Source organism: Rhinolophus sinicus, chromosome 1 (genome assembly GCF_057876585.1).
Source record: "Rhinolophus sinicus isolate RSI-liver-muscle chromosome 1, RSI-T2T, whole genome shotgun sequence".
Lineage (NCBI taxonomy): Eukaryota > Metazoa > Chordata > Mammalia > Chiroptera > Rhinolophidae > Rhinolophus > Rhinolophus sinicus.
In genome coordinates, this window is record NC_142501.1 from 179,196,334 (window position 1) to 179,340,512 (window position 144,179).

At 35.3% G+C, this 144,179-nt stretch overlaps 1 protein-coding gene and 1 pseudogene across 2 annotated transcripts; both read right to left on the bottom strand.

Annotated features, from left to right (window-relative positions):
• Positions 1–8,081: 8,081 nt before the first annotated feature.
• EMCN (endomucin) lies at positions 8,082–105,652 on the bottom strand. Of its 2 annotated transcripts, XM_019757679.3 has the most exons (12): positions 105,388–105,652; positions 65,619–65,735; positions 57,166–57,243; positions 47,101–47,211; positions 36,272–36,310; positions 30,197–30,289; positions 29,586–29,639; positions 27,950–28,045; positions 23,872–23,896; positions 21,604–21,665; positions 16,558–16,631; positions 8,082–10,659 (listed from the first exon to the last, which is right to left on the bottom strand). In XM_019757679.3, exons 1-11 carry the CDS (start codon positions 105,452–105,454, stop codon positions 16,597–16,599), a joined length of 777 nt encoding a protein of 258 aa, XP_019613238.3. In that variant the 5' UTR covers positions 105,455–105,652; the 3' UTR covers positions 8,082–10,659; positions 16,558–16,596. The 2 variants fall into 2 exon arrangements, with proteins under 2 accessions (XP_019613238.3, XP_019613237.3); XM_019757678.3 differs by lacking the exon at positions 16,558–16,631 and having other exon boundaries at positions 9,327–10,659; positions 105,388–105,636.
• LOC141570315 (U1 spliceosomal RNA) lies at positions 40,348–40,494 on the bottom strand (annotated as a pseudogene).
• Positions 105,653–144,179: the final 38,527 nt, after the last annotated feature.

A 144,179-nucleotide genomic window follows, 5' to 3' on the forward strand; every position in this document is an offset into this window, starting at 1 on the left:
CAATCTAACCTATCCACAAGGGTGTTGTGGCAAATGGAATCAAAATTGTTAGTGTTCACTAAGTTTTTTTTTTGTAAAGCCTCATTGCATAAATAAGATGAGATTTTATTACCTTTCAATATACAGACAGTGAGATTATATGTATGTTTGTTTTATGTTATTTGAAGGGGGAAAAACATATGTAATATTTATTTAGTAGAGGTCTTGCCAAAGCTGTTATTTACTTTTACTTTCTGCTCTCAAATTCAGCCAGAGATAATGACCTTGGCTGTTTCTGTTTTCAGTTATTCTGAGGCTTATTACCACAATTGTAAATAATAAATGTATATCATTTTCTTTAACAACTTTTGACAGTGGCTAATGATCCCATGCTATGAATAAAAAAGAATTTAGCTCACTAACACTACTTTGCACTTTCCCTCCTCTAACCTCTCAAGTTATATAACCCAAATCACTATTTACTGTTTTTATTGCTTCTTTTTTTAAACTATAAATAATATAATGAAACGCATCATTCTCTTTTTCATTAACCTCGCAGTGTCTCTTGGTTTCTCCCTGTGTAAAACGAAGGCGTTCAGGTCCCTGCTGTATCTTTCACCTCTCCTTCCCTCCATCTCATAACTTTTTTTAACTATACAATTATTTTATATCTTCAAAGTTTTGGTTCAATCTTGAATTCTGTTTACTGAGTGATTCCAAAATCGAGAAACTATAAACACATCTTACATTATCACGATTAGGTAAAGTGTATACACAGCAGAACCTAGAAGGAAGGTTTACTTTTCTTAAAAGGGTTTTTGGACAATTCTGAGGCTTCCTTCCTGTGGACTTAAAAAACCATATCTAGGTATGACAGAGAAAGCCTTATGCTATTCTATTCCAACAGACAATTTATGGATAAGATGAAAATTACAGTACAAGATGCACTTAAGTCATCATAGCTTGCACTTTCATAAGAATTTTTTCCTACATGAAACTTTGCAGTGTCTTTTAGAGAGTAATGGAGACCTGCCTCCTGATTTCCATAATATTAATAGGAAAGTGCAGACTGTACTTGGTTATTACTGTCCATGACCTTGGGAGAAAAGAACAGGCAGCTTACCTCAAAAGACACATTCAGTGATCTGTAGACCTTGACCATGGATAAATAAAAAAAAAAAACTTCACCCCTTTTTAAATGGTGGCAGAGTGGGGTGAGTAAAAGAAAACCTCAGGCCTTTGAAACAATTAAGAGAGACTCAGGTGTCTGAAGCTTGAGAATCCTGTGTGTGATAGTTGATTATTAACTAATACTGTGTAGCAAATAAAGGGATTTTTTTGGGAAATCTTTAGACTAATGTTTGTATCTTAAGGGTGTGAACTTTTTTATTGCTTTAGTAAAATACCTTATTAATTAATTGGGCTTAGCAAGGAAGAGGGAGTTGTTCTTGATCTTTGGCCAAAACTATGCTCTAAAATAGACGAAGAGCAGGAAACATAACCCTGTGTCATTCAGTTGTTCCACTTGAAATACACTACTCTAAGTATCAAAATCACATAGGTTCTTTTGGAAACATTCTTGACTGTGTTTTTCCTTCCTTTCTGCATTAAAAAATAATTAACAAAGCAAAATTAAAAGGATCGCTTGCATCTCTCTTAAACAATTTCTTGGCCTCCATAAGATACTACTTAGCTGAAATACATTTAGAGTTTCTTCAATGCCTACAGAAAAAGAGGCAGAACTTCAATGCCTACAGAAAAAACGGCAGCTCCTGTTTACGCTCCAACCTTATACACCTAATTACTTTATTACATAGCTCTCTTTTTTTTGTTTGTTTTGAAGTTACCGTTTTTCATGCTTGGTTTACATGTTAGGCATTGTGCTAATCTTCTCAAAACCTTAATACTGCCATTTTAGAATTGAGAGGATAACTGATGGAACCTGGACTTACGCTCATGTCTAACTTAGAGCTCATCGCTCATTCCACTCCTGTGCCCTGTACCCACTGTATGCAGATTGAGAACAAGCAATGTCACATAATTGTTAGTGTTCCATTTAATCACTTCAGTTCACCTGCCCATATTAGCGGTAAATCAAAAAGCCCTCCCCTTTAAGCTATATGTCTTATCTTTTGTACTAGACAATAAGCTCTTACAGGAAATTATCACTTATGATATCTTTTCATAATTCCTGTGCCTAAAATAATACCTTGGACTAGAAGGAGGTAATAAAGCTATATTGATGATAAGGAAGATAACAACTATTAGCACTTGGTATTAATAGATGAATTCAATTTCTATTCCCTTCCCACACACATTTCTTAAAGCTTCAATCTTTGAAAGCTTCCCACACTTCTCTATCCAGACAGTCTGATTTCAATTCCATACTTCACATTCTGAACCTCCACAGAGTGAGAAACTCAGCTATCAGAACTTTAGAGTCACTGTTTTTCTTTTGAAATAAAGATGTATGCCGATCCTGGGGAGTGGGCCATATCATAATAACGGGGTGGAGCTGAGATTGAGCACATCTTTCTGGAATGCCAAAGTGCAGTTCGACACTTTTCTGACCCATGATTCTAACATAATATAGGCATTAATTAAAATCTGCCTCTTGCAGAATATGTGACAAACAGTGGTATTGCACTCGGCAGATAAGTGGGCTTTATGCAGAGCCAGAGGAAACCTCATCAGTACCTTTTCCAATCTATCAAATCGTCTAAGCTCTTTGAGATAATTAAATGGCATTGCGATGGAAACAGCAGTGTAGTGACTGACAGTATTTGTTTTAAATGCCTTTATTTGCTTTAGTTCCAAGCAAAATGCTATATAAATCCTGCACAGTGCTTACATTTATAACGTAGATGCACACAGTATTCTTATACTGCACTGCATCACCAGCAAGAGAAGCCCTCTGCTAGTATTATCACCAGTAGACCAAAAAAGCTGTGTTCTTTATCAGAGCACACACACACACACACACACACACACACACACACACACACACACATTTGCTATATTTGTGCGCAAGGAAGGTAATGGATATCACAAACACCTGATACTAGTGAAGGCCAATCAAGACCTGACCTTAAACTTGAGTGCACATATAAGGTTTTATATTTAAAACATTGCAAAAAATTATTGTGTTGTAGGTGTTCTTCTTACATTGAGGGGATCCAGGCTTACATTTGGTCAACAAATAAACATGTTTACAGAAATAAAACAAATCCACATTTAGAAAAAAGTTCTCTAAAATTACTCATTCTTATTATCTTCTTCCTCATGATCAAAACACGGCACTAAACACCAGTGCCATGTAAACTATCTGATCATAGGTATGTATGGGTCATTGACTTTCAAGAACAGATAGCCTCAATTTTTCCAGGCATTAATCTTTTAGGTGTTGGATCCTAAGGAGATCTAACGTCCCAGGGGAGAGTACCAGGGGTGCTGTGATGGTGGGCACTTGATAATGGAGTGAGCTCAGGATAGCAGCTATTTATCAATTGCACTGAAGCATTTCAGTATTTTCACAGGTTTTCAGACAAATGTTAACTTGGTTAAAAGTTCATTTATATTAATAGGTGGTATTAGAATTATGATACTTAGAAATGTAGACGATTCTAATCTAGTGGTAGAAGAGAAAGGTTTAGAAATTCTCCCAGTTGTTGAAAAGGGATATCAGACTTGCCACTTAATTTTGAATATAAATACAAGTATTATGTTGGTGCAAAAGTAATTGCGGTTTTTGCAATTATATTTAACCTTTTAAACAACGATTCTTTAGCACCAACTTAATAGTTCCAATCTTGACTGTCACTGAGAAAATTAAGGAAGAAAAAAGTTAGTATTTCTTATACATCATAATTTCATTTAATTATATCACCAATCCTGTAGGAAAATGTAGTAGTTTACTTGGGCTACTGGAACAAAGTATCACAAACTGAGTGGCTTAAATGTCAGAAATGTTTTCCCCCTTAATTCTGGAGGCAAAAACGTTGCATTTTCAGTTTACTATGCTCATTTTAAAAGGAGAATTTTTAGTTTTGATAAAGTTCAACTTATCATTTTGTCTTTAGTTTTGGTCTTTTGTGCCCTACTTAGAAAATTTTTACTGACTCTAAAGAATGCAAATGTTATAGATCTGGATTTAATGTTAAATTTATGAGATATTTCAAGTTGTTTTTGCATGTGCTATGAGGTAAGTGTTGAGCTTCATTTTTTCTGCACACACGTTCTATTGTTTCAGAGCCATTTGTTGAGAAGACTGTTCTTTTCCCTTAGAATTACTGTGGCATCCTTGTCAAAAATAAGTTGACTATATATGCACATGTATACAGGGGGACAGCATACACTTACTGTTTAATTTCTATTTCATCCCATTGATTACATTCTGTTCTCAGGTCAATATTGCACTGTCTTGATTACTGTAGCTTTATAGTAAGTCTTTAAATCTAGTAGTGATGGAGAAATATTTTCCTGTGATTCCCCAAATGATGTGATGATGTTTGATCTGCCAGCAGTTTCTGGGTGTAGGGGGGGTCATGTCTCCTGAGACCAGAAGAATGGAAACACGGACCCAGGAGAGGCAGAGTTTTAAAAAGAGGACAGTTTATTGAAAACAAAGAGTCAAAGCTCTGGAGCAGGACAGGGTCCTGAATGGGGGTGGCCCTGTGACTGAGGCAAAAGCTCTTACTTTTATACCTTCCCAAACAGGAAGGGGAGCTGTTTGAAGAAGGGAACTGGCGCCTTCTAATGAAATTCGTCTACCAGGTTTGTTCTGCTTGCCCATCCTAAAGGAATTAGCAAAGTAACCCACTCTTATCTATCAGATCTGCTCCACTTGTCTGTTAGGCCAAAAGGAATTTTATGATTCATCTCAAGACCATGTTACATTATGTCCTGGAGCAAAGAAGTGATTTCAAAACCTTGAGTTTTAGGATATGGCTGTCTTGTGTTTATTTCACCAGGGACCTCCCTGTCTACCTAGGGACATGCTAGCTAACCTGTATCAGTAGTGTGAGTCCTCTAATTAAAAAACAAACAAACAAACAAACAAACAAAAAGTTTCAGCCCTTCTAAGTTTGTTTTATTTCCATATAAACAAAGAATCATCAATTTCTACAAAGAGGAAAACTGGATTTGGACTGGAATGGTGATAGATTTATAGATCAATTTAAGTAGTACTGACATCATAATATTGAATCTTTTAATCTATGATCTGGTGTTCTTGAATTTCTCTCAGAAGTTTGACAATTTTAAATGTACAAGGTGTGCACAGATGTTGTAAAATTTGTCCCTAAGAATTTTATATTTGATGGTATTCTAAATGGTATATTTTTTCAATTTTCATTTTTTATTACTAAATAAATCTGTTGATTCTGTATATTGATCTTATATTCTGCAGCTATAACAAATTTATTTATTAATTCTAGTAGCTTTTTTGTAGATATTATAGGTTTTATGTATCATTCGGTTCTCTTCCTTTCCAATCTAAGTGTCTAAAGCATTTAATTTTTCACCATTTATATAAAAATTAGCTGAAGGTTTTCCATAAGTGTGCTTTCTCAGATTGAGGAAGTTCCCTTTAATCCTAGTTTAATAAAACATTTTCCATAAATAAGTATTGAATTCTGCTAAATATTTTTTCTATATTTATTGCAATAAGCATATGGAGTTTCTCCCTTATTCTGTTAATATGTTGAATTATAGTGACTGAATTTCAAATGGTAGACTACATTAGATTTCTGGGATAAATCTCACTTATTATTATTTTTTTTATATTGCTGATTTTTTTGCTAATATTTAGTTAATAGTTTTGGTATTTTGGTTTTTGGTATTTTGGTATTTGGTTCATGAGGCCTATTAGCCCATAGGTGTTTTTTCTATTTTTTTCTTTTTTTTCTTGTGAAGTCTTTGGCTGGTTTTGTTATCAGGGTGGTACTATTCTCATGGAATTAGTTATGAAATGTCCATCCTCTTTGCCATTTCTGAGTTCATTTTTATTAATTAATTTTTCTCACAGTTATGTTTCACAGTTTTTTTGTGTTTTTTTGGGGGGACACATCTATATAATTTTAGATTGGATAATGAATATTTGGAACCTCATGTTGTTGAGTTGTTGTTTTGCTGTATTTTGTTTTGAATAAAAGATTGTCAGACTTTGTCTTGGGAGGGCTTGAGGCCTTCAAATATTTTGGGGATTAGCAGCTTCATTCTTTTAGGCTGTGCTGGAGCTTTCCTCTAGGAGTATTTTAGCATAACTACTAAGGTGTGAATCTTCTGGGGTCATTAATCAAGGTGACCAATGAGGATTTTCCACAATGGTTAATCAGACCTTGAATGTCTTTCTGCCCTGTATGATACCTAGGAATTTTCAGCATACAACTTCTCAGTAGTTCTTTGTCTGGTTTCATGGAGTTTTACCCTAAGTGTATATATATATATATATATATATATATATATAGCGTAATATTCCATTAACAGATACAAAGTCACCTATATGTAGATTTTTTGAGGTCTTTCTCTGTGTAGTTCCCTCCTGTCTAGTACTGTGCTCCACAAATTCCAGCTACCTTAGTCTCCTTGCTCCAGTCTATGTCTTCTCAATTCTGGTTGACTATTGGGTGCTACATAGGGGTTCTCCTGTGGTCTGAAATGTTTCCAAGTTGGGGCATTCGTGGGGCTCACAGTTTTGTTTCTCTCTCCACTCATGGATCACAGTTCATCTCTGTGTTTGTCCACTGTGTGAAGCAGTCAGTTTTTTAATTGTTTGTAGTGGGATGATAAATCTGGTCTCTATTTTTAACTATGGCCAGGAGAATAATACTTTAACCTCTTTTATAGATAAGTAAGTTGAAATTAGAAAGGTTAGGTAGTATAGTGATGAAGAACGGATTTGGGATTTAGGTTGGAATTCAGATTTTTGCTATTTACCAGTTGTATAAACTTGAGTGAGTTATTTAACTTTCTGTCTTGGTTTCTATAGCTGAAAAATGGATTGCTTATGATGATGATGATGATGATGGTTATAATGATGATAATAATTGAAATAATAACATAATGTTAGAAATTGTCTCTTACCATTGTTGTGGTGATTAACCGCGATGATGAATGTGAAGTTTTTAGCGCAGGCCCTGACACATAGTGAGTCTTGGCTATGGTGTTAGCTAACTAGTGATATTATCCATGATCACTTTGGTAGAATTCTGACTTCAATTTCAGGAATGTAACATTGACGGACAAGATGTTTTTCCATTATTTATCAAAATTGTGTTTCCTTTAAAAGGTATCCAGAACAGGAAATTGGTATATTCAGGCCCATAGGACAAATCTCTTTGAAGCAAGGACAAAGTGTACTCATTTAATGGAACATGAGAATTCTTTTTTTTCTTTTTTTTTAAAGATTTTATTGGGGAAAGGGAACAGGACTTTATTGGGGAACAGTGTGTACTTCCAGGACGTATTTCTTTTTTCCAAGTCAAGTTGTTGTCCTTTCAGTCTTAGTTGTGGAGGGTGCAGCTCAGCTCCAGGTCCAGTTGCCGTTGCTAGTTGCAGGGGGCTCAGCCCACCATCCCTTGCGGGAGTTGAACCTGCGTGGTTGAGAGGACGCGCTCCAATCAACTGAGCTATCCGGCAGCTCAGCGGCAGCTCAGCTCAAGGTGCCATGTTCAATCTTAGTTGCAGGGGGCGCTGCCCACCATCCCTTGCGGGAGTGGAGGAATTGAACTGGCAACCTTGTGGTTGAGAGCCCACTGGCCCATGTGGGAATCGAACCGGCAGCCTTTGGAGTTAGGAGCATGGAGCTCCAACTGCCTGAGCCACCGGGCCGGCCAGAACATGAGAATTCTTAAACAAGATTGTTTATGGGGAAATTTTTAAGGAAAGATTTGTGGATAATTCATCACAAATTCTCAGTTCAGGGTACTTATTATTTAATTAATCACAATGATGGATATCTTTACTATCAAGCAACAATTAATAGTTTTATAGTCTTGAGACTTCATTACTCAAAACACAACTTTTAAAGGACATATCCCGTTTTCTTTTTAGAACCCCCCCAAAATTTTGAATGATCATAAATAGAGTTCAACAGAGAAAAATCAGGGAAAGCTAGCAGGTTTATTGTTGAAGATTCGTTGATGTCCTGAATTGATCCTCATGAACTTAAGTATGGCAGGTAGACAAGAAATAAGACACAGATTTGTTAGAAGTGTAATGGAATATTTCAGCTCAGTAAGGGGAATTTAGAAGTCTTTTCTGCTGGCTGATCACAGCTAGTGTGTCAGCCAACAACATCCGCTGACTCTCAGATGACAACAGTGCCAGTTAATTAGCTTTTGTTTATGTTTTGACTATTGATAGACTTAAATTATATTCATATTCTCATGCAGAACAAACACATAGAAAAGTTTGCCTTTGATCTAAGTGCAGCCATTCTTTTGCTGCAGTGACGTGAACTATTAGGTTGGTGCAAAAGTAATTGCAGTTTTTGCAATTATTTTTAACCTTTTAAACCGCAATTACTTTTGCACCACCCTAATATATAACAATAAAAAGCTTATGGCAAGTCAGGCATAAAAAGTAGATCATCTAAATAAAATAATTAAAAAAACACATTTAATTAGTGAGGATAATTTTGTCTTGATAACAAAATACCCTATTGAACAGAAATTTAAGTTGATTTATAAAAATCAAGACATTACCTCTGAGAATGATGCTACAAAAATGCCATGAATATCTCTGCAAATTCCTCAATCCTCTTATCCCTTTGACTTTTTAAAGATTTAATGTTATAATTGTTAGTATAAAGCATATTTTTATGTACAGTTCTTGAACCAGAATGAATTTCATTCTTTCATGACTATTAAAAAGCTTTCCCTCCTCCTGATTGTTATAATAAACCCTTCCAACAATACTTATGAAAAGTCAAGAAAACATTTTTTTCCAAAAGCCAGAATATCACTTGCAGTCATTTAAATTGCAGAAGAGCTTGCTTCTTTGCAATACATTCTGTGTAACAGGTGTCTGCTGAGGAGCTCAGTAAAGCATACCAAGGGGTGTTGGAATATTTTTCTTCTGAGGACAAACGCCCGATGGTTGGCATGCTCTAGCCACTGCTGCACTCGTTTACAAGACCTCTAGGTTGAAGTTACGCGTGGACAAAGCATCTCTCAAGGGAAAGTGTGTGTGTTGGCGATCTTGGCCATTTTCTCTACCCTCTTACTTTCCTTCCCCGCCCACCCCCCCAAGTCCCCATCTTTCTTCTCAAAGAAACAGAGGGGACACTAATCAGAAATAGAGATATGCTTGCTTGGTGTCCTTGATTAGAAATAGTCGAGACATCATGAAGCTAAAACCAAGATGATTATTCATAAAATCCTTAAAGCTGAAAGTTTTCAAATACATTGCAATGGAAGAAACTTTAGCAGGCAGTTTTATACATACCATTCTGTCTCCACTACACTGCCCTCACATCACTAAGATGATTTAGCACTGAAATCAGCTTAGGTAATCATAAAAGTTAAAGAGCTGCCACTGGTAGCTTATTAGTTTAAAAGCTTTTCACAAAACTTCAACCAACATGACATTTTGATCGCATGTGTCAAAGAAGTGGTTCAGGTCGATCAGTCAGCTTTCAACAGACGAGTGTGCTCCTGGTGGAGTGACAGCTATAAGCATGTGGTATTTCCAGGAAAGGGTTACACTGAAAGATAATATCACGATTATGTATTCATGAAGTGCTGGTTTCTACAAACTGGAGCTTTCACAACCATTGCTAGAACAAATCATTACATTTTTAAAAGATAAAAAATGCACAGAGAGAGTATTAACCAAAAGAATTATGAAAAAAAAAACCACTTGATCTTGTTTGTTATCTTCTTAATGAATGCAGTTCAATGTGTCATAAATGCCCTATATCCTTGTCACATAGTGTGAATTACAAGTGGAAAGACCAAAGAAATGGTACAGCTTCCCTCTAACAGGGTCTGATATGTGAATTCTTTGTCCCTTTCTCACTTATTACAGATGCCTTTCATTACTGAGTCCTCATGTACTAATAATCAATACAAATATTCATAATTATGGGAAGACAATACCACTACCATTTTCACATTCATATTATGATATTTTTAGTGTGTTGAATACAGTAATTACTTATTAAAAGTAACATGAAAATATGAATAAAATATCTTTATGTACAAAGTGGCACATTGTGATTTCTACCTAACATTTAATAATACACTTGCAAATTTTCTCTGCATTACTATAGTAGAAAACAATAAATACAAACATTAGATAATATAAGAACACCAAGAAAGTAGGAAAGACCCCCATGAATAAAAACTCATCTCTGGAAACTTTAAACACAAAGGAAGCTCATGTCATCAGTAAATCCATGTGCCTGGCTGTCAAATTAACTGCTCACAAACACCCTTCCTAAAATTTACTCTTCTGAGAATATTCCTATAAGATGTAGTAATGTGCTTTCTCATGTCTCGAAGGATAGGCGAGGCCCAAGATTCTTTTTCATTCTATCAGATTATCGCATGTCATCTGGGCATCGCTTTTTTGGGATAGGTGACTGGTGCAGACTGGCGAGCAGGATTGGAAGTCAGGATTAATCCCACAGGGCTTTCTCTCTTTCTACCCCCGGAGCATTGAAGCTGAAGAGTAAGCCTGTAGGAGGAAAAAAATGTTCAGATTCCATGAAAGCAAATAAGGAGAGATGCTGGGGGAGACTTTTGTTTTTGGTAACAAAAGTTAGGGGCTAACAGAATTTTTTCCACCCAGTAGAGTCACTTGAACACCCCCCAAGCACTTCAAACTCAATGTGTCTGAAAGGAAAACCCCTATACTGCCTCCCTAACCTGTTCCTCCTCACCCCATAATTTCCATCTTTTGCTTTTAACCTCTATGGCTTCATCTACAGTCCTAATCTTCCTCATTCCCCACTGGCTACATTGAATCAACCACCTCTGGAAAATTTTATCTGCCAGACATTTCTCTGTTCAATTCTGTCTCTGCATCTCCATCCCTGCTGTCCCTGCAGACCTGGCAAGGCCCTCGTTCTTTTCCTAGGGAACACTGCAATAATCTTCTGACTTCTCTGTTTCCAATCTCACTCATTTTGAATTAATCTACCCCAGTAAACATCAGTGATGTGTCTCAAGCGCAAATCCCATTATATTCCTCTTCTGATTAAAGCCCTTAACTGTACCCTGTCACTAACGGGACACAATTTGAGGTCTGTTGCTTGGGGTGATAATGTGAGTCTTAAGAAATTTATAGGGAGAAGACTACTTATTAGGGAGAAGAATGAACAGGCAACTCTCTACTTCTTCACAGGAAGGAGGGCCAGGGCTTTGGTTGGTTATTTTGGTTTTTTTGTTTGTTTGCAGCTCAGAATCTATATTCTCTGTTGGTCCAAAGAGAAGCAGGAGATGGAGGCTTTGTGACCCAAGTGAGAAAGGGGCAGGACCTGGCAGGGGTTAGATAGTGTCTGCTCTTTTGGCAATACTTGTGATTTACTGGAATCTGGGAGGAGAATGATATGCTGGGGATTAGGTGGGCTGTGGTGTCAGAGTGGAGACCGGCACCCTGCTCTTTCATGGCGTGGTTGGCAGAGGCAGAGTCTGGTTGGGATGGTTGCACTGTTGTCTTGAATGGGGAGAAAGCTGGACACTGGCTGCCATGACTTGGAGGGCAGTTTGAAGAGCAGAGTAACCACAGGATCCATGTGAAGACTTAGTCTATGGGAAGGACTGTAGAACAGGGTATTTCTGATGTTCTCCCAGAGCCTCTGTGGCTGATAAAGGGCCCAGCACCTGCCAGAGTGTGGTGTAGCTCTAGAAAGAGCACAATGACTATCGGCATGCCCGCAGAACAGGCCCCCCTCTCGAAAGGAATAAATGACTTCTTGATGGCATTAAGAAAGAATTTGATTTTATTCTGCTTAGAAAAGGAAAGTAGTTCATTCTTGCTTTGTGAAGTCCTTTCTAGTCCATTCTTACCATGGGGAAACAAGACCTCCCGAGATCTGCTGCCCTCTACTGCTTCAACCTGATATCCCAGCCTTTCTGGCATGGAACTGAAGGCCAGTGCTTCCCAAGCTATCCATGGTGAAAAATTAGGTTGTTTTTAAATTTATACTCAGCTGCCAACTGATATTTTTAAAAAGACGGTAACATGCATAGAATGTGGCAGCAATATCAGATTTCTCTAAAAAATTTTAAATGCTTACACACAGTTTCTGTTCTTAATCTTATTGTGGAACAACAGTATCCATAGTTCACTGACATAGCAGCAGATGTGTACAGTGCAGCTCCTGGCTAACCAATGATTTCTAACTTATTTCGTACACCGTACTGTTTCACAATTCTTTTCATTAGTATATGCTGTTCTCTGTGCCTAGAAAAACCTAGGTCACTTTTTTTTTCTAATTCTGTAAGTCTCAGATCAAATACCATCTTCACTAAGAAATCTGCCATTAAACTTCAAGGTTCCATGTCTATCTTTCCATACCACTATCTTACTATTTACTGTTATGCTAAAGTTATCTTCCTTAGATATATTTCTCTTCACTTCTATAAGCTCCTTGAGGACAGCAACATGTCATATATCTTTTTATACCTGGCCTAGTACTTGGCAGAAATAAGATCTCTGTCACTTTTTGTTCAATTGAACCATACTCCTTTGTAGGTGAGTTTCCAAGTGAAGTCAAGAATTTGCAGCATAGATCACAGCTATGTAAACATCTGGATTGATATGAGTAGGATAATGCTCATGATTAATATTATATTGACCTTTGTTTTAAAGTATCAGCAACCAATAGAGGAACAAACAGGAGTTTTTATCACAGTGTCTTCCATATTGATACTCTTTCTGAAGAAATGGATCTTGTTTTATTAATAATTTTTTTCATTAGTTAATAATTTTCTCTGTTTCCAACATTATAATCCATCTAAACTTCAGTGTGTTGGCTTCAACAACAACAATAACACAGGACTTTATAGTCACTGAAGCTCTCACAATCCTATAATTTTATAAATTTGTGATTCTTACAAAGTATAAATGATCACGTTTATAACAAAGTATCATGATAGAGTCTTTAAGAATATAGACAACACTTTATAAACAAAGAGGCACAATGGTCTGAGAAAAGATTGTTCTGTCCTGGCTTTATAGATGCGGAACCTACATTACAAAAATTATTCCAATTTATTCTTTCAAATGCAACATATGAAACTATTTGTTTCACCAGTATGATTTTCAAAAATTACAAAAAAACTCAAGTAAATTGAAGGTTATAATTTTTTTGGTCTTGATACACATTTTTGAATAGTAGTAGTATAGGAACTCCTCTATATAATTTTATGTTACCATTTCTATTTCCTCCTCTATGAATTATCTATTCATGGCCTTTGCCCGTTTTTCTATTTTCCAATATATATAAACATCTTTGTATATTTAGGATATTAATTAATTGATGTCAAATTTATGCATTTTCCCAATTTGTTTCTTGTCATAACTTTTTATTATGATAATGTTTTTATATTTAGAAGTTTTAACTCATGATATGGTAGAATTTATATTTTTTCTATTGAATTTTCTTATATTATTTTATGTTTTGAAAATTCTTACTCAGTTAATAACACATTCCTAATTTTTCTTCTATTTTCTCTTTTTAAATTTTTTTTGCCTTTCGGTTTTTATACATTTTCTCTGTAGAGATATTATTAGATAATATCCCCACCTGCACACTCATTATTGATCAATTTGTTCAGATATTTTATTGGCATCAATAAGAAAGAAATGTGTTTGCCTGCTGCACATTTTTGCGAAGACATTCTGGCCTTGGCAGAAGTTCTATGTAACAGCAAATCCTTTAGCGATGTCATCCTTGCCACTCCTTGTCATAAGAAAATTAATCTGAGGAAATAACAGCACACTTGCCTTGTAAATGAGCACAAATATCCATAGAAATGTATATAGCTAATGTACATCTAATCTTTGATTCCGGTGGCCTTCAAAACGAACAATGTTATTTTTGTATTCATAGCTATTTTGAGAGGGGTCTCAGTGAATTATACAGAGAAAATGTAAGCCAAAATATATTTTTTTCTTATTTTAAAGAAATGATGGTCCCTAAATGTAGCAATGAATCGGTGTGAAAAGATAAAAAAATCTTGAAACACCTATTAACCTTCCTATTTTTTATATAAAAGTCTTGGAGATTTTAGAACTGGTTTGAATTGGTGAATCAGTATCAATCATGCCCATATAGATTTTTAATTTTTTTCTCAAATTATTTTCTTATTTCTTGTGTGTGGTGTCACGCTGTCACTAGACAAAGATTTGCAGAGGGCAAGAACCACAGATTATGAGTACTTTGGAATTTCCATCTGCCCTGTCAAACCACAATAAATATAATACTCTGTACAAAATAGATGATCAATATATGAAGCAGAAAACATTAAATATATCTATATTTTTATTTTGAAGTGAAAAATGTTAACGAGTGAATATTTCCATATTAGTGTTTGCTGTTGCATACAGATGCAAAGATTTCTAAACTTCTTTTCCCAAAATTTCTAATTCTAATGAATATATTTCTATTTATTCTAAATCTCTGAGTTGATATCTAATTTTTAGTTGATAACATAGAAAGTAATTACTCACTGGTTACTACATTTAAAGTGCAATAGTTACTAAGAGAAATACATTGAAAAAAAGTAAGACAAACAGTAGAATTGACAGATGTCAAACTGGTTCCCATTATTTTCTGATCTTTACTCTTCAGAATATCGTTATCTAATGCCAAAGTTATGTAGAAGAGCAACAAAAGCTATGTATCACTGCAAATTAAAAGACATGAAATTAGGGGCAAGAGTATTTTTTAAAGTACAACTTTTGAATGGGAGATGGATAATAATCTATTTTGTTGAGCTTGTTTGGTTCAGCACTATTCCTTGTCTGCTATACACTTTTTCTTTCTTTTCTTACCAACTGAATGGAAGTCTTTGTCTTCCTCCAAATTGGACAATTAATTACTAAGATTTGAGCATTTTGATGATCTAGAAAACATCCTTTTACTAGCCACAGGGTTGCAAAGAAACCATAGCTGGTATGGAAGAGAGCTTTCCATGCACACGTCTCCACAAACTTCTCAAACTTCTCAGCTCCTCAAACTTTGCACCCACAAGTGTCCATTGCAAAAGGATAGATAAACTTCCAGATTTTTCTCATTCTAATCCACAAATTGTTGAGTGGAGAGCGACGGAATTCTGATACTGATGCATATGTCTGGATGGCACTCCTCTGTTTGTCTCCTGCTACTGGCCAGAGAAGCACGGCAACCATCATTTATGCAACAAGCACTTGCTGAGTGTCTGTAAGAGCATCGCATTAGTGGCTGGGCAGGAGACCATAGGTAGTAGACACAACAAGGACAGTCTTTCCCCTGGACATTACCCAGAGTGACTGCCATTGTGGCCAGGCCAATTATGGGCATATACATATTCATTTGTTCTTTTTCTGTTTTAGTTGCCAAAAGGCAAATTCTTCTGCAGGTTCAAAAAGCATCAAACACTAGTTGTGAGGCTGACCCCTAATCAATGATTCGTATGAAAAATAAACTAAAGCCAGAAGAAAATCTCCCTAGCCAATTCTAGGAAAGTAAAAGACAATACCATGGTAAGCTGGGAGGGTTAATTCCAGCAGACCTGACATTGGCCTGAGCTGTTTTACTGAAACAAGACATGTACCTGCTTTTGCACTGATTACTGGTCAAATCATGGAACATGAAGAATAACAGTGTTGCTTGTAACCATAGTTTTGAGAGGTTTCAAGTATTTATTGATTAACTATAATTGTAAGAAAATTGATTATTTGCATCTAGTTCCACTGAAACACGTGGAGGATTCTGTCACTCAGCTAGTTATGAAGCAAGAAATTTAAGAGACCCCACATGAGAATAAATTTTGGATCCCTTTGTTTGAGGTGTTTTGTGCATACATCCATGGTTCCTGGCCCCAGAGATGAAGTCCGCCCTGGTCTGGTCCTTGCAGAAGGAGGACAGTCAGACCTCCTAGCTGGCTTTTCTGGACCCCGTGGCCTGAGCCAGCCTTTGGCTGTGATGTGTATCTTTTACGCAGCTGCTGTCTCATGTCCTTTTTCTGCAATCAACTACAAATTTCTAAGCATTGCCATTTTGAGTCCTACGAGTCTTTGTTAGCCATAGAACCCTGTCTAACTGCCACTGTCAGTGTGTGTATGGTGACCCAGGGAAAGGCAAACTGCATTTATAAGGAAATATTACCAACAGGCACAAAGAGTGAACTGTGTCATTCTTGAGGTAACAGAACAACTGGAAGAATCTTTTACAGCTCCCAAGACATTCATTTCTCTAGCAAGTCTTTTTAGCATTTGTTTTTAGACAAAGAGACAATGATGGCTTTACTGACACAAACCATTAACTTTGCAGCTTATAAAAATCTTTAAAAATAATCTAAGCTGCAGCAGGCTAACAAAACAGATATTAATGAGCATCTCAGTGAATGAAGTTAGGAAACTTACATATTTACTGCCCAGGTGAAGGGAGGGTTCACCAAGCTGTCAGTTCTTGGTTTTTCCTTGTGCAGAGTGCTCACCTGAAACCAGAAGATACACTTTGACCTATAAGCTCAGAGAATGAATAAGGACGAAAATAAAAGTCTCTTGGCTTGTTTTATGTTTTTCAAGAAAGGTCCAATTTTCCTGCAAGAATGTCACTAGAGCCACAGTTTGCCTTTTGGTATGGCCCAGAAATTGTTCACCAAGATTTATGAGCTATTTTTGGCCATTGTCTGTTTTCACCCTAAAGGAGCAAAGCTAACTAACTCCTTGGTCATGAGGGTATGTGAGGGTTGGGAGGCGATAACAAGAGAGTCGCCCTAGAGAATGAGTTATTGATTTTTGCTTGTTCCATGGGCTGGCTCTGCCTAAGCAAAACTGTGTCATATATTAAAGTGCTATTTTATCAGGAAAACATTCTAGCATCCTCTGTTTAAATAATTCTGTAAGAGTTTTGTGAAAATGAATTTATAGGCCAACATGAACACTTTGGTGACATCCAGAGCAGCACAGAGGACATTACTTTAAATAACGGTGTTATCCCATCATCCAATATAAAGATAAATACTAGCCTGCAATGATGGGAAGCTGAGAGACCCCAAGTAGTTCTACATGCCCCTTACTTGTGATCATCACATTTCACATTACCTGTATCTTTTGATAGATTCACGTATCAATATCAGCCACACTTTATAAAACCAGCTTTGAGAATAAATGTCATCATTTTGCTCCAGCTTTTATTAGCTGCCAGTTAGGAAACCTGTTTTATGGAGACTCCATTGATGTCCCCTATTACCTGCACAGTCATGGTGATAACAAATAGTGCCAGAGAATTATGAAGAGAACAAATCGGAACTTCTCTTCAAGAGCCCCTTAGGTCCTGTCCTCAGAGAAATGTCAGGAACAGAGTGACAGCCCTCATAGCCCCTACCCTAGATACAACCCTTTGCTCACTATTTTTTGTGTTGCAAAAGGCACAGCACCTCTTGGAATTCATAGATATGAAGTACAGCAGTGAGAAGTAAACAAAAAAACATTTATTAAAACACTACTGTCAGCCAGAAGTCGTATAAAGCAAATCGTATGAGAATCTTTACAATTCTTAATATCTTCCTTCAAGGTCTGTCTAACTGGGAATAGAAAATGTGAGAAAGATTCAGTACCAGTCTGATTCCAATAACAGTTATAACAATGATATCTGTGGTAAAAGCAAATGAAACACATACTGTGGTGCGGAAAAAAAAAACCAAAAAAAAACAAAAAACAACAACTGGAAGGAAATACAGCAAATGCCAATAGTGGTTACACCAAGGTTGTGTTTCATGAGTAATTTTGAATTCTTTGCCATTCTGTATTTTTTCTATCTTCCATTATGCACAATGTGGTCAAATATTAAAATGGCTGTTTAAGGCAGTAATATATACTGATTTCCCAAGTTATTATAAGAGGAGAGAAAGACCATGTACAGCTGGGACAGTCAAGGGAGCTTTGGTAGAAATGCAGAGAATGAGCCAAATATTGAAGGGTTGGGAAATAGAAGCTGCATCTATGTGTGGCTTTATAAATCTATGAATCTTTTTGCTGATCTTTACATTTTTATTAATTTCTTTTTGTTAACAAACTTTTATTTGTAAAAATAAGCAAAATAAGCAACTGTGCATTTACTAATTACCGTAATATACTAATTAGTATTAGTGTACCAATACTATACTAATAATGTGTAATTACCACAATGACAAGGAGGGGGAGGTGGGACAAAGGAGACCAAGGCACCGACTCCGCCTTCAAAAGAGCTTGAGTGCAGTGACGTGGACAGGGACAGGAGAGGAATGATGTCTGGGAACATGCCTTATTCAATGGCTCACAACCAACCAGGAGAAGCCCCACGCATCCCAGCATCCTGGTAGACATGCCAAAGTGTTTGAACTTAATCTTGGTAACACATGCTTATCAGAGTTTTCTAAGCAGAGCAATATTGCAATGAATTCAGATGGCTTTTTCTTCCACATTTTTCAAAATCATATTTGACATGCACCATGTCACATGTATATTTTGCAGTCCGTTGTCGGGGGGTGGTCAGCTTGGCCAGATTCCTTACTGAAGCGGCCTGGGATCTTATATGTTATCATAAAGGACACCTTGATCTGCCACGTTTGGTGTTCAGTTTTTCCTGAAAGCACATCCTTGTTGTGCTCTAGTAGGCTTTCTCCTTTATATTAAAGAGAACTTCTAATGTAAATAATCAAATTTTAAACATCTGTGGGCTGCATTTTCAGCAGAAGAACGCTGCTTGAGAAAGAACACATTTAAAGGAAGTAGGGAGTGTTGTAGGTGAACATCAGGGCTTAGTCAGAGGAGGCTTTGGGGCAAGAAACTGTTTTATCAGAAGACAATGACCAGAACAATTACTATGGTTCACTGAGGCTTCTAGAAACCCAGGCAATGCAGCATCCACTGGCATTTCCCCTGAAGCTGGGTGGCTGTAGAGCTCTGTCTCCTTGGAAGCATGATTTATTGACCTCTAAAATGATACAATTTATTTTCAGATATAAGACCAGAGTTTATAAATGGAAGTACTGACCAATCCAATGAATTCTTATGGGCACTGAAGCTCAAATTTCATTTTATTACCACTTAGGCACATTAATTCCTGCTATATTTCTTAGGCCTTGATGCAAATAACATGAAATGCAGTACTCATCACTTCTGAGTGGTGCGTAGTCAGACTTTTGTTCTATCAAATTATTTTCTGTATTTTTAAAATTGCTGAAAATTGTTATAAAGGAGATAGGGGACCATTGGACTAAACCTGTGAACTTAACAACACACCTAATCATTTCAGATTTTATTCTAGTTATGTTTTAGGAAAGATGTCACTATTGGGAAAAAGATATTTAAGTAAAAACAATTATAATATTGTAACTTCTGTTGAGTATGATGATCATAAAGAAAACATATTTGAATAAGTTTGAAATGCAATGGAAAGAGATTTGTTGGTGAGTATTTCAGGAGCCAGACTTTAATAAAAATTGTGGTAAAACAAAGAGTACTTGGAGATCGTTATGGTTTCGATTATTAATTCTAGGCTATTGAAATCAGCTCTGAATCACCAATTTCATTCTTGTCCTCTCACCAAATATTTTCCTTAGTAACCAACTGGGGTAACCATTGACAGGTTATTTTATTAAATGAGGTGTGAGTCCTAAATTGAGGTTGGCAGAAATAAAAGTACCAGAGGATAGATCTTACTATTGCGATGATAATATTGCCTCCTTAGACCAGTGTCCTGAGTTGCTTATGAAGAAAATGGAGCTTGGAGAAGTAAGGGTCTTCTTAACAGTCCCACCATAAGCTATTCTCCTTATTACGACTATTATTATGAGAGTGGGGATATCAGCTAATCTAGAACTTTCCTTGGGCCTTAAAGAAGAATCAGATATTAAATGTACCACCAAGAAACGCAAAGTTCTCCAGAGTTTTCTCTTCTGGATGTTTTGATTCTGGTGTCAGTTGTCATTATCCTGGTAGAAAAGGGTGCTAAAGTAGGTGGTTCTGATTGCAGCCCCCTCCGTACAAGGAGGGCCAGCTGATCAGCATGCCACCTACAGCTTGGCGAGGCCTGAGTCTTCAGTGTTAGGCTGAATTCCCAAAGGAGTGAGTAAGGGAGAGTGCATGAAATTATTATGATGCTTGCTCACAAGTCACAGGCAGATTCAAGAACTCTTCTTGACAAATGACATAGGCATACTCAGGACCCTTCATGAGCTTACTCAGGACTAGTTCATTTTTAGGCTGCTTTTCCCTGACCTAGTAGCTATTAATAGGCTTGGCTACTTAGTTAAGGCCAGTAAGTAGCCAGGGGAAACCTGTGAGTGGTTTCCAATTACGTTATGAGTGAATTTGACTCCTCTGCCCCTGCAGATGGTTACCTCAGAGAACTATGTAGGAATAAAGAAAACGTGTATGTCAAAGAGCAGAAGAGATACAAGAATGAGGAAAGTCTCTCTTAAATGACAATGGCTCACATGAGGGGTTTGGCATATCTCTGCAGATTTTGGGTGCCCTCACTTTTCAAGTCTTCTGCCGGCCTCTTGTAGTTTGTTCTAGTTAGAATTTCCTACCTGAAATTGGGGCCATTTTCAGCCTTTGATATCTTGGTCTTGAATTGGAACAATATAGCTTTTTGTTTTCAAAAAAATTTTGCTACATATTTGTAATGTAGTTTATCATTCTGTAGCTCTCACTCTACATAAGATCTGTATTCTGGGATTATTTTGTATAGGTATAATTGGGGGAACTGAATATGGTAAATGTATTAATGTAACTTGATATATAAACATGGATTTTTTGTAAAGTTAGTAATTTTTATTTACCTGTTTTGTGATATCACTGTTTTAAATAAGTGTTCTACTCAAAACTTTAAGAAAGTAATCTGTGCTTTTTTTATATAAAAGCTACATAGCATCTCATTTATTATTGTTCTTGATACGATATAACTCATACAAATCATATCTACATTTTTGAAGAGAACATTTACATTTCAAATCAAGTGAAATCTAAAACTAAGAAACTGGAAAAAGAAATGTAAATTTTATCAACAGGAAATTGTGTTTTGTCCTCAAGGAGAAATCTAATTAAAATTATATGAAATTATACAAAATATGATTTACATTTTAACTGATGAATCCTGGTTCCAGTGAACTATACATAGCCATTACCAAAAATGAAGCAAAATAACAACAATAATGAAAAAAACCCTAGTACATATAATGTTCTTTGACACATTATACACATCTACATGTTATGAAAAGCAACCTCTGAAAGCCAAGTAGACTGATAATTTTACCAAAAATAGTATTTCTAGGGCTAATCTTTCCTTTATAGGAGACTTTCGTACTTATTGGGAGTTATTGACTGTTTCTACAGAAGCTGAAATTTCAGACATGAACAAAATCCAAGTTAGATTTTGAAATAACCATCTTTTGTCTAATCATCAATCTGGGAACTTACCAGACTCATGGGAAATTGTCTTAACAGTGAGAAGCTTCACACTCTCTTTATCAGACTGAGGTCTATTTGGAACAGAAAACATTCAATTAGCACCACAGAATTAGCATTATATATCTGTGAAAGAAAGTAAACATGATATACACAGAATGAAGAAGATACACAAACATATGTATTTTTATGTGTTTCTATGGCAAAACGTGTGTCTTGTTACATACAGGCACACACATACTTTTATAGCACTTTGTACTTCTGGAATCAAGCCAATAAATCTCCATCCTTCTGTTACAGCAATGCAATGATAAGGTAAATTAAACAGTAAGATATGTCATTCAGGAGACCCTGCTCACTGTGCCATGTGTCATGTGGGGTGGCATGTGGGGTCTCTGCTCCCACTCCCCACATAAGAACGCAGGACATGGTGAGGCCAAAAAGGAACACCCACAGGGCCATAGGTAGGGGAGTCATACCACTATATTCTCGCTGGCAGCTGGGTTGGAGACACAGGAAGCAGGAGCCACATGATCTGCAACCTGCCGTCTGCTTTTCTGCCAACCAACCAACCCCACCTACTAGCTGCAATCCGCGCTTATTAGCTCAGCCACCACCTTCTTGCTAGACCCCCATTTCCTGCTAGCGTAGCCACAGCAGTTATATTAGTGGCCAATGGCTCACTGGTTACAGCTGACAGCCAACCAGCCACAGCTGATGGCCATCCAATCACAGTTGATGGCCATTTACTACCTGAGCCAGCACCTTTCCACATGAGGCCGAGAGCCTGGAAACTGCACTACTGGCTCTGTCCCCACAGATAGGTCATGTGAACACTTGTCACAAGGTCTATATGGTACCGATCTCCAGTCCTGAATCAAGAAGGGGAAGACACATAAATGTTTCCAAACCTTTTGGGCTGGTGTTGAGTTCTGGGGATGTCCTTTTTCATGAGGTCCTGGATACCGCAGTATAGTGTCTGAACTATTTTAATCCAAAGTTCCCACCTATCCTTTCTCAGGTTCTGAATTGTGTCAAACCCAAGTTCCTTTCCTTGGACACATCAAAAGCCTCTATTTCTAATTATTACAAGAAGGGTAGGTGATCTACGGATAGAATTTCTAAAGTTCACAGCCTGATGAACAAAAGCACCTACATAAAGGCAGGCTACAAATTGAGGTCAACAAAGAAAACTTAACCACAGAATTGGGTTTTGACACTAAAACAATTTGTCTCTCTGTAGCACCTGCACTGCAACAGTTGGCTGGATTGGTAACAACTGCTTTTTAAAAAATTATTTATTTCATTTTTTTTGCAGTTACAGTTGACATTCAATATTATTTTATATTAGCTTCAGGTGTACAGCACAGTGGTTAGACATTCATATAATTTATGCAGTTATCCTCCTGATTGGTCTAGCACATCCCTGGCACTACACATAGTTGTTGCAACATTTCTGATTATATTCTCTATGCCAGGGGTGTCAAAACTTTTTTCAACGTTTTTCACCAAGGGCCATATGCGGTAAAATACACAAACAGCCAGGCCACTCACTGGAGGTGAAGTATGTATTGCCTCACCTGGTTTATTTAAGTAAACTAAATATATTTTTGCAAGTTGCTGCGGGCCGATTAACAATGGATTGCGGACCGCAGTTGGCCCGCGGGACGCAGTTTTGACACCCCTGCTCTATGCTGTACGTTACATCCCCGTGACTATTTTGTAATTACCAATTTGTATTTCTTAATTCCTTCAGCTTTTTCACCCAATGCCCCATACTCCCTGCCTTCTGGAAACCAACAGATGTATTTGAGTCTGTTTCTTTTCAAAAAAAAGTTAAAGGAGAACAAGCATCAACTGTTAAGGTAAAGCCACTAATTGCTGTCTCAAGGTGCAGGCATGATTTTTCCCTAATTGTGATAAACATACTGAAAATTTCATTGGGAAAACTATTTAAAAACTCTAGGTATGTTTCCTATGATATGTATCCATGTAGTTATATTCATTCTTCTATGTTTACCTTTCATCTTTTGATTCTCCATTTTACTACTTTACCCAAGCTTAAGAGCAATCTTCTCTTTCAGTTGTTGGAATTTCTCCGCTGAATAGAGAGAGCCCTGACAAATACTTAGCCAAACTCCATTTATAGTGTCTTCTACACAAATTCTTTAAGAAACAAACCAAAAATAAGTATAAGTATAGGATCAATACTCTTCCCTGTATAAATGATAAGGTAAGAGCTTGTAGGGAAAAAAATAAAAATGATGTGGCATTACTTACTGGTCATTTCCATTTTCTGGTGTGCCTAGGGGAGGAGAGAATTGTTATCAGAGTTGCAAGAAGCTTGGCTACAAAAAATCTGAGACCCCTGCAACTTTCTGTGCAGAGATATTGCTAAAGACAATTTTTAACTTTTTTTATTTCTCCACTCCCTGCCCCACTGACCATTTTCTTAGATATGGTTACCATTCATTTCTCAGGTATGACTAATACATTCATGAAATAGTCCTAACTAGGCCAACTCCACAGAACTTAGTTCCAGACTAATTTTAGTCTTATAATTTCATCACTATGTGAAACTGCTGTTTGTTATCACACATCCCTCAGAAACCAGAAAAGTCTCAGTTTATACCAGTATCTCTGAAAACAAAATTTTTCTTTCAAATATCAAATTACCTTTTTAGACCAGGTAATCAAATTTGTGACTTTCCTTTGTACATTGCTCTTCTTGAGGACACAAATCACTGTATCTGTGATGAAATATCATGTAGATATTGCTTCTAATTGCATCTGAATCCCACTGATTCAGCCTCTCAAAAATGCCCACAATGTCACTGAGGCTACTAATGGCAACTAATCTTTTGTGTGCTTTGCCAGGCTGCTCCACAGGGACTGGTAGAAACAAAGTGGGCTTAGAGTGAGACTCAGATGATTCATTCTGCACATGAACGTGGCCTCCAGGAGCTGATGTTGGTGGTCAAACCTCGCATTAACTGTGACCTACCTATCAGGCAAGCTACTTGTATAATGTAATAGCTTTGTTTTGTTCCCAGTTTTTCTGTGGTTTTAATTCATTACTACTCAGCTCCTGTTTCTTGGATTCCATCTCTAATCTGGCTCATGTCATTGGATGTGTATAACAAAGCCCTGTGAATATAGTTCTCCTGGCTTTGAACATCATGGTTTTATGCAGACCTTTATTTCCACTAGCTTTTTGGCTACTTCTTTTTCTGTTACATTGGCTAAGGTTTTCCATCATGACACTTAATCCTTAGGAATTAACTTCAGGGTGCCATATAGACCAACTAGATCTAAGCTCGTCTTCCCTACCATAAGTAGGGTTTCAACAGCATTTTAAAAAGTTCTGTTATAAATGCTATGTGTGATATCACCTGTGATGCTCATAGCTGTGTTCCAAAATGGGTTGATATCTTTTGCATGCTTATTTAATTTTTTTTCTTAGAATACTGTAACATGGGTTCATTAGCACATAGATGCATACCAGCAGACTACTTTCTGCATATATGCTGTTCTTATTTGGATTAAATCTCAGACTATTGTTAACATTATCCAGATAAGTGTAATTTCATATTAAAATCTGATTCATGTTGTCTTCCAGAAAGCAGAGTTAGTTTATAAATTTTCTGAACTTAATGAAGTCTTACCGACATATTGAAGAGCGATTAACTGAGGGTTCATAATGGTGCTAATTGAATGATAACAATGTTATAAATTCTGTTTGGAAAACAGAGTTAACCATAACCAAGAAGATTTGGCTAATGGTACAATTGTTAAACTTGGTTATAAAGTATCATATGTCTTCAGAATAACTCTCCACAGTGGTAGGAATTTGGTACATTTTATGCCCCCCGAATGATCCAATTCATCCACAGAGTCCTCTTTAATAGACAATGTCCACTTTATAAATAACTTATTTGCAAATCTTACTATGCAAAGCCATTTTTCAGGAAAGGTATTTTTACAAATGGATTTAGCACTATATATATACATACATATACATATACATATATATATATATATATATATATATATATATATATATATATATTTTTTTTTTTTTTTTAACCTTTCCTGTGTAGTCAACACCCACAGGATTCAACTTGGATGGTTGATTTCACATAAAAGATAGGATTGGTGGTTTAGCAATTTAGAGAAATTAAACTGATGTTTAAACATGCCATTTCCCCTCTGGAAATTGAGTAAGAAAACATATTTTCGACATTAAGAAGTTTATTCATTAACTCCCAAAGAGAAAGTAATTGATTTGTTTTCTTGTTATTTTCCACCAAGAGCTAAAATGAACACTACTGTTTTTGTCTCTTAACTTTCCCTTCACTGTCATGCCTTCACCCAGCTGTCTATGTGGTGGGCGTGGGTAGGGACCCGTCTCAGGAGCAGCATTCATTAGTGTCCTGGAGACACCCTGTCCATGGGGTACACAAAGGATAGTGTGGCTTATATCCCTGTGTCTCATCAAATAACTGATTTTTCCTTTTTCATAGTATTTGAGATTTAGGTAGAGTTCCACTAGTGAAATATTTAGAATGTACGTGAGGAAAGGCAAGGTTTTATTTTACTGAAAACATAAAAATTTAACTCAGCAAGCATACAGTAAGACTCTGCTATGCGTTATGCATGATGTAATGTGAACAATATGTGTTTTGTGACTGGAGAGGTTGCCTGAAGTTGTGGACTGAATGTTTGCATCCCCCTAAAATTCATATGTTAAATCTGAACACCCAATGTGATGAATTTAGGATGTTGGTTCTTTGGAAGGTGATTAGGTCACGAGACCTGAGTCTTCATGGGATTGGTGCCCTTATAAAAAAACCACAAAAAACTCTCTTGTTCTTCCCAACATGTGAGACACAGAGAGAAGGCAGTTAGCTATAAACCAGGAAGAATAAATACCCTCACCCTATCTGATGACTTCTTGATTGGACTTCTCAGCCTCCAGAATTGTGAGCAATAAATTGTTGTTTAAGCCACACAGTCTACAGTATTTTTGTTATAGCACTCAGAGCAGACGAAGGGAAAACCGGCACATAGAGAAGTAACTGTGTGCACTGTAGCATGATGAATAATATCACAAAATTCTATAGAATTTAAAGTGAGAACACTCCAGTGTGCTTAAAGAGATAGTGTGTTATACAAAGATACATTAAATTGGTGTTTGAACTAGATGCTAATGGATAAATTGGAGATTAAATATGTTATAAGAATTAAGTGGTGGGCTGGACACTCTAGAGGAAGAAATAGCAGGGACGAAAGCAGGGGCACATACCACTGCATTACACAACCAGGGCAGGGGTCTGCAATGGAAAGAGAGACTGATGTGTAAGATAACAGAAAGGAGTACTGAGCCATGAAAACTGAAGGGGCATTCTGATGAAGTGTCTAATAAAAACAGCTCAAGTTCCTGGAACAGAAAAGAAAGACTGAATGAAGACTGAAAGATATCTGAATAAAGTAGGGACCCTAGTTAATAATACTGGATCAATACTGGTTAAGTAATTGTGACTAATATACCATATTAATAATAAGAAAAACAGGTATGGGGTGTATGGCAAGTCCAGCTATGTTTGCAACTTTTTAATGGATTTTAATCTATTCTAAAATAAAAAGTTTATTTAAACAAAACACAACAACATAGTGTAATTATGGGAACCATAAATATTTAAGAGGTCGGGAGAAGGTAAAAACAGCAAAAAGAAGAAAACAAAGTGTGAGGATGTTTTAAAAAAAGCAGTGTCATTTTAAAGGAAAGAGGAAAGACTTCTAAATGCTATTGGAAGATTAAGGAGGATAATAAAGAATTTCAGACTAGAATCCCACTAAAAATTGCAGTTGTGTTCAATCCTGAGGAACTAATTCAATTAACGGAGCCCACAGTCGTGGAAGCCACCCTCATTGAAAGGAATTGGTGCCTCCCAGGAAAGAACAAAGTCACAGAACACTCTTCTTGAGATTATGGGCCCCTAAACTAAATTCTTAACAAGCTTCCCTTTATCGTCTGTTATATGGAAAAGGAACACATCTTCACCATAGATAATGCATGTCATTTTCTGTCTTCTTTACTACCATACTCCCCCAACCACCTACAAAACTGGGCTATTTGATTAAAAAGAAATTTTCCATATTTGATAATATCTGCCACTAGTAGTTAATCCCTACTCCTTACTTCACCAGCATGCAATGGCTTTCTCTACCCCTTTGTCTCTATTTTTGGTATCAAGCAATATGGCATTTTATTTTTTCTGTAATTCCTCTATACCCTTCAGAGTTTAGACTGAGCATGTGTATTCTCAACAAAATGAAACAAAACATTGTTACCTACCTGGGTCTGTCTTCCGGCACATTCGATACAAACCCACCAGAGCAAATGCTGAAAGTGTTATTACAATCAAAGCAATAACTACAGGCAAAATAATACCTAGGAAGTATAGGAGACATTGTCAGAGTGGCTATTGAATGTCACAATAAATAGTTGATGCACCGAACAAATGCATGCATGCTTTCTTCTTTAAACATCATTCTATTAAAATGTTGTATTTTAGGCAAAGACTGATCTGATTCAAGAGTTTTGCTCCAGTTGTCATTTCTGACGTATCCACTTGATGTCAGTCTTGTAGCCTTTCTGAAATAAAATTTCAAACCTAAGGGAGATAGTTCCCCCCTTCCTGTAGACTGGAGGAGTCAGAAGATGGAAGACTGGAGAGGCAGAGATGTCCTCTAGACCTACAGTCAGACCCACATTCACACATTAGATTCTTTACTACCTTATAACAAAGTTACTGGAAAAAAGTATATATATTCCGCACTAGAAGTGCTCTAGTGAATAAAGCTGGTTTTCTAAAAAAAAATCTCTCAAGCATCTTTCCACAATAATATCTTAGAATTAGAAAAGGCATAAAATAACATAAATGGATACAGTTGGATAGCACAGTGTATATGATTTCTAAACATGAGCAGCATAGTTCAAGAAAGATGTGCATGTGTGTGCATGTGTGTGTGTAAATGTCTATTTGGGGAAGTGCGTTGCTGCAGTAATTAGGGTGTTTTTTTTTCTGTTTTAAGAGGAGGGTTTGCTGTTTGTTTTTTCAGCATCTGCCTTCTTTTCTAACAGTCATTTCCCAGATTAAAACAACAGTGATGAAAGGAAAACACTGCCCTAGGGATGTAACTAGTGATATAGAAGTTATAGTTACTAATTAGTTAGGTATTCTCAAATGGTTGCTTATGTGTTCCTCATGTTTATTAGGGAATGAGAATAATTACCAAATTCATTTGTAGGGTGGTTTACACTTGCATTGTTATGATTAAATATTTGTTTTAAGTAAATCCTGCTGGGTTCATATTAGACCTTGAATGAGATCACCAGTGCCTTCCAAAATGAGGAAGCTATGAACCAGCTGGTCAATAAATGCAATGATGACCCGTTGGAATGGAATGGCTTACCTAAACTTAAGATCACCTTTTATCATCCCAGATTCATATATATTCATCTTATTTTTAATTTCCAGGGAAATTAATTAATATTCTCTATTTAGTTCTAGCATACACGTGTATGTTATATGACATACATCTGTTCTTGCTAAAATGGAATATTTCTTTAAAAGCCGTTTTTAGCATTAAGACAAAGTTCTGTAAAGGTGAACAATTTGTTTTTTTATGGGTATCTCAGGCTGTGCACTTTGGCTTATCTGAGACTGACCCCATCAATTCACCTTGACCCTTGGTGGTAATTGCTTAGCATTAAGGTAAGAAAATAATCCTAACGTTGTGCTCATTAAAACCAGACTCCCAAGTAGGAAATTCTCAAAGCATGTGTCAGTTAGATAGCATTATTATGAGACTGCATATTCAGTAAAGCTGATAAAAAATCTATCTATAATCAAATCTCTTCCCATACTGGTAACATTCAAACATTCTGCATATCTACTGCCATGAAAGAAGATATGTCTGTTACTCACTGGAATAAGACGGGCTGGTTGAAGAAGAGCTTACATTTTTTGCATTTTCAGTGCCTATTATTTGAAGAAAGAAAAACATCAGTGACCTTTGGTTAACGTGTGCCAGTCCTCACAATCCTCCCTTCATCCCTCCTCCCGTTTAAGTAAGCCTCTGGGATCTGCAGGTATGATGCTTCGAGTGAATATATCTGATCTCATTCTGAAAGAGCTCTATTTTGCAAATCAAGATTAGTAGGGAGTTAATGTATATAATTTGATGAGTTTGGACATACACCCATGAAATCATCACCACAATCAAGGTAATAGACACATATACGCATCACATCCAAAAGTTTCCTTGTGCCCCCGCTTCTTTTTGTGGATGTGCTTTTTTTCCTTTCTGTTTTTGTATGTCAATTATACCTAAATAAAACTTTCTTTCTCTTTCTTTCTTTCTTTCCTTCCTTCCTTCCTTCCTTCCTTCCTTCCTTCCTTCCTTCCTTCCTTCCTTCCTTCCTTCCTTCTTTCTTTCTTTTTCTCTTTCTTTTTCTTTTTTTTAAGATTGGAACAGTTTTCTTGGTGAGAAGGGGTTAAACAAAGGCAGTTTGCACTCATGCACACAGAAGTCATACCTTGAGACTGTGAGATGTTGTCTATAATTGCTGTTGGTACTGCGGGTGATATACTGGTTTCAGAAGGTGAGGCATCTGGTTGTGAAGAGCTAACTGCAGGCAAAATCATAAATCCAGTCAGACTATAGTATCAACTCTTCTTATTGGATTTCTTTGCGATTCAAACAGTTTGCATTTCTGAAGATCTGTGAGTACTGTTTCTTGTTGAATACATACAATTGTGCACTAAATCCTAAGTTCATCTAGTTCTCTTGTAACAAAGAGTAAATTTGGAATCACAAAACCTGGGTTTCTGTATTATATCTTCAAAAACTGTTAAGAAAACTTGAGTACATACATCTCTTATTCTAGGCTGCAGCTGGGATCCCGTACTGTACGAGATTCTTATGGGATGAAAATCTATGCAAAAGTATTATTCACATGTCAGATATTATAACTTTGAGTGATAGTGATTTTTTGTTTCTACCACAGATACTTAAAGTGAACATAAATGCACAGGACTTCTTTTTTTAGAGTGTTTCTTGGTAAAAGAGAAAGATTGCAATCAAGGCTTTGGTTAAAGGGATTGGGGAAAAATCAAAGATTCCTTCATGTTCACCTTAAAGCTCAGCAGTAGTTTACGCTTAAGTGCTTTATCTAGAGTAACTGCTGCTTTGTTGCATTTCTATCGTGTTTCCCCGAAAATAAGACCTAGCCGGACCATCAGCTCTAATGCATCTTTTGAAGCAAAAATTAATATAAGACCCGGTATTATATTATATTATATTATATTATATTATATTATATTATATTATATTATATTATATTATGACCTGGTCTTATTTTACTATAATATAAAATATTATTATATAAAACCGGGTCTTACATTAATTTTTGCCCCAAAAGACGCATTAGAGCTGATGGTCTGGCTACGTCTTATTTTCGGGGAAACAGGGCACCACGGTCCATGTTCTCTTCTTTCAAAGAAAATGTAAATTTTAAACTTATTATAAACTTATTATAGTTTAAACTTATTATAATTATTATTTGCTTGCTTAAGTCAACCTTTGCCATCTTTAGTCAGAAGGACTGACAGAAAAAATAAAAATTTATTATTCAAAATCCACAAATCTCAGTATATTTCAAGGAAATACAAATAATTAAATGTTTTATAAGTACGTATCATTTATTCTTGTGCGTTTGGAATAAAATGTAATTTGTATTTAGAAAAATATTGAAAAATCTTTCTCTTTTTCTTATAGTATGAAGTGACATCTTTTTATCACACCTATTTGTCTTGTCTCTCTACTGAATTGGATGTTCCTGGAGTGTGAAAGCCATAACTCCCACCGTAGCCCACATATTCGTGGAGCTCTGACCACAGTGGGTGTGCAGTGAAACGCAGCTGATGGCTTGGCTGAACTAAGAGGCATCTCTTATAATTATGGCCCTCTCAGGAGTATTGAGACAATGTATAATTGTATCAAAGAAATTGATATCACCTATGACTGCCTTGGATCTTTCCTTCTTTGCCACCCACAGTACAGTACGCATTGCATGCTCAGGCATTTTTGACATCTGTGGGGGAAGAATAATGTTTAAGAGTCTGTACTGCTCTTGCCATGCAAGATATCTGTGGGAGGAAGCTAGATATATGTCTATAAGAACAAAGAAAAATATCAAGCTAGTGTACTAAGCAGACAGAGAAAAGAATATTAAATGAAAGAGTGAGAACTAGCTGAAACTTTGGTGCTTTTAGTTGCTTTTACCCATGTCAAGTGTTTTAGTAAGGATGAATGCTCTTTCAGTTGTGTTGGTTGAGAATGAGATGGCTGATTAAATAAACAATGGCATTGATCCATCTGGGATTTCCCAAAGGTTGTTTCAAGACTCCTACCTTATTACCTTCTCACAGACAGGCTAAGTGGTAGCTATAATTCTGAGTATAATCTGTCTGGTTCAGATGAAACTCTATGCTTTCCTATATAAAATGTGCTGATGGTTCAGTGCCAACTGTTATTGATACTGATATATAGGTAGGCAAGAGAATTAACTCTTCTAAAATGGAGGATTCATTTGATCCTTGAATAAAGACTCAAAATTTTTCTTTTGGTTTTAATTTTAGCCTTCAGTTAATTATTCCTGAATCTAGTACACACGCGCGCGTGCGTGCGCGCGCGCACACACACACACACACACACACACACACCCTTACCTCTATTACATGTAATGTCTTCTGGTGTTTTCTTTTCTAATTTCTTTTATTTCATTGTTTAAAATACTGGTCATGAATGGGAATTAACTCACAACTTGAGAAACCCTGCCCTTTAGCATGATCATATTGATGAAATTATGGGTCTTCACTAAATTCACCAATTGTGAGCCTAATGTGATTCTTTCTGTGGCTAAGATAGTGGGAACCATGATGGTTTCAGAGCTGATGATCTCCGAGGGTTTTGCTGAGACTCTGTTATCTTACATTACAACTAAAGTAGCATTGGCAGAGGAGGTACAAGAGAGGTACAGTGGATAGTTAAGAGCATGATTCTGAAGTCTGAGTACCTGGGTTCAAATCTGACTCTAGCATTTATTTGCTGTGAATCTTGGACAAGTCACTTAAACTCTTTGCATCTAAGTTTTCACATCTACAAGTAATGATTATAATAGTTCCACATCACAGTGTTGTGAAAATTAAAGGTAAATTTTAAATAAAATAAATTTAAATTGCCTAGAAGAGTACTAGATACTAATATGTTTATATTATATATAACACTATTATAAAATTATAATATGTTAAATTATATTTTATTAATATATATTATTTTATAATATCCTATTACTATATTGTAGTTAGGCCCCTGAGAGTTGTACCTTTCAACCAAGGTAGATTTGTCTAATCTTCTCAAAAATTTTAAATGTAAAAATATATGAAATAGACTAGCAAGAAACATCAAATTGAAATACTGACTCTTTTTTGTTTTTAAGCCTGCTGGCTTTCAGACTAGTGCTTAACCATTGGTTTTCCTGATTGTCAGGCCTTTGGACTTGGACTGGAATAACACGATCAACTTTCCTAGGTCTCCCGGCTGCCAGCTTTCTGACTGCAGATCTTGGGACTTCTCACCCTCCACAATGCATGAGCCAATTTCTTATAATAAGTCTATCTGTATATATCTATATTATCTATCTATCTATCTATCTATCTATCTATCTATCTATCTATCTATCTACCATCTATCTATCTATCTATCCTATTTTTTCTGTTTCTCTAGAGAACACTAATACAGTAAAATTTCCAGAAAATTAAGGACAGATAGTTTATTCTTTTTCTAATACACTGAGGCATACTGGTCCATTTTTCTTCAGAGCTAAGATCTCTTATCAAAGAAATGAAGAGGTTTATTTACAAGGACAAGTCTGTGGAAAAATGATAACACTAAAGAAAAGTGAATTCCATCACTGCTTAAAATTGTAATGGCTACGTGATGTCTGCATATATATCTAGAGAATAAACAGTCTTTCATCATTTTTTAGTAGGTCTTTCCAGCTCCTCATGAGCTCTGAACTTAGAGTTAGAAAAATGAGGAGGTAGAATAATCTGGCAGCTAGAAGGTCACTTCTCCATAAGCTACGAGTATTTCTTAAACTGCTTTCCCCCCACCCAATGTATAACACAACCACAGCTACAGAGGAAAAAAAATCGTTCCCTCTGCAAATCTTAACTTAAGGTTACCTGAAGCTTATCTATTGACATATCATTTTACACCAACATGACTACTAGAGTTATTATAGTTATTTATAATGTTGAATAGTCTTCCTTGGAAACACTTAATGACAGGCTCCATATATCTATCACTTACAACTCTTAGCTAGTGTTACTCTAATGGAACAGAATGATTTTATTGAACGACTCAGTTAGTAGTGATTGGTTGAATATACTATTCTGTATATTTAGCAGGGTATCATACTAAATTTGAACTCTTACCTGATCTGTTACAGTGGGCAGTTGAAGTTTGACTTTTCTACATGCTTTAGACATTGAATATGAATTCCTCATGTTTAGCATTGTTAAATACAGCTATCTACTTTATACTATTGAGTGGAATGAATAGCTATGTTCTCAGACCTGGATCAATAATTTCCATGTAACTATGACTATTTTTTTAAATCTTTATTATATAATAATTAATATCATATCTATGTATAATTTCTTATAATTCACATTTTATTTAGAGTTGCCTTACTTATTTTGAATTCCCCTCAAAAATCCTATATAAAACAATCATCAATTTCTAGACTTTTACTAATAGTTTTTGAAGTGGGTGGTAAAAAACAATTTTTTAATAAAATTAAAGCTGGATACAGAATATGAAAAACTATCAAATGTGAGAACTATGTATCATCTATTGAAGCACTAAATGCACATTAGCTCATATTTATAAAAAGGAAGTATACTAATAATTCTATAGGCTGAAATTCTACCTCAACTTCTACCTAAAAAAGAAATACTATTTTAAATAAGATCTATATCCTTGATCATATGGGTGAATATTTTACCAATTTGATATTTGAACATCTTTGATAAATATATATAACTGGAGATTTTAAACAAACACAATTACAGTTGTTAATAAAGACATAATATATCCAAATATTCGGATAACATGTATCCGAAGCTTGAGACTGACTTTTCTTGAGGCTTATAAAATCAGTCTCATTTCTTGCTAGTCCACTATTCAAATCAATAGCCTGTTTTACTATCTATTTTAGGAGAACTAGTTTCCATAATTCAAAATTAAAATAGCCTAACTGGATTTTCATTACATTAAAAAACCCATTATAGTTAAATCTGGAATTTTGTGAACAAAATAAAGGATGCTTCAGTCCCTGCTTAAAAGAGTTGAGGATTTTGGCAGCCTCTCAATTCTCCATCTGTAGCTTCTCCAGGATAACAAATCCATGAAGCAGAGGGGAAGGACTTCTCCAGCACATGTACAGCATTGGCCAATGCAAAGCCTCTTTGCCTGGATGGACCATTTTATGTTTTGTTTCACTTTGTTTTCCCCAGAGCTTTTTCTAGTGCATTTGTAGACTATATATAGGTGGAAATACAAATAAAGAAAATGGTGATGAGGTAAAATACAGAGTATTAATAATATAAAAATAACTTCATTCATGAGCTATATTTTGTAGAAGACAAATGAAAGTTAAAAGCATAATCATTTCAGCTTTGAATTCCTCGAATACAAGAGGTAGAAGGTAAACTATGATGATTGTTTAGGACATTTGCTGTGGAAATTGAAATCATTAAAGGCACATAAATTTCATGGCTTTATTTTTATTTATTTTTTTTTACATTACATGATCTTCTAGGTTTATTTCACATATTTCTCAGTTTTTATTAGGTTGATGCAAAAGTAGTTGCGGTTTAAAAGGTTAAAAATAATGGCAAAACCCGCAATTACTATTGCATGAAACTAATAAATACCAAAGGTGACTAGGATTGAGAATCTAAGAGATTTGTCATTTATTAAAATACCAGGTAGGATGTAGGGACATAAAAATCCCCCAAATAATTGTGATTTCAAAACAACAGGAAGATTCAATGTTACCATCTTCCCCTGGCCAATGATCTTTTCCAGTTCCCATTGCTCCATCATCCGAAATTCATTCGGTTTAAAACTAAGGATGGCAAAGCACAAGCACTTGTTGGAGTGTCAACATTTTAGGCTGTTAACTGTGGTTTATAACATCATCTCTTTGGATGGCAGGACCAGGCTTTGTTAGGAAATACTGAGAAGGCAGTTCACAAACACACTACGCTTCTGGGAGAGGACATGCCAACCATTGAAGCAGAGCAAGCACAGCGGGTTCTGGGCAGAGGACAATTCCATGGGCTTCATACATTTATCACTCCAGCCACAGAGCATTCAGGCACGTCCTTGTATGTTCTTCTGGTCTGCTTTTTTTTTTTTTTTTTTTTTCCCTTGTACTACTTCACCCTGCCCTCAAACTGGTTGATCAACTTATTCTTGGGATTTTACACATGAACATCCTCAGAGAAAAGCAAAAACAAAAGCAAAAACATGAACTTACCTGGTATTTTTGTTGTTTTGATTGAAGTCTGATTCTCAGCTTTAGAGGAAAGAAAATCACTAAAATTAAATGTTGAATGTCAGATCTATTGTCATAATTGTTTCAGGTGGCAAATGGATATAGAACTCATTTCTGATTCACTCATTTCTGATTCACTTTTTCTCAAATTATAAAATCATGAGGCTTCATGATTAAAAGATACTTTAGATTAGGGGTCAACCAACTTTTTCTAACAGGGCCAAAGAGTAAATATTTTAGGCTTTGTGGACCCTAAGTCTCTGTAGCAACTTTGCTGTTGTCATCTGAATGCAGCTTTACATAATACCTGTATTCCAATGAAACTCTACAGAAAAACAGGTGGGGGCCAGATTTGGTCTGCAGGCCACAGTTTGTTGTTGACCTTACTTTAGAACATCTAGTACAAACTCACATCTTGAATATGCCTGATAACACAGACAACTACAGATCCTTTGGCAGGTGCTTCATGAGTGGCACTGCCATGTGTCATTATTTCTAGTAAGATCTGATGCATTTCCTGACCTGGGGAAGATTCAAGAAGGTTTAGACAGATACCTTTGAAACTTAGGGAATTCTTTAAAGTCAGTACAATCCAGAAAAGCTTTCTAGAAGTAAAATTACTTGAGAGAATTATAATCAAAGTTCAATTTAACAACTTTGAGTATATGCATCATGAACAAGATTTGCCATGTGAAAAATATAGAAAATATTTTTGAAACCAATGGAGGCCCAATTAATATGTTTAAAATATCCATTGGCCTCCTTTGTATCTTCACTTGACTGTTTATCAGCATCTCCAATTTAACACGCCCAAAACAAAACTCTTGACTGATAGACTTAAAGCTGCCTCTACCCCCGCCTTCTTGGTTCAATGCATAGCACAATTTCCCCCACTAGTTGCACAAGTCAAAAAAGTAGTGGCCTTTTTTTGATTCTCCTCTTTTTCTCACCCCTATCAGCTCTAGTTTCATAATGTATTCCAAATATGTCTCACCATTTAATCAGCTACTGTTCATCTGGAACCCATATTTCTTCCCTCAGTACCTGCAACAGCCACCTAGAAAAATCTTTTTAAATTTAAACTTGGCTGCTCCAATGGCTCCTTATTTTTTCGACTAAAGCTGGCAAGTCTTTATAGGATGCAGTCCATGCATTGCTCCTAAATTCATCTCCAACCATTCAGCCCATTTAGATCAAAGTGGGTAGGGGCTCTTCCCACCTCAGGCTTCTCTCCTTGCTCTTCCCTAAATCTGTGTTGTTCTCTCAAACCTGTATTGGCTTCCTTTTACCTTTCACGACTCTGCTCAGGTGTCACCACTCAGAGAAGTCTCTTCCAACCAACTTATCTAAAATTATCTCCACATTTCCCTTCACACTAGTCTACCATTCTGCATCACTTGCTCAACAGTACTTTTTTTTTTTTAACTACAGTGACATTCACTTTATTAAAATCTTGTTGTTGTTGTTGTTGTCAGGATGTAAACTCCTTGAGGACAGAGATCTCTCTTCCTTTTATTGAATTTTAAAATTAAAGTATAGTTGATATATAATATTATATTCGTTTTAGGTAACCAACATATTGATTCAACAGTTTTATGTATTACTAGGTGATCACAGCACATCTAGTAAACCATCTGTCGCCATGCAAAGTTATTATAATATTATTGACTATATTCCCTTTGCTGTATATTATATCCCTGTGACTTATTGTTTTATAACTGGAAGTTTTTACCCCTTCACCTTTTTCATCCATAACCCCCACTTCCCTCCCCTCTGGCAAACATCATTTTGTTTTCTGTATCTGTGGGTCTGTTTTTCGTTCTCTGTATCTCTATTTCTGTTTCGTTTTGTTTGTTCATTTGTTTTGTTTTTAGATTCCACATATAAGTGAAATCATATTGCATTTGTCTTTCTCTGTCGGACTTATTTCACTGAGCATCATACCCTCTAGGTCCATCCAAGATTTCTTGTTTTACTCCAAGCCAATTCCAGTGCTCACTGCCTGAACATAGCAAAACAGGGCTCCAGTAAACACATATGGAATGAACAAATGAGAAATAATAATAATAATAATAATAATAATACCTACCTAAATTTAATTTTAAGGGAAAATTAATGCTTTATTTAAAAAACCTAGTTGGATAATCATAGATACCATTTTTAAATCAACTCTTATGATCAGTTTCATATATTGGTTGTTGATGTCTACAAGAGAGATATTATTTTCATTTGGCACGTCTGCAAATATTTTTTGAGAGAAGTGAAACAGCTTCTCAAGGGGTTGGGCAATGATTATAATTCAGGTCTGTGTCCATCTTCTTTTACTAAAATAGATAGTATTTCCTTCCACTAAACTGTTCTGAAATGAACACTTATGTAATTTAGTCCTACTTTTGATAACTAGTTAAAATAGCTTTGAACACGGCAAAATTTGTATTTGGAAGATACAGTTAAAAATCTTTATAATAGCTGCTAGAGGATTAGAATACAAAGACAATCTAAACCCTTTGTTCACCTTGCTATTAATATCAGATCATAAGCTTTTTTGCTGATAGACTTAATTGATAATGAAAAACTTTTCAATTCATATTCTTTATTTGTGTTTTTATCAGGCTTCAAAAATGTATAACAATTTTAGAAGGACTTATCATATAAAAGAAAAAATAAGTACAACTTAAGGTGTGCCAGAATACTACATATATATATATATATATATATATGTATATATATATGTGTGATATATATATATATATATATATATATATATATATACCAATTCAAAACTCTTATATTGAATCCTAAATAAATTTGTTGTTATTCTGAGGACAAAATTCTGCAAATCTTAAATATTTAATCAACACTGGGATATATACCTTTTTTTCTGAAATCAAGAGCTATTATTTTGAAGATAATACAGCATTTTCATATGGTATACCACTTTCAAATTTGGACTCAATTTTGTGGATATAAAAGCTTAATAGTGATTAGTGCTATGAATATTGCTAAAGTCATGGGCACTAATGAAAAGTGAAGATAATTATAATTATCCCTGGTTATTATTTATAGCCTTCATGGTACACATGTGTTTTGAGAAAGAGTCAAGCTCTGATCTATAGAGGAAGTGAGTAAAGTCAAATAGCAAATAAGTGTAATGCATTCTGTTAACATATTCTCAAACTTAGATGTTTAATAAAGACCAAAACCTTAGTCAGGGTGGTTGGCAAATTAAAATGTTTGTTGACTTTAATTCTCTAGTATGAAACTAAAGTCTTATGAAATGCAAATGAATTTCTAAAGTACTAAACTTTAATCCACATTAATCCAAAGCTAAACTTTACTCAAACAATTAACTTTTAAAATAGAAAGCTTAAACAATAAACACACAACTTTGCTAAATATTCTTATTTTGCAAAGAATATTATGTTTTCCGCTATATAGAGCTGTATATAGTTACACGCAGAACGTGATATAGGTCCAGGAGAAAAAATATATGCAGTCATTCCCATATATAATTCTTTATTGATTTGCTTAAAAATAATTTACAAAGAACACTTGAAGTTTTCCTTATCATTCTCAAGTACATGGCATTGACTGAGTCATTATATGTGAGATTATTTCTCCTTTGTCTAAACCGTGGTTTGTGATTAAGACTTTGTTATCTTGTGGATTCCTCTTGTATCTGCCCACAAGAAATGATACAACCTAATTAAGTAGCATATAAGAAACATTATGATTAAGTTCCCAAATAAGTGGCATAGATAAATAGTGCCATTCACAAAAGAAATAATTAGGCTGGGATATCAGATACATTAATGTTTTCCAAAGGATGTGATGCATAGCGTTGGCTGAGAGATTCTAAAAGGTGATACTAGAAAGTGGCATTAAATAAGATTGAAACGCTCAATTAGAAAGTTATTTTCTTTTCAGCTTCTTTTCAGTTTATTTGATTATTTCAATGAGGACGTTTTAAAATTTCAGTTTGATGTAAATATGTCACTCGTACCTAACATGGGTTTATCTTGTGTTTTTTTTTTCCTTTTTTTCAGGGGAAAAGGGAGATACAGTGCATAACTAGCACAGATTATGCAGTCATTTCCCACATTTGGCGAAATCTCAGGGGTCAGCACATCTGGAGTGCAATAGACAAGGCTGGCGCTGGGAAAACCATCTTTGTAATCATGATATCTCCCTTGTCAGGTAAGTGTTTGATTTATTTATTTTTAAAACTAGGACAAGCAAGCCTTAAACTCAGAGCCTTTGGCAAGTAATCGAGCTAGAATGTAATTTTATTTTGCTTACATCATAGTGATTTTATAGCTCCTATTTATGCCAATTGAAATTGAGTTTTCATTTATGATGGTTTCCTTTTCAAACAAATTTAAAAATAAAAAGTGCATCAACTTGAAGAAAATACTAAATAAAAAATAGTGCAGATGGTACACATATCTGGCAATACTCATTAAGTCATGGGAAATACTGAAGTAAAATCTTGTAGCAGTCCTTTATGGATGTGTAGAATTCAAATAAGCAATTGGGGGAAGGACGAGGGGAAAAAGAAATAAGGACCATACACATGAGGAAGGCAGGAAACACACACACACACACACACACACACACACACACACACACACGAATAAATTTGTCATGGTGGGTAACAGCGAGAGAACAACCATGGTTAGAATCGTAGGTTTATATTCAGTCAGTCAGTCAATCTTTTGTGTTATCACACCTACTTGTCAATCATATGATACACCCAATTAAAAGCTAGTTGTTTTCTACTTCCTTTAGATACTTTATGTAAAATAATTGTGACATGAACAAATATGGTATAGTGAGTTTATGGGGTTTGAGACAAGAAAAACTGTGTTTGAATTTCATCTTTTTAATTTAACCTTGGCCAAGTTATTTTACCTTTCTGAACCTATTTCCTTATTTGTGAAACTGGTATTATCAACTTTGCCTGGCTTTTTCAAGGACTACTATTAATAAACTAACAGCTAAAATGTATTAATTGTTTTTTTAGACACTGTTTTAAGCTTTATGTGTTTTTATCTCTTTTAATCTTCACAAGAATCCTGTAAGGGTGTAACATTATTAAGCCTGTTTTACAGATGAGAAAACTGAGGAGTTAAATAGACTACCATAGACCAAATAAATTGTTGTGCTATCATTTGAGCCTGAGCAATTTGACTTCAGCATCATTATTTATAACAAATAAGCTAAGTTCCTCTTGGCATGATTAGAATGTGCTTTTTTTATTTTAAGAAGGGTGTGTTGCCTTGCAAATCATAGGCTCGCACGTAAGCTACTCTCATGTTCAGCCAGTGATATATCTAAAATGTCTACTTGGTTATTGTACAATTGTCTATGTTTTTTGTATGAAAATAAACTCCATATTAAACTAAGATAAATTATGCAAAAGGAAATATATAATAAACTATTTATTATATGTAAATACAATTAACTCCTACTTAATAACCTATTGTAATAACTTGTAAGATTACTTATAAATGTTATTCATTTCTACTTAACAAATTTTCCCCTCAGATTTCAAGTCTGTAATACTATATATGCTGTGGTAGCAGAAGCTCTGGCTTGGAAAAACCCTTAGAAGTATTTCTATTCAAGTACTTGCCTTAGTAGTGTTATGTATGGCATTTTGCCCATCTCCATTTGCCTTCTACCTAAAATCTTATTCCACATGTTTTCCTCTGCCAAGTCAGAATTCACCAAAGGAAGAAAGAGCAATAATCTCTTCTTCGCCAATCTGTCAGGCGTGGTACACGATGACTGCTTTCAAATCTGGTTATAGAAAACTGAATGACTAAGTTCCCAGCAAGGAAAGCATATTTTTTCTTTCTTCTTTCCATCTTCTTTTTCCTTTTCTTTTCTCAGAATCCATCAGGATGTGCACAGGAAATGAAAGAAGAGTCAGAGAGGATGCCACATTTTTAAGACATTAACAGAAATAAGGAATTCAGGAAGAGGAGAAGATTTGTATCAGGTTGGTGCAAAAGTAATTGCAGATTTTAAGGTTAAAAATAATTGCAAAAAATGCAATTACTTTTGCACCAACCTAATAGTTTTATGACAGAGTTTTATACCCAGTCTTTGCACCGTGTATATCCTGGAGGGCGGGGACTCTTGTAATTGACATTTCCTTTCAATCACCCCTTCAGTGCCCAGCAAAGTAGCCCTGCACATAAACAATGACAAATGCACGGATGATGAAATCTAGGTGTAGCAAGGGTAAATTCAGGATCTGATCTGGAGTAGGTAAAATGGTGACCTCCTTCCGTCCATGAAAAGATATGTGTACCTGGAATTTGTGACTGTGACCTTAGTAGAAAAAGGGTCTTTGCAGATGAAATTAAGGATCTTGAAATGAGATCTTTCTAGATTAGGGTGGGCCCTAAATACAATGACACGTGTCTTTATATGAGAAAAGACACAGACAAAATAGGAGACACAGAGGAGAAGGCCATGTGAAGATGGAGGCAAAGACTAGAGCCAAACCTAGGAATGCAGAGGATTGCTCTCCATCCCCAGAAGCGGTGTGGCATGCTGGGCACAGAGATGCTCTCTCCCAAGGTTTTTTAGTGTCTAAATCAATGTATTAGTTAATTCAAAGGGCCCTCGTTTCATTAATTATACAGTTAGAGCACTGAATTAATGAGGATTTCTACCATAAAACTTCTAGGATTCTAGCAATGTGTCTTCTGTAGGCAGAATGAAAGAGTAAAACAGGAGAAATGCTAAGAGTTTTAAGACAATGGGAAAAGATTAGAGAGCAATGCTTTGAGGCTATGCTTTCTTTTGACCTACATTCCACCTTTCTGGGGAATAAAGCAGCAAATCTCATTAACTCTTCTCTACTCTAAATCAAACCTGCACTTGAGATGATGTACCCACAATGCCTTTATCTGATAATCACTATTCAAGGACCCATTGCCCATATGTTTAAGAGGAAGATGAATCTTCAGCTGTTCAAACTTCCCCAAACAGTAGGATGTTTTATTCTCTTTCTGTCTCTCTGTCTAATTCTCTGACTAATTCTGAATATTTGTGTGTATGAGGAGTGGAGATGGAAAGGGAACATTGACCTGCTAACCAGGAATCTGGGCAGGCTCCTGGTTTCATCATGCACAAATGGAAAGGTTGAGTCCATGCTAAATAGGAAGCACCTTGAGGAATGAGAAGCAGGTGGGGAGGAATGAGTTTTGTACCGAAAAAAATCTAAAGGGCTTAGTATAGAACTGGTTAATCAAGTGACAAATGCAAAGGGCAGCAGTAAATATACTTATTTCATTATCTTGCTTTCCAGGGTGTTTCATTTTTTCAAGAAATAGCTTTGTGGTTTTTTTTTTGTTTTTTTTTTAAGCTGCTTGGAAGAAAGCCACTTCTGTGTTTAGAAGCTCAATAAATACAGTATTTCCCAGAACTAAGATACAGAGGGCATTTTACTGCATGAATCAAAGTAAAATTAGAAGTCGTAAGGGGCTCATGAGGCTGACCACACTTCTGTATAATTGCAAATTTTAATAAACTATGATCTCTGAATGACATTTTCCTCATCAGTCACTGAATGGGTATTAGTGCAGCATATAAATTATTTAAGTGTAATTTTCAGCTGCTACACATTTTGCAGATGCATATTTACTTTTATTCTTGTTTGTATTTGGGGCAATCATATTATGAGATGAATGGGATTTTGGCTTGCTAAGGGCACCTTTCAGACATAAATTGCCTACAAAATAGATTCTACTTATGAGAAGCAAAAACACTGCCACAAGGAAGTGTTCATCATATGAAGAAGAAATGACCTAGCTCATCAAATTCATCTATGTGGCGACTGTCTCATGAAATTATTAGTTCACAATTATGATGTGAAATTAGACTCCTTCTAGATAATCTCCTTTTTGTTGTGCTTAAGATAATTACAATAAAAAGGAAGAATATTGATGTTTTTATGTGTTTTGAGACAAGAGTGGGGCCTTGGACATCCATGGTTCCCACTTGCCATCTCCTTCTATATTAGAGGTCTCCCAAGAAGAAACTTGGAGACTGCGAGTCATTTATAGTTGCTTCTTATTAAGGACAATGGCTATGCCAAAAATACATCCCTTACTTATAATGAATGATATCTGGTAATGCTGTTATGGCAGATTATTAGACTTCTAGTAATGATGTTTTGACTAAAAGTACATATTACTTCATATCATGGAGGCCAGGATGTGGGAGGTGCTTGTTGTAAAGACATATGTGGACTAGAACTGGAAATTTGTCAGAAATTGGGGAGCTCTAGGTCCTGCTACCCTCTCTGTCTCTCATAAACAACTTTATCTTGATCATATGGTCTCTCCATTTCCAACGTACTCTTTCTCCATTCTTCTCTGTCAACTCTACTTAAAGCATTTGCTTCATTATGTCATAGACATGTGTAGAAATCACCACGGCTTTTTCAGACTCTCTCACTCTACTAAAACCTTACTGCTTCAGTTCCCACAGCTAATCAATTTTTAAATTCAGTTTTGTAGTTCAGATTACCCAGAAAGGAAATTTGATTGGCTGAGTTCAACATTTTCTTCTCTTCTGTTTTTAAACAATGTTTTATACAGAAATTTACAACTAAATTCACTCATTTTCATTACACAACTTAAATAATTTTTAGTAAATTTATAGAGTTATGCAACCATCACTATAATTCAGTTTTTATCCAGATTATGTTTTCATCAATGCAAAAAACTCCCTTGAGCCATTTTGAAGTTAATCCCCCTCCTACCTGCAGCTTTAGGCAAGCACTTATCTGCTTTCCATCCCTATAAAAATGTTCATGCTGGATATTTTATATAAATGGAATCATACAATATGTCATGTTTTGTGAAAGGCTTTTTTTCACTGAGCATGATGCTTTTGAGGTTCATTGTGTGATAGCATATGTTGGTATTTTGTTTCTTTATATTGCTGAAAAGTATTCCATTGTATGGATAGCCTATGTTTTGAAATACTCCAAATCCATTCCAAATGGAAAATCCCATTGCAATGGGATTCCATTTCATCAGTTAATGACCATTTGGATGGTTTCCAGTGTGATTATTATGAATAATGCTACTATTAATATTCATCATCTCAGTAACCCACAGTCTTGATTACTACAGCTTCAGAGTATGTTTTGAAATTGGCTTGTATAAATCCTCCTACTTCATTCCTCTTTTTCAAAAGTATTTTGGCTATTCCAGCTCTTTTTCATTTCTATGTATATTTTAGGATCATCTTATCAATTAAAAACAACAACAAACTATGATTCTTATAGGGATTGCACTGAATATATTCATCAATTATTTATCAACTTGGGAAAAACTGTCATCTTAAAATTTTGAGTCTTCTAATCCATAAATATGGATTTAACTAATATCTCCCCATTTAACTAGATATTTAATTTCCCCACAGAAATTTTTTGTAGTTTAGTGTATAAATCTTACATTTCTATTGTTCAATTTATTCTTAAATGTTTTATTCTTTCAGATGAAATTGTAAATGACATTATTTCCTTCATTTTATTTTTGAATTATACATTATTAATATATAGAAATGAAATACTCTTTATTAGTTCTCACAGTTTTTGTGGATACTTTGGATTTTCTACATAGATAAGAATGTAGTCTGCTAAGAAAAAGTGTTTTATGTTTTTCTTTCCAATCTGGATGAATGGATCTATCTATCTTATCTATCTATCTATCTATCTATCTATCTATCTATCTATCTATCTATCTATCTATCTATCATCTATCACCTTTTTGTACTCTAGAATCATTGATTATAACTTGGAATAGAAGTGGTGATAATGGACATCTTTGCTGTGCTCCAGATCTTTAGAGAAAAGTATTAAATTTTTCACTAAGTATGATGTTTGCTGTATGTTTTTTATAGATGCCCTTTATCAATTTGAGAAAGTTTCGTTTTGTTTCTAGAGTTTCACTAAGAGTTTTAATTATGACTGGGTGTTAAATTTTGTCAAATGTTTTTTTCTGAGCCTGCTAATTCTAATATTGTGTATTACATTACTTGATTTTGATATACCAAACCAACTTTGCATTTCTGGATAAATCCCACTTGTTCATGTTTGATATACCGTTTTATATGCTACTGAATTTGGTTTGCTAATATTTTATTAAGGATACTTGTACCTGTGTTTATGAAGAATTTGGCCTATAGTTTTCATTTACTTGATTTTTCTTTTCATTCTTTCCTAGCTTTGGTATTAGGGTAATAGTGGCCTTAGATCATTACTTAGACAGTGTTTATTCCTCTTTACTTCCTAAAAAAAGCTTGAGAAAAATTTCTCTCATTTCTTTTTAAAAAGTGTTTTATAGAATTCACTAGAGAAGCCAACCTGGAAGTTTTCTTCATGGAACCATTTAAAATTTCTTATGCAATGTCTTTAAATGTTTTAGATCTTTTCAGACTTCCTATCTTCTTGAGTCAGTTCTAGAATTTGTTTCCAAGAATTTTTCCATTTCATCAAAGTTGTCTAATTTGTTGACCAAGCTCACCTTTTTGTGCCAGGTGATATCATAGATTAGTGCCCAGCCTTGAATTGGTCCTCCTTGGCACCCACCCATTTGTGGCTATAGATGGATAGAGTATCACTGTGCAAAGCAAAGCTGCAAAGTGGTTGCACTGTTTAGGAGAGACTAGGAGAGAATACAAGTAGGGCATGGTTCTTCGATAACAGTGAGCTAGAAAACATTCTGAGTCTAATTCTATCCAACACACTAGTTTAGCATTTCAACACAAATTTGTATACTTACTCTTGTGTTGAAAACTCTGGGATGTTGAAACAACATTTGAAAATGGAAGATTTGTCACTGTTTCTTTCGTGGTGATGAACTCATTCTTCGTGACAGCATTGGTTTTGGCTCCTAATTATGTAAAAAGAGCAGATTAAGGGTATAACCAATCACTAAACAGTCTCATTAGTATTAATATTAATATCCAGTCACAAGTTGAAGATTAGTTACTAAAAGTCTTCTGATCAAGATTTAGAAATCCAGCATTTCGATGTCTACCTTTTGGTGATTCCGTTAATTATATTAAAGGAAATTGGGGTGGGGGGGGATTAAACCCTGTTAAAGTTTGTCTCATTTGATCATAATAGAAACTTTATGAAGTAAGCAACAATTATGATCATAATTGTACATATGAAACTCAGAAAAGTTAAATAATTTCCCCCACAGTCACATAACTTGCAACAGGAGAAAGCCAGGATCTGAATATAAGCCTTTCTGATGCAAAAGTTAATCACTCAGCTACCCTAGAAAGGTGTGGTAAGGAAATAATACTAGTTGAAGATGGTAACATGGTTCCCGTGCTGTCTGGGAAACAACTTTCGAGTAGGTAGAATAGCCAGGAGGAGAGGGATAACAGGAAGTAAATAGATTTTTAATAATAGTTCATTTCTTCAGAAAAAAGGAAAATTTATTAAAAAAGAAAAGATATGCTGAGCTTTCAAAAGTAACATTGGAATAAGATTACCCAAAACACCTATATTTGCACAAATATTATAAAAATAGAATGATTGATGCCCTTTAGTCTTTTCAAAATCTAGTATGGGGAACATTGTGTTAGTGGTAAAGAAAAGGCAGGCATACCAGTTAGTAGTGTATGCCTAGTGAAGCTGGATATGATGTTGGCCTGGGGGAAGCAGTTTCTTAGATTCCTCTCACAAAATAAGCTGGACCCCTGAATTGCTGGTGCTTTCCATTCTGTGGCAATAAGCATCTATTGTGTAATGCAAATTCTTAGTGTAGTTGAGTAATTCATGCTAAATAAATTAATAGTTTGCAAGAAGACCTCATAGACAGTGGGTAAACATGACTTCAGGCAAAAAGGCTTCAGGCAAAAAGGCTTCAGGATTTGGCATGCAAACAGAAGTGAAATAAATTCAAATATAAGCTACAGCATTAACACTGTATATGAGAAAAATGAGTGGAACTGGGAATAAATTTCAGAAGCATCTCGAAGTATTAAATTGAGAGAGAAATACTTCAGGAAGCTTCTCAGTTTAATACTTTGAGATGCCTTGGATGTTTATACCCATATCCACTCATTCCTATTGTAGTAGGAAGGCAAAATTGATGTTTGTGATAGCATGGAAGTGGGGAGGTCACCCAACATGCAGGAACTTAATATTTGATGATAGAGGAATTTATGGGGGTAAAAAGTTTGCTTCTCACTGGAATTCTAAAAACATATGCTTAGAAACCATCAGAACAGAAGAATCTCAGAAATCTTTGGGGAATTCTTCTACATTGGAAAACATGAAAAAGCTATGCCGATGGCTTAAAAATATCATAGAATAAGGCCAACTTAACAGTCTTTGTGATAGAAAAAATAATATATAGCTACGAAAGATGTGGGGGGCTGTCAGATCAAAAAATACAAAGGGAGGAATATAACAATGGGATAGGTGGGTATGCGATGCCAAAAATTTTGCTTAGAAAATTGCCTATTATTAATGTGTAATATACTTCACAAATCAGAGTAGAATTAGAGCTCACACTCAATTCAGGACAGGCTGTCAATTACACAGTGCCAGTTAGGCAATGGAAGGAATCTTGAATGTTTTAAAGGCAATCAAAATATTTTTAAATATCCATTGTGGACCTAAAATGAATGGAATAAAAGATGTGGAGACTAATGCTGACACAGCTGTAAATTCTCAAATTTTGCTAATATACTGAAATGTTTCAAATCCTCGTCTGAAGAGAGAAAAAATTGGGTGATTGACATTTATTAAGATGAGACTCATAGTCTTGTGTTAACATGTTGTTAGAAAAATTGTCTCAATTGCATTTTTGGATTCATGCATAGTAGATTCTGGATTCCTGCCCCAAAGTGACTGCCACCTCAGAGAAAAAAGGAAACACAACTTTAAAGCTGTTCTTCAAACTTACATGGTTTGCTCTCTTTCAGTTTTTCTATCTGCCATTTCACCCCAGATTATACTATGTATCTGCTTTGATCTAGGTTCACATTGCACCATAAGTCTAGGAAATAATATAAGTATTAGGTTTGATGAACACTATTTTACTTGAGAAATACTTAAGTTGCAACATCAAGATAATATTGGCTTACTTTTAGGATTTGTGTTTTTGAAATTCATGTCCTTTTAAGTCTTAGAATTGTGTTATGAGTAGAATGCATGAAAAAAATATAAGAAATTTTTAATCCATGTTTAAATTGGAATAGGGAAAATCTAACACTAGAGATACTTGACAGAGACACATCAATACCAGAGTGTAAGTGGCTGCAGCCATACCCTTAAGTGAGAACCATTGGCCAGGATGAGCAGAATGAGTGTGAAATAGGGGCTATTTTATAATTGTCTTGGGATTATTAATATGAGATTCATTTTGTATATTTTGGGAGATTAAATTTTTGGGAGGCAGCAATAAATGTGGATATTATTTATATTAGAGATTTAAGGTGTGTTCACAACAGATAGAGTAGAAAAGGATGGATTATGAAATTAAATTGTACAGGGAAGGGGACTAAGCAACTTTATTCTTCTGGAATTATGTGATTTGAATTACACTATTGTTTTATCTAATGCACATAACAAAAGCTTCTTGTGTAGTCAATTTGTCTTCAGAAATAAATATTGGATAAGTGACTTTTTGACTCAGTTAGCATTTACTAAAGCATATGAGATAGAGTACTAGTGTTCTGGTATATAATTTAGTTTTGTGTTTTAAAAAAGATGTTTTTATAATCAAGTTATTTGGAGCTGCATGGATTTTAAAGTCAAATAAATGTCTTTGTTTTAGGATTACTAAAATTAAAAAAAGAATGTTATTGTGCATTGTAAAACCCTAGGGGTAGTATTTTCTAAATCAATTTCTAAGGACCTCAATTTTCAGGGATCATTTTGTGGACTAGTATTCCATAGAATTCTGTCCCATGACAACGTGGTAGTCTGAGATAAACTTATTTAAATTAATGTCTTGATGCGTTTAACTGACTTCTGGAGTAATATTAAAGAGCCATTCATAGAGAGATTATAAGGAGCATAAATGTTTATACCAATCGTCCTAGGGAGATGTGTCAAAGCATTGGTGAAGACTGGAAAAGAAGCATCTTAAGGTTTTACTTAGATTCACTTGATCTCCTCTCTTGGAGTAAGAAACAGTACCCCAGACTAAATAAATTGAATTGCTAAGCTCTAAATAAATAAATAAATAAATAAATAAATAAATAAATAAATAAATAAATAAATAAATAAATAAAGAGATGTGAAGTACTAAAGGCCAAACACCTGAAAAATTCAAGAAGAATTTAAGACTGCATCTCCTTTAGTCCTTTTGTCCTAAGGAAGAGAAACTCAAATAATTGAACCGGGCTATAATGGAGTTACAAAGATTTTTTTAAGAAAACAAAATGTTGGTGATGGAGAAATACAGGTAAAGTAGAACTACAGCTTTCAGTGGGAGTCAAAAAAAGGAGTTTTAGTTCCATGTGAATTTTATATATTTTCTTCGTATTATTTCAATGGAGGGCTAAGGGAAGGGTTCCAGGCCCTTTGGAATTGTGTGCTTACTGTTGTCCTCCTTCTTGCAAGACCAGTTAGGACCTGGGTATAAGCTCAAGGAAAGTGAGTCCGAATCGACCACTGTAGAGCTCCCTACAACTTAAGCTCGTTGCCTCACAGGGTGGTTAGGTGTCTCCTGATCTATCCATTATCTTACCAAGGTGAGTTGATATAGGAATTTGGGACTGATCCCAGGCAGGAATAGTTATACTTGTACTTAGAGAGGCTCTTTGCATATGTCCCCCGGAAATCAAATGGGTAGCGGGAGTTTGGTGACTTCAGAGGGATCTAGTAATTTGGGATTCTTTTCCAATCCTTCTGCTCTTTCTTAGAGACTGTATTAACAAGTAGATACTGACTTTTTACTTCCCTTAAAACCTATTTCAGCAGTGTTTCTCGGAGCCAGAGCAAATACTGGTAGGGGCTTCTCCTTTATTTTCTCATATTTAGTGGTCCTATTTACCCACAAGATCTTACATATCAGTGAATAATTAGCAGCAATGCTTATGGGGACTTGAAAAGCTTCTGGAACATTTGAGTTACCATTTTTGAAAATTGTGGTTCACAACAATTACCAATGGAGTATTCTCAGGTTAAGTGGTAAATAAAAAAGAGTTGCTTTGTTTGTTTTCCAATTATAGAATGCACATTTTTCTAAAAACTATGAATGGAATTTAAATAAACATAATATCTTATTTCAGTAATTTTTAACTGCACTACTGTAGGCCTAAGGGCTCAGTGGGGAAGCCTCATGGACTGACTACCTTTAGTAATAAAAAGGAGAAATGGTAGAAGTCCACCCTGCCCGCAAACACACAACACTACCACATTGTTTCAAACTGAGCCGTTCAACGTCTATTTGTTTGACATACTGGCATTTTGGACTTCCTCATAAGGTTTTCTGTAGATGTGTTTCTGCCAATTAAAAACATTTTAGATAACAATTGCCTTACTTACTAATCAGTTTCCAAAATGGTAACCTTCTCTATTCACACTAAAAGTAAGATGAAGAACATCAGAGAAGGCAGAAATAACATGATCTGTTGTTAATTGTGAAATTCATGGGAGAATAAAGTTTCTACACTACACTCAAGAACATGGCCTTTCACCTGGACTTGTTTACTCTTTTCTAAACACAATTCCAACAAGTTGTTGTTGTTGCTGTGTGTGTTAATGTGCTCCCACTTAAAGGAGCAAATTAAAAGAAATAACCATCCATAACAGATAGGCAATCTCACCAAAGGTATACCCTGACAACAGGAGAAAAAAGCAAGACCATGCACCAAAAACAGAAAAGCAAAGCAAAAAGTTACAGAATTTGCTGACAGTTTTGTAGCGAGAGGGGAAAAAATGCCATATAAACCTTGTTAATATTTGAGGGGCTCACTATTTAATAGCCAAGTGTAATAATTGAGATTAAAATAATAATACGGATTCATTAAGACATAGCTGATTATGAATTAGTTAAGTGGACAGAAATATTTGAAGTTAAAGGGCCAGGTTTCAAATTCCAAACTGTTATTATAAATTTTGTACATTTTTAATTGTCATTTGGCTTTTCTGAAACTTAGTTTTTTCATCTTTAAATAATAACTTTTAAACAATCTTCTATAAATGATAACATACTCTTTAGGCTGAGGGCCAAATACACTATTGTAAAAATAGTACTTTGAGAAAGCTTCAAACTACTTGCAAGTCATGTTTATTATGCTCTGCCTAAGGATATCCAATAATATACTTTAGAATAGTCTCTATATCATTTAAAGAATTAAATTAAATTTTAAAATTAGATGCTCAAAGGGGATAGCATCTGGTAGTAAATACACAGAAGTGGAAAATAATTTTTAAAAACATAGTGGGAAGAAATTCATAGATATGTAGAAATTATATAATATAAACAATATAATCCTAAATAACCAATGGATCAAGTATTAATCACAAAGTCTAGTAGAGAATACTTTGAGATGAAAGAACATAGAAACACAATATACTGAAATTTATGGGGCATAGGTATAAATACCTAAATCAAAAAAGAAGAAATATTTTATATCAATATACTAACCTGCAAACTTAAGAATTTAGAAACAGAAGTGAAACTAAACCCAAAGGAAGCAGAAGGAAAGAAATAATAAAGCCTAGAGAGGAAAGAAATACAACTGAGACTGGAAAAGCAATAGAGAAATCAATACAGTCAAAAGTTGGTTTTTTTGAAATGATCAACAAAATTGATAAACCTTTAGTTAGACTGACAAAGGGGGAAAAAAAAGAGCAGAAAGAGAGGACATTACTCCCATCTTTATGGAAATAAGAAGGGTGATAAGACAAGGCTATGAACAATTGTATGCCAACAAATTAGATAACCTACAGGAAATGTACAAATTCCTAGGAAATCACCAACCAACAAACTGAGTAAAAAAAAAAAAAAGTAGACAATCTGAATAGTCGTCTAATAAGTAAAGAGATTGAGATAGTAATCCAAAATTTTTCACAAAGAAAAGCTCAGGACCAGATGAATTTACTGATACATTCTGCCAGACATTTAAAGATTAATTACCTCCAATAAACACTTCGAAAAATTTGTGAAGGGAACACTTCCCAGTTCATCTATGAGGCTAGTACTAACCTGATACAAAAATCAGACAGAGATCACAAAAAAACTGCAAAGCTGTATCTTATAAATGTAGACACAAAATTACTTACAAAATAATACAAATCAAATCCAGCAACATATAACAAACGTTATGATTCATCCAGGAATGTAAGGTTGATTCAACATTCAGAAATCAATGTCATATGTCATATTAAGAAAATAAGGGATAAACACTACATAATAATCTCAATATACTAAGAAAAGCCATATGACAAAATTCAACACCCTTGCATGATAAAACACTCAATAAACTAGTAATGGAAAAGGAATTCCTCAACCTGGTAAAGGGCATCTATGAAAAGCCCACAATCGCATCATACTTAATGGTTCAAAACTGAAAGCTTTCCCTTATAATTAGGAAGAAAACAAGGATGTCCCCTTTCACCACTTTTATTCAATGTTGTACTGAAGGTTCTAACCAGGGTGAGAAAATAAAATACAAGTCATCCAGATTAGAAAGTAAAAAGTAAAACTATATCTGTAGATGAATCTTGTATATAGAAAATCCTGAGAAACACATACACACACATTAGAACCAATGAATGAGATCAACAAGATGGCAGGATACAATATCAATATGTGAGTATAAGTTGTATTCTATATAGTAGTAATGAACAATCCAAATATAAAATGAACAAAATGATTCCATTTTTAATAGCATCAAAATGAATAAAATATTAGGAATAAATTGAACAGAAGAAGGGTGAGTCTCTACACTGAAAACTGTAAATATTACCAAAGGAAATTAAATAAAACCTAAATAAATGGAAAGGCATCTCATATTCATGGATTGGAAGAATTAAGACTGTTAAAATGGTAATACTTCCCAAATTCATCTACAAATTCAATGTAATCCCTATCACAATCTCAGCTGGGTTTTGTAGAAATTTACAAATTGACCCTAAAATTCATATGGAAATTCAAGTGACTCAGAATAGCAAAAACAATCTTGAAAAAGAAGAAAAATATTGGAGGACTCACATTTCCTAATTTCAAAACTTAATGCACAGGTATGGTAATCAAGAATGTTTGCTTCTGGTATAAGGATAGATATACTCATGTAGATAAATGGAGTAGATCTGAGAGTCCAGAAAAAAAACCCATACATTTATAGCCATTTGATTTTCATCAAGGGTGCCAAGAAGATTCAAATCAGGAAAGAATAGTCTTTTAAAAATTGTTGTTGGGACAACTGGATAATTATATGCAAAAGAAGGAAACCAAATGTCTACCCTACAAAAATCAAAGACTTAAATGCAGGAGCTAAAACTATAAAATCCTCAGAAGAAATCTTTTTTTAAATTAATTAATTAATTAATTTATTAGTTTCAGGTGTACAAAACAATGTAATAGTTAGACATTTCACCCCTCACAAAGTGATAACCCCCCTTCCCAATCTCTTGCCCCTCTGATATCATATATATCTATTACAATTTCATTGACTATTCCTTATGCTGTACTCCGTATCCCGTGACTATATATATATATATATATATATATATATATATATATATATATATATATATTAAATTATAGTTGAAATACAATATTATTCAGCTTCAGCTTCAGATGTACAGTGCAGTGGTCAGGTAGGTTGGATAATACTTTTTATACATAGTTGGATTTGGTTTGCTAGTATATATATATATATATATATATATATATATATATTTTTTTTTTTTTTTTTAATTTATTGGGGTGACAATTGTTAGTGAAATTGCATAGGTTTCAGGTATACAATTCTGTATTACATCATCTATAAATCCTATTGTGTGTTCACCACCCAGAGTTAGTTCTCCTTCCATCACCCTACATTTGATCCCCCTTACCCTCATCTCCCACCCCCACTCCCTTTACCCTCTGGTAACCACTAAACTATTGTCTGTGTCTATGAGTTTTTGTTTCTTATTTGTTTGTCTTGTTCTTTTTGCTTTTGTGTAAATCTTTATGACCTTGAGTTGAGCAATGGTTTCTTAGATTTGACCCCCACTACATAAGCAGCTAAAGAAAAAAGAATATGTCACTCCCAAATAAGGCTCTTTGACATAAAAATTTAAATCCGAAGTCAATTAGAAACAGCAAATGCAGAAAAAGCTTCATCATTTCTGCCTAAACACAGGATATAAATTCTCTTTGTACTGGAGACAGACTCTTATCAGCCCAGAGAAGGCACCAGAGGAATTTGCAAGCAAATATTGCTTCATTAGTTTCCTTTCATATATTTATCTTCCCTCAGTTTGCCACCCTTGGAAGCCTTAAATGTTTTTCTTTGTCCTGTCGTTTTTATTTTTTTTACAAATTTATTGGAGTTTTTTGAAGATTGTATATAACCTGAATTCTAAGCTGCCTCTGACTTAGTGTTTCTCACTCATGTGCACTGCATGCGTTAATAAACATTTTCTTTTGTTTGTTTGTCTTTTTTGTTACAGTCCCAGCTGAAAACCTAAGATGGGTAGAGGTAAAGTTTTGCCTCCTTTACATAACAAAAGCAAATACAGATCAATTTTACTATATCAAAATTAGAGAGGTTAGTGCTTCAAAGGATATCATCAAGAAAATGAAAAGACAACCTACAGAACGGGAGAAAATATTTGCAAATTATCTATCCAATAACAATCTACTCCAAAATATATAAAAATCTCTTACTACTCAACAATAAAAAGACAAATAACCCAATTTTTAAAAATGGTCAAGGATTTACGTAGACATTTCTCCAAAGAAGACTTACAATGGCCAACAAGAACATAAAAAAAAAAAGCTTATTATCATTAGTCATTAGGAAAATGTAAATCAAAACCACAGTGATATACCATGTTACACCCTCTAGAATGACTATGATGAAAAAGACAGACAACAAGTATTGGCTAGAGGATAAAGAATTTGTTTCCTCATACATTTCTGTTGGAAATGTAAGGTAGTGCAACTGTTTTGGAAATCAGTTCTTCAAAAAGTTAAACAGAGTTACCATGTGACTCAGCACTTCAAAGTATATACCCAAGAAAAATGAAAACACATGGTCACACAAAACTTGTACAGGAATGTACTTAGCAGCATTATTTACAGTAGCCAAAAAGTAGAAACAACCCAAATATCTATCAACTGATAAACAGATAAACAAAATGTTGTGATCCATACAATGAAGATTGACTCAGTCATGGAAAAGAATGAACTACAGATACATACTACAGCATGGATGAACCTAAGAACATTATGCAGAGTGAAAGAAAGCAGACACAAAAGATCATAGATCATATGATTCAATTTATGTGAAATTTCTAGAATAGACAAATCTATATAGACGGAAAGTAAGTAGTGGTTGCCAGGGCCTGGGGGAAGGTGGGAATGGGAAGTGATTAATAACAGATACAGGGTTTCTGTTTGGGATGATACAAATGTTCTGGAATCAGATATTGGTGATGGATGACAATCTTGTGAATACACAAAAACTATTGAATTGTGTACTTTAAAAGGGTGACTATGATGGTATGCAAATTACATATATATGTGTATATATATATATGTATACATATATATACACACATATATATATATACACATATATATATAAATATAATTTAGTGGCATGTTTCTGTTTATATATATATAAAAAGGATGGCAAAACACATCATTACTTACCTTCACCTTTAGCTGTAGTGGTAAGTGAAGAATGTGTTGTCAGCGGTAATGTTTGTGAGGATTCCCTGTTGGTTGTTCCTAGTTTGATAAGATAGATGACATTATTATTAATCACAATTTCATCTCACCTGTCAAGGAATAAATACAAGAAAGTCAAATCTGGAGGTGGACTGTAAGCCGTCTATAGAGATACTGGGTAAGCCTTTATCTATGTTTAATTTGTCCATTTTCCAGCTCCTTTTGTCCAAAGTGAGAAGTGTAAGTTCAGAATGCTTCAGTGGCCCAATCAAAAGACACACGCACTTGTGTGAACATACACATACACACACACACCACACACACACACACACACACACACACACATTTTTATACGATAGGCCCAAAAAGCAAAATTTCCTTTCAGATTGTTACTTGGGTGTCTTTAAATGTACAAAAAATATTATTGTAAAAACAAATAATATGAAATCATTTTATTTTTCTCTGGTCATTTTTTTCCCCAAGTTACATTTCATTTTATTAATTTAGTTATTACATTCAAACTTCCAAATAAACATAAACCAAAAATAAACTTGCAGACTCGTGCAATTAATTAATTAATTTGTTTACTTATGAAGCATTCATTGAGTTCCCACTCTGTACAAGGCCCTCTCTTAAATTCTAGAGGGCATTATCTCACTTTAAGTCATTTTTTAAAAATCTTATGAGTATCAAGAATAATTCCTGGCATAGAGCCTACATGTAGTAAATGTTGTTTCAAACAAGGTGGCACTCATACAGAGCAGGGGACCAACAAAAGGACAAAGATGCCCTTTAAGTAGTGAACACAGCTCACTAGTTAGATACTCATAATAGTTAGCATTCTCTTCTTTTTTAAAACACCTTGCTATTAGGGCCCAGGGCCCATTTTAACTCTGTGATGTACATAAAATCTTGGTTCTTATATATCTTGCATGCTGTATTTGGGGGAGGCACTATTTGGCTCTATATAGTTTACCTAATGCTTTAAAACCATAGTCCAGAGGAGAGTTTTCAAGGGTAAACTGGCTGGAGTTGTGTATCAGAAGACAGTAAGGAACCACAAGCAGATAAGACTTTTGCAGGATTACTGAGGACAAACACCTGTAAGTAGGTACCATGTTTCCCTGAAAATAAGACCTAACTGGAAAATAAGCCCTACCATGATTTTTCAGGATGGCATCCCCTGAACCTAAGACTTAATGCGTCTTTTGGAGCAAACCTTAATATGAGGCCTGGTCTCATTTTCGGGGAAACACAGTAGTTAAGGTCTTGTCCACTACTCACCCCTCTATCCTTGTTGCATATTAGGGGATATAGGTTATTATAGCAATGGACAGTGGCCCTAATAGGTGGATTATACAAATTATAATGTGGAGTGCAACAAACACTTAAGGCTTTCTAAAAGTTTTCTTCACCCGTATGTGGTTATATTTTAAAAGAAGAAACTAACAAATGAAATGTTTTTTATAAAAGCCAGGTTTGAGGTTTTGCTTTGCTCATTTCCATGATGCCAACATCTTAAAGTGAAAATATAATCATATGCATGAAGTGTCCCCTCCAGCCAGACATGGTGCCTTTGTTTTCACTTCATCCCTACTTTTGGGACTCTTGGTACCAAAACCAGGTTGAATTAATTTTGTACAATCACTTTGCCATTATGTTTTAGTGACATATGTCTCATATATTGGTTGAAAATTCAAGACACAGAGATGATTACATGTAATTATTAGGACACACACAATGGTATAATACAAATAGAAAAACTGCGTGTAATCTTTGAATTTCTGAAGTTCTCGACCCTTTCCTTTAAACCTATTTTGACTTCATGTTTGGTGGGATAGATGTAACAAAGTTGAGATTTGGCCCAAGTATTTGAGTTCACTTTCTATTTGAGTTTGCTTTCAGCCTGGTCTTTGGAAAACTGAAGTGCTAAATGGCCATACCTTTCTGATGTTTCTGACCTTATGTTGTGTGTACAGTGATCTTGTAATCATGCTGATGAGCATCGTACACTCAGTGTAACAATATCTATAACATAAACAGGGCGCAGTTCATTCTAGATTTATTGTTAATGTATAAATATTCACTTGCTTTTCATTTTCCTTTTTCTTTTTCTTAAAGTTTATTGGGGTGACAATGGTTAGTCAAGTTACATAGGTTTCAGGTGTACAATTCTGTTATACATCATCTGTATATCACACTGTGTGTTCACCACCCAGAGTCAGTTCTCCTTCCATCACCATATATTTGATTCCCCTTACCCTCATCTCCCACCCCCCTTACTCTCTGGTAACCACAAAACTATTGTCTGTGTTTATGAGTTTTTGTTTCCTTATTTGTTTGTCTTGTTCCTTTGTTGCTTTCAGTTTTATATCCCACATATCAGTGAAATCATAGTTCTCGACTTTTTCTATCTGACTTATTTTGCTTAGCATAATAATCTCAAGATCCATCCATGTTGTCGCAAATGGCACTATTTTATCTTTTCTTATGGTAGAATAGTATTTCATTGTGTATATATACCACATCTTCTTTATCCAATCATCTATTGAAGGATGCTTTTGTTGTTTCCATGTCTTGGCCACCGTAAATAAAGCTGCAGTGAACATCAGAGCATATATATCTTTATGGATAAATGTTTTTGGATTTTGGGGGGTATATACCCAAGAGAGGGATTCCTGGTTCATATGGTAATTCTGTTTTAAATTTTTTGAGGAACTTCCATAGTGGCTGCACCAATCTGCATTCCCACCAACAGTGTACGAGGTCGGATTATTAAGTTCACAAACTCGTCCTAGGAAAAGTGCTACATAGTTCATTGCTGAATATCACTATGGTCACTTTCGAAGTATTCCTCTTGGGAAGCTATGCACCGACACCAGTGCCTAGTCCAACCTTCAAAGCAATTTTGGAACTCTTTTTCTGGAATGGCCATCAGAACTGTCATTGTATTTCCCTTATGTCCTGAATGTCATCAACATGTCTTCCTTTCACTATTTCCTTTATCTTTGGGAAAAGAAAGAATTCATTGGGGGCCAGATCAGGTGAGGAGGGAAGGTTTTCCAATACAGTTATTTCTTTACTGGCTAAAAAGTCCCTTACAGACAGTGCCATGTGAGCTGGTGCATTGTAATGATGCGAGAGCCATGAATTGTAGGCAAAAAGTTCAGGTCATCTAACTTTCCCACTTAGCATTTTGAGCACTTCCAAATAGTATACTTGGTTAACTGTTAGTCCAGTTGGTACAAATTCGTAATGAATAATACCTCTGATATCAAGAATGGTTAGCAACATTGGTGCAACAGGTTCGCGAACTTAATTTTCAGACCTCAGATGAGGGTTCCTTTTTCTCCACAGCCTCTCCAACACTTGTTATTTGTCTTGTTGATGATAGCCATTCTAACTGGTGTAAGGTGATATTTCATTGTGGATTTGATTTGCATTTCTCTGATGATTGTTGATGTTGAGCATCTTTTCATGTGTGTATTGGCCTTCTGTATGTCCTCTTTGGAGAAATGTCTATTCAGGTCCTCTGCCCATTTTTTAATTGGATTGTTTGGTTCTTTTGTTGTTGTTGAGTTGTATGAGTTCCTTATATATTTTGAATGTTAGCCCCTTATTGGAGGCGTAGTTTGCAAAAATCTTCTTCCATTCGGTTAGTTGACTTTATTTTGTTGATGGTTATTTCTTGCCCTGCAGAAGCTTTTTAGTTTGTTATAGTCCCATTCATTTATTTCAGCTTTTATTTCCCTTATCTTTGGGGGTCAAATTCATAAAATGCTCTTTGAATCCAAGGTCCATAAGTTTAGTACCTATGTTTTCTTCTATGCAATTTATTGTTTCAGGTCTTATGTTTAGGTCTTCTATTCATTTTGAGTTAATTTTGGTACATGATGACAGATAACAGCCTAGTTTCTTTTTTTTTTTTTTTTTTGTGCCTGGCTTGCCAATTCTCCCAGCACTGTTTATTGAAGAGACTGTCTTTTCTCCACTGTATGTTTTTGGCTCCTTTGTTGAAAATTATCTGTCCATATTTATGTGAGTTCATTTCTTGGTTTTCAGTTCAAATACTGACTTTCAAATGTGGATTAGGAGTCTACATATAACTTATAGTGAAGTTCTTTTGTGTGCTAAATGTGTTAAAATTCTGAATTGTAGACGCTTCCTTATTGCAAATTAAAATGTAGGAACTAATGAGAACTGTGACTGCTGTTAATTTTATGTACAAAACAATGTTTACTACATTAAAGTGGTTAATAAAAGAAATAGACAATTTAGTATAGACATTAATATAAATATTTAATATAGCATGTTTAATAATATAGTATATTTAATATAAACATACTATAGCTATATATCTTTAAGAATATTATATCATTTTGAGTCAACAAATGTATATAAAAGATTACATCATTAAAATATAATTCTACTCTTTGTAAACATTTTTAGTAAACTATTGTTCATAATTTTCCAAAATTGCCTTTTAGAACTCTGTTTAATTCTATTTAAGACACAAGGATTTCAAGAAAATGTCAATTTATAAACATTTTATATTTTGTGAGGATAAACTAAAATGTCTTTAGCACTTTGAAATTACATAAAAAGGAAAAACTGAAAAAACATGTACAAAGATACTCAGGTAATTCATCTTTAATTCAAAATGAAGGAATAAAAAAAAAAAATTTGATTCAAAAAAGAAATATATGGGAAAAAATGAGCTACCCAAACCAATTTTTTTTCCCATTAGTAATATAAGAAAATTTGTAAAATTGCCCCCTAAAAGCCTGCTTTTTGTAGATTCATCTTAGTTTCTAGAAAGGAAGTACATCTTAAACATCCCCACAAATGGTAACCGATATGGAAGAGATGGCCAAAATATCTGGCTCCTCTATTGACCTCAGTTGAAATTTAACATGTATTTAATATCAGAAATGTTTAGTATCAGTGCTGAGAAATTTTTATTCCTGCATTTTAATTCGGCTCATTAAAATTTTTCACTATTAAATGTTTTAAAAATCAAGCTGAAAAATAATTACATTTTTAGAATGAAATTTCAGGTTTATTTTTGTATTCTAGAAGTTCATTTTATGATAATGATATTCAGTGTCTGCCAAATGTTGATTTTTAACTCTGGCCGTTGGCCTTTGAACAATGGGCAGGGCACTTGATACGCACCTAGGAAGAGATCAAGTCCCATCTTTCTAATTGGGTAAACCTCTGAAAACAAGCCCTGCTCTGGGCAAAGTTCTATCTATCACCTCTGCCACTGTGACTATGTCACTGCAAGAAGAACTCCCATCTAATTTGCAATTTGCACATTTTCCACTTTTCTGATGATAAAAATTCTGCCATTCTCAGGAGAAAGAAAATCTCTGCTTTAGATAGGCATAGCACTATTAAATCGTGTGTCTTTTGACCTTTAAACAAGGAAGTCTGATAGTGAAGTCTTGCAATGAAAATAAAGAATCTTCTCAATGGCATACTTTTTCTTTGTTTGCTAAATACTTTTGTTGTGCCAAAAATGATCATGTTGGCCATGAAGAAGGGAGAGAATATGGAATCATTACACTACACTATAGACATACCTTTTGTGGTATTCTTGTGGAATCTAAAGACAGTTATTTTGGAGGATGAGACAATGTAGAAAACTCCCCAAAATGTAAATCCCTCATGAGCCTGAAGTTAAGAAGACATCTATACTGATACACTGCTTATAATATGAGAATTCGAGAAACATTTCCCATCATTTTCATTATCTGTGTATTAATTATGTTGCCTTTAAGAGCATGGGCAATATCCAGCATACATAGTTCAATTCCCCTACACTGTTAATACACAAATGGTGATGAAGTAAACCAGACTGTTTCCTCATTTTCCTATAAGCACCACGGACCCCCGCTACCTCATGCCTCCACCTACCCAGACTACTATGCCAGATTATCTGTTTCTCATACTGGATCAGGGCAGACTCTGGCCATCAGAGCCTGCGTTTTCTTCATCTGCCTTCCACCATCACTCTTAGCTGGTTTCCTGAGAGACCCCAGAATGGACTCATGTCCTTCTCGTAAAACCCCTCTTCATTGCTATATTCATGGTTACTAGATTTTAGCCCTTAAAATCCCTCTAAATAGATATTAGATGATTCTAAGATTATTATTAATTTGTAGGATTTCATAATGACATTGCAGCTTTGTAATAAATTATCCATATTTTTTGAGATGCACATTTAGTGTGTAGAGGTAAAAGAGCATAAAGTCTGGAATCCTTTCAAAATACTTTGACAACCAAATACAAAGAGAGAAGAGAAAGAAAACAAAGAAAGAAGAAAATAAGGAAGGAAACAAACAAGGAAGGAAGGAAGGAAAAAAGGGGAAGAGGGTAGACAGAGGAAGGAAAGAGGAAAAAATGAAGCAAATGTAGTAAAATCTTGATAATTATTAATTCCGGGAGATGGGCACGTGGGGATTAATTACAGTACTCTCTACTTTGAACATTTTCATAATAAAAGTAATAAAAAGAAAAGCTGCTTTGGCCTATTACAATTTTTACAATTGAGTGTGAATAATTTAAAGCTTGGAGAACTTTGGAAGAACACAGACTAGAGATTAATTTTTGTTAATTGGGTACTATTAATTGGGTAAGTGTGCCCAAGAAAAGGAATGAATAGAAATGTGTGTATGCTTGTGCATATGTGTGTGTGTGTGTGTGTGTGTGTGTGTGTGTGTGCGTACATAGAATTTCAAGTGTTCTAGCAGTTGTTAGAGAAGGTACTTCTGTGCCCCGTTACAGGAGTCAGCAACTGTACAGTTGTTAGAAATGTTTCCCAGTTAGGCTTTACATGAGTTGGTATAGAGTTTCCTTTCCAAGTCAGAAAGAAAAATAAGATGCATTGATGCATTCCTGGTTTCACAAACAACAATTCTGCCTGAATTCCTTCACTGACCCCACCCCCCCCTGCCACCTCTGCCCTTTCTTAGTCATTTAACATAATAGTTAGGTTTTCTGTTATTATTTGGACAGTGTTAGTCATCATAAATCATTATAGATGGGGCTAGGAGCCTTCCCATTGAAGAAGCATAAGTTCCAAGTAGTTAACATAAAAACTGTGGAATGTCAATGCTTTGGGTCTGCATGAAAAGTCAGCACATATTTTGGTGTGGGGAGGGGCATCATTGATTGCAAAAATAATATACTCTTACCTAATTTGTGCATTTTATGCCAAGGTCTCAGCTGGCAACTCAGTGAGGGAGACAGACAGAAAAGACAGAGAGAGGGGAGTTTAAACCTGGGAAACATGGATATGAGACACCTTTTAAAAGTAAAATCAAAATATAGCATGCAGGAGTTGGCTGGAGGTCCCATGGGCCCTTGGCTTCCTGATTATGTGATGTGGAGTTTCCCTTGGTTGGAAATAAAGGTTGTATCACATTCTGGACAAAAATTTCTTTGTGCTGCCCTCATTGTGTAAGGCTTTTTCCTGGGTTGGTAGAGAAGTTCTAGGAGAATTGGTTTGGTTTCACCTTAAAATTAAATATTTCAGATATAAAGGACTGCATTCATAATACACTTTTTCTCTGAGAATTACCACCCTATTTAATCCCAGCAAACTAGCCCACATCCATTTCTCTGTGTGTGTCTGAGCCTGGTCATAGAATGAAAGACAAATGAAAATAAAGAAGCAAGAAAGAGAGCTGTGAAAATGTCAGTCATCCAATCATTAGGGTATATGATTTTCTGGTCTTTCTGTGACCTTAGCATTCTCACCAGGGTTTCTGCCCACAGGCAATCAACAAATAATTCTGTCTTACTCCTCCATTGATTACTGGACCTGAAAGATATGCCTGATTTTTGGCATGTTGTAGCATGGACAATACAGTGTTCATGAGATTGATAACCTCTTGGGTTTTTAATTGAATGACCCTAATGGCTCATTTTATTTTTCATGGATGGTAAGGTAATCCACTTTAATACTTAGGGCCATAAAACATGATGTAGTTGTCACTTGGTCCAGTAACAATGATGACATTGCTACAGAAACCTATAAATTAAACCAATTATCAACCCAATACAACTAACAAAATCAGTTTATTAATCCACTTTCATCGCATCGGCTGCTTAAGTGGAGGACTGGAATATTTAGAAAGATATTTTTATGACTTAGGAAATGGGAAATTTTTCTTCTCTAAAAATAAACTTTGTGTATGTAACATTCACAATAGGATAATTCTTAAACAGGAAGTGACCCAAAAGGATATTGTCAAAGAAGCTCACTGAGATCTCAGGGTTCTGCATTCAACCAAAAATAACACAAGTTTCAAAATAATGAAATAGCACAGAACTTCATTAAAATAGATATAAGACCCCAAATTATTTTCCTGTGACTAAATTACACAGGTGTTAAAGTTGGAATAAATTTCACTGAGAATCAATCTTACCGTTGGGAGATGTTGACTTTATAAGATTTGGTGATGATGTTGTCTTTGTTGTTGGTACAAATGTTTGTGTTGTAGAATTCGATTGTGGTGGTCCAGGAGTAGTTACATTTTTATGATCTGAAAAAAGTAAATTGTGTTAAAGTAGTTGCATTAAAATTTATATTTATTATTTATAGTTATTTTATTACATATAAGTAAATGTATGTGAACTTCTCCCAACCCAGTCAGTAGGGCATGAATTTGGAATTAGTTTTCTAATTGTTATGAATTCAGCCTTCAGCACAATATTGTCACTAATCCCATCTGTTTCTCACCAATGGCATACATTTTCAAGACGGCTGGCAGGAGCAATCTGAGGTTCTGAAACAAAATAACATCTGACAAAACTAGTGAGGAATAAATGTGTAAATCTGAAATTTAACAATATTTTAAAGTCAACTAAATTAACATTTTCTGATTAAATAAATAAACACTCTCTGGACAGTGGATTATTTACTAAATAATTTTAAGATACACGTATATGTAATATGTACATATATAAATGCATCTATATATACATATGTAATAGATGATGTAATATATACCCCGTTTACCCAAAAATAAGACCTAGACAGACAATCAGCTCTAATGCATCTTTTGGAGCAAAAATTAATATTTTAAATTTAATATAATTAATATAATGCCCGGTATTATTATATATATATTATATTATATTATATTATATTATATTATATTATATTATATTATATTATACCTGGTCTTATATTATAGTAAAATAAGATGGGGTCTTATATTAATTTTTGCTCCAAAAGATGCATAAGAGCTGATGGTCTGCCTAGGTCTTATTTTTGGGGAAGCACAGTATCTCCAAGTACATGCATATATATTCCAAGAAAGAATAAATTTTAAAGAACTTGAATAATTACAACATGCCTAAGTTTTTGATGATAAAGTCACCATTAATCTGCATTTTCAAATGTTTTACTTCTATTAATTGTAACAACCAAAGGCACAGAAATGAAGTCAATATATTGTGATCTATATTGAAGTCAATATATTGTGATTTATTTTCAGTAATTCTTTTTTTGGCAATAGAAATTCAACATTTAATAACAATTCTTAAAAATTTTGTTGAAATGTTATTATTATTTTTATGTTGTTTTGTATAGTCAATGGAAGATAGTATAGCATGTTAGTTAAGAGGATGAATTTTGAATAACAAAATTCAAATCCCAAACTGGCTATGTCATTTCAGTAAATGTATGCCATTAGTATGACTTCAAATTTAAATTTCAACAGAAATTTTTGTCTTTAAAATAGTATTAAATGTCAACTGTAATTGAAAAATATTAGGAAATATTAAAAAAAATAAGATATGTAGCCTGGATATTATAATTGTGCATTTTGTATTTCAAATATGGTAAAATTCAAATATTAAGTCTTTGACTGTACTAAAATAAGTGTTATAAACCTTTAAAATGTAGATTAAAAACTAATCGATTAAAACCTTTTGTTATATTAAAATACAATGTGTTAATTTCTTCAGTTATAGTTAATACAAATAAAGTTAATTTAAATTTTTTTCCCTGTGAATTTGAAAAATACCAATAATCCTTCGTGTCAGTGAATAGCAATATTTCTGATGTAATGAGATAGGGTGTATATCCTGTTTCACTTTATAGTTTTGAAGTGTTAACACTTAGCAATGACTTTGTTTATAGATAGTACACAGGAATTGCTTGATATAATCAGCATGTATAGATGTGTTCAGTACCTACAGAAATGACAGAACTGCCTTTTCACAGGTTTTATGAAAATCAAATCAAAAGCTTTTTTCACCTCTGGAGATTCGTTTCGTACCCTTTGTATCACCCCTCTCACTCCCACAATATTCATCAGGGAGAAGAAATATAGCATGGCTGTTAGTCATTTTGTTCTCACTGTCTCTCTTTCTGTCCTAGAGTCCATGACATGACACTAACTTCTAAGTTTAAATTGAGGTTGAAGAAGTTATTCAAAGAAGCACATACCACATTGACTGCAAAATATAAATAACTTAAACGATTCCCGTCTGTTGACTTCCTAAATAGTAACAACCTTAATTTCTGAGTATAATCAACATCTCCAGAGACATTTTTCTTATTTCCTTCTTCCCTCCATTTCTCCCTCCCTCGTTCCTTCTCCCCTTCCCTTTTTCCCTCCCTTTCTTTTTCCCTTCCTTTTTTTCCTTCACAAACACTAAGGAATTAATATGAGAAGCATGAGAAGATACAGTAAGAATCTCTGTAATGTACCACACAGTATCACCCTTGAATAGCTTTCAGTCTGGTAGGAAACATAATGCCTATACACAATAAATAGTAAGTGATATTTTGTATGGATGGTATAGACCAGTGTTTTTCTAAGAGCAGGCTATGATGCAATTGAAGAGTGATAAAAATCTGTTTAGCAGGTTATAGTCAGAGCTTTCGCTGAATGAAAAAGAAAAGGGGCAATATTGGAATGATATTGTAAATAATTTCATGAAGCTTTTGTCTAGGGGTATGTGTGTGTGTGTGAGTTTGAATGAGAAGTATGCCAATGCAAAATATATTTATTATTGTGATTCCAGCTAAAAATTTGAAAGCTACTGGACAAAAAATTGGGCAAGAGTTTATAAGATAAAAGATGACCACCCTGCTGGCATGAGCAAGGAATGCTGCAGGAGAGAGTTGACGTAGGAGCTGGAACTCAAAGAGTAAGTAGTATGTTCACACAGGGATTGGAGAAGGCATGAGCAAAGAGCTAGAGTAAGGAAATGAGAAGTAACTGAGAAGATTGCAAACAGTTCTTTTTGGCTGGATTGTGATATCCTATGAAAGGATGCAGTAGATGTTGTTTAGTAAAATTCTGGAGGTCAGATTGTAGAGAACCTTGAACATCAAGCTGGGTACTTGAGACTTTATCAATGAGTCAGTGGGGAGCTTGGGAAAATGACCAAACAGAAAGTCTATGGTAGGAAAAATGATGGGAAAATGGTGGCGCAGAGAATAAAAAGACACCAGTTGAACTGAACTGAAAGTCCCAGTTTTTATTTTTACCAATGTCCTTTGCCCTCTTGAAGTCATCAGGTGAGATTAATGAGTTTCCACCCATGAAATGACTTGAAGCAAATTATAAGTAGGCAAATTTCTAACCACTGATGTGGTAAGATTGAAATGTACTGTAAGGCTTTTCTTCCTTACTATGCTTTCACACATTTAGCCACTGATTCCCCTAAATAAAATCTTAATCCATTAGTACTCGTAATTAACATCTCCTCCATTATTATTTCCTCAGTTTGTTCAGCAGACAGTACGCCCTCTTTTGGCAAGGACTGACAACTCCTAAGCGTATTGAGTGTCACCACGTGCCAGGTTCAATGTGAGCTCTTTCTGTGGATTATCGCATTTAATCCTAATGAAGATGCTACAATGCCCATGATCTTATGAGCATCATATTACAGATGAGGGCACTGCAGCTCAGAGAGACTAAGCAGCTTGCCCACATCATACATGGGGAAGTAGTACAGTCAAAATTTTAATTCAGGCAGCTTTGACTCCAGAGAAGATATCCTTAACTACTACACATCTGGCAATGGGAAGGTGACTACAGGGAAAGCCACATACCCCCGCCCCATCTGCTCTCTGCCTTGAACAAGGTATGATATGAAAAAAGAAGGAAGTGACTAGACAGAGAGATGTTTTGCCTTTCTGTACACAGAATGAGGAAACAGACATAATAACTCACCATTTTTCTCTTAAAAAATAACATTCTTTCATATACATGCACACACATATAAAATGTTTCCATATTAGACATAAAACTTTAAAATAAAATTTCAATCTGCTGAAGCTATTTATATTTGAAAAAATAAAAACAGAGATTTACTCAGTTTGAAAGAGTCTGCAAATAGAAACTTTCTCTTATGATACGGTGGAAATGAATTATTCTCTCTAAATACGGCTGTTGGAGGTTTTATTGGCCATGATGCAAGAAGCAGTTATGCTTCTATTGTATTACCTAATGTTTCCTCCAGGTTTTATTGGATGTCTTAATAAACTGCTTTGAGATGCTATAGGGGAAACAGATGACATTTTGTCCTGACTCCACCCTATGCCTACACACCCAGACTGAGAGAGTACAAGGATACCATGACATTAGTTTCCTAGACTATGAAACAATGAAGCATTGCTGATTTTATTCAAATCACTACTTTAATTATAGAAATTATGTGGGAGATTTATGGTAAAGTATTTACATATATCCTAAATAGTCCTCCATTTTCTGAAGTTCAAGGTAGGAAATGTCCACTCTTCACCTATAACACCACAAAGGACCTTTCTTGTGAACTTGTGTGTGTATCTTGTCTTTAAGAATTCAGCTTATGGCTGGAAACCAAGTACCACGTTTTCTCCTGTTTGCAAATGCCCAAGTCATCTATTCCAATCTTCTTAGACATGCTTTGTAATTACATTTCTAGGTAACTCAACAAATAGTCTCTAAAAGTTAGAATATCATCTATCCTTATAATGAGCAGCTTTCTCACCAGTTATCTTTTCCCCTAACAAATCTGTGTTTGACGTCCACTAGAAATCCACTTCTACAGAGGGGAGATCTTGCTTCTTCTAGGTCAACACGAACACTGAATATCAGTAAGTTAGAATTCTAGAACTTGAAACCTGATGAGAACTTTTTAAATATCTACATTTTATGGCTTAGAAAATACATGAGTTTAAGGTAGTTTCAAAAGATCACCTCTTCAGTTAAAAAAAAAAAAAGTTCCTTTGATTCCCAATTTAGCACTATTATACAAGGTAGAAAAATATTATTTTTTTTCTCATTCTGCTGTTCAGTCATGTGAAATGCACTCTGACAGAGACAGTGCTAAGTTACCCCTTGAACTATGTCTGAGAAAACATTTACTTTATCAGTTTTAACCATAAACAAAATTTCAGAAGAAAGTTTTAAATGATTTAAGGAAACAGAAGAATGATTTATTTAGAAATATATAATTACAGTGTATACAAACAGCTAATTACTAAATAGTCTTATAAACCCTCAAAGTACCATTATTAGATAATGATTTCATAACCTCGACCAACTAATCTATACAATTGAAGCTAAAGTAGATAATTCTATATTTCAAGAGCCTATGTGTTATTTCCACTAAGTCATATTGCCTTCATGCAATGCCACCTCCTATATATCCCTACTCCCTCAGGCTATTAAAAATGTGACACAGATTTTACTGTGAAATAAAATGATGGTTCATTGTTTAATTATGATTTGCAGATGCTTATCCCCTTATGCATCACAGTTTATAATGAATACGGATCCATGTCTTAAGTTTGCATGTGATGGAAATGCATAAATCAGGGTATTATAAACAGTAGGAGGGTCCCTTTTCGTAATAATTTGTCAGTAATTGTTAGCATTATAATCTTGTTTAACCGATACCTTATGTCTTCTTTGTTAATAAACGATCATTACTAAAGTTTAAATTGAAAACTTCAATTTTCTCTTACTCAATAAAAAATATGTTAAAATATATTAACATATAAAAACACACTATAAGATAAACCTATATGTAAAAGTAAATATGTTTATATATAATTAAAATAAATAAAAAAAATATGGCACGACTTTTAATATTCCCATCAAAACAGAGCCTTCATGAAAGATAAGACACCAATTCTTTTCATTATTAGTTTCATATCAATACATATTTATACTAATGGCAGTCCTTCTCTTTGGACATAGCAAAAGTCTCTTTGGTCCACTGCCCATCAAATTAAATGTAGTTAATTATTTTCTCAATTAAATGAAAAAAGTTATAATGCAAATGATGTATTTTTGAGGATTTCTTCTATTTGCGCTGGTCCAAAAACTTCATAATATCCTCTATGAAGTAATAAGTAACTCACTAACTAATAATTTATTTACCTTAATTAACTTTTATTAAGAATAAATTTCAATAGAAGAAAAGCAAAAATTAAAAATATGTTTTGCATAGAGGAACTAAGAAACTTAATTTCTTTAGGTATTCAAGCTGTATACTTGTATACATATACGTGTGTATACATATAAAAAAACAACTGTAAGATTATGCCAAGGTGCCGTATTAAATGGTGCTATACCATTAGTACTATACATAGTTGGTTCTATAGAAGGTTAAGTAAAATCAAAGGAAGGCGATATCTCTTTATGTATCTGAAATATTTAGAATCATTTTCTTGGAGGAAGAGCTTTCAAGAGGAATCAGATAATTGAGCACAACAAGGAAAAAATGTTTTATGGGGGGAAGAAAGGATATTCAAATAGAAGGGGAAAGTGAACAGTGTCAAATATAATGTAAAGTAAGGGCATTGGTGATATTAGACACTATCAGCAGACTCTTTTGGCACAGGAAATGAAGAAAATCCCATTTTCAATGAAAACATCAGATCTGGTGGCTACTCTTAAAAAAGAATTTTAAATTTAAAGTACATTTTCAATTAAGCTAACAAAGTACTGTCGCAAGCAGCAAAGTTGTGAGAATGTTTACATTTTCTAGATGGAATGAATTTTTGGGGGATAAGTAAGAAGAAAATCTCATTTCTCACAGAGGAAAATATTCAGATCAGTAGGAGAAAGCTGTGCCTGAAAGAGGAATCTCCTCAGGTTGCCAGCCATCTGTTGAGGTGTGGAGGGAATGGCCAAGCCTAGCAGGATCCGAGTGTGGACAGGTGTCTCAGCCACCTGGTTCCTCTAGGGAACAGGAAGGCAACATTACATTGGTGAGTTTATTAAAAAGAAAACAACAATATCTGAAAAATGGACCTGAGACAGGTGTTTTGCTGACAAAGGATGGAAGTGTACAAGGTAAATGCCTCCACTCATCCAAGTATTAGGTTTGAAATTATGGGGTAATGCAGTTACTTTTCCTTCCCAAAATAACTGTGATTCTTTAAAAATCATTTGCCATGATATTTTTAAATTGTGAACTCTATGATAATCTTTTTTGTATACAGTACTAAGTTTGATTGAGAAGTTTCAACTCTGTTAGGCGTAAAGAGGCACAGATTTTATTTGATATGTATAGGGGCTAGAGTAGGAGGGGAAAGGAACAACCTTGCCGTATTTCTGGGCTCTTAGACAATTGTCCCATGGTCCCTTCCAACAAGCCCTGACTCCAGAGAGGAACTGTGGTTCTGCAGCTCAAAAAGTATCTTTCAAGAAAACAAGATACTTATTAGGCTTTACACATACTTGTAAGCACCAGCAATCTTTACAAGCAAATCACTTGGGCCCATTTCATGACTTCGGAAAGAGGATCAATTTGGGTGCCATCTCAATCCTGGGAGAAACAACACTACTCTGTCCCTTCTCCGGGCTCCACCCAGGGTAGCAATAATAGAGGACAGTGCAGTCCTCTGATCTCTCTAATGGTACCTCCAGCTTTCCTCTGAACTTAGAATGCAGCTACTTGAAGTTGTGGGTCTCAACTATAGGCTCCCCTGAGCACTTCTTCAGAAACAGAGGTCTCAATAGATGCTTTTCCCAGCAGATCACATTACTTTAGAATAATGACTTACACATATGAAATGACATCAGGGGGCGTAGAAGGAAGACATTGACCTGGCAATTCTGCCATTAGCTAACTATGTAACTTTGTGTGAGCCACTTTACCTCCCTGGGACTCAGTTTCCTCTCTTTTAAAAGTGTTGAAGAAGTAAATGTCTATTCAGGTCCTCTGCCCATTTTTTTAATTGGATTGTTTGTTTTTTGCTGCTGAGTTGTATGTGTTCCTTATGTATTTTGGATATTAGCCCTTTATCAGAGGCATTGTTTGCAAAAGTCCTCTCCCATTCGGTTGATTGCCTCTTTATTTTGTTGATGGTTTCTTTTGCTGTGCAGAAGCTTTCTGGTTTGATATAGTCCCATTCATTTATTTCAGCTTTTATTTCCCTTACTTTTGAAGTCAAATTCATAAATCCCTCTTTCAACCCAAGGTCCATAAATTTAGTACCCATGTTGTCGTCTATACAGCTTATTGTTTCAGGTCTTATGTTTAGGTCTTTTCTCCAAACAGGACATACAAGTAGCCAATAGACATATGAAAAAAATGCTCTACATCACTAATCATTGTAGCTGTATTTATGGTGGTGAAGACATGGAAACAACCAAAGTGTCCTTCGATAGATGATTCGATAAAGAAGATGTGGTATATATACACAATGGAAAACTATTCTGCCATAAGAATAGTGCCATTTAAGACAACATGGATGGATCTTGAAATTATTATGCTAAGCGAAATAAGTCAGAAAAAGTCAAGAACCAAATGATTTCACTGATATGTGGTATATAAAACTGAAAACAACAAAGGAACAAGACAAACAAAGAAACAAAATCTCATAGACACAGACAATAGTTTAGTGGTTACCAGAGGGTGGGGGGGTGGGGTGGTAGATGAGGGTAAAAGGGATTAAATATATGGTGACAAAAATCTTTAAATGATGGATATTTCAAGGACACAAGAATGTGTAACAATAATTACTTTCACTTGTCATTTGATTTTAATAATTTTGTGAAACTATTCAACAGACACTACTATTATCTCCATTTTATAGATGAAGAAACTGAGTCTCTGGAGACTAATTGTAACTTGTCAAGATGCAGAGTTAGATGGTGGAGTACCTTGTTTAAGCTCAGATGTTCCAATCTCATCTTTCATGTTCTTTTCCTCTTCATGTTCAACACAGTCAGTAGGTTTAAATTAGTAAAGTCTTTCTGAAAAAAAGCTGAAGCTCCTCCCTAAATAATATCCAGAGTCTCCCATTTATGTCCTAACTTTGATAAACATTTCGTCAGATTTTATGTTATTTTTATTATTCTTTTTTTACTACCCTTATATCATTTTTTAAAAGGAATTAAGATTATAGCGGTAGAATGCAAAGATTGCATCATAAGAAAATGAAAACTTAGAAACTGGTAGTAGAAGAAAGAGATTTCACATGTTGGAGTGACATAGGCCATGGTTGCTGCCATGCTGTGTGTATGGTACCATTGAGATCTGCAAAGTTTCACCAAAGAATGTTGAATCTGTATTCACACTCCTCATTTTCTGTATATTGAAAAAAATTCACAGATATATGCTACCATTTTTAAATATGTATAGATTCTATTGTGATTAATAAAATACAAAATTTTTAAATTGTGAAATATTTAAAAGCATTCTGTTTTTAAATGTGTGCATGAAATTATTATCTTACTAGGGAGTTCACAATAATTTCCATGTAAATGAGGTATTTATCGTCAAACAATTGGGGGTCCACTTACTTGTGGATTTCAGTATATTAATAACAGTACAATTTTGTTAATTTGACTGAAGGCTACATCTAGCACCAAAAGCTGAATCAGAATTTGATATCTTGTCTCCTCCATTCCCTGCAAATAGTTAGGGATGCTCTTTAAACATCTGTGACTCATACTTTTTAATTAGAAACAAACAAGCAAAGACATACAGAACAGGGCATTTATAACTCTTTTGGTTCCAGTATACCCCAGTTCTAAGTGCTTTCTGTGAATCTGTTTCCCCACAGTTTTTCCATGTTGGAGATGAAAACACCACTCTGAACCGCATGCCCTGTGAGGAGCCAGCCCATCGTGTATTTATACAAGAACAGAGAAGAAGTCATGGTGTCTACTTTCTGATTTTAAAGACCAGCTTTAATATGGTATGTTTTCCAAATTAAAAATATTTTTAACATTTCATTAGGATGCCATCAAAGGAGTCACTTGTGGTGTGTTAATTAAATCTAACACATTTAAAAATAGCTCTCTGTGTGGTGGGACAGATGCAGCCTTTGGAAAAAGAAAGAGCTTACACTAAACATTGCCACAGATTTTTGTATTTAATAGTAAGCCACAGACATGTTTCCAGAATATGCTCTCAAAGTCTGTTTGGGAAGTTATCTGCTCTGCCGACAGGAAGAGAAATCAAGAAATCCATATTTAAGAAGAGCAAGAAGTAAACTGTACACTTTACTTCTCAATCAACTTAAATTTCTCTCATTATTTAAAAGTGGTACCCTCTTGCATGATGTCGTCCAATTTTAACTAGAAGAATGAACCACTCCAAATTCCCTTCCCAAATGCCAAGATGAAGACTAGGATTGAAAATTTGTTCTTATCTAAGAACGCATCGTCAGGTGTATCCCTGCTGAAGGTGATTTTGGAATTCAAAAGGATATCCAGACAGATAGTAAGAGACATTAAAAAAAGAGCTAAAGAGAACTAAATTACTCTGCCCAGGAAAATAGAAATAATTTCTTATTTTTCATCCCTGAGGGTGAGAGTATTTTTTATCCCTGAGGGTGAGAGAACGGAAGATGTAGGAGAAGAGGAAAGAGAAGAGGCTAAGAAAGAAGGACTTTTAGGAACAGAGATATCTAAAACTCACCCTTAACTTTGATTCACTGTATTGTAAAACCTCCCTTCTTTGCAAAGTCAGCTACAACGCACGAAGTCTGCAAATATTCTACTAGACTTCAGTTAAGTGACTCTTACCGGGCATGCATGAAGGGAAGGTGAACTACATTTTGGTTGTTGCTAATGCAAAGTTAAATGTTGCAAGATATCAAATGGAGTACAAGATATGAAGGATGCAGGAAGTTGGGGGAAAGGTGAGCAGGAGAGCTTAATCTTTCCTCCGCCGCAAAGCATTTGCAGAAATGTGAGGCACTGGGCCTTTCCCCTGAAGCAGAGAGTAAGTCTTCCACATGAACATGTTTTTATATTAGAGGATAGAGATATCCAGGTGATATCTGAGTTATATAAAATTATTTTCTTAGTTTATTAAATGCTGTTCACTAGATTCAGAATTGCTGAGTCACAATTATGCGTTTGTTGAGCAGAGGATACTTGTAAATTTGTTCTCTAGCAAATTATTCCAGACAGAGTTGGCTATAAATTGTTTGCTTCACAAATGTGGCAAGATAGATAACCAGAACAAACAGATTCTGGAGCTATGTAATAAACATTTCAATGTAGCAGCAGTAATTACTTAAATCTGAGATATCACCAGCATTAAGTAATAAAATATTTTCTAAGTGAGAAGGCTGTCATTAAATCACAGTTGACATTTATTTGTAAACCGATTTTTTTCTGGTTTTGAAGACAAATTCAGACCAGAACAATTAAATTTATTTTCCTGACAGAGTAACAGAGATATTAAGAAAAATCAACAGATAAAATCTCTTCTTATTATTAATATATAATCAGTTTATTTTGTCCAAAATGCCAAGAAATATGGTGATCTGTATAATGAAATATTTTTATTGTTCAGAATCATTATGTAACAATACCAGAGTGACAAATTTTCAAGCAATTAGAATTAAATATTAGGATAGCGTTAACATTTATCTGTTTATCTTTTATTTATGAGTGTGGTACTTGACATAGGCCTTTATTAAATACTTATTCATTGCTAGATATAAGTAAATTTTCTTGAATTGCTAGAATTTTCAAAATATAACAATTACTCTATCATAATAAACAGAATTACCAATGGCTGAAAATAGAAAGGAGAACCTTGGGCTGAATATATATATATATATATATATATATATATATATATATATATATATATATATATATAGAGAGAGAGAGAGAGAGAGAGAGAGAGAGAGAGAGAGAGAGAGAAAACATATGATCAACTATTGAAATTTTAAATTGAAATAAAATTTCTGGGTTTAAATTGCTTGGTAAATCATTATTCCTTGTGCTTTAGTATTCCTTATGCTTTATTTATTTTTATTTGTAAATATATCTCTGCTCTATTGTTACCTCAATAGTGTTGAATGCTGGATAAATTTGGATTTATGATTTTCTTTTTTTCTGATATAGGGTCACTTTAAAATATGGGAAGAATTTGTGGGTCATTTCGTGTGCTCTTGGCCTTTTTTCTTATCTCTAGTGATGCTTTTGTAACATTTGAAAGCATTACATTTCGTATTCTTTCATGTGGTAAAGGTTGAAATAAAATGTATTTGCTAAATTCAGAAGTCATTTACTAACAACCAAAGTATCCTCAAAACTCTTGTCTATTTTAGCAGCCTACTAGTGAGATAAAAAGAGTAAACAAAAGGAAATGTCAAATTTGACTGTAGCTGCCTCCTAAAATTTAATCTCCAGGAAAATGTATCCAAAATTTCATTCATAGAAGCGGGTAAACAGGGTCAAATATATGGTGATGGAAGGAGAACTGAATGGATGGTGAACACACAATGTGATATGCAGATGATGTATTACAGAATTGTACACCTGAAATCTATGTAACTTTACTAACAATTGTCACCCAATAAACTTTAATTAAAAAAAAATCATTCACTCCTGTACCACTTTTGAATTTTTCATATTCTTTTAATTTTTAAAATTTTTAAACACATTTTTAAAAACTTGTTTTTCAATTATAGTTGACGTACAATATTATATTAGTTTCACATGTACAACATAGTAATTAGGCATTTATATACCTTACAAAGTGATCATTTTTCATGTCTTTACATTTAGTTCTCTAATCTATTTATTGGATTTATTCTTGTGTATGGTGTGGACTTTGGATCTATTTTTATCATTTTCTAAATGATTAACAGTTGTCCCAGCACCACTTAGAAAAAGTCCATTCTTGTCCAGTGATGTGAAAAGTTACCTCTAGCATATATTAAATTTGCATGTCTACTTGGGTTTATTTCTGGACTTTATATTTTATTCCATTGGTCTGTTTGAAAATTTATGCACCAGCACTGCACTGTTTCAATTATGGAAGATTTGATTTATAATATGTTTACACATCTGGTAGGGCTGTCTTCCCTCATAACTTTTTCTTTAAGAGTTTTATTACAATAGAGCTAACATAAGTATTATATTATTCTTAGGTTTACACCATAGTTATTCAACATTTATATACCTTAAGAAGTGATCACCATGGTAAGTCCTACAACTACCTGACACTGTACTATGCTATCAAAATATTATTGACTATATTCCATGTGCTGTACATTATATTTACATAACTTATTTATTTTATACCTAGAAATTTGGACCTCTTAGTCCTCTTCAACTTTCCCTCCCTTTTAAAATTTTTCAATTACAGTTGACATTCAATATTATTTTATATTAATTTCAGGTGTACAGCATAGTGGTTAGAGTTCACATAATTTAAGAAATGATCCCCCTGACTGGTCTAGTATTTGCCTGGCACCATACATAGTTATTACCATATTATTGACTATATTCCTTGTACTTCACTTTGCATCCATATGACTATTTTGTAACTACCAGTTTGTACTTCTTAATCCCTTCACCTTTTTCACCATGCCCCCAACCTTTTCCCATCTATCACCCCAACAAATCTAGTATCCATCTGACACCAGACATAGTTATTACAATATTATCAACTATATTCCTTATGCTATACCATACATACCCATGATTACTGTGTAACAAACAATTGTACTTAATCCCTTCCCCTTTTTCACTCATCCCAACCCCTCTCCCATCTGGCAACCATCAATATGTTTTCTGTGTCTATGAGTGTGTTTCTGGTTTATTTTATTCTTTAGCTTCCACATATAAGCAAAATTGCATTGCATCTGTCTTTCTCTGTCTTACACTCCACTCAGCACAGTACCCTCCAGGTCTATCCATGCCAACGCAGATGGCAAGAACCCATTCCCCTTAATGGTTGAGCAATATTACATTGTATATATGTACTATCTCCTCTTTATCCATTCTTCTATCAACAGACACCCAGGCTGCCTCCACATCTTGGCCATCGTAAACAATGCTGCAATGAACATATGGATATGCATGTCCCCTCAAAGAAGCATATGGGTTTCGTCAGATAAATACCATGAAATAGGATTACTGGGTCCTTTTTTTCTCTTGTTATAGCCTGTGTTTTAAAGTCTGTTTTGTCTGGTATAAGTATTGCTACTTCAGATTTTATTTTTTATTTTTGGTTTCCATTTTAATAAAATATCTTTTTTCATTCCTTTACTTTCTGCCTGCGTGTCTTTCAATCTGAAGTGATTCTGATGTAGGCAACATATGTAAGGATTTTGTTTTCTTATCCATTCACCCCTCCTATGTCTTTTGATTGCAACATTTAATCCATTTACGTTGAAAGCAATTGTTGATAGAAAAATAGCTATTGCCATTTTATTACTCATAATTTTTTTTTTTTTTTTTCCATCTTAAGGAAGTTCCTCTAACATTCCTATATTACTGGTTTGGTGATGATTAACACCTTTAGCTTTTTCTTATCTGGAAAAAAGCTGTGTCTGTCCTTCAATTCTAAATGATAGCTTTACTGTGTAGAGTAATCTTGGTTGTACTTCCTTGCTTTTTATCCCTTTGAATATTTCATTCCAATCCCTTCTGGCCTGCAAAGTTTCTGTTGAGAAATCAGCTGACATTCTTATGGGAGGCTCCCTTATAAGTTATAGTTGCTTTCCTCTTGCTGCTTTTAGGATTCTCTCTTTGTCTCTCTTTAAACTTTGCCATCCTAAGTATCATGTGTCTAGATGTGAACCTGTTTGGGTTCATCCCGTTTGGGACTCTGCACTTTTTGGACTTGTATGTCTATTTTCTTCACCAGGTTAAGAAAGTTTTTAGTCATTATTTTTTCAAATAGGTTTGCAATCCCCTGCTTTCTTTCTTCTCCTTCTGGTACCTCTATAATGCAAATGTTATGCTAGATGTACTCCCAGAAGTCTCTTAAACTGTCCTCATGTTTTTTAATTATTTCTGCCTTTTGCTATTTCGATTAGGTGTTTTCTGGTCCCTTATCTTCCAAATCACTGATGCAATCCTCTGCTTAATCTAGTCTGCTGGTGATACCTCCTTCTAATGCATTCTTCATTTGAGTTATTGTATTCTTCACTTCTGACTAGTTCCTTTCTATGGCTTCTATATCCATTTTCTTTCTTCTTTTTTTTGTTAATTAAAGTTTATTGGGGTAAAAATTGTTAGTAAAGTTACATTGGTTTCAGGTGTACAATTCTGTAATACATCATCTATATATATCACATTGTGTGTTCACCACCCAGAGTCAGTTTTCCTTCCATCACCATATATTTGACCCCTTTTACCCTCATCTACAACTCCCTCTATGCCCTCCCCTCTGGTAACCACTAAACTATTGTCTTTGTCTATGAGTTTTTGTTTCTTTATTTCTTTGTCTTTTTCCTTTGTTGTTTTATATACCACATATCAGTGAAATCATATGGTTCTCTACTTTTTCTGTCAGTCTTGTTTTGCTTAACATTATAATCTCAAGATACATCCATGTTGTGGCAAATGGCACTGTTTTATCTTTTCTTATGGCAGAATAGTAATCCATTATGTATATATACCAAAACTTTGAGTCTATATTTGTCCTTGAAGCTGAGATGTGTCTCTTGGAAGCAGCATATGGTTGGGTTTAGGTTTTTGATCCAATATGCTACTCTGTGCCTTTGTATTGGTGAGTTCAATCCATTTACATTTAGGGTGACTATTGATATATGAAGATTTCCTATCATTCTATCTTTGGTTTCCTGGTAGGACTGTGTCTCCATTGTTTCTTTGCATTCTTGTTGCTGTCTATTATTTCAGTGTGGTGGTATTCTATGACTTTTTTCCTCTGTTTCTTCTTTCTTTATGTTATATATTTCAGCTCTGGAATTTTTTAGAGTGGTTACCATTAAGTTTATGTAAAAGAAAGTTTCATATTTACATATTTCATTTTCCTCGGCATGCTTACTTTCTCCATTCCCTTGTGCTAGTGCAGACCTTTACTCTCTCCCTTTTCATGGTTTTGCTGTCACAAATTATCCTTATTTACGCTGTGAGTTGATTTCTGCATTGTAGTAGTAAGTTATCCTTTTGCTCTTTTTGTTAAGGTTTTTTTTTTTTTTTTTTTTTTTTTTTTTTTTTTTTTTTTAATTTCTTTATCCTGTATGTTATGTTTAAATTTATAGTGTCTTATTTGATGTAGGGGTTTCCATTTCCTGCTTCTGTTTGACTGTTCACAGTACTTCTCATGGTTTTGTATTCTTTTGCTGTATTGTTTCAGGTGGAATAGCCTCTTTCAGTATTTCTTGTAGGGTAGGTCATGTGTTATAAAAATTCCATCAGTTTCTGTATGTCTGGGAAGGTCTTTATTCCTCTTTCATATCTAAAGGATATCTTTTCTGGATATATTATTCTTGGCTCATAATTTCTCTCTTTCAATAGTTTGAATATTTAAGTCCACTACCTCCTGGTTTGCAGAGTTTCTGCTGAAAAATCTGATGATAATCTAATGGGCTTTCCTTTGTAGGTTACCATCTTCTTTTCCCTGGCTGCCTTGAGGATTCTTTCTTTGTCGTTGATTTTTGACAGCTTTAATATAATGTGCCTTGGAGAAGGCCTGTTGGGGTTGAGGCAATTGGGTGTTCTATTTGCTTCTTGGATTCAGGGATCCAGTTCTTTCCACAAGTTTGAGAAGTTCTCGACTATTTGTTTGAATATACTCTCGGTTCCCTTCTCTCTTTCTTCTCTTTCTGGTATGCCCATTATTATTATATTGCTCTTTCTGATGGAGTCTGAAAGTTCTTGTAGAGTTCTTTCATTTCTTTTAAGTCTCACGTTTCTTTATTCTTTTATCCATGTCATTTCCAGAATTCTATCTTCAATGTCACTGATTCTTTCCTACATCTGGTCAACTCCACTACTTAAGCTGGCTATTACATTCTTCATTTCTTTTACTGAGTTCTTAATCTTCAGAAATTCTATTTGGTTCTTTTTGAAATTTCAATCTCTTGGTAAAATGTTCATTTTGTTCTTTGATTGTGTTTCTAAGTTCATTAAACTTCCTGTCTGTGTTTTCTTGCATCTCGATGAGTTTTTTGAGAACTGCAATCTTGAATTCTCTGTCATTTAAGTCATAAATTTCCATGTCTTTAAGTTCATTTTCTGGAAACTTTTCATTTTTTTTTTTCATTGCTACCTTGTTACCTTTGTTATTCATGGCAGTTAATGAATTATTATTTCTCTTCCTAGGCATCTACAGGAGTGGTTTCTGCAATAGGATGGTAGCAATAGGTCTTTCTTTTGCTTTCCAGTAGGTGTTGGTAGAATGCTTTATTTTCTCTACGAACTGTAGCCTTTTATTCTAATACTACACTGTAGTGTTATATTTTCTCTGCACTTTTCCATCTTCTCACACAATGGGGGGATTCCTTGGAAGGTGGACTTCTCCTCTGTTTGCAGGTCACCAGTGTCTCAGGGCACAGCCTCTGTGGGGGGATGTGGAGAGCTTCTGAAGTTCCAAAACTCTTTTTGTGTCAGTTTCAGCGCTTGTGTGTTTCAGTGGTTCTGTTTACCCCTGCGGGACCCCCCACATAGGTGGGGGAAGTTGTGGGATGGGTCCTGAGGGGTGGCTCTGAACAATGGTGGCTACCACCAGCACAGTCAGTCCTGCTCCAAAGTCTGTCTTTTCTTCGCCGGAAATAGTTGAGCTGTGATTCCTAGACTGCAGGCCACAGTTCTCAGAACTGCAAATATTCTGTTCTTTTGATCTGACACTGCTACTGTTCTGCTTCTAGCACTGGGCAGGTGGGGGTGCGGTGAGCTCCAGGAGGGGTCAGCCAGGCTCCGTGCCTATGCCTTTCATCCTCTGCTTGGCAGTGAGGGCGTAGACTGCTGTTTTCACCCTTCTTCCTTCAGTCTTTGCTCTGAGGTCTCTGCCAGGAATGTTGGGTTCAGTTGTGTTATATGCTGATCCATCAGGCAAGAGTGTGGGCCATAAGGGGAGCGCTAGCAGTATGAATTCTTCCCTCTCCTGGAACTGCAGTAGTTCTGGAATGCAGGGAGCTTGGAGCTCCAGTCTCCAGCCCACCCACAGCCCGTATCTCCCAACTTCCCCTTTCCCTCCTCCCCTGCTTGCCCAATTTGCCCACCTTCAGATGATTTCAGTTGCACATCTCTTAGTCTTGCCTGTTGTGCAGGGAGTCCTTTGTAGAATTCTGATTGTTCAATTGTTGTGAATTCCAGGGGAGATTGCAAGAGGCTTACCTCACACTGCCATTTCTATGACATCATCTCTATATCCTTTTTAATGCTTGCTGTCTCTTTGTTAAAGTTCTCACTAAATTTCTTGAGCATCCAAGGAATAAAATAATTACAAAACAATTATAACCATTGTTTTGAACCCTGTCTCTGGTAAGTTGGTTTCCTCCATTTTCTTTACTTCTATTTCTGGAGTTTTTTTCCCTGTTCTTTCATTTGAGACATATTTCTTTGTTTCCTCATTTTGGCTGTCTCTCTGTTTGTTTCTATGTATTAGGGAGATCTCCTATGTCTCCAAGTCTTGGGTGAGTGGCTTTCTGTAGTAAGTGTTCTGTGGGGCCCAGTGGCACAGTCTCTCTGGGCAGTGCTCTGGGTGCTCCAGGAATGTCTCTTGTGTGGGTTGTGTATGCCCTACTTTTATAATTGAGCCTATTGCTAATCCATGTCAGTGGATGGGATTCACTTTTAGGTTGATTGGCTGTGGGATTTGGCCTTATCCACAGCTTAGAGGCTGGTTTGTGGGAGCCTTACTCCACTGATTGGGATTTGCCCCAGCAGCCTCTGGTGCCTATTGAGACTGCTCTTTGGGTGTGCCACTTGTGGGGCTAATTGGGTGGTGCTCTGCTATAGTCTAAAACCAATTTCCAAGTGTATTAGTTCTGAGGCCTCTTGGGAGGTGATCTGGTGCAGGCCCCGGTCAGCCATTGCCTGTGACCAGGAAGGGACTACCTGGTAGGTGCTACAATGTGATCTATGGCTGTTCACTGCCTATACTTACCCTAGAGGCGTGTGGCAGAGGCTATACTGCGAACTGAGGACAGCTGCCACCAGTACCAGACCTGGGGAGCTCTGCAAAAAGCCAGGATACCCCGAGGTTTGTTGCCACCTTCCAACTCCCTTATTGTTCAACCCCTGATAAAGCCTCGTGAGGTATAAGAGTTGGGTGAGTCAGGGTCTCAGGGAGTCACTAGGGTGGGAAGAATTGTGTCAATAGGTTAATGTAGACTCTGGTTTGATTCCAGTGCTTAGCCTGGAGCTACACAGCAAATTTCTCAGAGCACACTGAGGCCAGTCTTCACGTGCCTGGGGCCCATGGATTCCAATAGTTTTTTTAAGAAAGAGTGCAATGTAAGTGAGGCTGGCTGCTCTCAGAGAAACTGCCATTGTTGTTGAGCAAGTTGGGCAGAATGTGGTCTCAGGGAGTCAGCAGGATGGAGCAGTGGAGCTCACTAAGCCAATCAGATTCAGATTTTACCAGTGAAGGAGGGTTCAACACGGGAAAAATGGTGCCCACCTGTGGGCTGCATGGGAGAAGGACCCCACACAGGGAAAACTGCAACTGTCCTCTCGCCCTCGCTCTAAGACACACAGTTCAGTCTGCCCCTGGTATGCCTCTGACACCTCCCTGCATTACTGTCCCTCCATTAGAGCCCAAGGTGAGTGCCTGTAAATGAGAGAGTTTGTACACAGCTTGTTTAAGAGGACATCTGGGTTTCCCACAGCCTTCCATTCAACCTGAATGGTTGGAATCCCCACTGTTTTTTACAGCCAAATGTTGTGGGGTCTCCTCTTTCTGGCACCAGTACTCTGGGCTGGGGAGATCGGTGTGGGGCAGAGATCTCTTGCTCCTTTTGGGGGAACCTCCATGGCTCAGATACCCATTCCAGTTCTCAACTGCCACATGTAGGTTTGGGGCTGGCCCATTTTGCATCTCTGCCCTCCTACCAGTCTGAACATGGCTTCTTTATATCCTTAGTCTTATAGCTTCTGTTCAGCCTAACTTCAGATGGTTCTCCAGGTTTATCATTTTATAATTTAGTTGTAATTTTAATGTGTTCATGGAAGGATGCAGGCACAGTGTTTATCTACTCCACCATCTTGGATTTCTCCCCTTTCATATTCTTTATTTACTATTAGCTCCTTACTCTTTTTCTTAAAATCAATATTTATAATTAAATTCAGTTTTTAAAATAAATATTATAATACTATCATAAAAAGAGGATAAGATCACTCATCATTGAAGTAACCTTAAAAATAAATACTATGAAAAAGTCATATTTTATATAGATACCATTAAAGATACCATGATGGTTCCATGCTTGAGTTTTGCCCTCTTTATGTTGACAGGTAAAATTAGTGGGTATTAGGCATAACGACATAAGAACACTAAATATACACTTAGAAGACCAGAAGTAAGATAGAGATTTGAGTCAATGTTATTTAATTCTATGGTTATTGCTACCTAAATTTATCTCAAGTATCACCAGTTATACCCATTACACACCCTGGAAATACTGCTTTAGGTGAAAGCCTTTTAAGGCACCCAATCAGTCTTAAAGTACCTAGTAATGCACCAAATTATAGCTTCTCCATATGGTAGAAAGTCATCCCTGACTCCATTTTTATCCTTCTGTTTTCTCATACTAATATGCATTAGTTCCCATACGTTAAGAACCAAGGTCAAAGGAGTCCAAAGATGAGTATTGTTTAAGGGATTTATGCTATACTTATAAAATAAGGGGTGATTAATAAGGTGATTAATAAGGTGATTAATAATCATTTAATATGTCAAATACTTATGTGGAGAAAATATTATATACAGTTGTTTCCCCTCCTTATCCAAAGCTTCACTTTCTATAGTTTCTGTTACCCACAATCAACAATGGTCCAAAAATATTAAATGGAAAATTCCAGAAATAAACAATGCATGAATTGTAAATTGCACACCCTTTTGCGTAGTACAGTGAAGTTTCATGCCATTAGCCTTCCCACCTGTATTGTGAATCATCCCTTTGTCCAGTGTCTGCACGCTGTATGTGCTCCCTGCCCATTAGTCAGGTAGTAGCCTTCTCAGTTATTAGATCAATCATCACATCACAGTGCATGTGTTGAAGTAACTAACCCTTATTTTACTTATAATGGCCCCAAAGGACAAGAATAATGATGCTAACAATTCAGATATGCCAAAGAGAAGCCATAAAATACTTTTGTTAAGTGAAAAGGTGAAAATTCTGTACTATCTGTGGTTTTAGGCACCCATTGGAGACCTTGTAAGTATTACCCACAGTTAGGGGGTACTGCTATACAAACCAGAAATCATAAAGCCTACAATAATCTAGTTAATCTTGTGTAATACTTTTGATTTATGAAATTACAAACTAGACTAAACTATAAGCCAATAAGGGATAGAATCAATTCAGAAAAATATTTAGTACAGTATTTCAAATGAATCTGATCTTTATATTAAAAAAATCCAGGTCAGGTTTTAAAAGGACAGTATGTTGAACTGCATTTTTAATGTCTTTGATAATAGTAAAGAAAATGACAATATGAAAATAATAATTAGATGAATTATTGTTTATTTACAGGATAAAGTTCTGTAGGAATAAATATAAATAGCAAAAGAGCAAAAGCAAAATATATGCAATTTAGTAAAACAGTATATGAATAAATACAGCAGGAAACAATGTAAAGCCAAAGAAAGCCCAAAGCAAGCCCAAAGCAAAAAATGAATAATTAATATTTTTTATCTTAAAATTGTACTTGCAAATGGAACTGTAGTGATGAGATCATACTTTACAACTGAAAAGTAAATACTGTTACTTTGCTCAATAATGGTTAGATTCTTATTAAACATGAATTCAATTTCTATGTCTGCATTTCATACAAGTATAGAAACAAAGTTGTCAGAGAAGAGGAGCTAATGTGAGTTCAGATGAAAATTGGGTTCCAGGAGGAAAAGAAAAGGAACTGGAATAATTTACTGTTTAACATAAGGAAACAATGTCTGAAACTAAACTCAATCCTTTCCAAATTAAAGTTTCTATATCATTTATCTCTCTAACTTCATTTCCTAATGCATGAATGAAAGTGAACAGAAATTTCACTTTAGAATTTCTGGTATTTCATTAGATAAAAAAATCACTAATTATTTTACTAATATTCAGAGAAAATAAATAGACAAATATAGTTCATTAACAAATTTATGTTCATGTAAGCACATCAAGAAATGCAAATGATAACCAAAAACGAATTTCATTAGTAAAATAAACCTGCTGTGAAAATAACATGATAACTTCCATAATTATAATGTATAACTTTTTAATTATGTTGGAAGACTAGAAAAAACTGTAATGTTTATAAAATTTATTGCTATTATTATTATAGTATTACAGAGATGGTGATAAAACATCTTTCTAATTCAAATGTCCAAGTTCTTCAATGATAAATTAAAGATATGAACTTAAAGAACTTAATAGGCAAGGCATATGATCCTAAAGATGTTTTGGGCTTTATGAAGCAAGTAAATCAATTAAATAAATTCAGCCAATATTAATTGAAATTTACTGTTGATGTAGCTTGAGAGAAAAAAATTTACCTTGCAATCTAGAAAAATTTCCTTGATACAGGTGTCCTTTCTGTTGATCTATCAATCACATTTGTATCAAAAGCTTGAATATATTATAAGTTTTAATTGATGACACTTCTAGTTATCTATCATTGTACAACAAATTATACCTAAAAATGTGTCTTAAAACACCAGTCATTTATTATCTCCCATAGTTTATATGGGGCAGTAACTTGAGTGTAAGCTTTGAGCAATTCTGGCTTGGGGTCTCTCATGAGATAGTAGCCTCTAGAATTTGCAGCTGGGGCTGCAATTAGCTCAAGGCTTTATGGGTATGGAAGATTTCTTTACAGGGTGGCTCACTCACTTTTCTGGCAAGTTGATGCTGGCTGTTTGTGGAAGGCTTCAGTTTTTCTCCACTGGGTCTCTTCATGAGGCTGCCTGATTGTTCTCACAACACAATGGCTAGTTTTCCCAAGATAAAGCAATCTGAGAGGCTGAGGTAGAAGCCTAATGTCTTTTACTACTTACCCTTGGAAATCACACATCACATCCTCTGTATTCTGTGAGTCACACAATTCAGCCCTAACTAAGCGAGAATGATCCACTCAAATGTTTGAGTACCAAGAGGCAAGAATCACTGGAGGCCATTTTGGAGAATGGCTATCACAAGTTTACAATTTGTGAATTACTTTGATGCACAGACATGATTAAATTTTTTTAAAATTCTGTATTTAGAAAAAAAGTCAAAGTTTTATTTATAACCTGAATTTACCTACTCAAATTTCCCATTGCTTCCCAACAGATAAGCTGATTTCTTTGCTATCCCTTAAATATGGCATTTTTATTTTCTACGCAGTAGTTTTATTCATGTTTTCCCTCTGTTTTTTTATTTATATTTAATAAAACTCCTAGAGAATATAAATATTTTTTCTTTAAGGCTCAACTGAAGTTGTACCATCTGCATGAAACCTTATTTATTATTTCCATCTACAGAGCATATATATATATATATATATATATATATATATATATATATACAATGCTTAAACATAATTGAACACTTAATGAGTCCTTTTCTTTCATTTAGCACAAACAAGATCTGAATGTGTAATGTGTACTAGGCCTGTATTAAGTGATCCTATAAAATGAATTATTTATTTTCTTTATCAATCCAAATAATTCATTTGTATATCGCATATTCATGATGCTAATATTTAATATATGTTTTGCGAGTATAGTCTTCAAATTGTTAAATGTAAGTTTTTTGTTTTTTTTTAATGTCCCCAAGTATACATTTTGAGTGCAGAAAATGGGTTTCAGAGGTTAATTCAGTTTTGAAAGTTAATATTCAGGTGTTGTTTTTTTTTAATTCAAAGAATAAAAAATGTATTTCTCTCTCAAGCTTTTCAGTTCAATTTTGTAATGTTATTCTATTTGTTAATATAGAAAAAGTATCAATGACATGGACACTTTAACATTTAATCTCATTTATATATTTGGTTAATTAAACTCTCATAAGTATTTAAAGTTCTATTCATAAATTGGAAATGGTTGACATATACCAATTTGCCTGCTTTTTAGGCTTTTGTAGAGATAACACATGAAAAAAGTACTTTGTAAGCTCTCAATTAATACACAAATATGACATTCTTGTTATTAAATTATAAAGTCAGATGTGCTACCATATTGAAATGATTCTATGGAAAACAAAGCACATAGAATCGTCTTAAAAATGGTTAAAACATTTTTTTAAAGTACTTCTCTTGTCCTGAATTAGATGCAAATTGGAGAAAGTTGATTTTTAATGAAATTAAAGTCCTCAGGAGGATTACACATTGTGCCACTCATGACTGCCTGTCTTAAATACCAAAAGGTATACCAAGCAAGCTTCAATTTACACATCAGAAGATAGGTTCCTGCCTGTTGAAGAGGTCTTGGTGGAAATCAGAGATCTTAGGGTGTACTGCTAGGCATGAGTCTTTGGGATTAGCCGTCAGTGCAGTGGGACAGACTTACAAATCAATCAGTGCATATCAAATTAAAGATAATGAAGGCCTCTGACTGCTGAAATTCTGGGTAGTAACAGCTTACAGAAGGTAACCAAAATAGAAGGTACAAACCTGAGCAGAGGCAAGTCTTACATGGAAGGTATGTGACCCTAAATAAGTAAGGGTGGATGACAACCTAAAATTCAAGAGAATAACAGAATGAAATTGAGAGGAAATTGAAAACAGCTAAATTAAAGTTTAATTCCTATGAATAGGGAAGACATACTGTCTTCCCTATTCATAGGAGATTTTCTTTAGAAATGCAGGGAAATGGAGAATTTACAAATAATTTTTGATAAATAACAATAGAAATTTATTTGCTAAAAAGAGATTTTCTTGTCACAAAATGCTTCAGAAAGCTACTGATATTTCTCTTCATAGCTTTCTTTTCTTGGTGTTTCTTAAGATTTTCTGATTAAATATATTCGTCCTCTTTTATGTACTAATAATTCTTAAAACCTTGATGAGTTTTATCATATTCACCCAATAAGACAGCTTATTTCCCTTTTAATAGATCTAATTTTTAAGTTTCTTAAGTTTGGGATCTGTGATTTATTCCTTCCTCCCAACTTTTATTATAATTCCAAAAGGTAACACAGACAGAAAAGTGCAAATATAAATATAAATACTAAATATTAGCCAGACCCTGGTGTAATTATGTCCCTGATTAAGAAATAGATTTACAAGCAGTTCAGAAGCTCCTTGGGAATGTTCTATGAATTATATCCCTCTCCCACTGCTCTAGAGGTAACACATAGCTAATCTGACTTATGGTAATCATTTCTAGCCTTTCTTTATAGATTTACTGTCTATGTGTACATGTGATATGATAGAACTTAGATTTGACTGTTTTTAACATTATGCAAAAGGAAATATATTGTAGGTATTTTTTGCGTTTTGCTCAATATTATGTTCTAAGACTTTTCATTTTATTTATTATAGTTATAGTACATTCACAGTCACTGTATACAGTTCACTGAATGAAAAACCATAATTTAGTTATTAATTTTGCAGTTCATAGGCATGAGCTGTCACTAATTTTTGTGTATTATAAAAATGTTGCTATAAGCATACTTGTATATCTATTCTTGTGCAAAAGTTAAGTACCTATTTAAGTCTGCTTTTGTTTTTGGATTCAGTTGTTTTTATTTTTCTTACTGATTTGTTGTTTTTTGTATACATACATAGATGAAGATTTTTTTGTCAGTCATATCCATGTCAAATATCTTCTCCCATTTTGTGTTTGTCTTTTTACTTTAGTGAATGCATCTTTTGATAAATAGAGTAATTAATTTTAATGCAATGAAATGTATGTCTTTTCCTTTGTGGTTAGTGCTTTTTGTGTATTCTCCTAGAATAAAGTAACAAAGATATTCTCCTATATTTTCTTTAAAAAATTTTAAAGTTTACATTCTAGTAAGTAATTCATCTGAAATTGGTTACTTGAATTGTTACATAGGAATCCAACATAATTTTTTCCCAATAGCTATTTCATTGTGTCAGCAGCATTTACTGAAAAGGCTTTCCCAGTTCTATTGTACCATCTTTGTTTTATATCAAAGATCCATATATTGGTAGAGCTATTTCAGAGCTCTCTATTCTATCCACTGACCTATGTGGCATCAATTCCACTATTGCTTAATGTGTCTACCATGCACCGATTTGACAGTTTTAATTACTCTATTTGTGATATAGGACTTGATAACTGATAGAACAAGTTCTCCTTTTTTGTATTTCTTTTTCAAGAATTACTAAGATTTTCTTGACTTTAAGCATTTCCACATAAAATTTGTAATCAGCTTCTTATGTTCCATAATAAAGTCTATTAGGATTTCAATTGGAATTATATTAAATTGATAGGTCTGTTAGGAGACAATTTACATCATTAAAATATGGGGTTGCCCAATGAACATGGTACATCTTTCCAATATTTAAAGTTTTCTTTAATGACATACAATAAAGTTTTATTATTATTCTTTTATTAGAATTAGTTATATCTTTTATTAGAATTATTTATAGATACTTTATTTTTTTGATTTTCTGTAAATGGCATATTGCTAAATTTTCTTTTTCAAATATTTGTTGCATAGAAATACAATTAATTTATATAAATTTTATATCCAGAAACCTTGATGAATTCTTTAATTCTAATAATTTATTAGTAAATTCTTGTGAATTTTTTACTTATACAATCATATATCATCTACAAACATTAACAATTTTGGTTTTTCCTTTCTAAATATTGTCATATTCATTTTTCTTTCTTTTTTACAGCATACACCAGAATATTTAGTACCACGTTTCATAAAAGTAGCATTGCTAGGGAAAAATTGCCTTGTTCTTATTCTTAAAGGAAATCTAACATTTCTCCATTATGCATGTTGAAGACTCTACATTTTTGAAGCTACTCTATCAGATTAAGAAAATCCTCTATAGTCTTAATTCCTAAATGTTTTTATCATGAATAAATTTTGAATTGTTAAAAGTGTTTTTTTCTGTATCTGTTCAGATGATCATTATTTTCCTCTATGATCTAGCAATGTAGTGAATTACATTGTTTGATTCCCTAGTGTTAAACCAACTTCACATTGCTAATACAATTCCAACTTCAGCAACAGAAGATAATTTTCAATTTTTATTTTGGATTGTACATTCAAATTCTGAATTGATACACTATGCAAATTTAGCTCTCAACAGAATTATCCATTTATTAAGAATGAACAAATAAGTCATGGACTTCCAATGTTTTTATCAAAGGCAGAAAGTTAATGTCCAAATAAGTGTTAAAGAGATTGCAGAAAATAAAAATAAAGTAGAATTGTAATCACATTTTATACATTCTTTAAATCATTTTCTAAATGTTATGCTTTCTAAAAGCTATGAAACTAGAGTAGTAATCAGTGCTGTTAATTATTTATAGAAATATTTTAAAAAAAGCATTGTTCTTCATGTAAAATAAAATCAATTGGTGACTAGAATATGTCTTAAAAATTCTCAGATTGAGCTGGCAAGCCTAGTCAGTTGTTGGAAATTGCCCCCAAACTCTGTCCTTTTAAAATCCATTGCACCACACAACAAACATGGTGATTCATATTTGATAGCTTTGCAAACTGCATACCTAATGCTTTGATGAAATCCTACAAATTCTATGAAAAAGGTAAATGGATGAACTCAGCACCCACAGAGGCCAGGCAGAGAGGTAAATGAGAGAATCAAGTAGGGTATAAGGGCACATGTGCTTGTAGGAGAGAGAGCACTTCTCAATTTAAAGGGACATATTACTCAGATTTAATTGTATGCTGCCATGAGGAAATGTGAGGCCCAGAGTTGCCAGAAGAGCTGAAAAACATGATTTTCTCCTTTTTTTTTTTTCTGTCTTACTGTTGTTTTGTGAAATATTCTTATTTTTAAGTACTATTCTCCTGTAATCATAAAACACTGTGTGACCAAATAGCACACACCTGCAGGTTATGTCAGAGGTTGCTAGTTTGTGAACTTTGGAAGAAATGCTGTTGACTTTTTATAACTTATCCCAACTTGTTAAGTAATGGCAGAATAATGAACCAGTTGATGAATTTCATTTTGTCATTTTCAATACTAGACATTTTCTTACATGTCTAGCTTAGATTCATAACATCACAGATTTTCTTTTCATGCTCACAAAATATTTATTAACACTAGTCATTTAATCCTCTCTACCTTCTCAAACTCCTCTGGCTCTTAACAGTTTTCTGGAAACCAGAAAATATTGTGTTTGGATTATCAAACATATCCTGGTTCCACTTGAAACTTTGAGGGGAGTACTGTGGCTATTTCCCTAATTAAAATACTGTATTATTCAAGGTGGCTAATTTTCTTGAGAAGCCTACAGGGCAGAGGCCCAGGGTCTTTCAGCGTTAATGAAAACAGAGGGAGATTAATAGTAGGATTGAAAGCAATCAGTAAGATCGTATAATGAGTAGGGAGTAAAGGGTATCTCCTTTTAAAGAGATGGTCAAAAAAGGTGGAATTTAAGCCCATGTGCCCAGGATGATTCCAGTGCTTCAACTAATATTTGTCTTGGCCAAATCTAGTTTCTGATTATACTAAACTAGTACAAAAACAATAACAACTAAAATAGCTCTGCATTAATAACAAAATATTCCCTGAATGCACTAAATCCCAGCACTTTTATTGAAAGGTAAACATCTCTGATTGTCTTGGGGGTAGTAAAAAGAGCTCAGATGACCAGTCAGGAAATTTGAGTCTAGTCCAGAGAGTGTGTTGATGTACCAATGTGTAAAAATTATCTGTAGTGCTGCTGGAAACAGTGTTTTTTGCTTTTACTGAAAAAGATCCTGGGATCTCTGGGGTGAGCCCTGGGAAAATGTATTTTCAACAGATACTTTATGTGGTCCTTGTGAGTAATAAATGTTAAGAGCTACTGGTTTGTGTCACATAGTGTTTGTCCTTGGGCTTTCCTCCTCTGATAATGAGCACAAATAACACCAGCCTGCCCAATCCCCTGGGCAATGGCAAAGATTCAATTAGATACTTGATCAATGAAAATGTACAATATTCTGCAAGTGGAATGAATGGAAAAATGAAGGGCTGGCAAGAGATTTAATAAAAAGAAAGAAATTCACTGGGTACTGGGCCTATAAGAGTGGCTAGAAAGACTATGGGGAATACTCCTCCCAAATTGTTAAGAGCATTTAGTACGCCCCTCACATTTCTATTATTTTCCCTCCCCTTCTTATTGTTGGTCTTTCCCAGCACAAACATATTTGAGAGAAGCTCTCTCTTTCTCCCAGTCTCTATCGCTATCTCAGTTTCTTTTAACCTCATTCTAACTTTCAATTTTCTTGTGGATGTCAATTAATTTCTCTCTCTCTCTCTCTCTCTCTCTCTCTCTCTCTCTCTCTCTCTCTCTGTCTCTCTCTCTCTGTCTCTCTTTCTCTCTCTCTCTCACTATCTCTTTCTCTCTCTCTCCTCTCTGTCTCTCTGTCTCTGCCTTTTGTTTTCTATTTCTCCCACCACTAAAGCTCTCCAATTTATATACAAATAATACCACATGGAAAATGAAAAATGAAGTATTATTTGTTGGTGTACCTGTATAGCGTGAGAAATATCTCTTATGACAGAGAATAGGCCTTCCACATGCAAAGCAGTTTCTTTCCAGCAGCCCTATCTGAAGATTCCCCAAGGAGGTAAACATTAGGGAATAGAATTGAAACCTTGCTCCCATGAACATATCTAGGAATAACAGGATGAAAGTGAGGCAAGTTAACTTGGGGAGAAATGTACCGAAATTGTTGCTTACAGTAAGATCATATAATTGTAGATCTGGAAGAAAACTTTAATACTGTTTAGTTAAACCACACTCATTTTGTAGATGAGAAAATTAAAGCACTAAGAGGCTAAAAAATTTGTTTGCCTCAGTCAAATAGTAAGTTTGTGACCCGTGGTAATGAAAGCCAACGGCTCTTGGCTCAGAAGAAGTGCACTTTCCACCATTGCACAGTGTTGGTTTATGACGCCAGTCAGAGCTCGGTGAGAATAAAACATGAAAACTTTGTCATATTGCCAAATATATAGGTATGAGCTAAAGTAGCCTTGCTTTTATGTGACATACTGGTAAACAGCATATGTGCTGTAAGGATTTTGTGTCTTTATTTGACAAAGTAAAAAGCTGTTGATCCCATGTCAACTCTCCAAAGGACATTTTGGTTATTTACCAATCAACAGAAGTTTAAAAACCTGGGAATACCTGAATTATCTGATGCCTTTGTTTCTGGACAGAATTAGAATAAAGTTAATTACTCAACATACTGAACCAAAACTTCAGAGGTGGAGGAGAGAAATCTGTAATCAATGTGTCTTTACAATTGAATTTCTATAAATTTATACTTCATTCTAGCGAGGGTGAGTATTAGTCTGATCTAAATGGTTCAGGATTACCTGATGAAAGATGCATGGAATTATAGGATACCATTTTTTTTTCCTCTTGTGAGCAAGATTCAGGAATGAGTCACGACTTGCATTCAGATAATCATGCCTTCGTAGGCAGACATTTTCTGCTATTTATACAATAATAAGATGGCAGGTCAACTTCATAAAGCAAGTTGAATAAATCCCACTAACCAAGAGAGTATCCCAAAATGACACTCACAGCTTCTCCACTACACAGGCTAAGGATTAAAATGAATATTGCCCTCAAGTTATTGAAAACAAGTCCAAGAATGCCTTGAGTATTTTCAATTCTGCTGACTTTTGAAGAAACATAGTTCTCCAAATTAAAGCAAGAACTAATTAGTAAGCATCATCAATGTGTTCAAAGATGAATTCTGGGGGGAAAAATCAATTAGGCATTGTCCTTGCTCCCAAAAGATTTATATTTGGTTAGGTCGTAATGGACCCTAATAACAGGTTTTTAAAATGTTTGGCATCGTAGTCATTTTTCTTTCTTCTACTTTGCAATTCTATAGTTTTTAAACTTAATTGATATAAAACTTGTATCCAACAAATGAGGCTGTCAGAAAGTGAAAAAGAAAAAAGAAAGGAAAACAACAGAAAGCTTATTGCTTTGCATCATTGAATTATCCTAATCCGTTATGCAATTACTATTAATAAATCTTTAAACCAATTCTATGCATTTAAAAAGGTGAGTCTTACTTTTTAAAACTGGATTTACAGGGAGATAGATAATTGGGTGTGTCTTATTGTACGACAGAGGAGTTGTCACAACAGCCTTGAGCTGATGAATGCAACAATGGCCTCTGTACCCTAGGGAGAGTGCCCAAGAGTTCAATGATTGTGTCCCCACACTTGCTGAATGTCCTAGGAGGACAATTTCATAGTTCTTAGCAAAAAATAATTTATTTTCCCCCTTCAGTTAAAAATAAATTCAATGTGTTATACAAACATTTTCCCATGTTCTGTGTATGTGATTTCTATAACTCAGGCATTATTTCAACACATGGCAATTTGAATGTGTGCCAGCCATAAAATAATATGTAAAGATGTGGCTAAAAGCAATAGCGAATTGGCAATTAAAGGCTCAGCTAGTAAGGAAGAATTCTCAAATTTATGAAATGCCTTCCTATTTATCTATTGATTCTGTGAGTTAAATGTTAGTTTGCATATTAATAATTGATATTTTAATAGTAACATAACTTGCCCAACATCTAAAATAGGTATTCTGATTTTCATGTAACACCAATACTGTCACCAAATATTTTTCTCATTTTTAAGTAAACTGAGACTAAGAAATATTCAGTGTCTTGACCAATTTCATCATATTAAGAAGCTAGATTCAAAGTCTCACATTAAGACCTAGGTTCTTTCCACTAACATATTCCACCTCTCAGATTAAGCAATGCTTTATACTTTAAGGTAGGTAATATTATAATTCAAGGATATTAATGATTCTCAGACTAAAAAGTTATAATTCTCATTAAATACAAATACAATTTTGCTTATTAATTTGAGTGATTAGTTTACACAGTGAGTTAAATAACTTACAAATCTGAAAGGAATTCTAGAGAATATACCTTTCTGTATATCTCCAATTGTGCCTCTCTCTATTGTGATTAAGAATATAACTTGGCAACCATCTTCCTACTATGCAATATCATTTTATTATGAAAAATTTTCATGTGCCGGTTTTTCATTCTGTGAGAATTAACAAAATTATTTAAATATTTTCTGTTTCTGGGTTGGAATCAATTTGCAAATAAAGTCGCTTATCTAAGCAATGGGATATAATAAACTATAGGACTCTGCATTCTAAAACTCAGCAAAACTTGAGGGGTTACCTCATGTCAAACACTATTCTAGATGTTTTATGTACATTACCACATGTGATCCTCTCAATTCCCTGTGATGTAGGGATTGTACTCATTCTATTTCACAGCTGAGAAAAGCTGAAGTTTAATTTACTTGCCCAAGTACATACAAATAGTAAGTGGCAGAGCTAGAATTTGAACTCAGACAGTCTGGCTCCAGAAGAATTTTGAATGTGACACTAACTATTAATTATAATAGCTATTAATTCACTGAAATTTATTTCCTCTTGGCTTCTTTCCTTTGCCTTCAAGTCCCATATTAGCTGCACTGACATTAATATTAGAGCCAAGCACATTTATTTTTTCCAACCAACATAACAAATGGGTAGGTAGGCAGATGTATATGATTTTTTTCAACCCATTCTCTAAGAATTCATTAAATCCAGAATGTTAAGAGGATTATCACTAAGTACAAATTCATTCATAGCTCTGTGGTCTTGGTTGTTGGTTTAGAAGTGCCAAGAGATAGCAGTGGCTTCTGAATTACTCAAATGGCAAATCTCTATCCTTATTATTTTCAATCAGAAACACTCAACTTATTGCAGTTTCACTGCATTGGAAGGTAGCAGACTATAGAGGAAAATTTTGAAGAACAATACACTTTGGTTTAATTGTAAGCCGCATCACCCTAGTGTAACTTTATATTACCTCCAAACCTCTGTTTCCTAATCAGTAAATAGGAATGATAAAGCTGACCTTGAAATGTTATGATGGAAGTAATGCGTGTAAAGTGCCAGGCACAAAAGTGGTAGGTGTCAGTTGATGTTATGACAGTACTTATTTGGTTTAACTTGTACCAAACCCAATGGTGATTTCCAGTCTCTAGTTTTTGACACAACTAATTTAGGTTTAAGCCAGAATATGATTGATGAAAAAGATTAAAAACAGTTCAGATACAAATCTGCAGATGCTGGGCTTCAGTGCCAAGGAGGCAATGCCAGCACTGGGGACTGGGCACAGGTTCCCATCTAAAAGGACAGCTGGCTCTTCTATTCCAGGTTCTCAGTTGGGGTGGGGAGTGGAATTGGGACTCAGTATTGGCCATATATTCCAATTTTTCCATAGATTTCAATAGGAGACGTTGAATGTGAAATATTCTGATTTAAAATCTTTAACTGAAAAATAAAAAAAATTAAAATGTCCAAAAAAACCCCCCCAAAACGCAGTTCACATTTCAGATGAGCAGTACACCAAGAATTAAATCAATGACATTGACGTTTTTGACTATTAACATCACAATTTAATTCATTACTGACTCTATACAAACAAACAAATGATTGCCTTAGAACTGGACATGCTTAGAATATTGTTTAACTTATGTAACAAAAGATTGGTCAAAGCTTTTTAGGTTTCTTTTTTGTTTGTTTTTGAAGTGAAGAAGAAGAAAGGTAGTAAATATTAATTAGAGTATCAGAGAAACTGTAACTAATTTATACCTGTATATACATAATCATCCAACCCAAAATGTTCTAATTAAGCAAAATAATAAGTCCTGGGTTTCTCCAGAAAGAAGAACCTGAGATGAGGGCTTGTGTGCAGATAGTTTAGATAGGAAAGTGATCTCAGGGAAAGGAATAGAGGTCTAAATAGTAAAACTGTAGCAGGAACAGAAGAGGAAAGCATGTATTCACTGGCCCCATTCCCCCTTTGGGCAACAGCTGTCTCATAGAGTGCTGTTGCTCTTGCACTTCTAGCTGAAACATACAACAGTGCTAAGTGCGGTTCTGCAGATGAAGCACGCCTTGATATCAGAATAACAGCAGACAGGAAAACTAGAGAAATGCACTCATGTGAGGCAAGGTATTGTGAGGTGATACATGTGCATAGCAGGTTGCCATAGCAATGGCTGGACTAAACATGGCCAGAGAGAATAAGGGGAAAACACAACGGGTGTCTAATACTTACATGGTGGTTGCTTCTATTTAGAGACTAGTTATGATTATCTCTATGACTATGTCCTTCTACAAGACCTAAAATCTCTATTCACGTTTAGAAAACTATTTTTCTTATGGTTGCCTGAAATTTGGGTACTGTGTAGTGGCCTTTTTAGATATAATTGACACCACTAATGTTTCTCGTGCTGGTGCTGATATTGTGAGTAACAGTACAAAAAGGATCTTGTTTGCTAACTAAAAGAGCTTTTTCTAACACCCAACAGGCATTATGATCCTACTTGTTAGAGCTATTATGACCCACAGGAATTCAGTAACAGGAAAAGAGACACTACACAGGAATTGAATGTCCCTTAGAGTAAATTCCTGCTTTGACATTCACTGTTTACAAATGTGCATCTCAAATTGTTCTCAGAGATGAAGAGGAAGTTGGGAAGTGATGACTAAGAAAAAAATAGTATAAGTTACTTGGATTAGATAATTGCTTACAAGTTAAAATATTTACCTGAAGCTTGAAATGTAACTTTATCAATGAAAAGGAAAAGGTGAGCAATTATCCAGTACATTAAAAGCCTTCTGAAATTCTCAAATGTTCACTGAGTTTTCTCATTATCTGAATAATTACAATCAGCAAGATAAAATTGTCAGAGAATTTGCTGGTGACGACTGTTATGAATCTCTTGAAAATAAGAATTCTGGACTGATCACTTCTCCCTTAAATAGATAGAGACCATTCAAAAAAATGAGTAGTGAAGAAAGAATGCTAAACAAATGAATTGGGAACTGAATACTTTTCCACTGGATTTGTTTCCGTATTGGTTCACTCTTCCTATAAAAGATCCTATAATAGATCCCCTTATAGTAATTAAGCTAACCGGAAGGATAAGTAAAATGATCTGCTTTAAAGCAACTTGTGTTACCTAAAATAACAGATGAATTAACAGTGTACAGTATTTATTTAACTTTATTCTAGCTTCTCTTTTTGTGAACTTTGTTTTTTTTAGAAAGACATTTTGTATTTTTGAGAAGTTGGTTTAGAATAAAATTTCTCATTGAATATTTCTAACTGTATGGAGATATTACATAACATATTTGATACCCAAAAAGGAAAAAAAAAAAAAGTAGTCAATTCTATTTAGATATTCTTCCTTCCAAGGATTATAGATGCAGTAGTTTCTTCTTCCAGATTTGTTGTAAATTACTATCACCTGGAACTAGGATGTCCATCTGTCCCTAGCATCTTCTCTCCTTCTGGAGTTTGGGAATTGGCTTACTTTTGATAAGAAATCCCTTTCCTTATATTTTGGTACCTACTTTCATAGCCAAGAATCAAAATAATCCACTTGTATCCATGTTCTGTGATTCGTACCTGTCCATAACCTTTTCATAAGGACAAGGTGGTAAACTGATAAGTGATTGTCATAGGAAGAAACTATAAATGTAAACAATAAGAAAACAACTCAATCATTCATTTATGCATTCATTTAGCTAATTGTGCCCTTATTATGTGTTTTGGACTATTACTAGAAAACCAATAATGACTATGACCCGTACTTTCAAAGTGCTTATAGTCTGGTAAAGGAGACGAGATATGCACATAAATAACTATGACAGGTTTGGAAAATAAATGACATAAGAGAGTTGGAAATATGATCATCTAGAAGAGAAATAAATTGCTCTCTATGTTATTAATCTTACAATGGGCATCACTAAGAATTCTTGGGATTCAAGAGTAAAGAAAACTCACTCCCTCACCATCACCTCCACCTCCAGAGGTATTCCAACTGCCTACCAGACAATTTCAATTTACCACTGGACATCTCTATTTGAATGTCTTATTAGTATTAAGCTCACCATGTCCCAAATAAGAAAAAAAATTGTTTTTCTCCCTAAACCATATCCTCCTATCTTTCCCTACCTCTGCTCCCAAGCCATCTCCCTACGTCTAAGTGTTAAAATAAGCCTCTCTGTACATCTCATTCATTTTTATCCCTGACTGCCAATCAATGACATGGCAAATCAAAAACTTTCTACTTCCTTAAAACTTTTCCCCAGAACTTTATTTTTATTTTATTGACAGATACTTAGACTTGCAATTACATTTGAACTATTTTCTTTAACTTCGACCTCTCCTGACTGCAATAGTCTAATCTACATCCTGCTGACAGATTACTCTTCTCAGTCTATCACCCCAGTAATGTAATTCTCATACTCAAACACGTTTAGAGGCACTAAACTAACTATATGAGTCAATATTTCTCATCCCGGTATTCAACATATCTTGAACCTATATTTCCAATCTTATTTCCCAACACTTACGTATCTATGCCCAACCTGTGACCTCCTCACATTTATAGACTAGAATATACTGATGTTTTAATGTTCCTACTCAGGAAATTACATCTATCTGAAACCTCCTCATTTTCAAGCTTCAGAGTTCATCCTAATTTCCACTTTTATATGAAGACTTTTCTGATGTCCCTACACTCAAAACTAAACTGGTTGTGAATTCTCAATAAATATTCTTTATTTACCACCTAAGGCCTGCAGTATAATCAAACTTATAATTACTCTCTCCCCCACTTCTAAGGCAAGGTCTGAGACTTACTGATCCCTATAAACCTATGCCATTTAGCATAGTGTCTGTGTTACAGTGTATTCAATCTATTTTTCCCCAGGAAATTGAATGTTCAGTCACTAACAAATGAATTTCTCCAAGCAATTGAATCTTTCTTCATATACCAATAAAGTTATTGCTTACAAATGCCTAAGACATTTTAATCTTTTCTAAATTAATGTAAAGTTCAAAAAGCAAATGGCACTTGAGGAGTAAATTGCTTCCAGGGCCTTCTTTTTCTTGGAATCCCTCTTCATTGACTTCTCTCACTCCTAACAGTCAAAAACGCTTATCGATCTAGCCTTAAAAGCCAAAGGGGCTTAAAAGCCACTGTAGGGGTCAACTCAGTTTGAAATGTAATTTAAAAAACCTCAAGAAAGAATGACAGTTTCTTTTCAGGAACCTCCCATACATATCTCAACAGAGCAACGTTCCAAATTGGAGAGTGTAAAATATTATACCACCAACCAAGTAATAGAAAGTCACTCACTGCCATGTAGAAAGATACCCTTGGTTTTCACAAAGAGTACAAAAGAATATATTGTATGTATTTAAATCTCAGAGTAACAAAAACATCATAAAGAAAAAGAAAAGCAGTCAATTTTTCTAAAAGATCATTCTTTAGGAATAAATTACTATGCAAGAAAGCATGGATCTTTTTGACAACTTGTAAATTTAAGACAGATGAAATGCCTTCCTTTCCACCCCCAATAATCAACTGTGCCAAAGAAATATGTTTAGTTTTCTAAGTTTGGGGAACATACAAAGCTTTTATATCAATGTGTTTCTGGTACAGGGGGTTAGGGGAAGAACTTAATAAATCAGCTTAGGAAATGCTTCATTTCCTGCACCGTATCTGGAAAGGAAGACATAAAACAGGCAGAGCCAGGTGCAACAAAATTATATACGTGGGTGGGAAAATCTCTTCTAATCCCTTCTGGGCACCACTCAGATGGTCAATTTATGTTCCCGAGTTAGAGCTTCCTTTTCTCAGATAAATGGAGCGGTTTTCACAGACACTCGCCTGAAGTTAACAGATAGGCTTGTTGGCAGAAGTTGAAGAATATAGTCATTATGTAACTGTTGTCTCTGTTCCAATGGGAATTTATCTTACTTGGGTTAATAGTTCATTAGAAAGAGGACACCAGTTAACAGAAAGGTTGGACTCATTACCAGTAAGCTAAAGGAGGTTGGTATTTTCCCAAAATGACCATAATAGAAAAATCTGCGAGGTCATCTCTGGGTTGTACTTGAACTTTCCATCTTCCTTACGGCCAGGTTTCATGGGCTGCTTCTGTTGGTCCTATTCCACTTTGCTTTCAGAAGGACATGTAATCCATTCAGAGTTTAACAATGTCAGGAAAGTAGTGTCCTCACTGATGCCTACAAACCTGAAATGGCAAGCAGCCTAACCCAGATTTCCAGAACTTATATTGATTGACATGACACCTGTTTGCGAGCAGTATTTTTCATGGCATCAAGATTTCTATCAATCTTTCCCATGCTTACTGAAGAGTTACCTGTAAGCTAGTGTATTGATTTCTGTGACACATCATACTTATTCTTTATTTTAAGACACCATATTCTTAGGAACTCTTCTAAGTTAAACTTTATGGCATTGATATCCATAGCAGCTTAACACTGAAAATTTGAAGAAGCATGGTAAGCAATCATATGTGATTTTGAAGTGTTTGAGAATTTGTGCTAAATTTACATATACATATTTAAGAAATTAATGACAAATGTTTTTCAAGAAGGAGTATGCCTATTTTTTCCTACATTATCACTGGAAATTGGAATTTTGTGGGAAACAAACTTTTGGAAAATAAAATAAGAATGGAGTTTCTCCCCCCCCCCCCCCCCCAGGGCTTCTCAGAGTCAGAATGAATCTTTCCCAACCGTGTTCTTTTATGATAGTTTGTACTTCGTTTTTCACATTTATTAAGTCTGTCTTATGTTAGAATTACATGCTCATTTCTCCCAGAAGTACATTTACCACTGTGGGCAAGGACAACGTCTTGCTAATTTTTGTGTTCCTTGCACTGCTGAGACCATGGTAAGAGCCTAATAAATATTGATTAAATATAATTGCTTACTGTGAATCCCTCAGGAATGGTGAAGAGTCAAATGTAATCATTTCTTGTAACTGGTCATTGCAGTAATATAGTCAGGGCTTAGGTAGATACATATATATATGTGTATATATATACATATATACATGTATATATGTATATATATACATATATACGTATATATGTATATATATATATATATATATATATATATATATATATATTATTTGTCTGAGTGTCAAAGCCTGCAATCAATGGGTAAAGTTTTTATGTCTATAATTCCCTTAAATGTTACACAAAAATGTGTGTAGACATGTGCATATTTCTGAAGCAAACATCTATAAACTTTAATCAAATGACTCTCCTCTTTACCCACCCCTACTTCCTCAAGATACTAGGATTCACTCCCCTAGGCAGCTTTACTCAACCTCTCAATTTATCAAAGCTGAAATATAATTGGGACAAATATAGGCCAGCATCTGCAATGCAGTATTTCTGATTACAGCCTTCCCCCTACATGACAATCTTGTTATTTCTAGACTTCTGTCTGAAGAGAGCACATTTGAAACCAGCGTTTAATCCCCAGATTTTTATTCTCTAAAAAGGTCATTGTATATCCACAGTACCTTTATGATGCCATCAACTACACTTCAAGACTGCTGCCCTAGCAAACATTTCCCCTCAGGGAAAACAAACATTCTCTCTGTGGAGCTTTCACGATATACAACTAGTCAACACCCACACGCTCCACTCAGCAAATGATTTGCTGCATCTAAGTTTCAGGGGAAGCTCCCTGAAGGTAAACTGAGGCTAACAGCCCTCAGTTTATCTGAACCACACCATCAGAGGAATAACAGAAAACGGTACCTATGTCGTCGTCACTGCTACAAAGACTGGACAGAAGACAAAGGACGGTCACTTGAAGCAGTTTCATGGTGCCCGTGGATCGTCGCAGTGGCTTCTCACTCCAGAGTCAGCCAGGGACAACTCCCTTCCAGTCTGGCAGGACCTTATTAGCAAATGGAAAAGGTGTGCTGAATGTGAACAGCCACTGCCCATTCCTACTTATTTCGGGGGCTCTGATAAAGAACAGGAGGAAATACACACACTCCCTTTGGGAATTCAGCAGAGAGGAGATTTATTGTTTCAGTCCCTTACAGGAACTTTTTTTTTTTTCTCTCTTCCTTTGGCAGCCACTTGTGTTTTTGTTACTACATTATTTTGTTCTTCTTCAACAAAAAGGTCAGGGCGGGTTTTGAACAGAAACAGATCTTTCTTGAGAATGGATCATACAGCGTTCTAACTTTTGTTTTGAAAGTGCACTTTGGAGTCGTTATAAAGGGTGACTCAGTTTGGATAAAGAGGATTTAACTGCCTGAGGGTTAAATTTTAGAGCAAAATCCACCAGGAATCAACGTTTCTCTCTTTCCAACTTAAAATCCAGATTAGCAAAGACCACCTTCTGGATATAAGTGCAAAACCTTATTGAACAGATTGTGCTGTGCTTGTGAGCAAGCAGAGACTTCTTAGGGATATCCAGGGAGACTTTTCAGGATATTTCTAATAGAATTAAACAAAGATATGTGAGTGTTCACTGCTCATTCTGGTTTTTATTGGTGGCATTTGATGAAGAGGACAGAAAAGTTACTTATAATACTTCCTGGATGCTTTTTTTTAGGAAATGCAATTGGAATGGCACTGGGACAGAATGCTCTCACAACAAATCAGTGATGTTTGGAGAGATGGATTCTTCAAACCAGAATGGCAAGATACTTTCTCTATGTCAAGGGTCTCTTTGATGTTAGTAACAATTGATTAAAACATGGTGATAACACAACCACAATGCTGGCTACAACCCCTGTGTGTGCCAAGTAACTACACTTTCCCTCAGCCACAGGCTGCACATCTAATCTCAGCCAATCATCCTTTTTTATACCTTTAGCAATGAAGCTTCCTGGACAGAAGACTGTCAGAGGGTCGGTATAGATTCATCTGCTCCACCAAGGAACCCCAGCTATTCCACAATTATACCTTTACCTGTTTATAAAGAAGACACACATTTCACTACTGTGCTGTGCTGGGAAGGATTCACTGAAAGAGTGGTTAGAGCAAGTCAACTAATCAAAACACCCCAGAACACTAGCTTGTTTCATCCTAAGTTATGCTAAGTCTCCATTTTTGATTGAGTCTCCAAGTTTTGATTTTGTGCATAAGCAAGACTTAATTTTACCCTCTTTTTAAATTAATTTTCTAAAACAGACTGCCTTTGGAATTGTTACTTTTTTTGGCATATCCGGGAGAGTATAAAGATAGCAATGTATGTGAATAGATGTCACATGCACATTCCATAAATAAGTTGGGGTGTGGCCATGAACTCACAGTCAAACACTCACAGTGCCTCACTTCCTGCTCCTTGCTTTGCTCTAATTCTGGAATTTTCAGCACACAGAGTCACCACTGATATTGGTCACAATCACTGCTACCAGAATTCATTAGCATTTTGATTTCTCAGCCCTGACTTCTAGGCATTGGCATGGAATAAACTAGATACCTATTCCAAGAATGTTTGATAATAGCATATTATGTCTACTTAAAAGACAGGATGAGTAAATGGAAAAACAAAACTAAAACTAAGAAAATATGTTTTTAAATGATTAGGCAAAAAAATAGAAAAAAATAGGAGTAATACTGTGGGTCAGCTTTGTCTTAATAGCTCATAACGTATTTTTAAGGCAAAATAATTCATTAAAATAGCCACCAAAAAGACAGATAAATGGCATAAATAGAATGCACAGACACAGAAATATATATAAATATAGATACAGAGCAACAGCTACAGATACCGATATAGAGATATAAATAAAAATATATTTACTGATATGTGTGTGTCTGTGTATGTAGAGAGAGATTTTATATATATAGTAAATGTGGTATGATGTATTATTTAGTAAGTGATTTTTGACAAGTTGTTAACCATCTTTAAAAAAATAAAAGTTAGGTCTCTATTTTACATCAAATACCAAAATATTTTTTTTTATATTCTAAAGATTTAAATGTAAAAAGCAAAATCACAAAATTTTAGGAGAGAATGTGGGTGACTATTTGCATATAACTGGGTTGAGAGGACATTTTATGCATGACACCAGAAGTACAACACATAAAGGAAAGACTTGATCTGTTTTCTTACATAAAAATTAAAAGATTTTGGCTCAACACACCATAAGATGCAAAGCAAATAAAAAAACTTATAAAAATAATACACAATAAAGATTTGATATCTTTAATATGTAAAGGCCTCTTACTAATCAACAATAAAACAATGAGTCTGCGAATGAAAAAGAGACAAAAGAATGTCATAAAAGAAGAAACAGAAGAACAACCAAACAGAAACATATGTTCCTCTCATTAGAAATCAAACAAATGGATATTTAAGAATTGAGAAAACTTTTTGCCCTTCAAATATAATTAGGTATATTTTCTGACAACTGAGTTTTGATGAATGATCAAGGGCGGTTACTATCTTATTCTTGGGGTTTGACTTTCTGGGGTGTGACTTGGCAATATACATCAAAATTCTTAAAGAACCACCCTTTGAACTTCCAATTATATGTTTAGAAACATTCCAAGAATGAAGATGCTCATTAAAGTTAATGTTATTACAAACACTTGGCAGCAGCATTTATTATTAAGAAGAAGATGGAATATTATTCTGTCACAAAATAGTATTAGAAACATTTTATACATGTATAAATATACTCGTACTTCATTGTATGTACATATGTATATGTACATATGCATGTAATATGTACATATATGTGTATATGTGTTTCTATCTATCTATCTATCTATCTATCTATCTATCTATCTATCTATAGCCAAAAAATGTATACATATTTTAAGAAAGGAAAAACTGTACTAAAATTGTAATAGTCAATATATACCGATAACAAAAGATGAATACAAGTCATGTATATATTCTTTTGGCACCCCTGGAAAATACATACATATATATATATATATATATATATATATATATATATATATATATATAGAGAGAGAGAGAGAGAGAGAGAGAGAGAGAGAGAGAGAGAGAGAGAGAGAATATATATACATACATATATATGTAGAGAGAGAGAGAGTAAAAGATGAAATGTTAATACTGCTTAACTCCTATAGTGAATGACGAATGGTTTTTATCTTATATTTGTTTATTTTTCTTTAAAAAATTTCTAAACACACATTATTTCTGTCTTTAAAAAAAGAAAAAAAAGTTTTGTTTGACTTGCTTTTTTTTTTTTAATTTAATATTTTGAGGGAATATTTATACAAACATTTTTTATTCTACCTTACTTGAATATTTTAATCATTAGGAAGTGTGTGATTTAAGAGTACTTTAATGAAAGAAAATATGTGAAGAGAACTAAACCACCCTAACCTGACAGATGAAAAGATGTTTTTGCTTTTGTTTTTTCACACTTTGTCTCCTGAACTGTGAAGATCTAATCTGAAAGATAAGCTATTGTGAGGTCATGTAAAAGCAATCTCAGAGTTCTTTCCAAGTATATAACAAGTTTGTCATTGACATCTTTGACACTGAAGAAATTGTGTAATGAAGACTCCAACACTGATGAATTTATATTAACTTATGTGTTGCTAAGAAGATTTATTCAGCTGGCACCATTATTAAGCCCCCTAATTAAACTTGCTTTCCACACTTGCTTTCTTCCTCTCTGCCAGCTTGTCACTGAATAATCATCTAAAATGGTAGGGAATGCCAAAAGGTGACCTCATGAACTGGTAAAGAGCATGAGCTCTGGGTTTAAATCCTTACTCCCTCTCATAGACTTGACTGAGTACTTGGCCTCTTTATGCCTTGGTTTACCCATCAAAAAAATGGGGACAATGGCAACTTCAAATGTTGTAAAGATTCCAGAAAGTCTTCTAAAAGTGTATATTACAACAAAGAAACATTTAAACTAACCGTAAACTTCCAGAATCTTTAAGGCTAAAGAAATTGTCTTAGTTCAGTAGTGTGTGGTCTGGTCTGTTAGGATTTTATATAAAAATCATCTCATTCCAGATTGTTTAATCAACTTCTTAAGAAATATTCAGATGATGAGAGCCCCCAAATATTGTTGAGAACACATTAAACAGACTCCCAACTCTTTTTTTTCATGAACTTATTTTATGCTCTACTTTAAGGTACTTTAAATACCAGGTGCTTTCTTCAGTGGAGATAGAACTTACACAGCTTATTTTTGTTACCTGCCTATCTGAAATGGAATTGAGGAATCTCCTAAAAGTATTGAAACAGAGCTAAAGACAAACAGATATTTAGGCCCATGGTACTAGAGATATTAAATCCTTCTGCTGCACAGCAAAAATGGATAATGAGCAGGAATAGTGGGTGGGCCCAGACATTTGGCCAAATATCTTCATCAATTACTACATTTCTATTAATCAACTCCCATGGCCCAGGGCCAGTGCTATTTCATTATTGTTCAGATTAAAAGAAGATGTGGCAATCTGATTCTTGAATCTTCCAAAGAGCTTATTTTTCAGTTTCCAATGGTCCATCACAATTTTACTCCTCAACATTATGAAGACAAGTCTCTCACCTGACACCAACTCCCTAACTTCATAGGGGTTAATCTCTTAATTCTCTTAATACATAAAAACAGGGGGGAAATCATAAAAGCACAGTATGTCAGAGATGAGGTATACAAAAAGTTATTTTAGTACAAATTCTTATCTAATAGAATCACCCTGACAAGTGATGAATGAGCCTGCATGTCAACAGTTGAAATGATTGGACCTTGTTATTCTGTGAGGCAGTCCATTCTCCTGTTGGACCACTCTTCTTATTAAAAAGTTCAAAAGCCATTTCTTCATCCTTATTTTGCATTAAGAAGCTCTGGAAATCACTGAATTGATGAAAAATCATAAACTGATTTTTCATGTACAAAACTGAATTGAAGAGTATTTTTCCATTAATCATGTAGGTCATATGAATAAGGAAATGAGATTTTTCCAAGATCTTTTGGGGAATAAGATGGCATATAATTCATTTAATTATATCTAATGAATCACAAATATTATTACTTCCTGTCTGGACTATGTAAATAAACTAAAAAATAAAATAGCAAGTATAAAGTTCTTCAGTGGTTTACACAACTTTCCATTTAGCTGAGCCACTGCCATATGCCCCATGTCTGAGATTTATGTTCAGATGTCTAATTTTTTGTGTGCCAGAAATAGTATCTTTGGGAAATATTCTTTTCTATGTCAAGCGACACCTATTAAAAGTTACCAAGTGTGTAGTATATGCCCAGGATTTTTTTATAGATATGTTCATACAAAAGTGTGACATACAAATGAATGGCATCTAAGACCATTTACTTTTCACTCTATATGTGCTCTGATGATTTATTAATTTTGCTTTACTCTTTTACCTATTTATAATTTACTCTTTTTTTTCTCACTCGTTTTCGTTCTTGTTCTCAGTTTCCCAAACCCCTTTTTGCATTGTCCATCTCTGTGGCCATTTCGTAATACTCAAAAGAATCTTTCACATGACCAGATCTGAACCAATTTAAAAGCATGATGAGGTGATTTATTTATACCTCCCTTCCAAACTCCAGATGAACGGAAGTTGAAGTTAATTCTCTAAAAACTGTTGTTTTCTTTCTCTCTTTTTCCAAATAAAGAAAGGCAACTGCAGGCACAGTTTTCTGGTATTCATAGAAACATATAAACTTAAAGTTAGAAATGGAAAGTCTATACTGGCTCATTTCTCTTAAACCACTGTACACATAGCTCCATGAAAGAGTTACCTTACTGGTGGCTCCTGGGCTATATACCCTAGGGATTCAAAAAACTGCTGCTTGCTCTTTGTCTATATTTCATTCCCAATCTTCTTTAGTCATTTCCTTCTAGGATTGACTTTTAGCCTAGTCTATGCCTCTACCTACAATTATTTTAGTTTGGTTTTCCATTGGATGCTGTTTCTCAGGTTGACATTCTGCTAACCTGTAGAGAGTTTTCCCAGATGATGATATTCTATACACTCTACCCCAACTCTTGTCAAAACTGGCTAAGATCTGTAGACTTTTACTGCTTGCTGAATGTCCAGCTCTCTGTATTAGGTAGGTTCATGTGGTTACTTCTGGCCAGAGGCTTTCAATAAAAGTTAATACGTGTCACTTCCAGAACAATACATAAAAGAGCAGGTATAAGTCCTCTATGTTTTCTATTCCCCTTCCACGGCAACATTTGAGACTATATTCCCAATGGTGCAGTATGGGTCCCTGAGTAACAGTGTGGAGCAGAGCCCTCCACCACCAATACCGTATATCTGCTTTGAATTTACATAAGCAACACATACACATTTATTGTTTAAACCACTGAGATTCCAAGTTTATCTTGTTACATACGCCTCGTAGAGGATCTTATCTATTACCTTCTGAGGGGACAGAGTCCCAGAGAGTAGTTTCCAGGCTCTCGGCCTCATGTGGAAAGGTATTGGCTCGGTTATTAGATAGCCATCAGCTGTAATCAGAAGGCCATCCACTGTGGCTAGGTGGCCATCAGCTGTTACCAGTTAGCCATTAGCCACTAATATAACTGCCATGGCTATGCTAGGGGGTTGGTTGGTTGGCAGAGAAGCGGATGGCTGATTGTGGCTAGCAAGTGGGGTTAGCAAGCGAGGATGGCGGACTGCGGATCATGTGGATCCTACTTCCTGTGTCTCGCCCGGCTGCCAGTGAGACTGGAGTTCAGAACGACCCCTCGTTGGGGTACTGGTGGATGTTCGCTTTTGTGTCTTGACCAGCCGCCGTAGAGAATATAGTGGTATGAACTCCCCTGTCTATGTCTCTGTTCTTGCTCCTTTTTGGCTTCACAATATTCTATGTCCACCCACTGGGAGTAGGATCAGAGTCCTTGCATGACACCTTCTAAAAATCTTAATCTGATAGAATTAAAACTAAATTGGTTATAGTTGTTGAAGATCATCAGCCTCCCACACTAAATAGTAAACTCCTCAATGGCAAACCATTAGTCTTGGTCTTCTATCACCATAGTTTAGCACAGTGCCTAACACAAAATAATTACATTTTTATATCAACTGCTCTGATCCCAAACTTTTAGGAAGGTCTTATATTAAGTCTTATTTCCTCCCCTACATTTACTTGCTCCATTTTTCCTTCAGTAATAAAATGCAGTGGAAACCTGATTGGTCTAATTGAAGGCTCATTGATTGGTCCAGGAGGTAGGTGCAGAGGGAAGAGGTCCAGATAGGTTCTTGGAGAACATGTGGAGTTCCTCATTTTACTGAGACACTTTAGTATAACATGAGAATATGAGCTTTGGGGGCAAGCAGTCTTAGCTCTGTCATTTTTCCTATGTGACTAAAGGCACATTAACAGAGCCCTTTAATACTCAATTTCTCATCTTTAAAATAGAGAAAATAAACAATTTTCTCATGGGGCTGTTGAAATAATACCTGAGATTTATATATGTAATTACCTGAAGCAGTTGACAGTTCTCACATGCCAGTCCTGTTATATGCTACTACGATAGAAATAGAAATAACTTTTCTTTGAATCTTAGTTTACATCTACAAAGTGACAATGACAGTTCTTGGTTCTGAAACTCCTAAGCTGATAGTGTTGCTTCAAAAAAGTAAAGAAAATTTGAATGGAAGTATTCTAAAACCTGTTAGTTTCTTTTTACCTACAAGTTACTGTTTTTTAAGTTTTCTGAAAATTAAGAATATGTTTCATAAAGTAATCCAAATTTTTCTACAAATGGGGTGTTAATAATTAACAATATGGCCGTTATTAAAGGCTTGCCTTGCTAGAATGCAAACAACTTTAGCAAGATGAAAATGATTTTTGCACCAAGCTACTCAAAATTAATCCTTTCCATTTCATCACCAACTAGAATTGTTTATAACTGTTTTCAACTTTATTAAACTAGCACTGGCTTAGTTTTTATCCCACCCTGTGTAACTAAACATAAAAATATCTTGGAGGAACAACAAAGCTGAAACCCACTTTGACCAATCATTCCAAAACCAGAATTTGGTCAGAAGAAATGACATAGTAATAGCTTGTACAGGAAGATTAGTGCTGAGCTGAGCACATTTCCAATCACAGAATCCAAATTTCCTGTCTTAGGAGGTCTTGGAGTCTGATATCCTGGACTGGCCTGACACTGTACCACTGGCCGTATTGCCCATGTTTATTCATGAATCTTAATATTAGAATCACCCTATGGAGTTTTTTTTTTTAAATATATTTTTCTGTCTTACTTATAAAATTAAGGGTGAGTGTCAGGAATACATATGAGAAAGAAAGAAAAAAAAAAAAAATATATATATATATATATATATATATATATATATATATATGGTGATTATGATGGTTACCCTCAGTTAATAATTAATGATTTAGATCATTGTAAAAAAGATTTTTTTAAATGTGTGCTTGCTACTATTTAAAAGGAAGCAGCTATATTTTCTGGTTCTTACTCTCAGCATTTATTCCAAAAGTTTTCATTTTAATATTTTATAAATCTTTCTAATTGACTCGTATCAAGCCTTCTTAACATCAGTATAATAAAATTTTTAGAAGCAATAGCAGTATTTTAGAAGCTCACTTTTACAGAATTTTTCACTGCTTTAAATTAAAATATAAATTCCATGTATATTGTCAAACTCACAGCTAATTAGACCTGGCTTGATCTTTTCAAGTGGCAATGAGTCCAGTCTATAGAAAAACATAATTAGTTTTTATGATTTTGAGCCCTTAAATCCCAAATATTCTAAATTTCCTTGAACAAACATGCATGAATCCCCTTTTGAATATCATATTTGCATTCTGATTTATAGAAATAGAATAAAATACTCCCACCTTTTGAGGTGATGGTTATATTCCAAGTAGTTTTAGTTTTTTTCCGTTTTGTTTGGCTGAGGTAAACACTCAAATTTAAGACATGGTGACCAAGGTGTGATTCCATTAGAATGGTATTCTGTCTACTCAGTTTAGTTATACCATGTTTCATTGCATGCTGTCCAAATAATCTTCTAATTATCAGTTTACCACCCCAGTAGAATTATCCTCTTGGAAAAAAAAAATGCCATGCTGACCCATAAAGCGAGTGTCTCAATTCCTAATCAGTAATTATGTTCTATATAAATTAATAAATTAGCATTTGTGTTTCTATACAACCAGTCCCTTGAATATCACTGGTTGGTTGAATTCTCCAGATCTGACAAATTTCAGTTTCTGAGTATATAAAACTAAAAGCTAGATGCTGATTCACTGTGACCTAACAAAGTCATTCCTCTATGGAAACCCTGCCTGAGTGTCACTGGATGGCATGTCTATTTGTATTGTTGTTGTTCCCGTCACAATAAGAATCCCCAAATTTAATTATCAACTGCACTATATAAAATGTATTACTTTCTGTTTTTCATTTTTTCCAAATGACTCTTTTAAACTTCCAAGATGACTTCTCTGAGCCTTGAATTCTGGAATTTAATGAAAAAGTTGACATTTTTCCTTAAACTTGCTTTCCTGTTTTTATAAATTCTGATGAAATTTCATTTCATTAAAACTCTGATTTGATAAATTATTTATTTCTAAAGAAAAATGGTTTTTGATTTATGCTCTTGTTAACATTTACAAATACTTTATTATAATAATAATTATTAGTTTCAGGTGTATAAAACAACATAATGATTCGACATTTTTACGCCTCACAAAGTGATAACCCCAACAAGTACTACCCGTCTGACTCCATAAGTAGCTATTACAATACTATTGATTATATTCCCTATACTGTACTTTGCATTCTGTGACTATATATTTTTTTAAGTATAGTTGACATTCAGTATTATTTTATATTAGTTTCAGGTATACAGTGTAGTGGTAGGCATTTATGTAATTTATGAAGTGATCTCGGGGTACTATCTATACATAGTTTTTTTATATATATTATTGACTATATTTCCCATAACTATGACTATTTTGTAACTATCATTTGTGCTTCATGATTCCTTCACCTTTCTCACCCATCCCCCAACCCACCCCTCTTCCGGTAACCATCAGTTTGTTCTCTGTATCTATGAATCTGTTTCTGTTTTGTTTGTTCATTTAGCCTGTTCTTTAGATTTTACATATAAGTGAAATCATACGGTATTTGTCTTTCTCAGTCTGACTTATTTCACTTAGCATAATACCCTCTAGGTCCATCCATATTGCTGTAAATGATAAAATTTCATTCTTTTTTATAGCAGAGTAATACTCCATTGTTTATATGTACCACCTCTTCTGTATCCAATCATCTATTGATGGGCATTTCGGTTGTTTCCATGTCTTGACTATTGTGAATAGTGCTGTATATAGTGCATATATCTTTTTGAATGAGTGTTTTGGATTTCTTTGGATAAATACCCGGGAGTGGAATTACTAGGTCATAAGGGAGCTGTATTTTTAATTTTTTGAGAGACCTATATACTGTTTTCCATAGTGGCTATACCAATTTGCAATCCCACCAGCAATGCACAAGTGTTCCCTTTTCTCCATATCCTTACCAACACTTGTTGTTTGTTAATTTATTGATGATGGCCAATCTGACAGGTGTGAGGTGATATCTCATTGTGGTTTCGATTTGCATTTCTCTAATGATTAATGATGTGGAACATATTTTTATGTGTCTATTGGCCATCTGTATGTCCTCTTTGGAGAAATGTTTGTTCAGATCTTCTGCCCATTTTTTAATTGGATTGTTTTTTGGTGTTGAATCATGAGTTTTTTATAAATTTTGGATATTAACCCCTTATCAGATGTATCGTTGACAAATATCTTCTCCTAGTCAGTAGGATGTGTTTTCATTTTGTTGATGGTTTCCTTTGCTATGCAAAAATGTTTTAGTTTTATGTAGTCCCATTTGTTTATTTTTTTCTTTTGTTTCCCTTGCCTGAGGAGATATATCAATAAAAATAGTACTAAGAGTAATGTCTGAGAGTTTACTTCCTATCTTTCCTTCCAGAAGTTTTATGGTTTGGGGTCTTACATTTAAGTCTTTAAGCCATATTGAGTTTATTTTTGTACGCGGCATAAGAACTTGGTCGGTCCAGTTTCTTTGTTTTTTGCATGTATAGTCCAATTTTCCCAGCACCATTTATTAAATAAATTATCTTTAGATTAAATGACCATACAAGCATGGATTTATTTCTGGGCTCTCTATTCTGTTCCATTGATCTATGTGTTTGTTTTTATGCCAATATCATTGGCTGTTTTGATTGCTATGACCTTCAGTATAATTTGATATCAGGTAGCATGATACCTTCAGTTTTGTTCTTTCTCAGGATTGCCATGGCTATTTGGGATCTTTAATGGTTCCATATAAATTTTAAGACTATTTGTTCTAGTTCTGCGAAAAATGCCATTGGTATTTTGATAAGGATTGCATTGAATCTCTAGATGGCTTTGGGTAGTATGGATATTTTAACTATATTAATTCTTCCTATTGATCAGCATGGTATACGAGGTGTCATAATTAAGTTTGTGAACTTTTTGCAATGATGTTGCTAAACTTTTTTGATCTCAGAGGGATTATTCATTGTGAATTTGTATCAACTAGACAATCAATTAACCAAGTTTACTACTTGGAAGTTCTGAAAAGGCTGCATGACAAAGTTAGACAGCCTGAACTTTTCACCAACAACTCATGGTTCTTGCATCACGACAGTGCACCAACTCCCTCGGCACTATCTGTGAGGGAGTTTTTAGCCTGTAAATAAATAACTGTATTGGAATAACCTCTCTATTCACATGATCTGACCCCCAATGACTTCTTTCTTTACCTGAAGATAAAGAAAATTTTGAAAGAAAAACATTTTGATGACATTCAGGACATCAAGAGTAATATGATGACAGCTTTGATGTCCATTCCAGAAAAAAGAGTTCTAAAATTGCTTTGAAGGGAGGACTAGGCGCTGGTGTCAGTGCATAGCTTCCCAAGGGGAGTATTTCAAAGGTGACTGTGGTGATATTCAGCAATGAGGTAGGTAGCACTTTTTCTAGGACAAGTTCATGAACTTAATTGTCAGACCTCATATGTTTCCATTTACTTGAATTTCCTTTAATTTCTGTTTTCAATGTCTTATAATTTTCTCAGTACAGGTCTTTTACTTTCTTGGTAAAATTTATTCTTATGTATTTTTTTGATGCAATTGTAAATGGGATTGTTTTCTTAATTTCTCTTTCTGACAGTTTGCTATTGGTGTATAAAAATGCAGCCAATCACTGAATATTAATTATGTGTCATGCTATTTTACTAAATTCATTTATCAGTTCTAATAGTTTTTTGGTGAAATTGTTGGAATTCTCTCTATATAATATCATGTCATCTGCAAATAATGATACTTTTACTTACTCCTTTCCCATTCGGATGACTTTTATTTCTTATTATTGTCTGATTGCTGTGGCTAGAACTTCCAGTATTGTGTTGAATATAAGTCGTGAAAGTGAGCATCCTTGTCTAGTTCCTCATCTTAAGGAGAATGCTTTTAGCTTTTCCCTATTGAGTGTGACATATTAGCTTTGGGTTTGTCATATATGGTCTTTATTATGTTGATCTATGTTCCCTCTATTCTATTTCCACTTGGGTGAGAGTTTTTATCATAAATAAATGCTGGGTTTTGTCAAATGATTTTTCTGCATCTATTAATATGACCATATAATTTATTTTTCATTTTGTTTGTGTGGTGTATCATGTTAATTGATTTGTGGATATTTAACGAAACTTGCAAATCAGGAATGAATCCTAATTAATTGTGGTGTATGATATTTGTAATGCACTGATGAATCGATTTTTAAATATTTTGTTAAGGATTTTTGCATCTAGGTTCATTAGATATATCAGCCTATTGTTTACTTTTTTTTTTTTGGTAATGTTTTTGTCTAGTTTTGGAATTGAGGTAATGGTGGCCTTGTAGAATGAGTTTGGGAGGCTTTCCTCCTCTTGAATTTTTTGGAATAGTTTGAGAAGAATAGGTATTAATCCTTTTTTAGAGTGTTTTATAAAATTTATCTGTGAAGCAGTCAACTCCAGGATTTTTATTTGTTGGAAGCTTGCTGATTACTGATTCAATTTCATTAGTAGTAATTAGTTAGTTCAGACTTTTTGTTTCTTCTTGATTCAGCTTTGGGAGATTGTGTGCTTCTAGGAATGCATCTACTTCTTCCAGATTGTCCGTTTGTTGGCATAGAGTTGCTTGTAGTATTTTCTTTTTTTGTTTGTTTGTTTGTTTGTTTTGGTATTTCTATGGTTTCTTTTGTCATTTCTCCTCTTTCATTTCTAATTTTATTTATTTGGGTCCTCTCTGTTTTTTTTGGATGAGTCTGATGAAAGGTTTGTCAGTTTTGTTTATCTTAAAAAAATAGAAAAACAAAAAAAACAGCTCTTGGTTTCCTTGATGTTTTATATTGCTTGTTTAGCCTCTATTTTGTTTATGTCAGCTCTGCTCTTTATTATTTCTTTCCTTGTACTCATATCAGGCTTTGTTTGCTGTTGTTTTTCAAGTTCCCTTAGATGTACAGTTAGACTGTTTATTTGAGATTTTTCTTGTTTCTTTAGGTAGGCACGCATTGCTATGAATTTCCCTCTTAGAACTGCATTCACTGTGTTCCATAGATTTTGAGTCATTATGTTTTAACTTTCCTTTGTCTGAAGGTATCTTTTGATTTCTACCTTGAATTCATTTTTGATCCATTCATTATTTGGTAGCATGTTAATTTAGCCTCCAAGTGTTTTTTTTGTAATTGATTTTATTGTAATTGATTTCTAGTTTCATACCACTGTGGTCAGAGAAGACACTTATATGATTTCAATCATCATAAATTTATTGAGTCTTGTTTTGTGGCCTAGCATGTGGTCTATCTTGGAAAATGTTCCAGGTGGACTTGAAAAGAATGTATATTCTGCTGCTTTGGCATGAAATGCTCTAAAAATATGAATTCAATCCATCTGGTCCTATGTTCCATTTAAAGCTGGTGTTTCCTTGATTCTCTGTCTGGAAAAGTTGTCCTTTGGTGTCAGTGGCATGTTAAAGTCCCCTGCTATGATTGTGTTACTGTCACTGTCTGCCTTTTTGTCAGTCAATATTTGTTTTATATATTTAGGTGCTCCTATGTTGGGTGCATAGATGTTTACTAAGGTTATGTTCTCTTATTGGATTGATCCCTTTATTATTTTGTCTTTGTCTTTTATTATAATCTTCGTTTTAAAAATCTGTTTTATCTAATATCAGTATTGCAGTCCCAACTTTTTCCTTGTTTCTATTTTCATGAAATATATTTTTCCAACCCTTTACTTTCAGTCTATGTGTGTCTTTCAATCTGAGGTGGGTCTCTTGTAGACAACATATGCGTGGTTTTTTCTTATCGATTCATCTACTCTATGCTTTTTGATTGGAGCATTTAATCCATTTGTATTTAAAGTGATTATCAATAGGTACTAGTTATTGCCATTTTATCATTCATATTTTTTATCTTCTTTTGTTTATTTGTTTGTTTCCCCCCTTCTTCTTCTTAAAGAAGTCCTTTTAACATTTTTTTGTAATACTGGCTTTGTGGTAATGAATTCATTTAGCTTTTTCTTATCTGGGAAGCTCTTTGTCGCTGCTTCAATTTTCAATGATAGCCTTGCTGGATTAAGTAGTCTTGGTTATAGGCCCTTGTTTTTCATTACTTTGAATATTTTCTGCCACTCCCTTCTGTCCTGCAAAGTTTCTGTTGAGAAATCGGCTGATAGTATAATGGGATCTTCCTTGTAAGTAACTAGTTGTCTTTTTCTTGCTGCTTTTAGGATTCTTTCTTTGTCTTTAAACTTTGCCATTTTAATTATAATGTACCTTGGTGTGGGCCTGTTTGAGTTCATCTTGTTTGGGACTCTGTAGTTCCTGGCCTTGTATGTGTATTTTTTTCAACAGGTTGGAAAAAGTTTCCAGTCATTATTTCTTCAAATAGGTTCTCGATCCCTTGCGTCTTCTGTTCTCCTCTGGCACTCCTATGATGTGAATGTTGTTATGCTTGATGTTGTCCCAAAGGTCCCTTAAACTATCTTCATGTTTTAAAAAATTATTTTATCTTTTTGTTGTTCTGATTGGGTGTTTTCTGCCACTTTGTCTTCTAAATTGATGATTCAGTTCTCTGCTTCATCTAACCTGCTGTTGATTCCTTCTAGTAGATTCTTCATTTCAGTTTTTGTATTCTTTATTTCTGACTGGTTCTCATTTATGGTTTCTATATCTTTATGCTTACTATCTCTTTGTTGAATTTCCCACTAAATTCCTTAAGCATTCTCATAACTAGTGTTTTGAACTCTCTCTGGTAGGTTGGTTCCCTCCATTTAATTTAATTCTTTTTCTGGAGGTTTCTCCTGTTCTTTTATTTGGGACATGTTTCTTTGTTTCCTCATTTTGGCTGCCTCTCTGTGTTTGCTTCTATTTGTTGGGTATATATCTTATTTCTCTCCGTCTTTGCCAAGTGGCCTTATGTAGTACGTATCCTGTGTGATCCAGTGGTGCAGTCTCCCTGATCACCTATGCATGTGTTCTGGGAGTGTCCCTTGTGTGTGTTGTGTGTATTCTCATGTGGTAGTTGATCCTGGGATATTTTTAGTGTGTCAGTGGGTGGTATTGATTCCCAGGCTGACTGGCTGTGCGAACTGGCTACACTCACATTATATGAGCTGTTGTGTGGAGGCTGACCCCTCAGAATAGGATTCATCACAATGGGCTCTTGTGCCTGTTGAGATCACTCTTTGGGTGTGCTACCTGTGGGCTAACCAGGTAGTGCTCTGGTGTGATCTGGAGCTGACCTATGGGTATGTTGTTTCTGGTTTCTTTTGGCAGGTGCTTCTATGCAGGCCAATTTCAGCCCTGCCTGTGACTTGCCTGGGCTACCTGGTAAGAGCCACCAAGCTACATGCGGTTAGGTGTTGCCTCTTCTGGACCTAGAAGCATGCGGGAGTGGCCTCACTGTGAACTGAGACCGGCTGCCATCAATATTGGACCTGAGGCAGCTTAGCAAAAGGCCCAGGGCCCCTCTTTGTCTGCTTCCACCTGCTGGCTACTCCTAAGTCTCAGTTGTTAAAAGAGCCACCATAGATGTGCATGCCAGGCTGTTTGACTTTGTGGTGAGAATGTCATGGCAATGTAGCAAATAGCTGGGCAAGGAAGGATTCCCGAGAGTCATAAATTGTGGCCAGTGATTTTTAGAAAGTTAATGCAGTTTCAGTTCTTGCACCAGTGCCAGGCCCATGACCACTTTGGAAAACACCCTGAACAGCCAGCCACCACTCGCCTCAGGGCTGCAGTTCCTCAGGAGCCACCCAACAGAGTCTACAGCTCAAGTTGTGGCTGATTGTTCGCCACTGAAAGTTCCCCAGACCGCCGTGGGCTGTTGCTGCTATGAAAGCCTTCTGCAGCTTGTGGGGCAGGTCTGGCCATCCAGAAGCTGAGAGTGCCATGAGCTATGCAGCACTAGCTGGGAATCAGGGCATCGCCAAGGTGGTCCGCACATGTGGATTTTACCAGACCAATGTGGTCTCAGATTTGGTCCGATGGGGTAGGATTCATCATAGAAAAGATGGTGTCCTCCTGTAGGCTACAGGTGATGCAGTCTCCACACAGAAATAATGGCATCTATCCCTCCAGCCCTTTCACCTAAGCCATACAACTCAGTCTTTCTCTGTATTCCTCTGGCACCTCTCGCGTTGCTGTGCCTGCAGCAGAGACTAAGTGAGTGTTTGCAAGGGAGAAAGTCGATGCACCAGCCCTTTAAAAGGACATCTGGATTTCTAGCCACCTTCTGTCTCACCAGTACAGACAGACAAAGTCCTTGCTGTTTTCATTGCCAGATGTTGTAGGGACACTTCCTGGTACAGAACCCTTGGGCTGAGGAGCCCAGTGTGGGGCTGGGATGCCTTCCTCTTCAGAAAGAACCCCCTCTACTGAGGTATCCTTCCTGGTGTTCAACCACTGCCTGTGGGTTTGGGATCAGACCATTTCACACCTCTGCTCCTCCCACCAGTCTCAATGTGACCTCTTCTTTATCTCTTTAGTTAGAGGTATTCTGTTAAGCTAGTCTTCAGATGGTTCTTGAGGTTGATTGTTTTTTCATTTAGTTGTAATTATAGTGTGATCCTGGCAGGCAGCAGGCATAGCATTTACCTAATCCGCCATCTTGGACCATCTCCATCTACAAATACTTTGGGTGGAAGCTTTCTGCATGTTGTGAAGAAGGCTAAATAACAAGCACACCATTCTCACAATACCCATAGCCCTATGCAATGGGAAATCACTTCTTGCATTACAATTAGGTGCTTGATCCTAAAATTTCTCTTTGCAGCCTCTTCCTTCTGCACTTAAAGAATGAGAAAATCCTATAAGCTCTATAGCTGATATTGGTCTTGAAATGAGTAACTATGAGTTTTTAAAACTGATATGACTATTAAATAATTTATGCCAAATTTCCATAGTAGGCTAGACACATTTGATCTTAGTGATTACTTTGACTCACTGGATGTCCATGTTGCTTGCTTTCTCTTGAGTACAATTTTTGAAAGACATTTATAGTTTATTGAAGAGAAGAAGTCAAGAAAAGAAAAAACTCTTAAGTGAGTAATTAGATATCTGACAATTATTGAAAACATCAAGATTTATTCGTATTAATTTATTGTCTCAATGCCCAATGTTAACTTCTGAAAAATATCTAATTCAGTATTTAAAAAATTTTAAACTGGTAGACCAAAAATAAAACAAAGAAACAAACAAAAACTAGAAATAATTTTTAGATGTGGAAAGACAAGAAAGAGTAAATATTCTATGCTTACATACTAAAATTGGCTATTGGCTCTAACCCAATCTGATGTTAACCTGAGTAATAGCCATCAAGAGTCTTGGTTTGTCAACCTGAGTTTGGAAACAGTATAGCACAGTCCTTTTCTAAATGTAGTGTTGGACAACAAGCATAAAAATCACTAGGGGTGCTTGTTAAAAAATAAAGAGCAAAGGTTTTAAGTCTGGACTAGATAGTCAAAATCTCTAAGGGTAAGACCCCAAAAATTATACTATTGAAATGTTCACCCAGGCAATTCTTATGCATGCTGAAATTTTGGAAGCATAGCTATAGGTTTTTTGTGTGTTTGTTTTTGTTTATTTGTTTTCCCTAGGGCTTATGTGTGAACTCTTTGTGGAGCCTGGGATATGTCAATCAGCAACTAAGAGAACCAACACCTTTGTACTTGACGAGAAATGGTTTTCTGGAAGATATTCAATCCATATTGGATGTTCGAGGTCAGCTCCAAAATAAGTGAGTCCATCAATACCCTGCCTCCAGCCCTACCCCCTGCCCCAAATCCTTTCTAGTTCATTAGTAAGTGTAGGAGCGAAGGGAAAGGAATGCTTCTTTTCACTTAAATGCTGGCTTAGTGAGTTCATCTGCTAGAGAGAACAAAGCCTCACTAACTACAGGCTCAGCCATTTTGCTAAGCCCAAAATTGCAGTGCAGTAAAACATGTGTTTTGAAAAATCTGTTCATAGGTAGACCTGAGGCTGAGATGAGTGGTTGTCTTATAGAATGAAGTTATTTGTTTGATGATTACAATGATCTGAGACTTTTGAAGGACAAGGACCGCACAAAGAGTAGAAATGTAAACATGAGAAAGATATCACTGGAGATGTGAAAAGAACTCAGCCTGAAACTTTCTGTTTTCTATTTTTTCAGACATGCTTTTATTATGGTAGTTATGATTTTATGCATAGAAAACAACCTAAGTCTCCAAAAAGGAACAGCAGAACCTGTTTCTTTAGTTGATTTTCTTTATGATGAAAACAATGAAAAACAGAAACACTTGCTATACCGAGCAAACATAAATTCATTTTCCCCCTTGACATTTCAGGAGACAAAAGATCTAGAAGACAAAATATAGGCTTAGGACTAATGGCCCTGTAAGAGCCCACGTGAAGCAACTACCCTGGGGGGAGGGGGGGGCAGACTTCCTCTCCATTTATGTGTCCTCTCACAGTCTTCATTCTGCAAGAAAAACCTTAGTTGATGGATGAGATCTAGGGACAGAGGAAGATTTACCACAAACCTAATGAAATTTACACTTCAGAAACTTTTCACTTGCATATGCTAATTACAAGGTCATTTGAGTGGAACCTAGTAATGTTTCCATGTAGTTACACATTTTTATGTAAAATTTGCAAAAAGAAGATACTTGAAACTGAAATCAGCTAACATTATTGTCTCTCTCTTCATCATCTCTCTTCCTATCCTGATGGGTAGCATTGGAATGGATATTATGGAGAAACGGCTAAGGGGAAATTGAATTAGGAATTTAGTTAAGATTTGGTGGTATATATTTTTTGTGGTTTATAGTTTTATTAAGTTATGGTTAGCTATTCCAGTGGACAGTGTTTCAGGAATGTCTTTATTGGTCACTGCACTGATTGGCTTTGTGTTATGCATGAATGGCAAGGCCCATTGTCTGATTATGATATGAAAGTGTTTTATGGCTCTTGGTACTGGAATTCTGTGGATTGTGGAAGCAAAACAATGTCTGAAATGTATCTAGTCGGATGCTAATTTGTGAATAATTCTTCTAATCATCAGATGAATCAAGTAATATGCTGAATGTGTGGTGCTTCTCATTCTCTTCTGTCAGAAAAACACTTAATAAATGTCATATTCAAGTATAAATGCAGTGTAACTTTTTCTTTTTGATAGAAATTATGATAAATAGACTTTATTAAACCTAATAAAGTTGCATTTCTCAGACTAGTATTACAAAAAGCAAGTATATATGTTTGTGCAGTCACATACTTAAGTAACCTAAGACAAATTTTGTTCAACCAGTGAAAGAAAGACTGATTATCTTTCTCTTTTTTTACAAAATGGCTTTACAAAGTCTTCATCACATGAAGAAATGGTCAAATATTACAAAGCCAAAACATGTAGAAAAAAAGTACTATAGAGGCATGTTTTTTTAATGACATTTTGTTGACTTTTAAAATATGTAATTTTTTGTTCTTTTTTTCTCTCATTCTAAATTAATAATTATGTTTATACCTTATATCTTTTTTCTTAAAAATTACAATCATGTTTTATAAACTTTAAGTCCCATAAAATCCTTTTTTTGTCCTTCCTAGGGGAGTTAAATGGAGAATATTAAAATTTCTAAAACGTTCAACTAAAAAAATAATATGATTCTGCAAAAAAATGTCTAAAACTAAATAAGGTAGCATGAAACAGTGACCAGGTCTCTGTATTTCAGTCTCTCTCTCCCTTCCCCCGGTCACACACACACACACACACACACACACAGTCTATCGACTTTTCACACTTTGGAGAACAGAGCAGACATTCTCCACATTCAACACTGTGATTTGCATAGGAGCTCACTAAGCTTCAGTGAGAGAATTCTACGCTATCTTTGTTTTTTTGTCTTCACAAAAGGCCAAATAATACTTCCTCTCTATTGATTGCAAATCTACTCAGAAAGTTCACTCTTTTCAAGCCTCTGTCTCTAAACGCTGTTTATCTGCTCTGTTTCTGAGAGCAATCTTTAAACTCCTCTTACATTTCTGAGCTGTTGTCCTTAATTATTTATGCTGTAGATGCTAACTAGGAGTACAACTTGAAACCATGTAGAAGAAAGGTTCTGTTCTCTCTGGAAAACTGCTTCATCAGATGAACAGATCATACAACTAAATTTATGGGATTAATGACGGGATTTTTGGGGGACACAGTCTGTGAAATAAAGGAAAATTATTCAGCTGCTTGAGTTTACACTAAAAGAAGCTTGAAAAATCCTCATTTAATCCAGTACTCACACTAAAGTCTCAGAAGCTAAGTAGGTCAGGTTAGGATATGAGCCAGCCTCCCTCCTCTGTGATTTTCTTCACTTTTCAGTGATTTTCTGGTTATATCCCTATGCGCTGTCCACAACTCCAACGTGAACCAGCAGGACTATAATAGCAATGAATTGAAGTTCAGCATCACAAAATAAATCCAGGGCTTAAAAACTAGATGGAGTGCAGGCTTGTGGACAATTTGAGAGTTCTCAGAGAAACTGGAGTCAAACAAATAAAATGCAACAGTTTATAAAGATTTAACCATCACTTGTTTATCGTATCTTTATTGAAGACCTATTATGACCCATCGCTGGTATAGGGACTAGGTATAAAACAAGGTACAAGACAGATATAGTGCCTGCCCTCATCATGTCTATGGTGTGAAAGCAAATCTTAACTATTTTAAAATTATTTAATTAATAATATTTAATTACTTATTGTATTAATTTACTCAAGCTGCCAAACAAAAAACCAGACTATTTACTTAAACAACAGAAATGTATTTCTCACAGTCCTGGAGGCTAGAAGCCCAAGATCAAACGATGGCTGATTAAGTTTCTAGTAATGACCCTCTACATGGCTTGCAGAGAGTCTCCTGGCTGTGTCCTTACATGGTGGGAGAGAAAGCACAAACTCTCTGGTGTTTCTTCTTCTAAGGGCACTAATCTCATCATGAGGGCTGAAACTCATGACCGTATTTAAACCTAATTACCTCCCAAAGGCCTCATCTTCAAATCCCATCACACTGGAGTTTGAGGTTTCAATACATGCATTTTTTTTTGGGGACACAATTCAGTCTATAACCCTTATTTAATTAAAAATATAGACACATAATTCTAAATATTTAATTATTAAAATTATCATTTAATTACAGTTGTGATGAGAGTTACAAGGGAAATGTAAATCATGCAATGAAAATATATAACAAAAAACTCAACTCCAGTAATATAGAATTATCTGAGGACTAGACATTAAATCAAAACCCAGGGGATGAGCGGTTTTGCAAAGGCAAAAAGAGAAAGTGTTGGGAAATTGTGAAGGTCTGGAAGCAGAACAATCTCACTGAATTCAAGACAGAGGAAAATAAGTCATTGTGGCTACAGAGAAATGAGGAAGAAGGAGGTAGCACAAAATGAGATCAGAAAGGTGGGCAGGAGCCAGGTCATGGCAAAGCCTATTTTGTAGAGCATGATAAAGACATTGGACTTTATCTAAAGGGCCATAAGATTTCAGGGAATTATTTCAGGTAGGGGAGTGAATCGCTAATGCTGCGAGAGAGAAAACATTGTTTATGTGGCTATATAAAAGTTTATAATGAGAGGACTTGATGAAAGATCAAATCAATGATTGAGGGAGAGTAAACTGTTGCTAAGTTTCTGACTTGGAAAATTCAAATCAGTAATGGTGTCATTCACAGATAAAGAACAATGGAAAAAGTTTCAGGAGGAATTTCATAAGTTTGTTTTTCAAATTTGAGTTTTAGGTTCTCTTGAGATATTGAAGAGATACAAGTACCCATGTGCATGTGTTATCTGAAGATAAGTGGAAAAACCTGAGCTGGAGACGTGAATTTAGTGTGTTATTTACACATTGCCATTTAAAGGAATATCGATGGGTGAAATTGCCAAGGAAGAAAGAGCCGACAGTAATCCTAACATTTAATTGTTGGGTGAAGGAGGGGAGACTGCAAAAACAAAAGGAACTTGTAAAAGATAAGATTAAAACTTCTTGACAAAGGAAAGGGAAGTGACCCAAGAAGAATAGAGATACCTACACTATTGAATGCTATTAAAAGTGAAGTAAGGTGAGCCTTTAAAATGCCTCATGGATTTAGCAGCATCTCAACAAGTAATGTGGATTAAAGCTATCTTGGAATGAGTTAATGCATGGTTGGAAGATTGGGAACCATCTTGAGAAAATGTAGACTGCAAGTATAAAAACATTTTTGAGAGGTTTCACTGGGAAGAGTCAGAAAAGAGAAAAACAATTACTGAGAAGTGAAAACTCTTTTGGAGTGGGCCTATTATGATTAGAAGATGGGACACACGAAATGTAAATTGCAGGTACCCATAAGAAATTTTTCTGTTCAACTGGGAAGAAGAGAGGAGAGGGAATTAATTACTAGGAGGTAGATATGGGGTCTAGGAAATGGGTTTGAAAAGATCACTTCTACTGCAGTGTGACAAATAGATTGGAACTTCCCATGAGAGAAAACGAATGACAAAGTCATTGTTTTAATACACGCAAAAAGACGGCCTGACTTAGTACAGAAATGGACTGACCTAGATGAATTCAAGAAAGATTCTGAAGGTAGAATTTACAAGACTTGGTGATTATTTGTACAAAGGGCGAGAGGGAGTGAGAGAAGTCAAGGATGATTCTTAGATTTCTGGTGTCAGTAACCAGACGGATGATAGGGCCATCTACTAAAAAGGAGGAACTTTTCTTGTGGGGCAGAGCATGGATTAAAATTTGAGCATGTTGAACATTAAAGTTTGAGTATGGTTTAAAGTTTGAGATGTCTATAAAAACAGCAAATAAAAATAGACTGTCAGCAGTTGGATTGCAGCTCAGAAAGGAGGATGGAATCAGGCATAATTTTGTAGGAGGCAGCTCTGGATTATACATGGTAATTGATGGGGTATCAATGGATACTCCATGGAATGGACGGTGTATCAAGGAAGAACATGCCAAGAGAAGGGAGGACAGTCTAGAATGCAAATCTGAAGGAACTTTATCATTTAAAGGAGGAGAAGAAGGAAACAGCAACCAGAAAGACAGGAGGAAATCCAGAGGACTTCCTATCTTGGAAGCCAAGTGCAGAGAATAACTAGAGAAGAAAATTGTCAGTTGGCAGCAAATGATTCTGAAAAGTCAAATAAAATAAGGATTGAAAAATATTATTTGGATTTAAGGTCATGGAGATCACTGATACTGGGAGCCAATTGAATACAGGATTAGTGTGGAAACCAAATTTCAGAGTTAATAGGCTATAGAGATAGAGGACCAACATTGGTTGCTTCTCTGGACTTGACCAGTCACTTGCCCCGGGAGTACCAGGCTCTCCCTCTTGGCTACATTATGCAGCCATGCTGACTAATTTCACTGCTAGTTTTTCTGGCTTCTCCTGTCACTTCAGAACTGGGATGAATCCCAGCCACACTAACACATTCCAATATGGAATCTGGCATCCAAGAGTACCAGACCACAAAACTCAACAGAGCAGTGAAGTTAACCCCTCAAGGGCCACACATTGCCCAGTGGAACACAAGAGCTAGAAGGGAGTTAAACAAGTCAATTCCCTTACCTTTCTTTCTCCCTGGGACTACTAGGGCACATTTTGTTCTTGCAGAATGTCCAGAGATAATTGCAAGTGCCAAGCATTAATATCTTTTGAACAATCTGCTACACACTTCAGAGCTTATGGTGAAGGAGTAGCTATTTGCTAACACATCATTTTATGTTGTTTTATGACCCTCCTTGCCTCACTTTTCCTTTTAAATGTAGCATCAGAACTTTAACTTTTTGTATCAGGCGCTCTATTTTATAGAAAACCTGAGCTAAAAAGGGTCCAGAATAATTTTTTTTTTTTTTTAAATATGTGGAAGACCTGAGCATGTTTAATTACTTAAGAGAAGAGTCTTGTCAGTGAGACAATGGTGAAGATACAGGAAAAAGGGAAAATTATCACTGGAGTATTATTTTCAAGTAAGGAGGTAGGATGGGCTCCATACCACGCATGGAATGTGAAGCTAAGTTGTCTTTTTTTATTGTTTTAAAATTTTTATTAAAAATATAGCTAACTTACAATATTATGTTTGTTTCAGGGGCACACCATAGTTATTCAACATTTGTATACCTAAAGAAGTGACCACCATGGTAAATCCAGCCACCATCTTACACCATACTATACTATCACAATATTATTGACTATATTCCCTCTGGTGTACATTACATCCCCATGACTTATTTTTTTTGCACCTAGAAATTTAGACCGCTTATTCCTCTTCCCATTCCCCCTCCCCTTTTAAATTTATTAATTACAGTTCACATTTAATATTATTTTATATTAATTTCAGCAAAGTGGTTAGACATCTATGTAATTTAAGAAGTAATCCCCCTGACAAGTCTAGTACCCATCTAGTAGTATACATATTTATTATCACATTATTGACTATATTCCCTAAGTTTTAGTTTACATTCCCCTGACTATTTTGTAACTACCAATTTGTACTTTTTAATCCTTTCATCTTTTTCACCCTGTCCCAGATCCCCCTCCAATCTACTACTCCAACAAATCTAGTACCCATCTCACACCATACACAGTTATTAAAATATTATTGACTACATTCTTATGCTATACCCTATATCCCCATAACTACTTTGTAATGACCAATTTGTACTTCTTAATCTTTCCCCTTTCTTCACTTGCACCCTCAAACCCCCTCCTGTCTGGCAACCATCAAAATGTTTTCTGTATCTATGAGTTTGTTTCTGTTTTGTTTGTTAATTTTGTTCTTAGATTCCATATATTACGGAAGTCACATTGCATCTATCTATCTGTGTCTGATATATTCCACTCAGCACAACACCCTCTAGGTCTAGCTATGCTACCACAGATGGCGAGAACCCATTCTCTCCTATGGCCAAGCAATATTCCATTGTATATATGTACCACCTCCTCTTTATCCAGTCATCCATCAAGAGACGCCCAGGCTGCCTTAACATCTTAGCCATTGTAAACAATGCTGCAATGAACATATGGATGCACACATTTCCTCCAAGTTGCATTTTGGTTTCCTTGGATAAATACCATGCAATGGGATTACTGGGTTTTTCATTATCTCTTCTTATAGCCTTTGATTCAAAATCTATTTTGTCTGGTATGAGTATTGCTATTCCAGATTTTATTTTATTTTCTATTTTTAATGAAATCTTTTTTTCCATCCCTGTTCTTTTTGTCTGTTTATGTCTTTCAATCTGAATTTAGTCTCTTGTAGGCAGAATATGTAAGGGTTTTGCTTCCTTATCCATTCAGCCCTCCTATGTCTTTTGAGTGAAGTATTTTATCCCTTTACACTGAAAGTAATTATTGATAAATATGTACCTATTACCATTTTATTATTTGTAATTTTGATTTTTTTTTTCCTGTCTTAAAGAAGTCCCTTTAACATTCCTTGTAATACTGATTTGGTGATGATGAACTGCTTTAGCTTTTTCTTATCTGGGAAACTCTTTATCTGTCCTTTGATTTTAAATTATAGCCTTGCTGGATAGAGTAATGTTGGTTGTAGGTCCTTGCTTTTAATCATGTTGAATATTTTGTGCCAATCCCTTCTGACTTGAAAAGTTTCTGTTGAGAAATCAGCCGACAGCCTTATGGAAGCTCATTATAAGTTACTAGTTGACTTTCTCTTGGTGCTTTTGGATTCTCTCTTAGTCATCAACCTTTGTTGTTTTAATTATAATGTGTCTAGATGTGAGCCTGTTTGGGTTTATCCTGTTTGAGACTCTGCACTTTTTGGACTTGTATATCTATTTCCTTCACCAGGTTAAGAAAGTTTTCAGTCATTATTTCTTCAAATAGGTTCTCTGCGGCTTGCTTTCTCTCTTCTCTTTTTGGTATCCCTACGATGAGAATGTTGTTACACTTGATGTTGTCCTAGAGGTCTCTCAAACTATCCTCATTTGTTTGGCTTCTTTTTTCTTTTTGCTGTTCTGATTGGTTGTTTTATGATCCCTTGTCTTCCACATTACTGATTTGATCCTCTGCTTCATCTAGTCTGCTGGTGAATCCTTCTAGTGAATTCTTCCCTTGTTTGTTGTATTCTTCACTTTTGACTGCTTCTCTTTTATGGTTTCTATGTCCTTTTTTATGCTTTCTGTCTCTTTGTTAATGTTCTCACTAAGTTTCTTGAGCGTCTTTACAACCATTGTTTTGAACTCTGTCTCTGGTAGGTGGGTTGCCTTCATTTCATTTAGTTCTTTTTCTGGAGTTTTCTCCTGTTCTTTCATTTGGGATGCATTTCTTTGTTTCCTCATTTTGGCTGCCTCTCTGTGTTTATTTTTATGTATTAGGTAGATCTGCTTTGTCTCCCAGTCTTGCCGGGTGGAGTTATGTAGTAGGTGTTCTGTGTGACCCAATGGCACAGTATCCCTGGTCACCTGAGCCAGGTACTCCAGGAGTGTCCCTTGTGTGGGTTGTGTGGGCCCTCCTGTTATAGTTGAGCCTTGATTGCTCTAGGCATGTCCTGAGTGAGACTGACCCTTAGGCTGACTGGGGGATTTGGCCACGTCCACAGCTTATGGGCTGCTGTTCAGGAGGTTTACCCTAATGAGTTGGATTTGCCCCAATGAGCTCTGGTGCCTGTTGAGACCACCCTTTGTGTGTGTCAATTAGGGGGATAATTAGGTTGTGCTCTGCTGTAGTCTGAAGACAATCTCCAAGTATGTTTGTTCTGGGGCCTCTTGGGAGGGGCTCTGGAGCAGGCCCAGGTCAATCACTACCTGTGTCCAGCCAGAGGCTTCCTGGTAGGAGCTACAATGTGATCTGCAATTGTTCCCTGCCTTTGTTGGACCTGGAGGCACTTGAGTGAGGCCATGCTGCAAACTGAGAATGGCTGCCAGCTGTACTGGGTCTGTGGTAGCTCTGCAAAAAGCCAGGATACCCCAAGACATGCTGCCACCTGCCAACTCCCTTAAGGTTTAGTCACTGATAATGCATTGTGCGGTATGGGACTTGAGTGAGGCAGGGTCTCAGGGAGTCACAAGAGTAGTAAGAATTGTGGTCACCAGGTTAATGTAAATTCTGGTTTGGTTCCAGTGCTGAGGCTGGAGTGACTCAGCAAAAGTCTCAGAGCACACCAACGCCAGTCACCACCCACCTGGGGCCTGCTGGACTCCAATAATTTTCCAAGAAAGAGTGCAATTGGGGCATTGCTGGCTGATTGCGGAGAAAGTTCCTCTGGCAGTATGCTAGTTGGGTGGGGCAGGGTCCCACTGAGTCAGCAGGGCAGAGCAGTGGAGATCACCAAGCCAATAAGATTCAGGTTGGCCAGAGGGAGCAGGATCAACACAGGCAAGATGGTGCCTACCTGCTGGCTGCACGGAAGGTGGACCCCCTCACCAGGAAAAGCTGACTGTCCTCCAGTTCTTCACCCACAGCCACACAACTCAGTCTACCCCCTTGAATGTCTATGAGGCTACCTAAGTCATTGTACCTATGCTGGAGCTCAAGGTGAGTGCCTGTGAGCGAGTAAGTCTGTGTGCAGGCTGTTTAAAAGGGAGGTCTGGGTTTCTCACAGTCTTCCATCCCACCCAAACAGTTGGAATCCCCACTGTTTTTTGCAGCTATATGTTGTGGGAGCTCCTTTTCTTGGCATCAGTATTCTGGGCTGGGGATCCTGGTGTGGGGCCTGGGGTCCTTCTAGGGGGACTCCTCTAGGGGGAACGAAGGTAGCCGAGATATCCCTGCTGATTCTTAACCACCACACACAGGTGTGGGACCTGTTTTGAGTCTCTGCCTCTCCTACCAGTTTCCACTCGGCTTCTTCTTTACATTTTTAGTTATAGAACTTCTGTTCAGCTAGATTTCAGATGGTTCTTCAGGTTGATTTTTCTGTAACTTAGTTGTAATGTTGTTGTGTTCATGGAATGCAGGCAGTGTTTACCTACTCTGCTATCTTGGATTTCTCCAAGGTGAAAGTAAGTTTTATTGAGTTCTAATTATCTGCCAGGTTCTATTCTCAATGATACTCAATGACTGAATGTATCGTTACTATTTTTTTTAGTCCTCATAACATCTGCTGAAGTAATTTTCATCATTTTCCTCGTAGTACAGATGAAGAAACTGAGGCACAGAACTACTAAAGAATTTTCCCAAGCCACACAGAATGTAAGTGGAGGAGACAGAATTATATTTCAAGCATCTATTTCTAGGACCAATATTCTTAGTGTATTTCATTACTTATTTTTCATTAGAATAAGGTAATTTCCTTCATTGTGATTATAAGAAAGGAAGAGAGATTGAAAGCAATTGCAGACATTGAGATGTTTGTGGTGGAATGGTGAAGGAGTGTCCTCATTTCCAAGTTTGTGCACCATCAGCTAAGACTAAGTGGAAAAAAGGGTATGTTGGGAATTTGACAACAGTATAGAAAATTAGAAATCATTTCATATATAGCCTAGTTTGTTGCATTGTCCTCCAAACCATTCATGCTGCTTCTACCATCATGTATCCCCAATCTACTCAACACTGCAGCAGAATGAACCTGTAAAAGTTGAGTCAGATCACATTACTCAGCTCAAACCCACCAATGAATTCCCATTTCACTCAGAGGAAGAAATGAAGAATTCTTAGGGAGATTTGTAAGTCACATTACTCACTTCTATCCCTACCTATATCCTTTCTGAGTCCTTCTCCTATTATTTTTTCCTATTACTGTTCACTCAGCTCCAGTTTCCCATGAAAGCACCAGTTATGATGCCAGTGTAAGACTTTTGTGCTTACCATTTCCTCTACATGGAATTCTCTTTCTCCAGTTGTACAAGTGTCTAATTTCTTAACATCTTTCAGGATTTGATCAAAACTTGCTTCTCAGAAAAGTCTTCCTAGACACACTAAGATCTCAATTTTCCTGCCAACATTTCTTATTCCCATCCCCCTTTGCTACTTTCTCCTTAGTACTTGTAATTACTTATCATATTAAATGCTTCATTTTTGTTTTTTTGTTTTGTTTTGTTCATTTTCTATTTTACCCACCAGAATTTAAAGGTCTTCAGGAACAGAGCTTTTCATCTGCTTTTTCCTTCCGGTATCCCTAACAGCTAGCCGATGACTTGTTCATAGATGCTCGAAAAATATTTGTTGAATGAATGTATTATTGTAGAGAGTTGGGGAACCTGGTAGTCAGTAAAATGTACTAAGATAGCTAGACAAAACAGGCCACCAAGTTGAGAGTGATGACCATGAATATGTAATTTTCTTCTATAGCTGAGTAGATTAAAGGCACAGGGAGAGGGAAGGAGGGAATTTTTCTTCCAACAGAATTTGTCTCAGAGATGTCTTTTCTCTCTTCTTTCCACCTTAGACAAGATCTTAGACTTATTTTTATGTCTCATGAATCTTTAGACAGACAAGAACTAATGATGAGCCACTTTTAGAGGGCTTTTTAACATTCAGATGGGAGTCATTAATTGTTAGATATCCAATAAATATTTTGAATAAAGCAAATTATTTTCACGTCAACAAGGTGAGCTTAAGTTCAAAACTTAAGTTGTACATCTGTCTGTTTCATCTAGAAAAACTTATTTGTTGGCAGATCTGTGAATTTGCAGCCTCAATGCTCTATCCAATAAGTGTTTAAGTTTGAAGGGTCACAGAAGAGGCTTGGAGTCCTGATATATAAGTTAGTAAATTCCCATCTAATTTTCCACTCCCAAGAAATGGGAAAGATTAAGTGACTCAGTGTAGGAAACCTCCTAACTGTGATAAACAAATCTTCTAGTGACTCATGGAGAGATTGACCTAACCAATCGAGAAGACGAGAAGATAGGATAAAGGAGATGTTGTAATGAGAAGTTAAAGAAGGTACCTTGATCTTCAACTGATAATGGCACTTTTACAGGAACAGTTGTTTTGCAAATTTTCTGGGCACAGGAAGCTTCTGAGGTGTTTGCTATATGCAGAATCCTGGGTCCAGTTAAGGATCTAATGCATAAGTATCTCCAACCTTGGGCCCTAGAATTTTAATTTTTAGTAAGCACCAGGGCTGAGTCAATTGTAAGTTGTCTATAAACCGAACATAAACAAACATTGTCTTCAAGTTATCAAACAGGAGAAAGTTAGATGCTAAAGTTCCTATATCTTCCTGCTGGAGGAAGTTTATGTCCTCATTCAGAGTCTTTTTATTTTTATTTTAAACAAATGTATAATATCATTGCTTGGTTATTCATTTTAAATTTTAATAATTGAATCAAAATAGCAATTAGAAGAGGGAAAGATGCCCGCTAGAGCCAGTCTAAAATCTGAAGTTTAATAATAAGAGCTAGCAGCTGAGAGTCTGTCAGGGAATTAGGAAAACAAAATATTTCCAAAAGCACACAAGAGCACAGAAAGAATTGCAGTCTAAGACCTCTTTAGGTAGTAATAAACCGATCTCAGTAGCTCCAGAGAGTGTAACTACATTACAGACTAATAATGTCCCTGAGTTAATAACGAAAGATTCAATCATTTTTAGTATTCTCTGTTTAAGACTTCAGGGAAGTGTAATGAGTCTCACAAAGAGTTAGATGTACAAAAATAATATTAAATACATATTAGAGTAAATGTGTTATTTGGAAAATTAACGGAAGTTAAAAAAGCTTATTCCCTAGATTAATGAAATATATACTCTCTGTGTGAAATAATGTCCTTATGTGGGATGTGGGGCTGGTTTGGCATAGGAATTGGTCTGGAGGGTGGTGTCATAGTTTGTATTCAAGGTGCCAGAAATTGGGGAAGATTCCTGCCTGAGACAGTACAGGGCAGTGAGTCAGAAAGGAAAGCCAAGGGCAGTTCTAGACCACCAGCAGCTACAACATCACCTGGGAGCTTGTTAGAAGTACAGGCTCTCAGATCCCACTCCAGACCTCTTGAGTCAGAATCTGCAGTTTCACAACATTCCTGGGCACATTGAAGTTTGACAAGTGCTACCTTAGTGAAAGCTGGGATTTCCATGTCAGGAGATGGAGTTGATATTGAAAATCTGAAAGTTCAGACTTCAGAATCACACAGAGACTGGGAATTCAAAAGCAAGTTCAAATTACTATAGATAACTGCCAGGAGTAATTCAGGGGCATCCATATAGCTATTAAAGAAGGGGCAGAGGTAATCAGGGTCATAGGCAGGACAGATATTTACACATATTTTTCTTTAAAAATCTCACAGGTTTATTTCAAGTGTTCTTTAAAGTGTTCTTACTATAACATAACAACTACTAAAAATGAAAAAATTATGTGTACAATTCAATGAGTTTTAAAACTGTTTTAATGAAGTAAATTTTTTATGCAACAAAAATCCATAACTTTTGACAAATGTAAACCCCAGGCAATTACCACTCTCATCAGGATATAGAACATATTCATCAACCCCAAGTTAATTTTATTCCCATAGGCAACTACTGTCCTGATTTCTATCCCCATAGTTTTACTTGATCTTGACTTTAGTGTGTACTCTTTTGTGTGTCTAGCTCCTTTCCCTTAACATAATGCTTTTTAGGACTTTCATAATGCTTTTTTTAAATAGACTTTATGTATGTATGTATGTATGTATGTATGTATGTATGTATGTATGTATTTATTTTAAAGATTTTATTGGGGAAGGGGAATAGGACTTTATTGGGGAACAGTGTGTACTTCTAGGACTTTTTTCCAAGTCAAGTTGTTGTCCTTTCGATCTTAGTTGTGGAGGGAACAGCTCAGCTCCAGGTCCAGTTGTTGTTGCTAGTTGCAGGGGGCACAGCCCACCACCCCTTGTGGGAGTCGAACCGGCAGTCTTGTGGTTGAGAGCCCGCGCTCCAACCAACGGAGCCATCCAGGAGGCAGCTCAGCTCAAGGTGCAAAGTTCAATCTTAGTTGCAGGGGGCGCTGCCCACCATCCCTTGTGGGACTCGAGGTGATAATGCTTTTGAGGACTCTCACATTTTTACACATACCAATAGTGTGTTACCTTTTATTGGTGAACAGTGAATAGTATTGTTTGTATGAATATACCACCTTTGTTTATCCATTCTCCTACTGATGGATATTTGGGTTGTTTCCAGTTTTTTTGCTATTAAGAATAAAGCATCTATAAAAATTATTGTACAAGACTTTTGTGGGCAATGTTTCATTTCTCTTGAGTAAATTTCTCGCTGTGGAATTGCTATTAACTTTGGAAGAAGCCAACAGTTTTTGAAGTGGTTGTGCCATATTATGCCCTCACCAGCAATATATGAAAATTCCTATCAGTCCACATCTTTGCCAGTATTTTGTGTGATGTTATCAGTCTTTTTCATTTTAACCATAAGAAATGGTTGTGGCTATGAGATAATGTCTCATTGTGTTTTTTTGTTATGTATTTCTCTGTTGACAAATGATGTTGAGTGCCTTTTTGTGCATGAGTTATGTCTTATGTGTTGATCTTCTTTTGTAAGGGATCTGTTGAAGTCTGTGGCAGATGTGTTTTTCAAAATAATAATAATAGAAATAGCCCCAATAATATCTCCCATGACATATGTTTCTCATAAAATGCATTCTTGACATTCCTGCTATCAGGTAGGAGGGTATATGCCACTTCATCTTAAAAGTGGGTGAAGCTTAGTGATTGCCTTAGCTGATGGAGTGTGGTGGAAGTGCTACAACTGAAGAGGCTAGATTATAAATGACTATATGCTTTACCTGGTTCCCTGGGGATACGCTGTCTTAAAACCCAGCCATAATACACCTTGAAACCCCAGGTAACTCTGTGGAGAAGCCCATATGGACAGGAACCAACAGCCAACACCAACTTGCATCATGCAAGTGCACCATCTTGCACTGCTTTAGCCAATACTAAGCATAACAGAGAAAAGCTGTCTGCACTGAGCTTTACCCAGATTGCAGATTCATAAGCAAAATATATGATTGCTGTGGTATGAAGCCATTTAGCTATGGGAAGGTGTGCTATGAAGCATTGGAACAGATTTTAGTTACTACGTAACGAAAATTATAACATGTAACATTGGCTTTGTGATTGGCTGATGAGAGAAAACCAAAGGATATTAATAAATTCTTAAAGACCTCAAGCAGAAACTTAAGAGAATGTAGAAGGATGTCAGTGATGGTTTAAAGTAATGTAGAGAAAATTTAATGGGAATATGAAGAAAAGAGGATCCTTATAATGCATTGGTGAGAAATGTGCCAATACTGGTATCTGAAGTAACATGGAAAATAGAAAATTTGCCAAATCTACCAAATGAACTCCATGATCAATTTGTCAGGAATCAGCAAACTTTTCCTTAATGCTCCAGATAATAAATATTTTCTCTTTCATATGTTCTCTGTCACAACTACTGAACCATACCATTGTTGTGTGAAAACAACCATTAAAACATAAATGAGTGTTCATGACTGTGTTACAATAAAACTTTATAAGGATAGATGTTATCTCACAGGACATAGCCTGCTGATCTCTCGTGTAGCCAAAAAGATGCCAGGCAGAATACCAAAAGGACCACCTTATGCATTTTTGTGTATGATAAAATGCAAGAGGATAGAGATTAATTAAAGAATGAACTGTTAAATATAAGAAAAGCAGGGTTTTTTGGATATGAAAATAAAACTGTTCCTCATTCCTAGCTGCTCCAGATGGCAGAGGATTCTCAAAGTAAGAAAAAATTTCAGAGCAAAGATCAAATTCTTTCTAGTGGGCAGTACTTTAAGATCCATTGTTAAGATCTCAAGAAGATCTAAGGTAATGTTTCGTAGAATCTTTTAAGTAGAAAAAAAGTATGAAGCCATGAGCTACAGAGAATTATTTCAGGAAGCAGTACTGGACCCTAATCAAGACAGTGGCAACATGTACCCAGCTGGATTTTCAAATTGTTATTGACCAATGACTGATGTGTGTCTCACATTTTCCTTCCTTTTGAGTGTGTCTGTAGTAGTGATTCAGTTATTCTTTGCCTCTTTCACCAATATGTGTCGAGTATGTTGGGGGCAGATAATTTGTTGCTTTAGCTCCTAGATATTCATATTGAAAGGAACCATATTAAGAAGTTAACAATAAATTAATCTTGTCTTCACCAGTATCTCATTTAGATGACAAGATTCTGAATTTCAAAATTGAGCTTGATGAGATAATGAGTGTGGTATTTGAGAGTTTTTGAAGATAGGTGAGTGTATTTTAGTTATGAAAGAAACATAACTAATTGGTGGCCAGAGGGTGGACTGTGGTCATTTTAAAACATGGTCCCAAAATTCTATTACTTTTCTTTCATTAAGTAAGTGATAGGTTCTACAGCTTCCTCCACTGAATCTAAGCTATGTAACTATTTGACCAATCTAATCTGGCAGAAGAAGCATTGTGATGTTTGGGAAAGATAGTCTTGTGCATGTATTCTTTCAACCCCCATTCAACCATGTAAGAATGGGCCTTGAGCTTGGAACCCTTCCTTACCAAGGGAAGAAGAGTCCACAGTCTGTGCTGAACCTATCACCTTGTGTGGGAATAGCTTTCCCTGTTTCGGAGTCAACACTCCTTTGTTCCTTTGTTCTGCTTCATTGTGTCACACAGCACCTGCCCAACCCCACTGTCATATGTGTCCCCTGTGGGGAGAGAACAGGGTCCTTCTGATGCAGCACAAAAAGGGCACAGGCAGGTTAATTGCCCTGAATCAGCTGTCAGGTGGGACCCACCCGCTATGGGATATGGATGCCCAATACTGAAGCAAGCTCTATCTCTTCTCTATGTGAATGCTTGACTGTGGTTTTTCTTTTTTTTTTTTTTTTTTTTGCAACTTTGATACCACGATGCAATGGGCACAAATATTTGGACTTCTATTCCTCTTAATAGGTAACAGATGCCTCTTGCTCCACAGTGCCAGTTTCTGAGCCTAGAACTTAATAACCTACAGCTTCCACTTTCTCTTGGGATGTTTACTCATGGAACCCAGCCACTCAGCTATGAGGAAGCAAGCAGCCACATGGACAGGACATGTGCAGCGCCTGATGAAGTACCAATTACCACCAACAAATAACTTCCAGAAATGTAAATGAGCAAGACTTCAGATGATTCTAACCACCAGGCGTTGAGTTATTCTCAGTCCTTATGCCATCTGAGTTGTTGCCACATAAAGCAGATAATGCTCTCTCCTCTGAGCCTTTCTCAAATTGAAGATTTGTGAGCAAAATAAATTATAGTGTCTTTTTTTTTAAGTCATTAAGTTTGGGATGGCTCATTACACAGTGATAGGCAACTGGGACAAAGTTTTTGCTCATTTTTTAATTGGATTGCTTGTCTTTCTTTTTTACAAATTGGTTTATAGGCATCCTTCATACATTCAGGATACAAGATACATGTACTTGTCAGATATACATATTTAAAATATTTTTTATCAGTCTATGACTTTCCTTTTCTTAATGGTTAGTTTGGCCAAGCAGAAGTTTTAATTTTGATGTAGTACAATTTATTATTTTTTTCCTTTATTGTTAGTAATTTATTTGTCATCTTGAGAAACACTGTGCTTTTTCCAAATACATATTTTTTTTTCAAGAAGCAATAACTTTAGCTTTTACATTTAGGATATGATCCATTTGAATTGTGTATGTGTAGGAGGTGAGATCAAACAATATGGTGAATGTTTAAATATTAAAAAGAATTATTACAGTGAAAGACACATTGCCATTATTCCACCTCAAAATACTCCCCCTTGCTTCGAACACACTTATCCCATCATTCTTGCCACTTTCTGAAGTGGTTCTGGAAGTCCTCTTTTGTGAGTGTCTTTAGTTGTGCTGTCATGGCTGCCTCCATGTCCTGAATCAATTTTTTGACTTTGGGGAAGAGCCAGAAGTCGCACGGTGCCAGATCCAGTGAATAATGTGGATGAGGACACACAATAATGTTATTTGACAGAAATTGCCCTACCAGAAGTGATGTGTGACATGGAGCCTTTCTGTTGTGATCACAAAATATGGTGAATGCTGCTGCCGAGTGCCATCCAACGGAAAGGCAGGGATTTTCAATATGCGAAGCATCACATTGAACCTCGGTAACAGTGTCGGACAAGTTTCTATTTGTTCGGTGCAGTTAGTCAGGTGTGAGCTACAGTTGAGAGATATGCTTTAAAATGTGCCATAAGTCATCCTCCACTGTGACAATGCTCCATGTCACACATTGCTTCTGATATTTTATTAACTCAGTAAAACATATATTGTTATAAATATTTTATACATTGGTAAACTGAAATGAAAAAAAAAATTAAAGTTCTGACCTACTCTTCAAACAGTGGTCCTCTAGCTTCTAATACTGTGCCATTCAAATAAGATGACTAAAACAATTGGATTTATCGAGAGTGATTTTGGCCAAAAGTAATAAACATAGCATGGGTTAGTGAAAAATGCTTTGTGGTCTGTTATCAGCCTTCATCTTAATCTTCAACTATAGCTCTTACTGTTATCACAGTAAATTAACCATGATATGTAATCCCAACCTATCCCTTGAGCCCCAATTTATATTTATAATATCATTTTGGACATTCCTGTGATGGGGAACCAAGTTTTGCCACCCCAAAATGTACCTCTTGCAATATTGATTTTAAGCTGGTTATTAAGAAACAAAAGACTCAGAAAGAAACTTTGACTTTCCTTTTGCCTGCCTAAAGGAATTCAGATAGGAAAAATGGGAAGGGAATCATAGCATATTCACCTTAGGACTTTCACTTTAGCCTAATTTGAATTAATTTTGGTAGATGGAAAAGATACATCCAAAAACCTGTTCTGCTGGATGTTCCCCTCTATCCCATTGTTTCTGGGCTGCCTAGCAAGAATTTGCTTACCATGTTTTTTTTTCTTTCTAGGCTACCTATGAATTTCTTATTCCCCCTTCAAAATCCTAGGCCCCTGCCCTTCTTCTTTTTTGTCCAAAATGGCATGTAAACCTCAACTGTCCAATACGTCTCTGGGTATCATTATGACATCCCTAAATGTACATCCATAATAAACTTTGGATATTTTCTCTTGTTAATTGTCGCACTTAATTTGATTATTGGCCCAGCTAGAAGAATTTAGAAGGTGGGAAGAAATATTTTTTATTTAAGATTTTATTAAAATATAGCTAACATACAATATTACGTTAGTTCCAGGGGTACAACATAGTTATTCAACACTTACGTACCTAAAGAAGTGATCACCATGGTAAGTCCAGCAACCATCTGGTACTATGCTATTACAATATTATTGACTATATTCCCTATGCTGTACATTACATCTCCATAACTTATTTGTTTTATACCTGGAAATTTGAAGTTATTATTCCCCTTTATCTCCCTGCCCCTTTATAGTTTTTCAATTATGGTTGACATTCAATATTACTTTATATTAATTTCAGGTGTACCACATAATCGTTTGATATTTATATAATTTAAGAAGTGATCCCCCTGACTAGCCTAGTACCCATCTGGCACTATACATAGTTATTACTGTATCATTGACTATATTCCGTATGCTTAACTTTACATCCCCATGACTATTTTGTAACTACCAATTTGTACTTCTTAATCTCCACCTTTTTCATCCTGCCCCAACTTCCCTCCCATCTACCACCCGAACAAATCTAGTATGCATCTGACACCATACATAGTTATTACAATATTATTGAGTATATTTCTTATTCCCACACACTCTTTAGATGTACCACAGACATCGCAAATAAATAATTCTTTTGTTTCCATCCAACTTTCTCCATAATATTTTGGAGGTTTTTTGAGTTCTTTTTGTTGGATTAAATAAATCAACAACCTCCACTCACAAAAGTCTTACTTTATGTTCCTTTCTTACTTATTCCTTCTGTCTAATTAGTCACCAAGTTATTTTTTTTCCCTTCTATTTAAAATAGTTTTTAAACCCATCCCTGCTTCTGCAAACTTAGACCTCAGCTTCTTGGCTGTGAATTATTTTGCAAAGGTGTCTTAACTGGTCTCCTACTTTCAGCCATTTTCTCCTTCAG

What these genes read in the sequence shown, in the direction of transcription:
- EMCN (XM_019757678.3), bottom strand. Translation starts at nt 105,454, where the DNA reads ATGAAACTGCTTCAAGTGACCGTCCTTTGTCTTCTGTCCAGTCTTTGT. An exon ending in CAAAACAACAAAAATACCAG is followed by an intron (nt 30,290 to 36,271) that starts GTAAGTTCATGT and finishes TTTTGCCTGCAG; the next exon opens with TTAGCTCTTCACAACCAGAT. An exon ending in CCAGAAAATGGAAATGACCA is followed by an intron (nt 21,666 to 23,871) that starts GTAAGTAATGCC and finishes TGTTCCAAATAG; the next exon opens with ACCTCAGTCTGATAAAGAGA.